The sequence below is a fragment of the Saccoglossus kowalevskii genome, chromosome 2 (genome assembly GCF_978046115.1).
Source record: "Saccoglossus kowalevskii chromosome 2, keSacKowa6.1, whole genome shotgun sequence".
In the NCBI taxonomy this organism is placed as follows: Eukaryota; Metazoa; Hemichordata; class Enteropneusta; family Harrimaniidae; genus Saccoglossus; species Saccoglossus kowalevskii.
The window spans coordinates 38,240,796-38,384,974 of record NC_140642.1 but is presented as its reverse complement, the minus strand read 5'-3'; the positions used below and the strand labels follow the sequence as shown (position 1 = coordinate 38,384,974).

At 34.1% G+C, this 144,179-nt stretch overlaps 4 protein-coding genes and 1 long non-coding RNA gene across 5 annotated transcripts; 4 read left to right on the top strand and 1 right to left on the bottom strand.

Moving 5' to 3' along the window:
- The first annotated feature begins 31,436 nt into the window (after window positions 1-31,436).
- LOC102808393 (uncharacterized) lies at window positions 31,437-34,246 on the top strand. Its single transcript, XR_438482.3, has 5 exons — window positions 31,437-31,485; window positions 31,855-31,916; window positions 33,257-33,296; window positions 33,463-33,543; window positions 33,644-34,246. It is a non-coding gene; the product is annotated as an uncharacterized LOC102808393 (long non-coding RNA).
- A 5,441-nt stretch (window positions 34,247-39,687) lies between these two features.
- Window positions 39,688-45,492, top strand: LOC144359246 (uncharacterized). The gene is made up of 4 exons (XM_078012500.2): window positions 39,688-39,939; window positions 41,666-42,069; window positions 42,270-42,445; window positions 42,572-45,492. Exons 1-4 carry the CDS (start codon window positions 39,688-39,690, stop codon window positions 45,361-45,363), a joined length of 3,624 nt encoding a protein of 1,207 aa, XP_077868626.2. The 3' UTR covers window positions 45,364-45,492.
- A 2,530-nt stretch (window positions 45,493-48,022) lies between these two features.
- LOC100329048 (papilin-like protein) lies at window positions 48,023-84,641 on the bottom strand. The gene is made up of 35 exons (XM_085495291.1): window positions 84,555-84,641; window positions 84,125-84,185; window positions 80,314-80,435; window positions 78,634-78,797; window positions 78,363-78,493; window positions 74,210-74,333; window positions 73,873-73,953; window positions 73,153-73,325; window positions 72,635-72,767; window positions 72,162-72,288; window positions 71,564-71,780; window positions 70,965-71,132; window positions 70,515-70,688; window positions 70,223-70,402; window positions 68,671-68,812; window positions 67,412-67,550; window positions 65,959-66,233; window positions 65,624-65,812; window positions 64,795-64,980; window positions 63,901-64,275; window positions 63,340-63,546; window positions 62,334-62,540; window positions 61,894-62,109; window positions 60,920-61,087; window positions 60,245-60,448; window positions 58,138-58,359; window positions 57,561-57,779; window positions 56,767-56,985; window positions 55,800-56,027; window positions 54,198-55,235; window positions 53,417-53,701; window positions 51,296-51,571; window positions 50,415-50,594; window positions 49,235-49,324; window positions 48,023-48,770 (listed from the first exon to the last, which is right to left on the bottom strand). Exons 1-35 carry the CDS (start codon window positions 84,572-84,574, stop codon window positions 48,634-48,636), a joined length of 7,077 nt encoding a protein of 2,358 aa, XP_085351417.1. The 5' UTR covers window positions 84,575-84,641; the 3' UTR covers window positions 48,023-48,633.
- An 8,233-nt stretch (window positions 84,642-92,874) lies between these two features.
- On the top strand, window positions 92,875-112,033 carry LOC144353320 (uncharacterized). Its single transcript, XM_085495274.1, has 5 exons — window positions 92,875-92,901; window positions 93,037-93,348; window positions 109,823-109,945; window positions 110,186-110,284; window positions 110,742-112,033. The coding sequence occupies exons 2-5, from the start codon at window positions 93,231-93,233 to the stop codon at window positions 111,029-111,031; spliced, it is 630 nt and encodes a 209-aa protein (XP_085351400.1). The 5' UTR covers window positions 92,875-92,901; window positions 93,037-93,230; the 3' UTR covers window positions 111,032-112,033.
- Window positions 112,034-112,091: 58 nt separating this feature from the next.
- Window positions 112,092-137,605, top strand: LOC146749006 (uncharacterized). Its single transcript, XM_085495283.1, has 4 exons — window positions 112,092-112,724; window positions 126,630-127,261; window positions 130,888-130,989; window positions 136,981-137,605. The coding sequence occupies exons 2-4, from the start codon at window positions 127,123-127,125 to the stop codon at window positions 137,280-137,282; spliced, it is 543 nt and encodes a 180-aa protein (XP_085351409.1). The 5' UTR covers window positions 112,092-112,724; window positions 126,630-127,122; the 3' UTR covers window positions 137,283-137,605.
- Window positions 137,606-144,179: the final 6,574 nt, after the last annotated feature.

The following is a 144,179-nucleotide window of genomic DNA, read 5'->3' as shown; positions in this document are numbered from 1 at the left end:
AATGCCATTTTATGTATGTTAATACCATTTCATGTACGTTAATACCATTTTATGTATGTTAATACCATTTCATGTATGCTAATACCATTTTATGTATGTTAAATCCATTTTAAGTATGTTAATACCAGTTTATGTATGCTAATACCATTTTATGTATGTTAATACTATTTTATGTATGGTAATACCATTTTAAATATGATAATACCATTCTATGTATGCTAATACCATTTTATGTATGTTAATACCATTCTATGTATGCTAATACCATTTTATGTATGGTAATACCATTTTATGTATGTTAATACCATTTCATTTATGGTAATACCATTTTATGTATGGCAATACAATTCCATGTATGTTTATACTATTTCATGTATGCTAATACCATTTTATGTATGTTAATACCAATAATGTATGTTAATACCATTTCATGTATGCTAATACCATTTTATGTATGTTAATAACATTTCATGTATGCTAATACCATTTTATGTATGTTAATACCATTTTGAGTATGTTAATACCAGTTTATGTATGCTAATACCATTTTATGTATGTTAATACCATTTCATGTATGTTAATACCATTTTATGTATGTTAATACCATTTTAAGTATGTTAATACCAGTTTATGTATGCTAATACCATTTTATGTATGTTAATACCATTTCATGTATGTTAATACCATTTCATGTATGATAATATAATTTCATGTATGCTAACACCATTCTATGTATGGTAATACCATTTTAAGTACGCTAATACCATTTCATGTATGTTAATACCATTTTATGTATGTTAATACCATTTCATGTATGCTAATACCATTTTATGTATGTTAATACCATTTTATGTATGCTAATACCATTTCATGTATGTTAATACCATTTTATGTATGTTAATACCATTTCATGTATGCTAATACCATTTTATGTATGTTAATACCATTTTAAGTATGTTAATACCATTTTATGTATGCTAATACCATTTCATGTATGTTAATACCATTTTATGTATGCTAATACCATTTCATGTATGTTAATACCATTTTATGTATGTTAATACCATTTCATGTATGCTAATACCATTTTATGTATGTTAATACCATTTTAAGTATGTTAATACCAGTTTATGTATGCTAATACCATTTTATGTATGTTAATACTATTTCATGAATGTTAATACCAGTTTATGTACGTTAATACCAGTTTATGTATGCTAATACCATTTCATGTATGGTAATACCATTTTATGTATGGTAATACCATTTTATGTATGGTAATACCATTTTAAATATGTTAATACCATTCGATGTATGCTAATACCATTTCATGTGTGTTAATACCATTTCCTGTATGTTAATACTATTTCATGTATGGCAATACCTTTTTATGTATGCTAATACCATTTTATGTATGGTAACACCATTTTATGTATTTTAATACCAGTTTATGTATGCTAATACCATTTCATGTATGTTAATACCATTTTATGTATGTTAATACCATTTTAAGTATGTTAATACCAGTTTATGTATGCTAACACCATTTTATGTATGGTAATACCATTTCATGTATGCTAACACCATGTTATGTATGGTAATACCATTTTATGTGTGTTAATACCATTTCATGTATGCTAATACCATTTTATGTATGCTAATACCATTTTATGTATGTTAATACCATTTCATGTATGCTAATACCATTTTATGTATGTTAATACCATTTCAAGTATGTTAATACCAGTTTATGTATGCTAATACCATTTTATGTATGTTAATACTATTTCATGTATGTTAATACCAGTTTATGTGCGTTAATACCAGTTTATGTATGCTAATACCATTTCATGTATGGTAATACCATTTTATGTATGGTAATACCATTTTATGTATGGTAATACCATTTTAAATATGTTAATACAATTCTATGTATGCTAATACCATTTTATGTATGGTAATAACATTTTATGTATGTTAATACTATTTCATGTATGGTAATACCATTTTATGTATGTTAATACCATTTTGAGTATGTTAATACCAGTTTATGTATGTTAATACCATTTTATGTATGTTAATATCATTTCATGTATGTTAATACAATTTTATGTATGTTAATACCATTTTAAGTATGTTAATACCAGTTTATGTATGCTAATACCATTTTATGTATGGTAATAACATTTTATGTATGTTAATACTATTTCATGTATGGTAATACCATTTAATGTATGTTAATACCATTTTGAGTATGTTAATACCAGTTTATGTATGTTAATACCATTTTATGTATGTTAATACCATTTCATGTATGTTAATACAATTTTATGTATGTTAATACCATTTTAAGTATGTTAATACCAGTTTATGTATGCTAATACCATTTTATGTATGTTAATACCATTTCATGTATGTTAATACCATTTCATGTATGTTAATATAATTTCATGTATGCTAACACCATTCCATGTATGGTAAAAGCATTTTAAGTATGCTAATACCATTTCATGTATGTTAATACCATTTTATGTATGCTAATACCATTTTATGTATGTTAATACCTTTTTGAGTATGCTAATGCCATTTCATGTATGGTATTACCATTTTAAATATGTTAATACCATTTCATGTGTGTTAATATAATTTCATGTATGCTAACACCATTCTATGTATGGTAATACCATTTTATGTATGCTAATACCATTTTATGTATGTTAATACCATTTCATGTATGGTAATGCCATTTTATGTATGTTAATACCATTTCATGTATGTTAATACCATTTTATGTATGTTAATACCATTTCATGTATGCTAATACCATTTTATGTATGTTAAATCCATTTTAAGTATGTTAATACCAGTTTATGAATGCTAATACCATTTTATGTATGTTAATACTATTTCATGTATGTTAATACCATTTCATGTATGCTAACACCATTTTATGTATGGTAATAGCACTTTAAGTATGTTAATACCAGTTTATGTATGCTAACACCATTTTATGTATGGTAATACCATTTCATGTATACTAACACCATGTTATGTATGGTAATACCATTTTATGTATGTTAATACCATTTCATGTATGCTAATACCATTTTATGTATCCTAATACCATTTTATGTATGGTAATAACATTTTATGTATGTTAATACTATTTCATGTATGGTAATACCATTTTATGTATTGCAATACCATTCCATGTATGTTAATACTATTTCATGTATGCTAATACCATTTTATGTATGTTAATACCATTTCATGTATGCTAATACCATTTTATGTATGTTAATACCATTTCATGTATGCTAATACCATTTTATGTATGTTAATACCATTTTGAGTATGTTAATACCAGTTTATGTATGCTAATACCATTTTATGTATGTTAATACCATTTCATGTATGTTAATACAATTTTATGTATGTTAATACCATTTTAAGTATGTTAATACCAGTTTATGTATGCTAATACCATTTTATGTATGTTAATACCATTTCATGTATGTTAATACCATTTCATGTATGTTAATATAATTTCATGTATGCTAACACCATTCCATGTATGGTAATACCATTTTAAGTATGCTAATACCATTTCATGTATGTTAATACCATTTTATGTATGCTAATACCATTTTATGTATGTTAATACCATTTTGAGTATGCTAATGCCATTTCATGTATGGTAATACCATTTTAAATATGTTAATACCATTTCATGTGTGTTAATATAATTTCATGTATGCTAACACCATTCTATGTATGGTAATACCATTTTATGTATGCTAATACCATTTTATGTATGTTAATACCATTTCATGTATGGTAATGCCATTTTATGTATGTTAATACCATTTCATGTATGTTAATACCATTTTATGTATGTTAATACCATTTCATGTATGCTAATACCATTTTATGTATGTTAAATCCATTTTAAGTATGTTAATACCAGTTTATGTATGCTAATACCATTTTATGTATGTTAATACTATTTCATGTATGTTAATACCAGTTTATGTACGTTAATACCAGTTTATGTATGCTAATACCATTTCATGTATGGTAATACCATTTTATGTATGGTAATACCATTTTATGTATGGTAATACCATTTTAAATATGTTAATACCATTCGATGTATGCTAATACCATTTCATGTGTGTTAATACCATTTCCTGTATGTTAATACTATTTCATGTATGCTAATACCATTTTATATATGCTAATACCATTTTATGTATGGTAATACCATTTCATGTATACTAACACCATGTTATGTATGGTAATACCATTTCATGTATACTAACACCATGTTATGTATGGTAATACCATTTTATGTATGTTAATACCATTTCATGTATGCTAATACCATTTTATGTATGCTAATACCATTTTATGTATGTTAATACCATTTCATGTATGCTAATACCATTTTATGTATGTTAATACCATTTCAAGTATGTTAATACCAGTTTATGTATGCTAATACCATTGTATGTATGTTAATACCATTTCATGTATGCTAATACCATTTTATGTATGGTAATACCATTTCATGTATACTAACACCATGTTATGTATGGTAATACCATTTTATGTATGTTAATACCATTTCATGTATGCTAATACCATTTTATGTATGCTAATACCATTTTATGTATGTTAATACCATTTCATGTATGCTAATACCATTTTATGTATGTTAATACCATTTCAAGTATGTTAATACCAGTTTATGTATGCTAATACCATTGTATGTATGTTAATACCATTTCATGTATGCTAATACCATTTTATGTATGCTAATACCATTCTATGTATGGTAACACCATTTTATGTATGTTAATGCCATTTCATGTATGCTAATACCATTTTATGTATGCTAATACCATTTTAAGTATGTTAATACTATTTCATGTATGTTAATACCATTTTATGTATGCTAATACCATTTTATGTATGTTAATACCATTTCATGTATGCTAATACCATTTTATGTATGTTAATACCATTTCATGTATACTAATACCATTTTATGTATGTTAATACCATTTTAAGTATGTTAATACCAGTTTATGTATGCTAATACCATTTTATGTATGTTAATACTATTTCATGTATGTTAATACCAGTTTATGTACGTTAATACCATTTTATGTATGCTAATACCATTTCATGTATGCTAATACCATTTCATGTATGCTAATACCATTTTAAGTATGTTAATACTATTTCATGTATGTTAATCCCATTTTATGTATGCTAATACCATTTTATGTATGTTAATACCATTTCATGTATGCTAATACCATTTTATGTATGTTAATACCATTTTATGTATGTTAATACCATTTTATGTATGCTAATACCATTTTATGTATGTTAACACAATTTTATGTATGTATGAGTACCAGCTCTTTTATACGCATGCGCATTGACCGATCCTGTCAAATCTCGTCATCTGTTTTGGGGCGTATCTGGTCGATGTGAAATTGCTTCAGCCATTGGGTAACGGAATTAACTGGTGTCTGTGTGAAAATCGCTGTAAAGTGGCGGTAAAATGAATTTGCGCGGTTTTACCAACATAGTAAACACTGAGTAAAACTTAGAACTCGCGATACTAATGCAGACGACTATGGTTGAACAGCCATGAGAAATAAATGTCGGGACTTTGGTGTTGCACATTTAGCACAGAAATAAAAGACACGCCCACAGTTGGACAACCAATCATTTTATTAATGGTCACGATGAACCACGGATCATCTGCACGTCCTTTCTAAACACCACATACACGATGTGCCGCCATCCAATGGCGGGATGAGCGACTTCCTTTGTGTACAATCAACGTCAACTTCATGAGAGAAACACGACGCACTTACCAAGCCAGACCGTCTGGTGGCGCCCTACTATTTCATCAATAACCAAATACTAGTATACTATTATCCTGTTCCCGAATTGGACATTTGTTTATTTGGAGTAATTTCCAATTCTACGTCAGGTCCTTAGTAACTAATGTTTCCACGTATTTATTTGGCCGGTATTTGACAGACGTAAAATGCCATATTGTTAATTCGCGGAAATTTAAACACACTGATACTGATAATGAATTAAAAATTTGCCAAAAAATACTAAATTTGCTATCTCATGAAAATAATTAAAATCAAAATATTTGGCAATATATTAAGTTTTGCGTCGCATGCACACGGTTGAAATATCATATAAATGGGCCTAATATACTAATGTTGTATTTATTTATTTGTAAGAACGAGTATACATCTTGGAATGGCCACGATGTACCACGGATCGTTAATACCATTTTATGTATGCTAATACCATTTTATGTATGTTAATACCATTTTAAGTATGTTAATACCATTTTATGCATGCTAATACCATTTCATGTATGTTAATACCAGTTCATGTATGCTAATACCATTTTATGTATGTTAATACCATTTTAAGTATGTTAATACCAGTTTATGTATGCTAATACCATTTCATGTATGTTAATACCATTTTAAGTATGTTAATACCAGTTTATGCATGCTAATACCATTTCATGTATGTTAATACCAGTTCATGTATGCTAATACCATTTTATGTATGCTAATACCATTTTATGTATGTTAATACCATTTCATGTATGCTAATACCATTTTATGTATGTTAATACCATTTCAAGTATGTTAATACCAGTTTATGTATGCTAATACCATTTTATGTATGTTAATACTATTTCATGTATGTTAATACCAGTTTATGTGCGTTAATACCAGTTTATGTATGCTAATACCATTTCATGTATGGTAATACCATTTTATGTATGGTAATACCATTTTATGTATGGTAATACCATTTTAAATATGTTAATACCATTCTATGTATGCTAATACCATTTTATGTATGGTAATAACATTTTATGTATGTTAATACCATTTCATGTATGGTAATACCATTTTATGTATGTTAATACCATTTTATGTATGCTAATACCATTTTATGTATGTTAATACAATTTTAAGTATGTTAATACCAGTTTATGTATGCTAATACAATTCCATGTATGTTAATACTATTTCATGTATGTTAATACTATTTTATGTATGCTAATACTATTCCATGTGTGTTAATACCATTTCATGTATGGTAATACTATTTCATGTATGTTAATACCATTTTATGTATGCTAATACCATTTTATGTATGTTAATACAATTTTAAGTATGTTAATACCAGTTTATGTATGCTAATACAATTCCATGTATGTTAATACTATTTCATGTATGTTAATACTATTTTATGTATGCTAATACCATTTTATGTATGTTAATACCAATAATGTATGTTAATACCATTTCATGTATTCTAATACCATTTTATGTATGTTAATAACATTTCATGTATGCTAATACCATTTTATGTATGTTAATACCATTTTGAGTATGTTAATACCAGTTTATGTATGCTAATACCATTTTATGTATGTTAATACCATTTCATGTATGTTAATACCATTTTATGTATGTTAATACCATTTTAAGTATGTTAATACCAGTTTATGTATGCTAATACCATTTTATGTATGTTAATACCATTTCATGTATGTTAATACCATTTCATGTATGTTAATATAATTTCATGTATGCTAACACCATTCTATGTATGGTAATACCATTTTAAGTATGCTAATACCATTTCATGTATGTTAATACCATTTTATGTATGTTAATACCATTTCATGTATGCTAATACCATTTTATGTATGTTAATACCATTTTATGTATGCTAATACCATTTCATGTATGTTAATACCATTTTATGTATGTTAATACCATTTCATATATGCTAATACCATTTTATGTATGTTAATACCATTTTAAGTATGTTAATACCATTTTATGTATGCTAATACCATTTCATGTATGTTAATACCATTTTATGTATGCTAATACCATTTCATGTATGTTAATACCATTTTATGTATGTTAATACCATTTCATGTATGCTAATACCATTTTATGTATGTTAATACCATTTTAAGTATGTTAATACCAGTTTATGTATGCTAATACCATTTAATGTATGTTAATACTATTTCATGTATGTTAATACCAGTTTATGTACGTTAATACCAGTTTATGTATGCTAATACCATTTCATGTATGGTAATACCATTTTATGTATGGTAATACCATTTTATGTATGGTAATACCATTTTAAATATGTTAATACCATTCGATGTATGCTAATACCATTTCATGTGTGTTAATACCATTTCCTGTATGTTAATACTATTTCATGTATGGCAATACCTTTTTATGTATGCTAATACCATTTTATGTATGGTAACACCATTTTATTTATTTTAATACCAGTTTATGTATGCTAATACCATTTCATGTATGTTAATACCATTTTATGTATGTTAATACCATTTTAAGTATGTTAATACCAGTTTATGTATGCTAACACCATTTTATGTATGGTAATACCATTTCATGTATGCTAACACCATGTTATGTATGGTAATATGTACCATTTTATGTATGTTAATACCATTTCATGTATGCTAATACCATTTTATGTATGCTAATACCATTTTATGTATGTTAATACCATTTCATGTATGCTAATACCATTTTATGTATGTTAATACCATTTCAAGTATGTTAATACCAGTTTATGTATGCTAATACCATGTTATGTATGTTAATACTATTTCATGTATGTTAATACCAGTTTATGTGCGTTAATACCAGTTTATGTATGCTAATACCATTTCATGTATGGTAATACCATTTTATGTATGGTAATACCATTTTATGTATGGTAATACCATTTTAAATATGTTAATACAATTCTATGTATGCTAATACCATTTTATGTATGGTAATAACATTTTATGTATGTTAATACTATTTCATGTATGGTAATACCATTTTATGTATTGCAATACCATTCCATGTATGTTAATACTATTTCATGTATGCTAATACCATTTTATGTATGTTAATACCATTTCATGTATGCTAATACCATTTTATGTATGTTAATACCATTTCATGTATGCTAATACCATTTTATGTATGTTAATACCATTTTGAGTATGTTAATACCAGTTTATGTATGTTAATACCATTTTATGTATGTTAATACCATTTCATGTATGTTAATACAATTTTATGTATGTTAATACCATTTTAAGTATGTTAATACCAGTTTATGTATGCTAATACCATTTTATGTATGTTAATACCATTTCATGTATGTTAATACCATTTCATGTATGTTAATATAATTTCATGTATGCTAACACCATTCCATGTATGGTAATACCATTTTAAGTATGCTAATACCATTTCATGTATGTTAATACCATTTTATGTATGCTAATACCATTTTATGTATGTTAATACCATTTTGAGTATGCTAATGCCATTTCATGTATGGTAATACCATTTTAAATATGTTAATACCATTTCATGTGTGTTAATATAATTTCATGTATGCTAACACAATTCTATGTATGGTAATACCATTTTATGTATGCTAATACCATTTTATGTATGTTAATACCATTTCATGTATGGTTATGCCATTTTATGTATGTTAATACCATTTCATGTATGTTAATACCATTTTATGTATGTTAATACCATTTCATGTATGCTAATACCATTTTATGTATGTTAAATCCATTTTAAGTATGTTAATACCAGTTTATGTATGCTAATACCATTTTATGTATGTTAATACTATTTCATGTATGTTAATACCAGTTTATGTACGTTAATACCAGTTTATGTATGCTAATACCATTTCATGTATGGTAATACCATTTTATGTATGGTAATACCATTTTATGTATGGTAATACCATTTTAAATATGTTAATACCATTCGATGTATGCTAATACCATTTCATGTGTGTTAATACCATTTCCTGTATGTTAATACTATTTCATGTATGGCAATACCATTTTATGTATGCTAATACCATTTTATGTATGGTAACACCATTTTATGTATTTTAATACCAGTTTATGTATGCTAATACCATTTCATGTATGTTAATACCATTTTATGTATGTTAATACCATTTCATGTATGCTAACACCATTTTATGTATGGTAATAGCACTTTAAGTATGTTAATACCAGTTTATGTATGCTAACACCATTTTATGTATGGTAATACCATTTCATGTATACTAACACCATGTTATGTATGGTAATACCATTTTATGTATGTTAATACCATTTCATGTATGCTAATACCATTTTATGTATGCTAATACCATTTTATGTATGGTAATAACATTTTATGTATGTTAATACTATTTCATGTATGGTAATACCATTTTATGTATTGCAATGCCATTCCATGTATGTTAATACTATTTCATGTATGCTAATACCATTTTATGTATGTTAATACAATTTCATGTATGCTAATACCATTTTATGTATGTTAATACCATTTCATGTATGCTAATACCATTTTATGTATGTTAATACCATTTTGAGTATGTTAATACCAGTTTATGTCTGCTAATACCATTTTATGTATGTTAATACCATTTCATGTATGTTAATACAATTTTATGTATGTTAATACCATTTCATGTATGTTAATGTAATTTCATGTATGCTAACACCATTCCATGTATGGTAATACCATTTTAAGTATGCTAATACCATTTCATGTATGTTAATACCATTTTATGTATGCTAATACCATTTTATGTATGTTAATACCATTTTGAGTATGCTAATGCCATTTCATGTATGGTAATACCATTTTAAATATGTTAATACCATTTCATGTGTGTTAATATAATTTCATGTATGCTAACACCATTCTATGTATGGTAATACCATTTTATGTATGCTAATACCATTTTATGTATGTTAATACCATTTCATGTATGGTAATGCCATTTTATGTATGTTAATACCATTTCATGTATGTTAATACCATTTTATGTATGTTAATACCATTTCATGTATGCTAATACCATTTCATGTATGTTAAATCTATTTTAAGTATGTTAATACCAGTTTATGTATGCTAATACCATTTTATGTATGTTAATACTATTTCATGTATGTTAATACCAGTTTATGTACGTTAATACCAGTTTATGTATGCTAATACCATTTCATGTATGGTAATACCATTTTATGTATGTTAATACCATTTCATGTATGTTAATACAATTTTATGTATGTTAATACCATTTCATGTATGTTAATGTAATTTCATGTATGCTAACACCATTCCATGTATGGTAATACCATTTTAAGTATGCTAATACCATTTCATGTATGTTAATACCATTTTATGTATGCTAATACCATTTTATGTATGTTAATACCATTTTGAGTATGCTAATGCCATTTCATGTATGGTAATACCATTTTAAATATGTTAATACCATTTCATGTGTGTTAATATAATTTCATGTATGCTAACACCATTCTATGTATGGTAATACCATTTTATGTATGCTAATACCATTTTATGTATGTTAATACCATTTCATGTATGGTAATGCCATTTTATGTATGTTAATACCATTTCATGTATGTTAATACCATTTTATGTATGTTAATACCATTTCATGTATGCTAATACCATTTCATGTATGTTAAATCTATTTTAAGTATGTTAATACCAGTTTATGTATGCTAATACCATTTTATGTATGTTAATACTATTTCATGTATGTTAATACCAGTTTATGTACGTTAATACCAGTTTATGTATGCTAATACCATTTCATGTATGGTAATACCATTTTATGTATGGTAATACCATTTTATGTATGGTAATACCATTTTAAATATGTTAATACCATTCGATGTATGCTAATACCATTTCATGTGTGTTAATACCATTTCCTGTATGTTAATACTATTTCATGTATGGCAATACCATTTTATGTATGCTAATACCATTTTATGTATGGTAACACCATTTTATGTATTTTAATACCAGTTTATGTATGCTAATACCATTTCATGTATGTTAATACCATTTTATGTATGTTAATACCATTTCATGTATGCTAACACCATTTTATGTATGGTAATAGCACTTTAAGTATGTTAATACCAGTTTATGTATGCTAACACCATTTTATGTATGGTAATACCATTTCATGTATACTAACACCATGTTATGTATGGTAATACCATTTTATGTATGTTAATACCATTTCATGTATGCTAATACCATTTTATGTATGCTAATACCATTTTATGTATGTTAATACCATTTCATGTATGCTAATACCATTTTATGTATGTTAATACCATTTCAAGTATGTTAATACCAGTTTATGTATGCTAATACCATTGTATGTATGTTAATACCATTTCTTGTATGCTAATACCATTTTATGTATGCTAATACCATTCTATGTATGGTAACACCATTTTATGTATGTTAATATCATTTTATGTATGCTAATACCATTTTGTGTATGTTAATACCATTTCATGTATGCTAATACCATTTTATGTATGTTAATACCATTTCATGTATACTAATACCATTTTATGTATGTTAATACCATTTTAAGTATGTTAATACCAGTTTATGTATGCTAATACCATTTTATGTATGTTAATACTATTTCATGTATGTTAATACCAGTTTATGTACGTTAATACCATTTTATGTATGCTAATACCATTTCATGTATGCTAATACCATTTCATGCATGCTAATACCATTTTAAGTATGTTAATACTATTTCATGTATGTTAATCCCATTTTATGTATGCTAATACCATTTTATGTATGGTAATACCATTTCATGTATGCTAATACCATTTTATGTATGTTAACACAATTTTATGTATGTATGAGTACCAGCTCTTTTATACGCATGCGCATTGACCGATCCTGTCAAATCTCGTCATCTGTTTTGGGGCGTATCTGGTCGATGTGAAATTGCTTCAGCCATTGGGTAACGGAATTAACTGGTGTCTGTGTGAAAATCGCTGTAAAGTGGCGGTAAAATGAATTTGCGCGGTTTTACCAACATAGTAAACACTGAGTAAACCAAACTTAGAACTCGCGATACTAGTGCAGACGACTATGGTTGAACAGCCATGAGAAATAAATGTCGGGACTTTGGTGTTGCACATTTAGCACAGAAATAAAAGACACGCCCACAGTTGGACAACCAATCATTTTATTAATGGTCACGATGAACCACGGATCATCTGCACGTCCTTTCTAAACACCACATACACGATGTGCCGCCATCCAATGGCGGGATGAGCGACTTCCTTTGTGTACAATCAACGTCAACTTCATGAGAGAAACACGACGCACTTACCAAGCCAGACCGTCTGGTGGCGCCCTACTATTTCATCAATAACAAATACTAGTATACTATTATCCTGTTCCCGAATTGGACATTTGTTTATTTGGAGTAATTTCCAATTCTACGTCAGGTCCTTAGTAACTAATGTTTCCACGTATTTATTTGGCCGGTATTTGACAGACGTAAAATGCCATATTGTTAATTCGCGGAAATTTAAACACACTGATACTGATAATGAATTAAAAATTTGCCAAAAAATACTAAATTTGCTATCTCATGAAAATAATTAAAATCAAAATATTTGGCAATATATTAAGTTTTGCGTCGCATGCACACGGTTGAAATATCATATAAATGGGCCTAATATACTAATGTTGTATTTATTTATTTGTAAGAACGAGTATACATCTTGGAATGGCCACGATGTACCACGGATCGTTAATACCATTTTATGTATGCTAATACCATTTTATGTATGTTAATACCATTTTAAGTATGTTAATACCATTTTATGCATGCTAATACCATTTCATGTATGTTAATACCAGTTCATGTATGCTAATACCATTTTATGTATGTTAATACCATTTTAAGTATGTTAATACCAGTTTATGTATGCTAATACCATTTCATGTATGTTAATACCATTTTAAGTATGTTAATACCAGTTTATGCATGCTAATACCATTTCATGTATGTTAATACCAGTTCATGTATGCTAATACCATTTTATGTATGCTAATACCATTTTATGTATGTTAATACCATTTCATGTATGTTAATACCATTTTATGTATGTTAATACCATTTCATGTATGCTAATACCATTTTATGTATGTTAAATCCATTTTAAGTATGTTAATACCAGTTTATGTATGCTAATACCATTTTATGTATGTTAATACTATTTCATGTATGTTAATACCAGTTTATGTACGTTAATACCAGTTTATGTATGCTAATACCATTTCATGTATGGTAATACCATTTTATGTATGGTAATACCATTTTATGTATGGTAATACCATTTTAAATATGTTAATACCATTCGATGTATGCTAATACCATTTCATGTGTGTTAATACCATTTCCTGTATGTTAATACTATTTCATGTATGGCAATACCATTTTATGTATGCTAATACCATTTTATGTATGGTAACACCATTTTATGTATTTTAATACCAGTTTATGTATGCTAATACCATTTCATGTATGTTAATACCATTTTATGTATGTTAATACCATTTCATGTATGCTAACACCATTTTATGTATGGTAATAGCACTTTAAGTATGTTAATACCAGTTTATGTATGCTAACACCATTTTATGTATGGTAATACCATTTCATGTATACTAACACCATGTTATGTATGGTAATACCATTTTATGTATGTTAATACCATTTCATGTATGCTAATACCATTTTATGTATGCTAATACCATTTTATGTATGGTAATAACATTTTATGTATGTTAATACTATTTCATGTATGGTAATACCATTTTATGTATTGCAATGCCATTCCATGTATGTTAATACTATTTCATGTATGCTAATACCATTTTATGTATGTTAATACAATTTCATGTATGCTAATACCATTTTATGTATGTTAATACCATTTCATGTATGCTAATACCATTTTATGTATGTTAATACCATTTTGAGTATGTTAATACCAGTTTATGTCTGCTAATACCATTTTATGTATGTTAATACCATTTCATGTATGTTAATACAATTTTATGTATGTTAATACCATTTCATGTATGTTAATGTAATTTCATGTATGCTAACACCATTCCATGTATGGTAATACCATTTTAAGTATGCTAATACCATTTCATGTATGTTAATACCATTTTATGTATGCTAATACCATTTTATGTATGTTAATACCATTTTGAGTATGCTAATGCCATTTCATGTATGGTAATACCATTTTAAATATGTTAATACCATTTCATGTGTGTTAATATAATTTCATGTATGCTAACACCATTCTATGTATGGTAATACCATTTTATGTATGCTAATACCATTTTATGTATGTTAATACCATTTCATGTATGGTAATGCCATTTTATGTATGTTAATACCATTTCATGTATGTTAATACCATTTTATGTATGTTAATACCATTTCATGTATGCTAATACCATTTCATGTATGTTAAATCTATTTTAAGTATGTTAATACCAGTTTATGTATGCTAATACCATTTTATGTATGTTAATACTATTTCATGTATGTTAATACCAGTTTATGTACGTTAATACCAGTTTATGTATGCTAATACCATTTCATGTATGGTAATACCATTTTATGTATGGTAATACCATTTTATGTATGGTAATACCATTTTAAATATGTTAATACCATTCGATGTATGCTAATACCATTTCATGTGTGTTAATACCATTTCCTGTATGTTAATACTATTTCATGTATGGCAATACCATTTTATGTATGCTAATACCATTTTATGTATGGTAACACCATTTTATGTATTTTAATACCAGTTTATGTATGCTAATACCATTTCATGTATGTTAATACCATTTTATGTATGTTAATACCATTTCATGTATGCTAACACCATTTTATGTATGGTAATAGCACTTTAAGTATGTTAATACCAGTTTATGTATGCTAACACCATTTTATGTATGGTAATACCATTTCATGTATACTAACACCATGTTATGTATGGTAATACCATTTTATGTATGTTAATACCATTTCATGTATGCTAATACCATTTTATGTATGCTAATACCATTTTATGTATGTTAATACCATTTCATGTATGCTAATACCATTTTATGTATGTTAATACCATTTCAAGTATGTTAATACCAGTTTATGTATGCTAATACCATTGTATGTATGTTAATACCATTTCTTGTATGCTAATACCATTTTATGTATGCTAATACCATTCTATGTATGGTAACACCATTTTATGTATGTTAATATCATTTTATGTATGCTAATACCATTTTGTGTATGTTAATACCATTTCATGTATGCTAATACCATTTTATGTATGTTAATACCATTTCATGTATACTAATACCATTTTATGTATGTTAATACCATTTTAAGTATGTTAATACCAGTTTATGTATGCTAATACCATTTTATGTATGTTAATACTATTTCATGTATGTTAATACCAGTTTATGTACGTTAATACCATTTTATGTATGCTAATACCATTTCATGTATGCTAATACCATTTCATGTATGCTAATACCATTTTAAGTATGTTAATACTATTTCATGTATGTTAATCCCATTTTATGTATGCTAATACCATTTTATGTATGGTAATACCATTTCATGTATGCTAATACCATTTTATGTATGTTAACACAATTTTATGTATGTATGAGTACCAGCTCTTTTATACGCATGCGCATTGACCGATCCTGTCAAATCTCGTCATCTGTTTTGGGGCGTATCTGGTCGATGTGAAATTGCTTCAGCCATTGGGTAACGGAATTAACTGGTGTCTGTGTGAAAATCGCTGTAAAGTGGCGGTAAAATGAATTTGCGCGGTTTTACCAACATAGTAAACACTGAGTAAACCAAACTTAGAACTCGCGATACTAGTGCAGACGACTATGGTTGAACAGCCATGAGAAATAAATGTCGGGACTTTGGTGTTGCACATTTAGCACAGAAATAAAAGACACGCCCACAGTTGGACAACCAATCATTTTATTAATGGTCACGATGAACCACGGATCATCTGCACGTCCTTTCTAAACACCACATACACGATGTGCCGCCATCCAATGGCGGGATGAGCGACTTCCTTTGTGTACAATCAACGTCAACTTCATGAGAGAAACACGACGCACTTACCAAGCCAGACCGTCTGGTGGCGCCCTACTATTTCATCAATAACCAAATACTAGTATACTATTATCCTGTTCCCGAATTGGACATTTGTTTATTTGGAGTAATTTCCAATTCTACGTCAGGTCCTTAGTAACTAATGTTTCCACGTATTTATTTGGCCGGTATTTGACAGACGTAAAATGCCATATTGTTAATTCGCGGAAATTTAAACACACTGATACTGATAATGAATTAAAAATTTGCCAAAAAATACTAAATTTGCTATCTCATGAAAATAATTAAAATCAAAATATTTGGCAATATATTAAGTTTTGCGTCGCATGCACACGGTTGAAATATCATATAAATGGGCCTAATATACTAATGTTGTATTTATTTATTTGTAAGAACGAGTATACATCTTGGAATGGCCACGATGTACCACGGATCGTTAATACCATTTTATGTATGCTAATACCATTTTATGTATGTTAATACCATTTTAAGTATGTTAATACCAGTTTATGTATGCTAATACCATTTCATGTATGTTAATACCATTTTAAGTATGTTAATACCAGTTTATGCATGCTAATACCATTTCATGTATGTTAATACCAGTTCATGTATGCTAATACCATTTTATGTATGCTAATACCATTTTATGTATGTTAATACCATTTCATGTATGCTAATACCATTTTATGTATGTTAATACCATTTCAAGTATGTTAATACCAGTTTATGTATGCTAATACCATTTTATGTATGTTAATACTATTTCATGTATGTTAATACCAGTTTATGTGCGTTAATACCAGTTTATGTATGCTAATACCATTTCATGTATGGTAATACCATTTTATGTACGGTAATACCATTTTATGTATGGTAATACCATTTTAAATATGTTAATACCATTCTATGTATGCTAATACCATTTTATGTATGGTAATAACATTTTATGTATGTTAATACCATTTCATGTATGGTAATACCATTTTATGTATGTTAATACCATTTTATGTATGCTAATACCATTTTATGTATGTTAATACAATTTTAAGTATGTTAATACCAGTTTATGTATGCTAATACAATTCCATGTATGTTAATACTATGTCATGTATGTTAATACTATTTTATGTATGCTAATACCATTTTATGTATGTTAATACAATTTTAAGTATGTTAATACCAGTTTATGTATGCTAATACCATTTCATGTATGTTAATACCATTTTATGTATGCTAATACCATTTTATGTATGTTAATACCATTTCATGTATGCTAATACTATTTTATGTATGCTAATACCATTTTATGTATGTTAATACTATTTTATGTATGCTAATACTATTTCATGTATGTTAATACTATTTTATGTATGTTAATACCATTTTATGTATGTTAATACTATTTTATGTATGCTAATACTATTTCATGTATGTTAATACTATTTCATGTATGCTAATACTACTAGTATTTTATGTATGCTAATGCCATTTTATGTATGTTAATACCATTTCATGTATGCTAATACTATTTTATGTATGTTAATATCATTTATGTATGCTAATACCATTTGAAGTATGCTAATACCATTTCATGTATGCTAATGCCATTTTATGTATTTTAAAACCATTCCGTCCGTGATGACGTACATTTACAGTTTATCAGTGTTCAAGGTTAACAAATATCCATGTTTTAATGCGTCAATAAATAAAACAAATTTAATTTATATCATTACATTGCATTTTTAACCTGCGCCACTTACGGCGCATTCAAGTATCGGGAAATGGGATATCTCCGATATGCCGGATCATGGACTGAGTGTGAGGGCGCTGTATTCAGCGGAACTTGATATATTATGTATAGGGTGGAATAGCACTGTCATTTTAACAAAATAAATTATAAATAAACCGATACATGAGTAAGTATCAAATTTAGGAGAAATATAATCCAATTTTACAATGAAATGTCAAGTGAACCAGAACTAGTGAATCACTGTTGAAAAACGCCCAAAAACTAAGCAAATTCGTCAAACAATCATGGTATACATAATCATCGTGGCGTCGATGTTGTATGTTAATCTCAATTAAAATGCTGGGTCTGCGGCAGTGAACGTCAGCCGCATAAATACGTGAGATAACACTCTTCACGCTGATGGAAGCGAGTGGTAATAAATATCTCTCAGAGGCGGCGGAACGAAATGGGGGGGGGGTCTGCTCACGCAACCTTACTAGGGGGTCTGGCCATGCTCTCCCTTAACAATTTTGAAATCTAGACTCCCTGAAACGACATTTCCTGCATTTTGAGGGTAACATTTTGCTGATACAAAGGGATTCAGCTTGATTTTGGAGGGGCGACGCTCCCAATATTTTTTTCGAGGGGCCGGGGTGATCGCCCACTGTGCCGCCGCAACTGTCTCTTCACACAAAGAGCGGATAGTGGTGAGATACATCTCTAGTTATTCAACGGTCATTAGTAACCTCTATGTCTCATATACTCTAAATGCTCTAATCCGGCTGAGATTCTCCAGAATTCATGAATCATTCAATGTTATTTCATAAAGCAGAGGGCAGTGTATAAAACTACGTCACCCGTCTACATATACAACGTCACTTACATTATACAATTAATATCATGTAATGTATTCATAATGAAAAACCTGCAGATAATAAGACGTAATTATAGTTATTGAATTTCACGGTGTGCGTGCATTAATGCTTTGCCACAGCGTGCATGCTCGTTAGTAAAAAATTAAATAGATTATGTTGCCATGGCAACCTTATAATTAATTTGTTGGGCAATTTTTGTCGTTTAATTATGGGTTAATACTTCTCTGTTGTCTCATATTGCGTAATTAAAACGTCTCATCTGACTCACAAACCACATCAAATTACGTGTCCGTACAGCCAAGTATCTCCATCGAATATTCAAATGAAAAGCATGACTTACGAACATTTGAAATTACAAACGTTACCCACAGGGCGACTGTGCAATATCCTATATTGTCATGTGATATTCTGCAAATTATTGTGTTCAGATATCCCCAGTAAATACACATATGAGAACGAAAATTAATTGTTCAATTTGAATAATCGAAATCTAGGAACAATGCTTCCATCCTAATTTATGCGTTATGTAATTGAGCATACATTATCTAATGCATAGAAGTATTACACATATCTGGTGTTTAAAGCAAAAATAATTATAATCAAATTGATATTGATTTGTGCTTTACTATAATATTCAAAATAATTCTAATTATGAATATAAATAAAGATCAAGAAATGATTATTAATTGTGCGACAGACACACAATTGTGACAACTGTCGTTTCTCGTGCATTATGCGTGTATGGATAGCATCAAAGATTCACCAATGTTGAATCGATGTGCTTTACTATAATCGTCACATAATGCTACATAATTGTCCGTGAATCCATACTTTTTGGTTAATGAGGCAGTATTGACTAGACATACGAGCAACAAAAGCCATTCCCAGCGGAAATGTGGAACAGCTGTGAGTAGGAGTGATAACAGTAACTTACACACACATGTGAGAATAACTCGGCTATAATCTGTTCAAATGTTCAGCAGTTTCATTACATGAAAATAAAATATCAATGTTCGCACTATTTATTTACATCCTACATCATGGAAATTTCTCTAGTTCAATTAGAAATAGTGAGTTTGTTATGTTCGATGTTTTTTTTATTAATATGTTGGTAGACGTTTAGGGTTGACAGCGACGAGAAAACACATTTATATATTCACATTCCACCTCTGTGTCTGTATGACTATTTGTTTATCTATTTCTGCTTGTTATGTACAATTATAACGACCAAATGCCTTGGTATTGCAGCACTTATTTCTCATATCGCTCTGGGGGAATATGTGTTTACAATATCCGCCAGCGGCAAGATATATTCCGGATATAGACTATACAGGTCATGGCATATAATATAAAGTCAATTATCTACGACGTAAGGCATAAATAAAAATACCCATACTTACAGAGAAAAATGATCATCGGATTTTTAAATTGCGAACCATTTGTATTATGCAGTAAAATCTTAAAAATGCAAAATTAAAATTGTGATACTATAAATTGAAATGTAAAATATTTACATTCTTCAGTGGAACAACGTGGACAATTTTATTGTGCCATGATTGATTTTTCGAAGGCGTTTGTCACCGTGGAATGACGATATATATATTCTTCATAGAGGCGGAGTAAAGGAAAAGATGTTTAGTATATTATTTAATATTTATGCTAATGTCAAATCATGTGCGTGAACTTATTACAGTAATGCAAATATTTCCTGTGTCCCGTTGGTGTCCACCACTACAAGGGTTTATGCTGAGGCCTTTCATATTCCCTTTTTTCATAATCGAGTTAATCCTTGAGCTAAATGATACTAACCATCATAATACCCAATTATCCCCGGACTTGATTGAATTATTTTGTCTTTTAGGGATTGGTCAGTTACTTCGGCCTGGGGGGGGGGGTCGGTGGATCAGTTGGGGGGGGGGGTCACCCTGTTTTTGATATCATGTTTTCCACAATTCACACACGCGCTCATGCATATATTTTTTAAAATGCTATTTCAGAACAAACGATAAAAAAGTTAATCGTACAAATGTATTCTTAATAATAACTATTACCTATATTGCCTATAAATTTATTGATGCAAAAAATGTTATAGGCTAAATATTTTGAGGTTAAAGTTGCCAAATAAATAACAGATTATGCAATGCGGCTAGAACCACCAATTATAAAGTTAAGTTTTAAACACATCAAAAGTCCATGTGCTGCTGATATCAGATTATTTTATTTAAAGTCTGAAGTCACTATTGTATAAGATATTTACTGGATTTATCCAATTATAACAGGAGACGGAAAGACAACACCGTGACAACAATTAGTACAAAGAGCAGTGACAGTATTTGTTAAGCAAATCAAAAAAGTTAAATTTGTGAAAATGCTGATATATAAATTAAAATAAATGATGAAAAAATAAATAAATAGATTTTTTTTTGTTTTTTTAACTTTTAAATATGCATATTTTGCTCTGTAAAATACCAAAATCCAACACAAATTTAAGCAAAAATCAAAGTTTCCTTTGTTTTCATAAGCACAAATTGTGCTTCGGGTGGAAAGCTTTCCTGGTCTATAAGATATGAAAGATATTTTAAATCCAGCTTAGTTTTCAAAGAGTTCAAACCGCCTAGATTCAAATCCTCTTTTCCTATCTTATAAGGGCGTTTATCGAGTAAGTACTCCACAGCTTTGCTTTTATTTACTATCTTTAGCAGAATAGATTTCCCTCCTTCCTGCAGCCTTTTCTGTAGTTATTTTTTGGCTTTATGCTTCCCCTCCCCTCCTAAGGTCTATTAAATGCAAACGCTAAAAATTATGTCAAAATTATGGCAAACCATGATATATTCAATGCACATATAATACATTTTGTAATCATATCAGAGTCAAAACTGTTAATGTTTCTTTGTTTTTTTAGGGGGGTCAGCATGTTTTAAGTTTTAAAATATAATGTAGTGGGGGGGGGGGGTCACCCACTTTTTTTTATTTGATAGGGGGCCCGGGTGGGTCAACTGAGATTTACAGTTGGCAAAATGGAATCTGCCGACCCCCCCTAGGCCGAAGTAACAAACCAACTGACCAATCCCTTAGTTGCTAACAATGTGACATTATTTTCAGATTCAATTATTGGTCTCCAAAAACAACTCAATAAGCTTGAGCTGTATTGTTATCGTTGGTAAAGATGTCGGTAAATTTGGACAAAACAAAAATATTGTATTTGAGGGAGGTGGCCGTTTATCTAAGAGAGAAAAGAGGTGTTGTCGTGGTGATGAGGATATTGAAACTGTAACATATTATAAATATCTTATGACTTCATAGTAGACACCAGTGGACAATGGCTAAAAAGCTATTTGCAAAGCAAGCCAAAACACGTTCATTAAACTACTACAGGTGTATAAAACTGTTAAGTCAATTGTCATTTAATAAATATTTAAAAATATTCGACACAGCAGTTCCAATATTGACGTATGAAGCGGGAATATTTGGAAAGAATTCAGTATCTTGCTTGCAGGTTGTTCCTTGTTGTATATGTAAAAGCGCCGAATAATAGCGTCATTGGTGAATGTGGGAGATTATCTGTATACAGAAAAGAAATGCAACAAATATTTCGTGAAACTAATACGCATTATGTCAAATTCAAGGTACTCTAGAAAATGCTATTATATGTTATTTGAAATCGAAGAGTCTGGAACCATAACAAAACAATATGCTCAGTGAAATTAAAAAAAAAAATCCCTATGTAACATAAACGAGATATGGTTTGCTCAAGATGTGGGACATATTCATAAATTTGTAAATACTGTAAAATGACTAATTTTCACTGGGTTTAAATTTCACTGATTTACCATTTCAGGCATATTCAGTGGGTTTTAAATTCACGGTTTCGTCATTTAGATAATGTGTTCTATGCAAAATTTTACATATTCACTGTGTTTTAATTTAGCGCATTTTTCCAGTCAGCGAAACAAGCTAAATTAAAACCCAGTGAATAATTACTCCCTTTACAGTAATGTTATTGTGAGATTTAAGTATTATTGAGCTACTGAATGGTCGGCTGATTCGCGTACACTGGATAAACTGGATACATATCGTAAGTTTAAAAAAATAGAACCCTTAGTGTTCATGTCCATATGCAGGCAGACAGAGGTAATCTTGAAATTTACGAGCGTACTTGTGAGCTCTGTGAGATGTATATACTTGAAAACGAGTATCATTTTATGTATAAAAAGCTATCTATATGCATACATCATTTTTCTTCACTTCTCCATTTGAAACCAAATTTCTCAATTTACTCACATCACAGAATGATGCGGTTTTGCAGTGTGGTGCTGCGTTTGTCTACCATGCCATGACATTTTGTACAATGCTTATTTTCTGTGTATTTACTTTTTGAGCTAACGGCGTTTTAATAGTAATAGAGATTATTATTTGAATTAAAAAAAAAATCGAAATGCAGTGCGAATATACTGTAGTGAAAATTCAAATGAAAAAAGTATGGCAACAATTTATACTTAATAAGTAGTCATGCAAAATTTGCATAATTAAGCATAACGCTACAGAAAGCAAATTCTGTGGAAAAAAACATGGTAAATGGGTTAATATTAATCTATTGACCGAAATAGTTATACAAAAATGTTAAGAGATTAATTTTGCGTAAAATAGCGAACTTTACGTCACTTTACCTTTTCACAATGACGTCGACATGATATCTGATCCCTGAACATACACGTATGTCTATATCAATTTATTTGCGATGTGTTGTTAATGTATAAGAAAACCCCTGGGTTACAAAAGCGTATTGCCTCAGCTGTCATAGGAACGTCCCGTGTTTGAGAATCGAAATCCCGTACCGCACGGTACTGTAATTTTCGGCTATTTAGAAAGGATTGCCTTTGCCTTCTCCGCTGTAATTTCTTTCATCGTATAAAAAACTGTGAATTTTCTGAGAATTAACCTGAAATAGATGAACTGAAGTAAACGCACCTTCTTAGTGTGATGTACTCCAGTAATTTGAAACCTTGGTGCAGTTTGAGTCATTTAGTAGAGATACGGATGCAATTTATTGATCATGGTTTAAAGGAAATATGATCTACAATATTGTGCGATCGTTTGCAATGTGAATTTTTACGACACTAATGCCATTGGGTTTCATCAAGTGTCGAAAATCATCATCATTAACTATGAGTTTTAAAATTGTCAGAATTGACAGTAATTTGAATTCGCCGTACGTAGACGGGGTGCTAGTATATTTATTTCATTCGTATCGCTGAAACATTTTTGACAAATTTGTCCAAAAAAAAAAATCAAGATTCATATTTCATGAATTGATGAGGTCAGCTGTATTCGAAATTCAGATAGTTGTAAGGTGATGAGGTCAACTGTATTTGAGACTCAAATTTCCATGAAGTTCGAGATTCAAAGTTCTATGAAGTGATGAGGTCAGCTATATTCGAGATTTAGAGTACTATGAAGTAATGAGGTTAGAGTGTATTATTTTTACTGCAAAATGTTCCCCTTATTTTTAGCTCCGCTATCAACTTTGTCGAGCGGGGCTTATCATATGAGTGATTGTCCGTCGTCGCCTTCTGTCAGCGTCCGCATATTTATATATTTTTTTTATATTTTTTTCAACTTTTTTTGAAAACTACAAGTCTGATTACTTTGATACCTTGGGCAGACCTCTATCAGATCTATTCATTTCGTGATGATATCTTGGTCATTTTTGGTAAAAAGTGATATTTTCGACTTCTTGTGAAAAACACAAGTCCGATTACTTTTATATTATTCATATAATTCATGGTGAATATTTTTGTCATTTTTAGTAAAAAGTGATATTTTCGACTTTCGACTTTTCGACTGTTTTTATTGTTTCCATGACATTGTTTTAACCATATTAAAAAAGGGCACAATTCCGTTTAAATTTAACTGATGATATAATAATATCGTTCATGAAATTGGAGGAGCACTCATCCCAATATATTCTGAATATACGTGAGAGTTTTCGGCGCTGTCAGCGAACTGTCCCATTCGTTTGGAAGGGTGTCAAGAGATACTTATCACTGTAATATGCAATAAATAGACACTGGATTGTTTGTGAAAATGGCGGTATCATACAGTGAAGTAAAGTATTCGTTTATGCTTGGAGGTTTTTTGGCAGTTGTGACAGTCAGAATTATTTACACAATAAAAATGTCTTATGTTCAGATGGATTAAAGTAGAAGCTGGTAGTAGAGAGACTATTCATCGACAAAATAGAAATTGTCTATGGGTCAGGCAAATTTGCTGGAGTGGTTCCTTTGATTTTATTTCTCCACTAGAGACAAATGATTCGGAGTTTGTCAAATAAAATAACACCCTTATTTCCAAAATAATATTGACTTTATTTCATATAAATGTATTTATAATTTTTATAGACTGGGTGGGGCGCTTGGAATGCATTTCCCACAGTCTTCTGCAAAGTATTCCCGGTGCCGGTGACAACAACGACGAAATCTCTCCCTCTAAATTTGGCTGAGTTTGAGTTTTTATTTTTTCTCGATTGTAGACGACTGTTTAGTTGTTTTCACCAGCTCTGTGATAGGCATTCCACACCAGGCATGATAAGGAGCAAATTTAAATACATCCAACATGTTTACGTGTTCCTAGGGAATGTCACCAATCATCGTATATACCGGTATATTTCCAATATAATACTAATAATATGCAGCGTTTGCTACAATCAACGCTTTTTAATATATAATTTCCGCTTACATGAGTCATTGTCATCAAAAATATAAGTCACAAAATAATTACAGTAAAACTAAACTATACACATAAATACAATGTGTTGCCATGACACGGAGACTAAATGCAATATAGTTTCACGTAATTATATACATATCAATACCACCTACATCCTTGCTATCGAGCTACAATGGACCTGTCACCATGGGTACCAACCTGTGAATTCATCTACGGACACAATTTTCCATTCTCGCAACTCTACGGGGGCCATTTTGAATACATTTCTGAAGTATTATTATTATTTATTTATTTATTAATAATCTAAGATTTACCACTGTCATGTAATGTTCCGAGTACACCAAATTATACTTACTTAGAGAGTCAATAATATCCTCAATATTGACCTGGTTAGCTTGATCTTGGTTATACAAAAGTAGATGCCAACTAGTTTAATGGGAGACATCGGCCAGAGAACACAGAAATATTTGCTTTTGAAAAAACAACCTCGCCAACGAACTATATGATCTCATATTAGTAACACGTAACCTGGTGAGAAACAGAAGAAGTTTGCACGGGATATTCTACCTAACAGGTCGGGCAATCGGCAAAGACTGAATGTTTGACTTAATTATCCCCAGTATCTTAATTCATGGTTAGACATTACGAAGCAGGGAGGTCACAAGTAATTCAAGTGAATAAAAATGAATTATTTATGATCGACTATTTAGATCAAAATAGCCAGGACTAAGTCTTCTGTGCATCAACGAGCAGAGGTAGTGTCACTATATTTTGCTATAGGGGGTTCGGGCATGCTCTCCTGAAAAACTGAAATCTAGACCCTCTGAAACGCTATTTCCTGCATTTTGAGGGGCAAATTTGGCTGAGACAAAGGGGTTCAGCTTGATGGGGGGGGGGGGCAAATCGACTAGTAATATATTTTGATCCACATTTGGGAGATGGATCAAAATAAAATCTTTAGGGCGTGGAACATAAAATTCCATTCTAAAATATCAAAAACTTTTAGAAAATCGGCAGCAAATAATATGCTAGTTAAACTGGTATATTTAGTATTATGCATAATCAAACGCAGTCCCCACTAGACAGTTATTTAATGAATTGAGTTACGCTAATAATTGTGGCAATACTATGTGAAATGTACGTGCCTTGCATGTTGATTTCATCTTGCATACTGTGTTGGGTAGAGTGATTGGTCTCCAATTGCGGAATAAACTCTTCTTGTTTCTAATTTCCCCGTTTCTTTAGTGTTTTGGTTTTACCGTTACTGTTCTTTCCTAAATGCAGCAAGTTTTGCTGTTTACTATTTATAATATTGAACTACGGAAGACTATCAACCTGACTGACAAGCTGAAAAAATATAACGAGCCAATTAACTCGTGGCGTACAAGTGATAATAAAATAAATGCGATTAATTTTCCAATATTGTCTATATGGGGGAAGCCATCTTGAATACGGCTTGAAACTATTTAAAATAAAGAGGTAAGAACCTAGAACACTTTCCCAACAGTTTTTGAAAACGAAATCAGCATTCAACTCAGAAGCCAATCAGCATTCAACTCAGAAGCCAATCAGCATTCAACTCAGAAGCCAATCAGCATTCAACTCAGAAGCCAATCAGCATTCAACTCAGAAGCCAATCAGCATTCAACTCAGAAGCCAATCAGCATTCAACTCAGAAGCCAATCAGCGACGGCATTACAGTTAAATGTCGTTTTCGGTTTCAAACACCAAACACAAGTTTTTATGTTTTTAGCGTAATGAGGTGTTCGTATGCCAGGGATTTTTCCATACAAAAACTATAAATTCGACCGAATGGAAAATGACTGACAAACAACCGACAGTAACACTACAATCCCACAAAGCAATCCATAGTAACAAAACAACATGACGAATACACCACACTACACAGTCAAATCTGGAGCAGACAGACATACAGACTGCATGGTGTGAAGTATTCAAGTATTTAGAATGATTACATCCTCCACAACCGTCATAAATTATCATTTTAAATCTACAACTAATATCAAAAATACATCACATTATACATACACAATTTAATGTACATTCATTTGAAATTAAATGACGCAAATGAGCATATTAATTCTAAATTAGCATGTTAATTATAATTATTATTATATGACATATTCTTAATTACATATGATATATATTTCAAACTCCAGTGTTCTGAATACTATTTCGACACAGTATTACAGATACAGTGGTGGTGTATTACCACTAAATAGTAACAACTATAGCATAAATAAAGTTTATTTATTTTATATTTATTTATACAACAACACTAATATGACGAGATGTAATAACAAATCCTGTGATATTTGTGCATATGAATACTACAGTGCTGTTAATTAAATTGAATATCAATGATTAGACATTTTGTATTGTTCAGTGTGACTCTACATTTGTAATTTTGCGTTTAAATTAATGAATTCTGACTGATTATTGTTGAAATGCGAAACTTTTTGTCATTTCCGACTGTACCTTGTGATTTGTGATGTGATGACCGAAGATCACCGACTCTTAAGAAATGGATTAATTCATGCAAGATGTCACATTACCCCATTTTTCTGACAGCGTAGTGAGTAGATCTCCCAGCAAAATACTTCTTGTGCAGAATACATACTGGGTGGTGAGTCACCGTATTGCCATAGCAACTGAATGGTGAAAGATCCAAGATTCTCGTTTCTCGCCAAAAATCAAACCTTGTCAACAAATCGAAATGCCCTTTGACCTGTAATACAATTTGACCTCTCTGCTGATTGTACGAGTAACAGACGTATCAAAGACCTGTAGAAATGATTTTGATTAAAATATATTTTTGGCATACCTTACTTTGCATTGTAGGATTTTTTTTCTTCTGCGCATGCTCGAACTTGATATTTATTTCTGTAATGCATGGCATGCATTTTCATTGCATTTTTTTCCTGCAGTATCTAAGTTGCACATTTTTCAACGAGATTTCCAGCCAGTGAATTCAAATAAGAAAACCATAGTCATCTTTCGGAGAATGTCAACATGGCTAACAGAGTACTAGAACACTTGATCACGATGTATCACGTGACCTGGTCGCTGCTTTTCCTTTTTGGCTGGTTCACATATTGCTTATAACTGGTTAGACTACTGATTAGTGTAGGCAGACAGTGACTCTATTGAAATGCATTATGGTTGATTAAATCGGCGACTGAAATTCTCATCACATGTTTCATGTATACCGTATCTAAAATTGACGTCCTTATTTCGCTTTCACGTAAGATAAAAGGGAATGATAGTTTCCTCGCTCCATCTTTAAAATCACGTGATACTATTAGTGTCTACAGATGACTACGTACACATGCTGCAAGATTTGACATTTACATATGTACATTTAGAACCCTTGACTGACTATTCATGGTCATAAATATATTAACTCAATGCTTGTTGAAAACCAGCCCGGATAGCTGAAATAAACGAGAAAAAAAACGGCGTCAGAAGGCGATGTATTAAACATCCATGTTTTAAAGTCTCGAAGGCAGGTAAGCTGAGTTACGTGTCTGACTTGAGATAGAGGCCTTGATGTAGGTGATCTATATACAGATATCGTGTGTACTTATGCTGGTGGTGAAGCAATGACACCCACAACGAATAGAGGACACAGTGTCCTGTACACTCACATATGTGTTTTAACAACACATATAATTATCTCATGCCATGGAATGGGACAGGTACATTATTTGTTGACATGAAGAAAGCCTTAAGGCATATATAAATACCAAATGTGCATGCAGACAATTCATGCAGTTTTTTGTTGCATTTGTATTTTGCTAAAAATGCGTTCTCGGCTGAAATACATAAGACCCACTACCCTCAAGGTATACATCTTATATATCAATCGCCATGGCAACGAAGCTTTCATCGTCACCGGCGAGATTAAATGCAGTCACAGGCTGCTGTTGAGAGACGAGCTCGATGCATAGTAAATGAAAGGTTAGGGATTATATCAGTTGAAGCAACGAGGATATGAAAGATACGCATATACTATCAGACCTTTTACAGGTGTACACATTAGCATGGACGTATAATATTAAGTACTTAATACGAAGCTTGTAAATAACAAAGAATTTCCGTCACATTTAACTCGCTGCATTATCGTATAGTGTGTACGTGACCGAAATGAGATTTAGAGATATTTTGGAAAAGGAAGATATTCGATAAACAGTAACAAAAATTCAAAATATTCATGTAAATTGTTGGAATTTTGCGTATTACGACAGTTAATTCTGTGCCGGAAGACTAGAAAGCGACATTATGTAATGATATACTTGAATAATGATGGAAGCATTTGAATGTTATACAGATGTAAAAATTCTACCGTCATACACCTGAGTCATCTAGAATGAATATATGCACTTTTACTGACATTCGCTCATGAATATGTACCAGGAAAACAATTAGAGAAAAAACACGTCAACAAGCTACAAATAACCTGCAACTTGGAATATAAATAAATTTGCATATTGTTGTTGTTGAGGTAGCCTGTGGGGGTGGTTTAATATTGGCTGAATATTCGTACAATGGGTGTGGCATTATTATTATCAGTATTTTATCAACCGATTATTATCAGTTTTATCTACGACTAAAATTATTGTAATAATTAGAATAATTAGAGAAACCAGTATTCTCCCAGGTTAACGGCACGGATTATACGCCGTGGTATATTTAGTGGCTGATTATGCAACAGAGATCGTTGTCTTATGATTGCGGTGTAATGTATTCATTTATCAGCGAATGATAACATTACATATGACTCATTCCTCCAATCACGTGTGTTCTTTGGCCACAACGTCACAAACATGGAGCATTATGCAAATTATATACCGATGTAATTTCGATGCAAACCGGCAGAGTACATTCACTTGCTGGCTGTAGTCACAGGTAAGTCGATCATTATGTTCTCTTCAGTTTGTTTTCTTGGAGGACGATACTGCCCCGATGCCGTGTTTCCGCACAGCGTAATCATTCCTAACCTTATGGGAGGCTATTACATAAATGGGCGTTATTGTAAAGAAATATCAAATTGCTCACTTCCTTTTTTGACCAAATACATAATTTTTCACAGCATATTTTAAATCCTACCCAGACATCATGCATTATCTTGTGCGTAGCTGTGCTGTCCTTACAGACTACATTGAAAATTCAGTCGTGCATCAGATACAATCAGTTGAGTGTTTTCGATAGGGTTTTACCGGTTCAGTGCTTGCAGCGATTCTCCAATAAATTATTATATGATTATTTGTATTGCAGATTGAAATCGTTGATTTAGTGCGAGAATTTTATACTGTTTTTATTACAAGATGTCTACCAAGGTAAAACGTCGATATATTTTTTTACCTATTATCATGTAATGTCATCCATTCCGCTGTCAAAAGATATTAATTACATGTTATTTTCGAGTCTCCTGTACGGTAAAATAGGCTTATTACTGTAACATATAAACTGAAAGCATCTCCAGCAAATACTTACGAGTCATTAATAACTATAAATAACCATGAACCAGAAATCGAATTTTAAACACGATTTTTTGAAAAATTAGCGTGCTCTATCCCATGTTGCGCTCATCAGTGTACTTAACACCGTTATTGTATGCAAGCAGTCACATGAGTACGAGAATCGACGAATGCTAGCAGATAAATTCTTCAGTACCAACATCGTTAATAAGAACAATGGCAATGCCTTGTCATTTTGGATATTATAAACTGGTAAAATTCTATTACGTCACAAGGACGGCTAACAGTGTACGACAATTCTATCGCTAAGAATTCTGTGTTTCACCTATGTAAAGTATCAAATTACAATGCTGTATATCAATCTATTTGGAGACTGTTCTAAAAAAATATGTCCTCAATATATCGTAAAAAAAGGCGGTATTTAAACTATGGCCGGTAGATAAACGCCACTGGCACGAAATAAGTTCACGGTCCGTGAACGTTCAAGCATTATTATGCCTGCTTCGTTCTACTCCTGTTTGTGTTGGAAAACCAATATGTTATTTTTTTCGCAACACTAGTTCGGGTACAAAAGCCACTCATAATAATTTGAGCAAGAGAAACACTATTTGGCCCCCAAGCGTGACGTGTTCACTGTACATGTCATGTCGAGCTATGTGGTGCAGGCTGGCAATATAATTAGCAGACTGAGGAAAGACTTCGCAGATAATGAGACGGCAATTTTTTTTGTTTTCATAAAAAAATGTTAATTACAGACTCGTAGTGTCTTCACCGTGCTATAAATATGCCTTCATTATGCAGTCATTATGTACTTTGTGCGTTACTTTATTTTATTTATTTATTTATTTATTTATTTATTTATTTAAATTTTATCTCCATATTTTCAAATTATTTATTTATTTGCAATACTGGATACGATTTGCTACCGAACTGTAAAATCCATTAGCACGTATCACTATGTATCAGCAAGACGTGTCTGCAATTCGTCAGTCATGTCGTGATGTAATATACGTATGTCATGAATAATAATTAGGTTCCTGAGTGGACCGAAACTCAGAATAAATATTTCAACTTAATGATAAAGAGCTATCTGTTTAATCTATAATCATGAGCCGTGTACGCTTGGATTGATGTTGTCTTGTAGACTTTTGTAATTTGTTCACCAACCGTGTTGATATATGTCGTTTTATTGCTTTTAGGTGTTCCTCGTACTGGCCATGGTTGCTTTGCTTGTCATAGGTGGGTCATCATACTCGCTATACATTGGCGCTTTTTTTTATTCAACACTGGTTCTCATTTTGTATAATATATAGAGGTCTCTCTTAGTAGGTCAAATCATTAAAATTAATTATCAGACTTATTTTGTATCAAGATTGATTTTGTTTTGTTTTCCTTGCATTTATAGGGTATACTGAAGCTCAGACGACAATGGCGCCGACAGCAGAGGATGACACGGCAACGATGGAAACGTCCACTTCTGGAACCGGTAAGTTGTCTCCCAGTCAAGCTCACTATACAATATAACAGCAAGTATGTGTTCGGTTATTGTCGACTCATTATAACAATGAGTATCTTTTTATTTTCAGTATCCTTGTCTGTATCCATAGTGATGTTGATTTCAGTTGGAGCTGTTTCTCTCATCAGATAATACCACATCTGACAATGTCTTCCATTAGGCAGATAAGAGCTCAGTCGTCCAATCTATCTCGCCGTTGCCATGGCAAGCAGTATTTCAATTGCCCGTCATTCATTGTTTTATTGTAGTCTGTTGATGGGCCAAAGATTTGATCTGGGACGTCGTGTGTCGCATGAATGGTTATTAGTGCACCAATCTTCATCATCTGTGATTATTTAGTAATTGTTATTAATTATAACTATCGGTAAGACGTGTGACGATGAACGCTGTTGGAATAAACTCCCTTGTGATTCTACTGTTTTTTCTGGTAGATGATTTTAACTCTTTTAGAAGTGAACCGTAAATACCGATGTTAACACTGAGGGCGCCATCTAAATTGAACAACGTATTAAATCTCGACTGGAGAAAAGATCCGCCCCTTGTCACGCGGTAATGTTGGTGTACTTTATATACCTTTGTTGGTATGAGAGCCAAATGTAGTTTGTTGTATGATAACAGCTATTAGTTTCACTTGTATTACTGAGTAAAAATAAATAATAAAAAAAAAACAGAAGCAGAGGCACTATCGTCTTTTTGTAACACCCCTCCCCATCCAACAAGAACCCACCTCGTCCATTCAAGTCACCAATGGTTTGCTATTCGTCGGAATTGTTACACGGAGGATCCAGCCGTAATCATTACGTACAGGAACATATATTTACATATTTCCATTTGCATATTATTCATGCACGGGACGGCATTAATTGAATATATGAATGAATGAATGAATGAATGAATGAATGAATGAATGAATGAATGAATGAATGAATGAATGAATGAATGAATGAATGAATGAATGAATGATATTGCTTTCCGTTCGAGTCGCGATATTCGGGCTGATGAAACAGACAGATTGACGTGAAATAGACATATTTACTGGGGCTCCATATATCAAAGGAAAGAGGACAATAAATTGATTCTTAGCTTTCAGCCCTAAACGCCGTAATCATGTAATGATTGTAACAGTTAAGGGAATCACCAGTTAATCTGGCCTGGGGGTGCCGGGCAATTCTAGGGGGGAGCTTTCAATTTCTGTATATGAAAAAGGGAGGGGCTAACAATTTTTCCAAGAGTGAAGGAGGGGGGGTTATAATTTTCTGGGTTTATTCACATATATTGTATAGACGACGGCTGCTGTGGTGAACATACTGTAATGAGAAAGAGTTATTGTTTGTTTGTTTTATTGCACAACAATAACTTAATCAAATTAGTATAAAACATTAAATATGAAACTACATTTGTAAACAACAGTATAAACCTCTGTGAATGACATAAAAAAACTTACTGCACTTTCCACTGTATGAAGAAAAACAAACCTTTTAAACAAGTTTCTGAAAAGCAAACACACTAATATAACACAAAATATAAAGATAAAATATATTTATATAGTGTAATATTTTGTATGTAAATAAATAATATATATATATATAAAAAAAGTTTTCATATTTTTTAATAAAACACAACTTTCTGAGGAACTGTAGATATTGAACCTAGGCATGTATTCTTGATCCTCTCCATTCCTATCAATATCTATCCTCATCGCAAAGAATGTCAGTATCGGCACTATCACCAGGATCATTAAAACCACTTTCACCATCCTCATAACTCTCTCCACTGGAACTATCAGGCAGGCACTCACATTTTAACTTCAGTTCTTCATACAGCTTCATCATCTGCTGCTTAGCTGCAGCACAGAAGACATTGCGATGAATGAGGTATTGCAAATATACTGCATCCATCTTTGACAACTTCAAATTGGCTTCAGTTTGATCTGAGATTTCAAAATCTACTGAACCATGTATACCATCAGGGAAACATCTTTGTACAACCTCAGTGGATGTTATCCTTTGTAACAAAGCTGTAACTCCTCTTGCAAAACGTTTTCGCTTCTTCACTTTTCTCCTGTTTTCTTTTCTCTACTTATTCTTCTTTTACTTACATCTGACAGTCCATGAAATACATTTCTTAACCAAGTTAGTGTTTTATCAAGATCTGCCATGAACTCAGTAGATTGACTGCAGTTCACTCACCATGCTGTCATTGTAAACCGTCTGTTCAGTAGCCCACTGTTTTAGGTGTCTTCCGTAACTGGTAAATAAGTCAGAGTAACTTTCCCCAACCAGTGACAAATAGTGAGAGGCCGTACCACTTCTTAAGCGTGCATGAGACCCCATGTGTGAATAGTAATAGTGAAAGAAGACAGCCAGATGATTGGCAGTCGCGTTTCAACATCACACAGAATTTCAAAAATGGGCTTTTGTCTTTGGAGAATACTGAGAGCATCAAAGAATTTTCCTCTAAGTATGCAGTGGAAGAGCAATATGTCATAGACTATTTACAACACCTTACCACACTAAAGCAAATGAAAACCATTAGGGGAAAAAAAGTAGAAAGAAACAAAAAAAAAAGAAGAAACAAGAAAAAAGTCATAGTGATTATGACTGGATTTCTTTGGTGTTGAATGGGACACTAAAAACATTGCATTTAGGTGGCAACGAGCTTTAAATGTCAATCGTGAAGTTACGCCGTCTCGGCTCAACAGCAGCCAACCAAAACAGGTTGTTATAAATAGACAGGCTTTTATTCGGTTTTTCCGCGATGGTGTAATGAAGATCGCGTTCAAGCACCTGATGTTAAATATTAAAACAACATTGAAACAATAATGTAATGGTAGTCACTCTCTGAATGATGCGGTGGTCCTGAATAGGCAGTTTGTCTTGTGCTAATTTTTGCTCAGTTAGTAAAATGTGGGGATCGAACGGGATTGACACGACAACACCACACTGTACTTTCCTAGTTTGGTTCATTAGTTTTGCATTCTTCAAGTTAATGATGGCATATATCACTGTTTTGTTCCAAGTGTATCAGCCAGATGTAGTTAACTTATTGTATTAGTACGTGTAGCCTCTGTTATTGAACAATAGTGTACAGCTACGGGTAGAACATATCATTACAAAAATGCCGAAGATTTATCATCACGAGTTGTATAGGTCGAAGAGCTTCTTGCAGCCAACAATTTACCCCACAGTGTTGCTTCAGCACTGAAACTATGCGATGAATCATAAATTGCAAACATATTTTTTTTACACGTTTTTTTTTTGTATGTCTCAGAAAATTTACTATATTTTTAGTGGGTTCATAAAAGGAGTTGTAGTCATTGAAGTCTAATGAGACCGCTGCTAAACTGCCACTGTATACATATTATTTTACCGCCCTCTAAGAACAGATTTACAGTGAACCAAATATATTTACATACTGTAAGAAACTTGGTAGTATGCCATTGGTTAGTGCATTTAATTTGTTTGATGCAATCATTGTGCCAACTATTTCTTATGGTAGCGATATAGGGGTACGTAAATTCGGAAATCGAGAGGGTACAGATAACATTTGGCAGATATCTACCCGGTACTTAGCATTAATAGTTGTACAAACAATGTAGCGATGTTAGACGAATGTGGAAGGCTGCTATTGTACTGTGCTGTGGTTATTTCAAGCGTTGTATCTCATATTGGTTAAAATTACTGAAACCCCAAAACATGTTATATCGTGCTTAAACGATTAGACAAAACCGGCAGACTTGCTTGGGAAACCCACATAAAAATCTCCTGTTCAAATATGGTTTCGGCATTGTCTGGTTTGAAAAACAAGTTGGAGAAATTCACAATCATCCAGCCTGTGTACTTTTGAAAAAATCAAAGTAGTATTATAGCCTGGGAGATTTATTGGCAAGCAATTATAGACTAAAATATATACTGACGAGTATTTGCTGTTTTTGGCCATAAAAATAATGTTGAGTTAGGCAGACACACAACAATACAGTTAGATCAATATTTTTTTTAGTTTTTGCAGTGATACGTTCGAATTTAGCTTGGTAGAAAATGAAATTCAATTTGTTTTTATATGTCCATTTTATAATGATCTAATAGCCCTATGCAATTATGCAAATACTGACAGTCTGGGCTTACTTCGTCGCTACACAAATTGACACACCATATATCAAATAGCTCTATATCTTTTAAAAGTTTTCAAGCGACGAGATGAATATTAATCCAGCTTAACTTAGTACCATATGTTTACATGGATGTTGTATTGTGTTTAAAGCGTGCTATGCACTTTTTTACCCATTACATTTTGTACGATAGGCTGAGGCCCTGTACAGAAATAAAATTACATAATACAAAATTGACTAATACTAAAATGAATAATTGTAGACAGATTTCGACATAAAATCGTGTCACTTTTATGTGCGCTAACATCTGCGAAGAGCGAAAAAAATCGTAAGTAGCCTTCTACCTTAAAATACTTAAACAATAATGCTAAGATAAGTACAGTCTTGTCTTTTTTGTGTACAACATTTTGCCGTAGTGGATCAATGGTGTGGATGTGTTTGCCTGTAGGTGGAGAATGGCTCAGGACCCCTTCTCTAAAATGGTAAAATAGTTCAAAGATGTTATGTGAAATATCTTACCAACGTATAGTAACACAAAGTAAATCAATTGAATTTAAAACCGATAATATGAAAATGTCTGTAAAAGAGCTCAAATACACTTTTTGAATATTATAAAATTCACAAATTTCACATCAAATATATAATTGTTGTTTTCGAACCCCCTATTCAAAAGTGCTGGCTACGGGCCTGAAACAAGACAAAATGAAAGCCAGTGATGTAATCAGAAAATCATATAAAGATCAAGCAAAAACACATAAAATCACTGAACATTTACAAACTGTAAACACCAGAATGTACAACACTGACGAAACTGACTCAGAGGACTCTGGTGGTGATGATCTCGTTGACAGTGAAGAGGAAATAGAGACTGATGACTTAATAGTTCCTTAAACTGTAGTGACGAGGTCAGGGAGAAGAGCTGGAACCTGGAAGCATGCAACGATTCATTAATGTAAATCTTTATTGTTTAAAAAAAAAATCATGGGGGGGGGGCTACCATATTTTGTCTTTTTCTAAGGGGGGACAGCCCAATTTTTAATATACACCTAGCGGGGGGGGGGGGCTTGTGATTATTTAACAATAACATGTGAAATTCACCGGCACCCCCTCGGCCAAATTAACTAGTGATTCCCTAAAGGCAGTGTGGTCATCGCCTTTTATATGGGTCCCATATTTTGTGTAAACATTTCGTGTACACCAACAACTTCTGTATTCAGCACGCACCGCGACAAGCTCTTTAACTATATCTGGCGTTTTTGCTTCCCTCGGCACTTGTTATTGATTGCAAATTAACACCCATCTTGACGTTAATATTTACATGCCTACAAGCTATATATATACAAAACTCCTGTTATAGCCCAACATTGATGAACTAATTCATTTGTATATACACATAAATCAAGTATGTAAAACACACACAAACAAAACATAATGAAATAAAAGAAAAATGTTTGAATAACCAGCCACGCACTAATATTGTATATATCTATATTCGTGTGGTATTAAATCATCCTCGCCATAATGCATCGCGGATGACGTTATATAACACCCTTATAGCGGCCCTTGCAGACGCCCTTGCATGTTTTGGTTATTTATAATCGAAATGGGGATATGTGATGATTTTGTTTTGAAACAAACGATATTTTCAATAATGTGTGTTTCATTTGCATACTATTTATAAGCAGTGATGTAATGTTTCTCTGCTGCATTTTCGAAATGATATGAAAATGTCGGTAATATGATGACAACTCATCCGAAACTAATTACACACTCAACTAAATATTTACCCAAGTTACTATGACGACAAGCGTAGTACACTTTAAATTATTAATATTAATTTTATCTGAATTGCTTTTTAATTGATTACAATTTATACAGTTACTAAACGAGTTAACTACGGATAGTGTTGAGTTGCGTTCGTTGCGACGCGTTCGTGAATGCCGTCGTCCTAAACTCACGCTGTTCAATGTACCGATTGGGTAACACTTATTTGTCATCCATCAGCAATGGGTACTACGTGCACAGTTGCAAAGGACACTTCCCGTGTTACTCCCATCGACGAACGCGCATCCGCGATTAAAGAAGACACGCGTCCTGTTAATAATGCCGGTATGAAAAGAGGAGGAAAGACCATGGTTACGGTGGCAGAGCCGTACATTGAGTATGTACCACTACCATCTCCGATACCAGATAAAAGCACTACTACGATACACAATATCCAACGTGAATTCCACGATATAGACCAACACGCACGTAATGTAAGTACACTCACTTAAAACTGACTTAAACGTGCGTCATATCATAGTTTTTTGGTCAAATACAAACTGTGAATTACAGTTAAACTTGGCGACTAATCCATCATCGCCATTAATGTTACTTCTTTTACTTTTATGTAGAAATTATACTTAATAACTGTGCATAATATTGTGGAGCGACGTGCTTCTACATATCAACAAAGTGATCATGGCCGATATATATTGAAGTTCACAATTGTAGCAAAAGACATTTTTTTCTAAAACGTCTTTACAGAAAAAATTACAATAACGGCACGGTTCAAAATGTTATATTTGGTAAGAAGACATAAATATAATAAGGACATAGTGTTGTTTTCCCATGGAAACAAGAATGTTGGCAAACGTTGAATGCGATGGACTGCCCATAAGTTGATAAGTGAATTAGAATTGTCTTTCAACTGTTACAACCTTACTCGCTACCTTGAAAAAAACTGTGAAAATATTTTCAGCATATACTAAACATATACACCGAAGAAGGGAATTACTCTTCACAGTAAAGCTGCCGTTTTTTTTCATGACAAATTCTTATTTAGAGATGACCACCTTATTTGACAATTAGGGTCTCATTTGCATATTTAGAATACCACTTGCAATGCATAATAAAACCTGTGAAGGCGTTTTGTAATCATCTATATTACATGTTATTATATACGTCGTTATTCCCTCGGCTCAGTAGAAAACGTTATTGTCGCGGCTCAGTAGAAAACGTTATTGTCTTGTCTCAGTAGAAAACGTTATTGTCTCGGCTCAGTAAACAACAAGGCAGTTAATCAAATATGAAAACAATGCAACAATGGCACTGCTGAAATTGCCGAGGGGTTCACGTAAGATGAAAGAATTCATCGTCATATTCCACACTAAATATTTTGGAAGTTGTCCCGTAGTATCGCATGCCACACATTGTTCGTTTTATTTGTTCACATGATTGCAGCATTTACTGTTATATTCCAATAGAAGCAATACATGCCTGGAGGCATATTAATTATACGGACTAATCTCATTTTATGCACGAGGTATACATGCTGATGAAGCATGATCCCCGCTCTACCATTCTCATTTTGTGGATGAGTACAAAGCGAATACTGAGTAATGGAATTGTTGGATATATATTTAAAATGTCCCATCAAATCGGCTCAGTCGGAAACACCAGGCCCCATTCCAAGATACCTTACAACACACTGACTAATTTTGCTGGTGTCTTACTGTAACTTATTTACTTGGAAGTAAATTAGTTACAGTAAGACACCAGTAAAATTTGTTGGTTTGCTAATGCATGATGTGACCAATTTAGAATAAAGTGTGTTCTTATAATATTCTTGCCATTTTACATAAATTAAGATTCATTTTAATTTATGCATTGGATCAAATTCGCTAAAAGTTCACATTATTCTCCACTCATTGCGTCATTATGTAAGAAGTGGAATGCCATGCACTATCCGTACTTCGAATACTAGTCATTGGGAAGAGAGAATGGTTATCAAAAAGAAACCTCAGAATTAGTGCATCTGAGGCGGGTATCATCACTAATTTTGGCAAGATGTACACTGAAAGGGTTCAAATTTTCTTGCGTTGTTTTGTCAAGTTTTGTACAAGATGGGAACCCGATGTTGACATCCTAACTTACACTGACTTATTTCCGAACCGAGCGAAAGTTCTTGGATTAAATACCCGCATTTTGTATTTTAATTAGGCACCGATGGAAGTCTCAAATTCAATCGCGGCGTTGGCATCGTACCTCACAGAAAAAGCACACACGGACGAGGAATGCGTAAGGGCATTTTTTGTCTGGATAGCCAATCAAGTGGACCAAGAGACGGATTTTTATGAGTCATTTCGACGACAGGAGTGGTTATTCCACCAGCTTCAACTTGACGATAACTTCTCTGTTCATGAATCGGAGAAAAAAGATGTTGTGGAATTTCTCCATTACCATGGACGCCTGAGACCTGGAAAACCCATACTCGAGGACGACGATGACAATGGACCGAAGAGATACCGACCCCCGAGTAGTGACGAAGTGCACCCTGAAGAATTGTTGCAGTACCGTCGAACGTACAGTTCCGGATATGCGGTACTCTTTAAAGCACTATGCAGGTACACACGATTACACTATCGTTTTGTTTTGATAGTTATTTGGACAGATAGTTTATACAAAGCAAAGTATGAACTTGGAGCCAATTAATAATAAAACATGTCGTATTTCTGTCTTCCAGCCACTAATTTTAAACTTCTTTGATGTAAAAAGATCACAAATATATAACAATAAATTAGAAATTCTTACACTTTATTTACAGCGTGTGTCATATAAATTGTATGGTAATCGAGGGATATTCAAAGGACGCCGACTATCGACCAGGCATGACCATTCCAATCAGTTGGATGGATGATCACTTTTGGAATGCAGTGTGTATAGATGGTGAATGGCGACTGATAGACTCTTACAAAGCAGCCGGGTTCGTCAATAACCAAGGTATAGTAAACACAACGCACAATCAACATTGAGTTGGTTATAACTTCGGTTTGTTAGCATGTTAAACCACGTTAGATTATTCATAAATAAGTTGCAAATGCATTTATGGTCACCTATTGTTTACAGGGGACTTTGAAAGGTATTTTGACGACTACTACTTTTTCACAGAGCCAGAAGATTTTATCCACGACCACCTGCCTATTCATGTTGAATGGCAGCTTGTTAAACCACCAATTACCAAGGAACAGTTTGAACAGAAACCACTAATCACACCACATATGCGGCAATTTGGACTGTCTCTGATAAGTCCACTGGAAGGAGAAATCGGTACTGATTTTTCCACGGGGAGTACGGAAATTGCCATAAAGCTGCCAGACATGGTATCACCTACACTTATAAATAATACAGTGATCAAGAAGGACGACCCTGTCCTTGTATCTGTCAAACGATACTGGGATAAAATCGATGAAGAGGAAGCAATGAAGATGGAAAATGAAAATGAAGGCCCACCCCCACCACCATGGTTATTCAAACACGAGGTAAAGACTGCAACATCACCTATAGAAAAACGCACATTCATGTCTTTAGCAAAAATGAATAAATTGAAGGATAATTTGAATGACAGTTTAGAATCCGAAAAACAAATAGCAGGTAAAGGTGCTTCAAAATGGGGAACTTTAGTATCTAGATCTAAGATGGAAGTTTTAAATAATGGATCTCAGAATCGGGTGAGCCCACTGCAAAAATCACAGACTTTGGTAAGCACAGCATCGGTGTCTGAAAAAGCAGCCAATGAGGACAGTAACATCAATGCACCAGCCAGAACTACGCCCAAAAAACATGTAGCAACACCAGGCCAGACATCCACCATAGTCAAGGAAGAAGACACTATTGATGAAATGCCAAATATTAAAATTCAAACTGGACTAGAATTTTCTTGCAAGCTTCGACGTGTTGATTGGTTAGATCCGAACCGAGAAGTTAAAAACCAGGTGTTGGTACAACATTGTAATGATGTTGTTACATTTCATATCATTCCACCAAAACAGGGTGCTTATTACTTTACAGCCCACGCCAGAATTCAAGTTTCACCAGATGAAGCCAAAGCCCTAACATTTGAACGAGAGGATGAAGACGAGGAAGAAGAAGATAGCTCTAAAGAAGACAGTGAAGATGATAATATTGAACATGGGGAAGAGATGGACGTCATGCAAGATATTGATGCACAAAACGACAACAAATCTCACGAAAATAAAGACTCCCAAGGAGAAAGTGACAGTAAATTGTCATGTCATGATGATGATAGTGATGATGATGACGAAGACAACGACGAAGACAATGAGGAGGGTGACAATGGACTGACAAAGATCAATATCAATCCCTTAAAACTACAGTTAAAACTAAGAAATAAAAATAAAAGTGAGGAGGAACAACTGGCTGCTATATTCGGAAACATTTCGAAATCAAATAAGAGATTGGGCCAAGAAAAAGCTAAAAAGCAATTGAAAGAAGAAATAAAAGTAACAGAACAGGCGCAGGAGGCGACAGAACCTGAAAACGTAGAGAAACACACTGATGATAATGATGATGAAGAGGAAAATGAGGAAGTCATTTACCAACAAGAAATTAAAAAAATGAAGAATCTGCCATCTTTAAAATCAGTGGACCAGATTGCAGATATACGCAAGGTTGTTCGGGATGAAGAAACAAAAAAAGATGAAGAAAAATTAGTCAGATCCACACTAGAACAACTGAAAAAGAAGCGAGAAGAGTTTTTTGATGTTGTGTCATATTTTGTAATATGTGATCGTTGTATAGTCACTTGTATGCCCTTACCAGATGTAGATATAAAGCATTGGGGACCAGGTAAACGGCTACAAGACACTGGCTTGATAGCATTGTCACATCAAGGTGTTTTAGTAAAACCATTGCAAGGAGAAGCTGAAATTACCTTTGGAGTTGACAGGCGTATTCAACTAGCGAGGAGTCTAGATTTCGTCTACAAGCTTTGTTATTTGCATGGTGGTGATGAGAACATCTCGAGTTTGCAGAAATATGTGCTGAAGGAACTGACAAGAGCTACACTCAAGTTTAAAATTAGGTTACCTAAATCTGGGCCGTATAGATTCACTATACTTGCATTTGAAAATCCTGCACCAAAGAACACGGACTCACAGCAAAATACCTATAAATTTTGGGGAGGAGGAAGTAAACCCCAAACTCCAGGATCAAGGAATTGCATTTTAACACCGACACTTGTTGAAATGACAGAAAAGCAACCAATGGAGAAGACACGTATATGCTCGTATCTGATTTTATGTGACGAACCATGTCTTAATGCAGCACCCTATGAACAAGCTGAAGATATTCCTGATCCAGAACCGGAAGAACCACCAAATGTGAAAAAAAAAATTGTCAAGAAAAAGAGGAAGAAAACAGAAAAGGAAACTAAAAAGAAGAAGAATGCAAAAGGAACAACACACGATGGAATGAAAAACAGTCGAGAAAAGGGGTCGAAAGACAAAGACAGAAAAGTAAAAAAGATAAAAGGAAAAATATCTGAGCAAAAGGAGGAAACAAGTAAGAAAGAACCAGCTATTGGAAAACTGACACCAAAACAGGAAAATGATGAACACGATGGAAAAGAAAAAGAAAATGTACAACGTAAAGCTGCATCTGGAAAAAAGAAAAAGAATACACCAAAACAAAATGATGATGAACAAACAGGAGACAGTGATGGCAATGACTATAAAAACAGTCAACAAGACAACCAGGATGACAAAAAAAGTGAATACAATAAAATGGACTTGGACAAGGGAAAAAATGAAATGGAGGAGCTGGCAACTGAAAGCAACTTAAGACTTGACAAAGATGATACAAAGGATCAAGAATGTGCAGAACTTGGAAACCAAACATAGAATTTCTAAATCATTAAGTAACAATAACTTTGATTAAAATCATTAACTAACTTCGCAAAGACACCATTTCATGAAAATCAACAACATTCAGAAAAAAATAAAATATTTATGTATTTATTTATTCATCAATTTGGCTACTGCGAACTTAGACATCAATCTGTGTTACAGTTAATTGAGAATGTATCATGTATCTAATATATATCCTGACCTATTTGCAAACATTATTGAATTAGAGAATATAAATGATATTGGTTAATTATTTACTGAATACATACATATATTTCCACATACCAGACTATGGCATTACATAGAACAATTGTACATACATATATTTCCACATACCAGACTATGGCATTGCAGAGAACAATTGTAAATACATATATTTCCACAAACTGGACTATGGCATTACAGAGAACAATTGTACATAAATCTCCACATACCAGGCTATGGCATTGCAGAGAACAATTGTACATACATATATTTCCACGTACTGGACTATGGCATTACATAGAACAATTGTACATACATATATTTCCACATACTGGACTATGGCAATACAGAGAACAATTGTAAATACATATATTTCCACATACTGGACTATGGCAATACAGAGAACAATTGTAAATACATATATTTCCACATACCAGACTATGGCATTACATAGAACAATTGTACATACATATATTTCCACATACTGGACTATGGCATTACAGAGAACAATTGCACATACATACATCTCCACATACCAGGCTATGGCATTGCAGAGAACAATTGTACATACATATATCTCCACATACCAGACTATGGCATTACAGGGAACAATTGTACATACATATATTTCCACATACTGGACTATGGCATTACAGAGAACAATTGCACATACATACATCTCCACATACCAGGCTATGGCATTGCAGAGAACAATTGTACATACATATATCTCCACATACCAGACTATGGCATTACAGGGAACAATTGTACATACATATATTTCCACATATCAGACTATGGCAATACGGAGAACAATTGTACATACATATATTTCCACATACCAGAATATGGTAATACAGAGAACAATTGTACATACATATATCTCCACATACCAGATTATGGCATTACATAGAACAATTGTACATACATACATCTCCACATACCAGACTATGGCATTACATAGAACAATTGTACATACATATATTTCCACATACTGGACTATGGCAATACAGAGAACAATTGTACATACATATATTTCCACATACCAGAATATGGTAATACAGAGAACAATTGTACATACATATATCTCCACATACCAGATTATGGCATTACATAGAACAATTGTACATACATACATCTCCACATACCAGACTATGGCATTACATAGAACAATTGTACATACATATATTTCCACATACTGGACTATGGCAATACAGAGAACAATTGTACATACATATATCTCCACATACCAGGCTATGGCATTGTAGAGAACAATTGTACATACATATATTTCCACATACTGGACTATGGCAATACAGAGAACAATTGTACATACATATATCTCCACATACCAGGCTATGGCATTGCAGAGAACAATTGTACAAACATATATTTCCACATACTGGACTATGGCATTACAGAGAACGATTGTACATACATATATCTCCACACACCAGGCTATGGCATTGCAGAGAACAATTGTACATACATATATCTCCACATACCAGACTATGGCAATACAGAGAACAATTGTACATACATATATCTCCACATACCAGGCTATGGCATTGCAGAGAACAATTGTACATACATATATCTCCACATACCGGACTATGGCATTACATAGAACAATTGTACATACATATATCTCCACATACCGGGCCTATGGCATTACATAGAACAATTGTACACACATATATTTCCACATACCAGACTATGGCAATACAGAGAACAATTGTACATACATATATCTCCACATACCAGGCTATGGCATTACAGAGAACAATTGTACATACATATATTTCCACATACTGGACTATGGTAATACAGAGAACAATTGTACATACATATATTTCCACATACCAGACTATGGCATTACATAGAACAATTGTACATACATATATTTCCACATGCCAGACTATGGCAATACGGAGAACAATTGTACATACATATATTTCCACATACCAGACTATGGTAATACAGAGAACAATTGTACATACATATATCTCCACATACCAGACTATGGCATTACATAGAACAATTGTACATACATATATTTCCACATACTGGACTATGGCATTACAGAGAACAATTGTACATACATATATCTCCACATACCAGACTATGGCATTACAGAGAACAATTGTACATAAATATATCTCCACATACCAGACTATGGCAATACAGAGAACAATTGTACATACATATATCTCCACATACCATACTATGGCATTACAAAGAACAATTGTACATACATATATCTCCACATACCAGACTATGGTATTACAAAGAACAATTGTACATGCATATATCTCCACATACCAGACTATGGTATTACAAAGAACAATTGTACATACATATATCTCCACATACCAGACTATGGCAATACAGAGAACAATTGTACATACATATATTTACACATACCAGACTGTGACAACATAAAGAGTAATTGTGATTATTTATTAATTATTTTTTGACAAATTCATGTTTTTAACAAGTTTAAACATAACATTTTAATAATTGTCTATAACATGGTGGTATGCTAGTTAAACTTGACATACTCAGTAAGTTGTTTTCAATGTTATTTCAGAATGCTTGCACTGCACTAATTAATCACCTTATACCTTATAATACATTGGTTGCAGTGAAAAACAGATACATTATAAAGAAATATAAAAAAATTGTCAGAAATGCACTACTTTTATTGTGGGAATGACATCTTATTAAAAATTTAATACATGATTTCACACACTTCAATTAATTTTATCCTTTGAAAATATTCTTAATCACTATATGTAAAAATGTATAGATATGTATATATTCAGGCAATCAAGTTAAAAAAAAAGTAGAGTAAATTGAAACAGCTGTAAAATTTTTAAAAATTGGAATGTATTATGTTACTTAAAATCATGTTAAAAATACATACTATAACTGATTTAAAAATTATTTAAAACTATGTTTCAGAGTGTTACAGATATTCAATAATAAATTTTACTGTTGGTTGATTATTAATAAAGATATCTTACTGTACACATCTATATTTTTTTGTTTTCAAGTGTTCTATACAAATCCATTATCAGAACATGTTTTACAGCAGAACCGTGCATAGTATTTATTAGAACAGAAGTTACCAGCTAAGATGAGTTTACAATTGGCAAATTCACTGTCATCCTTGCAATTCGGATCAACTGGAGCACCTGAAATTTAAAAGACATGATATAATGAAATTGAGAACGTTTCTTTTTTTTAAAACTTGTTTTTTTTAGTGAAATGCAATATTGGACAAATAGAAATACTTCATAAATACAGTAATGATAAGATGCGGTGTATGAATACCAGAATAAAACAGTTGTCAATATAGATGGAAAGCATTTGTCAAGGCCATACATCATGTAGTGTAGATCACTGCAAATTTTTGCTAAAGAACAGATTCAGTGAAAATAAAAACCCAGTGAATATATTTTACATTTAACTCCTCAAAAATCAGTGAAAATGTCCTTGCAACAAAAATTAAATTTTGCTGATATATTGTACAGTACATCACCATAAACTATGTAATGTACATCAAGACACATTAGTTTTATAGCCTATGTGTGGCTTCCTTATGACTCCACACTGGGCAGATACCAGAATATTTGACATTAATTGAATGTGGACTGACCTGTGACAGTGACTTCACTAGACGCACTGACAGTATTTCTACCATTTGCAGCAGTACATGTGTACACACCACTGTCACTTTTATGAACACCTGAAAACAATACATAATAAGGATGTTAATGAGAAATCCATGTCATGTGACGCTTTTAGTAATATTAAATTCATACTACATAAAATTTATTTATGGAACATGATCCAAGGACACCCTGTACATTATTTAAGAATGTTCAATTGCTCTATGTATTCATGCAAGAACTAGTGACCATGTGTTAACATAGAGAGAAATACTAAAATTGTTGATTCTATACAAAACAAAAGAGTCTGTATCCCCCAGTCTTGTTTATTTTCAGATAGCACTAACTATACAATATTATATTTGCATGCTTTCATATACATGTACTATGTCATCTTTGTTGGATTGCGTGTTGTACTGTCCATGTAAATTGACAAGTTACACCATTCTAGAATTTTGAATAGGGTATCTGCATAATACCTTATTAGGAAATGTAAATTCCAAATACGAGATATTTCTAAAATGGGGCACGTATTTCAAAATGAATTTTATAGCCAGTTTCCTTGGCTTCACACGCCAGCTGGTTGGATTGAGAATAAATTGTACTCTCAGCAAATATAAGAATATTGATTCAAAAAAATTTTGAAGACACCAGTCTGTTGAGAAATTCAAATTTACATCTTAAACTGGTGACATAACGGGAAATACTATGCTGTAAAATCATTTATTTTCACAGACATTTACTTTCACCATTTTGATGTTTTGAGCATATTCATTGTGTTTTAATTTTTAATTTCATGAGTTTTATTGTTATTTTACATGTTCATGTAGATTTAATTAAGAAGATTTTACTTATCAGCGAAAAAAATTGTGAAATTAAAATCCAGTTAATAATTAATGTATTTACACAGTATATTGTTACTAATTCGGTATTCATGTTTTTTTTGAATTATTTCAAAAGTTGGATTTGAAAAAGGGATATTCTATAACACTGGATATATTCTAATTATAGTATGTTAAATTTCTCAAAATGCAACGGATAAAAGAATATCCTACCAAGGTAGAACTATATATCTCCATGATTGTACTGTACATAACATAACAATTCAATTCATGACAAAACTTCCCAAAAATCAAGAGTAGATTTCTACATTAACCAATAACTCACTTGTAATGTAAAGATCTCCATTCCCTTGAACAATAAATCTACCAACTTTAGCGACAGGTACACCATTGACTGACCATTTGATTGATGGTGGAGGTGACCCAGTGGCTTGACAAGTTAATGTGATGATATCACCAACTGTTGCAGTTATATCTAGTGGTCCTGATATGATATCTACATCAGCTGAAAATCAATTACACAATATGTTGATGTATCATAGATATATATTATCCTTGGGTTCCTTGTGAAGATATAAAGTATGAAAATGATGATCACTATATTTTCATTGTGTCAAAACTATACTTTTGTTATAATGATGCAGAAAACTGAGGCACAGACACATACATGTATTACAGTGGAAACCAACAAAATTTTTTCATTGAGATTGCACTGGATGTTGTAAGATTAGAACATATTACATATAATTCAAAATATTTGTTTGTCTACAGTATTTACCTATTTACATCATTTTTATATGTGAATATGTCAGGACTGTAGACAAAGTCTGCCAGTACAAAGAAGGTAAACAGTTGTTCTTATCTTACTAGATTCAGAGCAATCTCAACGACAAAATGTTGGTGGTCTTCACTGTAACTCAAAATATATATAACATAATTTGTCAAAAGAAATAAGTTTCTGTAAAAAATAGTGTGGTGTTTCCTAATGTTTTTAAAATATTAAAGAACTTGGCCTCTTTCATTCAAATGCTGATGATGACAACTAAGACAATTCAAATTTTCATATTCAGAATACTGGAATAGACAACTTACTAAATAAAAAGACACCGTATTCCCACTCTCTTATTTTCATAAGATTGGTTATTTTGAACAAGACCTCTGATGATAGCTGAAGTGTGGTTTAAAAAAAGAGTAAATCAAACTTACCATGAACTACAAGTGTAATAGTTTTTTTCTGAATAGTTCCCACATTGTTAACTCCAGTGCATACATAATCACCAGCATCACTCAATGATACAGAACTTATCTCCAGAGAATCATCTTGTATCTGAGAAAAGCGTGGGATGCCCGCCGGTAAACGAACACTGCCTTTATGCCAATAGACATTGGGCTTAGGAACTCCTGTTGCATGACATTTCAGCTGTACTGTCTCACCACGTGATGCCGTCACTACTGACTGACCTTCTTGAATCTCAACGGGGACTACAATTTGAACAGAAATAAAAATTATGCAAATTAAGTTATGAATAAAAGCTCGCCCTTAACTATATCTACCCAATCACTTCCACTGACAGTTTTTGTCAACCTATTACATTTGATTTTAGTCTCTAGCAATATTAGACATTAGTAAGATTGTCCTGTAACCTGAATGAGAGTAAGCTACATCCACATGGACACTGATTGAGTTCATCATGAGTGGATACACTCATAGATTAATGCAGTACATGTTTTGACACTGAAAGTAAATTATCCACTGGGACACCAATCTTAAGGATGCAGTAGAGTTATTTTCGTGAATTTTGCTTTTTTTGTTAATGAAGAGTCTGGATGCAAACAATAACATTGACTTATTGCGTAATTTGCATAATCCCTTCACGACGGAAACAGTGCACACTGAAGATGACACGATCATATCAACTCCGGCTCTAGCCCTGAGTACAGTCCTGTAGTTTGGCCTTCTTCCACTGATCCTTCGGCCCCCACAGTCCTGAGAAGTTGCATAGACCGAGGGTTCAACACTCACCTACAAATTTATGGCGGAAAACCGTTCTGCAGTTTTCATAATTGTAACCAGCTAAAACATCTGTCGACCAATCTAGCGATCACAAATACTTTTTTTAGGCATGTCGACCTCTTTCTCCGGTTACTAGGCAAGCGTTTGTATAACAGACCACGCTTCGCATGTAAACATGATTTGAATATATGAGATGACGTCATTTATCTCTCTAACTGTTCAACGTTATGCCAGGCCACTGTGTACTGTAACAACTTCGCTTCTTTTTAGAGGAATACGGGCCCAACACTTTATAGTTTTAGATTTTAATACTGCAAGGCTATTAAGTGACTCCATGATATGTGTTTTGTTGTAAAAATCAGTCAATCTGATGCTTTAAATGTCCAAAATTAGCGCAACGTGACAAATGTTTTGTTTTTTGGCGTTTTCAGGCAGAAGATATCTGACGTCACAGAGGTCATTCAAGTGAGTTGTGAGTCATCAGAAATTGACCTACTTTCATGAAATTCACACACATTGATAACGTATTGACACAAAATAAAACCCTTGAAGCATTTTTTGATAACTCCTCGCAATGAAAAATAAAAGGCTTTTAAATTCCTTGTCTATGGGTGAAATAATAAAAAAATGTAAATTGATGTAATTGTAAACAAATATGCGATCCATGTTCTAACACTCTCGAGGCATTGACGGGGCTGATGCTGCCTTGATTTTTCAGCTTTCTTTTTTTACAAAACCCCTACGGTTTTTATACAAAACTCATTTTTATTCAAAATAACACCTCTATGTTTACTTAGTAATCACGTGACTAATTCGTGGTACATGTTGCAGATCATTTTTTTCAAAAAGCCAGGAACAAGAGCTTCAAGAAAATATATAATTTGCTATGCTTCAAAACATTTTTCCCCATGAAAACAGTTTGTACTTTTTAGAGCATGATAACATAATTACAATATGATATAGCGTTATTAAAGCAAGTTTGATCTGAATTCAAATTTTGTACTACTGAACATGTTACTACACATATGCTATGCATTGTGGGAGATAATAGTATTACATAACATATCAAGAGTTATGGTGAAATATGCATTTTTTTAATTCATGTTACCAAGCAAAATGTTGAGATATGAATAGATAATCTTGTGATAAAAATCACTTTGTAAAAATGCCAATTTCAACCATTTTCCATGACATTTACGTATCCTGATGGCATGAACCCATATTAATGAAAGAATGATAAAATTGACATATAATCTTCAATTTGACTGGAACCTCGTTAAATTTATTGATGTATCAAGAGATTGAGTACCTACCAAGAACTGTGACAAACACTCTGTAGATTGCCGGTTGTCCCAGTCCATTGTACGCACTACATGCATAGATACCAGCATCTTCTGCTGCAATGTCTCTTATGGTAAATGAACCATTTCCAATATCTATCAAGTTGTCGATGTTCAGGTCATTGATTTTGTAACTTCCTTTCATCCATTCTACCTGCGGTTCAGGTAAACCAGAGGCAGAGCACTGTAAAGTAATAGAATCGCCTTCATCCACTGTGATATCCGAAGGTCCTGGGATAACAGAAGCAGGACGAGCACCTGAAAAAAAAATCAAAGAAATTCAATAATGGCTTCACAAGCTATAAGTCAATGGTAATCAAAAACTGATGCTGGACAGTACATGTAGGGCTACTTAGAGTGTAAAAACTAATTTTTATTAATTTGTTTAATTCCTTATGGTTCAGGAATGTAAAAAAAGTTCTCAAAAGGCTTTGTAATTTTATTTATTTTTTTGACAAAAACTGGTGGTAAATGTGACATGCAACAGCAATTTGTAGAAATGTATGTGCTTCCAACATATCACCACTGCAAACTGCTTTGATTTCGCAAGAGATTGATTTCGCTATATTCAAGAGTCAAATTTTGTAGAAGTGAAAATTGTATGGGGCCGTGCTGAGACAAAATCAATGACTTTGTGTAATTTTGTCTTCACATTATGCAATGAAATGAGCAAAAAAATTCCAAGTGAACAAAAAATAAGTATTTTAAATATATCAACTGATTTTGTGCTATAATTTGAACAATAATCATTTACCTGGACATCCAAACAAATTAGCTCCCAGTGCAGCATTAATACCATCTAAACAACAGCCATATCTAGTTGTAACACATCCATAACCCTGTGAATCTTCTACATCTATTTCATCTTCTACACATCCATAGAAATCAAAACCAGATGCAGGTGTGATCCCATCGGAGCAACATCCATATGGTGTTGAGTTGCAGTTTTCTCCAACCACCGGTTCCTCTTCCCTGTCAATCTCCTCATTAATAACCGATGGACAGCCATCATTATTAAACCCAGCAACGGTGACTCCATCAGGACAGCATCCAAAGAATGTGGACCTACAGTCACTTCCAATATCTGGTATTACCTCACGGTCTATTTCGTCTTCTACTACTGGTGGGCATCCTATAAAACCAGGACCATTGGCAGGAGTTTTATCATCAGCGCAGCAACCATAAGGTGTTGTTCGACAGTCACCGCCAGTAACTGGCACCCCTTCCCGGTCAATCTCTTCCTCAACAATTTTTGGGCATCCAATTCCTCCCGGACCATTAGCGACAGTGATCCTATCAGGACAACAACCATATGGAGTACTGAGACAATCATCGCCAACGATGGGAATAACTTCTCTATCAACCTCCTCTGGAATCACACCAGGGCACCCCAAATAACCAGGTCCAAGGGCAGCCCTCACTCTATCTGGGCAACAACCATAGAAAGTAGTTCTGCAACTATCAGTATCTGGTTCTTTTTCAACAACAGGACATCCAATGCCACCAGGTCCAGATGCGGGAGTGCGTCCGTCTGAACAACAACCATATGGACTACTTCGGCAATCACCGACTACAGGAGCAATCTCAACTTCAATATCTTCAGCAATAATAGTCGGGCATCCAAAAAAGTTCGGTCCATTTGCTGGAGTAATGTGATCCGGACAACAACCATGTGGTGCATATCTACAATCATCTATTATTCCAGGAATGATAACACTAATGACATCATCCTCGTCACTCCCGCTACCTTCCACTTCACCACTATCAATAGTGTATTCAGGTTCAGTTGTACCTAAAGTTCAAGAGCATCATAAAATCTGTTATTAAAAGCTGCTGCATCATTTCAACTAAAAGTTGATAATTGTGTTGATGCTAAAACTACATCATGTTGCATTGTAATACTTTAGTAGAAGAGGCATCTTTTATTACAGATTTGACAGTAGGAATGCACTGGTTATTAAATCAAAAGGTTCAGATTCAGTGTTCTTTAAATGAATATAGCAAGTCTTCACCAACCAATTCATATATATGTGATAGATAGGAAACAAAGCTTGACACAATATGGCAAAATGTTTTAGAAATGAATTGATTTCATTGGTGTAATTCACTCAGTATTATATCTAGTCCTACAACAGAAATGATGCAGTGTAGACATTTCTATATATAGCCCCTCCCATGTGCAAATTCCAATTATTCATATCATTTTGGGTAATTAAATCAATCTTGATTTTCGTTTCAACTATCATAGAAACATAAACAATGTGGTAAACTTCTGACATTGCAAATGCTAATGAATGTCTCAAGAAATAATGATGCCAACAAATTCTAATTATCCTGCATAGACCACGTTACATACCTTTGCAATTAGGAGTTTTCCCTCTCTCTAAAGTTCTTGTACCAGAGATTTCCTGACCTTTGTAATCAACACACCAACAGTATCCAGCATCTTGACCACTGTAACATTGTATCTCTGAATAGAATCCATCATCTCTACACGCGGGTATATAGGCACGACCTCCAAGGTCTATGCTGTTTCGAGCTTCTTCTCTGTGGCGAAGGCATGGGGTACCCAGAGGTCTGTAAGCTGTAATATACAAACATGGTATGAATCAAGGGATATTTAAATGTCACTAACAAATTCTGTGTTTGGCGTAAATGAAATTCTGATTGCTTAAAAGACCAAGAGTGGTAGCACATGTAGGAGCTTCTACTGCAATACCATATACCGGTACTGTCAGGTAACAAAATAACAATATCCCTATCACGGCCAATGTACATACATAGTGTCCCCAATATAAAAAGCAGGTATTTTCCAGGGCTGCATTAATGATATATTGTACGGTGTATTTGTAAACAAAATTAGAATAAATAGGCATTAACCAACCGGCCTTATTCAGAGGTCAGATTTGCTCTCTACAAAAATTAATAAAATGTGTATTGCATGTTACATCCAGCTGCAACTTTTACTGCTCAATTATAGACAGAAGATTTTGTTTTTATATCGTAAATGTATTTGTGGTGATCTCAGAACCCAGGTATTCAGATAACTGTATTCAACATAAAGAAATAACATGATAATGACACTAACCAAGGAAACCTTTGGACAGTCATAGTTTTTATAAATTTCACTTGCATCCATGCCATTACAACAAACTAACCATTATAATAAATTAACCACAGGGACACTACAAATTCAATCTTACTTTCCATCTAGTATGGCACTGTGCACAATTCATTGTTTTACAAACATTTTAATACACATTACACTATAAGCCATTTCAGTCAATATGTCACTTGATAAATATTAAACATTTCAATCTAACCTTCACAATCGGGAGCTGGTTCATACCGCGTACTCCGTGTAGCTGTTACCTCCTCTCCTTTCTGATTAACACACCAGCATGAGCCGGTGAAACCATAGCACTGTAACGGTTCAAAGTCACCATCCTGTGTACATTCATAGATAAACTGGTCTGGATATAAACGAACCAAAGCATCTGCTCTCAAACTCCGACATAAAGTATCACGTTTGGGTTGATATTCTGTAAAGCAATGAGTGATCAGTTAAACTCACTATCACCAGAATTGCACATATTCCTATTTCTTCATAGTTCTGTTCTCTGGTTTGTTTTCACCTACATTGTACTCACTGATGCATGCACAGTCTATTCAATAGATCACCTTCTGAAAGCCACCATGGATATACCAAAATCAATAGAAAAATGGGTGTTGCCAGTAGATGTGGGTAAATGAAATATGGCTGCAAGTAATACTGTAGTTCATGTCTATCACTGATCTTTATATGATTCATCACTAGATGGATCTTACTGCACACACATGTACAGCACAATTACAACAGGGTAAGAATGATTTTAGATCATTTACATTTTTTCCAGAACATTATCTTTTGAATGTATTTATAGTTACTAAATCAAGGCTCATTGTAAGAAGACACAAATTTAGATAGGAAGTACAGAATTAGTTTTTATGCAAGGTTTCACACAATGTAGAGTGTTGGATAAAAAAGTTATAAGTTGTCAAGTATCACATGCAATAAGGTTGTGATGAGACTCCTTGAACTGTTGAGTAATTTTAAATTTCTATGAACACAACTCACTATCACATTCTGGTCTTGGATCATGTGGTCCTGTTCTAGTTCCTGGAACCTCCTTTCCTAATTCATTAACACACCAACAATATCCAGAATTGGCCCAACATTGTCTTGGTAAAAATCCTCCAGTTTCTTCTGCACACTGGGGTACAATCTGACCCGGTAGTAGATTGGATAAAGCATGTGAACGCTGTCTATGGCATTCTGTATCACCCCTTGGGACCTCTGTAATATAAAATGAATATAAACAAAATGTAAGCCTTGAATATTTGAGAACATGGAATTTTTTCCCCTCATTTTTTTGGTTAAAAACAACTTTCTCTTTCTTCTACAAAATTGTGGAGCAAGAATCGTAGAAAGGAATTTCAAAAAAACTAAACAGGACACATCTAAATGTCAAGTTGACTTACCCGGTAGGTTGTGCACAAGAGTAATAAAACTCTGTCAGGAGTGTGTGTTTCTGTAGCAGCATTTTACACTCAAAATAAAAGTTCTGGCACCATCTTACACATCACTATGAAATCAATAAGATTACTATTATCTAGCAAGAAAACCAATAATTACAAGCTTAACAAATACTTACCTTGACAAATGACTTGATCTTCATTTGGTGATCTTCTAGTATTTGGTATCTCCTCTCCATTGTCTGTGACACACCAACAGTAACCTGTACTGCCATGACATTGGGTTGATTCAAACTCACCAGATTGAGTGCATTGTGGTATAAAGAGTCCAACAATGAACTCTGAATCAGCAATGGCTTCTATGTATTGCCTTCTACATGGTGTATCATCTGGCTGCTCATCTAACAAAAGAGACAACAAGTTATTTTGTGTTCCTCAATAGGCAAGTCACTGTGACAGTCAGCCATGTCATGACTGAATCTTGTTTGAATATAATCAGCCCAGATATGCCTAAGAAATAATACATGACAACAATTTTAAACAAAAAAAACAGTCAGTCAAAAGACAAAACAAATTGACCTGACTACGTACTGTGAAATACTTTATTTTTGCTTGGACTTAAAAGAATAATTCATTGAAAATAAAATCCAGCGAATATACCTTTTTTCCTATATTTTACATTAAAGGGGAACTAAATAGAGCCTAATTTGGTGTTTGTATTTATCAAGTTATGTATATTGATTATAATAATAATATAATAAAAAAAATGATTATCTTCAGAGTTTTGATGATTTAATATGAGAAACCATAAACCCGCGAAGGACTTCCATTTGCGCCATCTTGGCATAAAAAAACGCCCTCATGAGGTATAAACAGGAAAGGTAACAACGCATGATGACGAAATAGTATCTGATTAATTATAAACAACTTAGGGAGCCATAGTTGGCTGGACAGGTGAATTGACTTTTAGTCTAGGTTGTTTCGACCTTTACGTTATGTTATTTACAAGCGTATCAACATACAAATATTATGGATGTGCGATTGATCGAGACAGGCATTTTGTTTTGGTTTTTGTCTGTCTAATAAATGCTGTTTCCAGTACTGCACTGTGCGGCGTGCAAATTATTCAAAGTATGGATGCTGGAGTATGCAATCTTGAGTTCGTAGGGTGGTGGTGGAAACATTTTCGTCCATGTATTCACAGGGCTGCACTGGCAAATCAAGGGACAAGTGTCACAGGAACACCAAGCAGATAGTTTCATTTCAAATTACATGGAAGTCTGAACTATCATTCGAACAAGGGGCATCGTCGATGATATACTCTCATCACTCACACTGGACTGATCTGAATTTTCACAGTATACCGTACTCCCCTGACCATAGGCAAGAACACGTAAGGGAAAAGTAAGGGATGAGCTTATACTCAAGGACCAACTCAGAAAAGATGATTTTGTTTTGGGATGAACAATGTAACCATCTTGCCAAAAACGAAAAATTATTCAAAAAAATGATTCGTTCATCACGCCGAGCTCAGGAAAATAACACTTATTTTTGAAAAAAAAATGAGTCAGTGACACTTACAATAAGAAACAAATATGTTCATAAAAAACACACACATTTGAATTTACGGCGAAAGAATGGGTAGGGTCTGTGGGGAAACAGCCGAAGGCATTTACCAGGGTATCATTATCTTCGTTTTAGTATGTTTTGGATCTTACGCAAACTCTCGTCGCAAAGCAATTTTCCACTATGAGGTTTTTCAGCACGATTTGACCTGAAACAACTTCCTTTGACCTAACAGATCATGTCTTTCATTAACCGATCAAAATGATGTGTCGTAATGATGAAATTTTCCGATTATTGACGATGATTTTTTAACGCAATGCGGAAGTGAATTACCGCAATGTTAAAATGCGATCTGTAGCGCTGATTGCAATGAAACAACGATGATTTTTCCCTAAAAACTCCAGCTAAAATAAAGTATTTTACAGCATATCATTATGTTTTGTCTTTGTAACTACTTTCAACAAAACTGGTATGCATAAAATTGTTGTATCAAGTGTGTATGAAATCAGCACAGGCGTGGCTAAAAAAAGTTGATCTTTGTTGACAAAAATTGCTGTCAATCAGTCAAGGTCAACAAAACAAATAGACTGACATGCATATCTACCCATCATGACCAAGTTGATCCAGGCATATGCAAGAAACATCATAAATAAAACCCAAAACATTTACTAGTAATTAACATTTGGGTACTGTTATAATGCATTCAGTACCCTGTATTACCTTGGCAGTCAGGTCTGGCATCCTCTGGTCCTCGTCGTGTTCCAATGATTTCATCACCATTTTCATTGACACACCAGCAATCTGCACCTTGACACTGAATCGGCGTAAACTTTCCGGAATCAGTACATTCTGGTACAAGGGCTCCTGGTATACCCAAAGCTTGTTGTCTTTGTCTTCGGCAGTTTGATTGACCAACATTTTCTTCTGAATGGTACAATGCAAAGTTTGAAATAATGTAAAAAATTAGTGAATTTTATTATGGTTACAACAAAATTATTTTTCTGTTTTTGTATCCATATTGTACATTTCAGTATGTGTCAAATTCTGATAATAACATATGGTCCAGCCATGGAAATTTTATAATTTGTTTTTCTTAAATCGTGGTCAGACGCAACATTACCACAACTGGTCGATTCTGCAGTATATTCATTGCTATTACATGTACTTATTCATATGCAGTGATGTTATGGAGCCCAGGAGTGGAACATTTCCAAAAAAGGAAAGTAGGTGTGCACTAGCGCAAAAGACTATGTGGCAGGCCACATGTGTGTTATAGTTGCATGGAACAGATCAGACAAAAAGCTGCCTTTCTTATTGTAATATAAGTAATATTCTGTAAATCTCAACTCAATGGACTCACCTGTTATTCTGCAAGTCTCAACACAATGAACTCACCTGTTATTCTGCAAGTCTCAACACAATTTTCAAAGGTATTAAATCTATTAGCATTTCCTTTACATCCTCCATATATAAACTCTTCACATTGTTGAGTTCCTGAGTTATAATGCCATTTACTGATTGCTGCATAGCACGGTCCTGGGTCTTTGGGCAATGTGCATAAATCTGACAATGAGAAAATGTTCAAAGTTAAACCCATGTGAATACAAAACATAAATATTCATTGGTATTTTATAATAGAATATGTGAAAAATCAAACTTGATAACAGTCAGAGAAGGTGACATAGTTTTGAGGTTAATCATGTCTGCACATTGTAACTAAATAAAAATATAATTTGAGAAACAGGTTTTTGAGTTTCCTACAAATTGAGGGAATTAAGTCAAATTTGATTACATACCCCTCAAAAGTTTTTGAGATTTTGTTTACATTGTTATTGTCATCTCTTATATTCACCAAGCTGATAGGAAGAAGGCAAGTCATCACATGGAATAAAATAAATCACAATGTACGCCACAGTTTCCACTTTAATGTGCTTACATGTAGTATGAACCATGCAAACACACTGGGCTGGCTGTTGAGTTCACAAAAGCAAATTTGGACATCGAAAAAACATTGTTCATGTAAATTTTGCAGAATTCTCAAAATTCTCATATATACTTCTGTAATTATATCGCCAAAAGTTTTGTGGTATTGCACGCTGCATCTGTATCCTATCATATGAGAAAATACACATTACACAATATTTCCAAGGTGATATTTTTGAAAATATTCAAATAATTTTCACCATTTTGCTCAATTTTGTACCAATACAGGAAGATAAATCATAAGGTTATTACAAGGACACCATAAAATATGCATTCTCAGACACAGTATATGATTGCACTGACCTTTATTATGTATTGGTCAATATTCTTGTAGTACATTTTTGTAATAACCTCATATTATACACACTAATTATACAGATACTCACTAGTACATGTTGGTCTATCTGGAGGAGCTAGCTTAGTGTCTGGAATATCATTGCCATCCCCATCCACACACCAACAGAAACCACTACTAGGATCACACTGCATGGGTTGAAACTCTCCTTCAGCAGTGCATTGTGGGATATATCTCCCAGCTAAAGCCTGGACATCTTCCAAGGCAGACTGGTATTTTCGGTTACAAAGAGTTTCTTCTTTATGGCCTACACATGATGTAAAAATGACATTTCTATTGTCTAATTATGAATGCAAAACTTGGAAATAAAAACGCATGCGAGAGCAATACTAAATAGGATACAGGTCAAGAGGAGTTCAATATACAATTTGGGTTAAAGGTCAAAAGGAAATCACAATAGAGTCACAGCACACTAATCTGTATTTTAAGCATACTTACTCAAAACGTAAACAAAGTGTCATGACTGATTACCTTCGCAATTTGGTTTCTGTGTTCCAGGTGGACTACGTGTTGCTTGGCGTTCTTCACCATTATCGTCAACACACCAACAAAATCCAGTACTTTGATGGCACTGTAGAGGTTCAAATCTGCCGTCTTGTTTACACTGTGCAACATAACGACCAAGTTGTCCTCTTGAGCCTTGTAATGACTGGGATCGTCTTTGTTCACAAAGAGTATCTGTGAATTACATGTAGATAACCATGGAAATATCAGACACCAAGCTGCTTTAATTGTAGGTAGCAGTAATGCACAGAAAGACTGTAGCAAACAATTTTCACCAATCAGAGAATGTTCATCCAATCAGTAGTCTTAGTACAAATAGAAAGTAATTTGTTTTAGTGAGGTGCTTTCTAATTGGTGGAAATTTAATCAGAATGTGATTGGATTATAATCACAAGAATTTAGATTAAAAAAGGGAATTTATTCCATTGATATGATTTCGATCTTATGTACCTGCTATTTAACATTACATTTTGAGGATTAGGAAGGTTTTCTGTGACTACTATCCTATCATATTTGCTCTATTAAAAACAGTCGCAAATAAAGACAGATGTCGACAAAAAAGTTTTAGCAAGATTTTAGTACTACAATGTATATTCATACTAATTATAACTTTTACTTGTGAAAGCATATTTGTGTTAAATGTAAATGGGAGGGGGGGTGGGGTATATGAATATCATAAGATAACATGAAACACCAAATGATGTATGTGATTCTGTGTATTGATAATCCAATATACTGTGGATAAATGTTTGGTATGTATTAGCTTTGCAAAGCTTCAAAGCAGCGTTCATAGTTATAATGCAATACTGTCATGTTTTCTGAGTGGGTATGTGTCAGCAAACCAATTACTATGATTTCAGAGTCTACTGCATACAGTGTCACAGGACTGAAATTACATGAGCAATTTAAGATAGTACAGAGTGTTTATATCTCAGGCCACATTGACATTATAAAGCTTGCTTTTCTTTCTAACCTTGACCACCAACACCATCTCCGCCAGCAAAGCCACTACATAAAGCTTGGCACTCTTCTTGTGAGTTAAACCTGTTAGCATTGCCATCACAACCACCATAATAAAATTCTGTACAGAAATTCAACTCTTCATCGTAATGCCACTGCAGAATGTAAGCACGACAGCGACCTTCCTTTTTAGGCAGACTGCACACAGCTTGGGGTGAGGCTTGGTGAATTAAAGGAATTACACGTATTAATACAGGAGCAGGAAAAAGTAATGACCGTTAATAAGCTTTTGTGGTGATGTAAATTGTTGATGTGGTTAAATACCGTACCACTCTCATCAGCTATCTGTAGAGTCTTTCAGCGGGCAATGTGTTACGTACTGCTAAAAACAACTTTCCATCAGCTGCCAGCATTGATAACTTATTTAGGTTTTCAACTATTAAATATACAGGGTGATTACTGGGGAGGTAAAATAGAATAATACTAATACACAAATCAGCAGTTAGGTATTAGTTATTACCCATCATGCACTTTACATAACCTATATGTTTATAAGCTTTGGACTTTGACCTACCTTTTTCTATAGACACACATGTCTCTTCGCATCTTTTTTCTGAATCAAACCTATTTTCATTTCCTCGACATCCTCCGTAAATGAAACTCTCACACTGACCAGAAGCCGAATTAAAGTAGTACTTTGGTAACTGAGCCCTGCATGGTCCACCGTCTTTCTCCAAGGTACAGCGAGGCGGTCGTCGTTCACGTAAAATATCTTGATCAGTTACAACATTGCATTTGCGTTCACATGTTGACTTATCAAGGAAGCGATTTGGATTGCCGAAACATCCAGTGTAAGTAAAATCCTCACAAATCTGTGTTTGTTGATTGTAATACCATCTAAGATGAGAGCCTTTGCAGGAACCAGGTTCCACAGGTAATGAACATGGATCTGAAAATAAAAATTGTACAATCTGCAATTTTTGCAACATCATACGATTACCCTCCCTTTTTAGGAAGAGTGTCCATAGTACTGTAAAACCATTAATTTTCACTATTTAGATGTTTTGAGCAATTCGACTGAGTTTCAAGTCTGGAACTTTGCAGGGAAACAATGCGATCTATTTTTATTCACCAATTTCATATGGATTTAATTTTAAAATTAGTGAATTTAATTTATCAGCAAAAATAGCGCAATTAAAAAAACAGAGAATAATTAATGCATGTACTGTATCATTTTGAACGCTTTGCTTCCATGTGTATATTCGTAAAGTACATAAATTTGTTCAACATTGCAGCAACTGACTATGAATGCAATGTCTGGGCTCAAGTTATTTGAGCCCAGACAATGAAAATAAAATGCCAACATTGCACAAACTTTAATTAATACAAAACAGAACCATTTTATTCAACAAAATTGTCTTCACTAACAAATGCCACTGAATTTCGAGACCCACATGATTGCGCTTACCTCTTGTAAGTGTGCCACATGCATGGTCACAGGTAGATTTGTCACGGAATCTATTCTTATTTCCCTTGCAGCCACCAAACATGAATTGTTTACATTCACCATGTCCATCATCAGCATCTGGATCAAAATACCAACTAGGGAATTGTCCTTTACATGGTCCTACTTCATATGGTAGAGTGCATAACACTAAAACAAATACAGTTACAATGGTTATAATTCCTGTTCACAGTGTTAACAAATGACATTTTACCAACCATTTTTGTGTAATGGGTTCTTTTGGCCCTTTTTCTGAAAAAAACATTGTAAATAGCTTCTTACACATAAATTAAAACATCACCATCTTAATTGGTATACTTTAATTGATTTTTTCATGCATTTAATGTTTTATGCATATTCATGATAATTGTTAATAGTCACTGTGACTTTATTTGTAAGTCTTACAATGAATACTTCATTGCTACAAAATTTCTCGTGAATTGTTAAAACATTCCCAAATAATAGGGCAATCTAGTTAAGCGCAGAAAATAATAGCCAGATTTGAAAAAAGCAGTAAACTCTGCACTTGTCACTTTTTTGATTCATACTGAAGTGGGTTGGCTACACTTATCTCACACATATACACAGAACATGTACCATAACCAAACTTGGCCGAGATTGCAAACTAGGTAATATAATATCCAAGTTTGAAAGAAATTGAAAAAAAATGTTTCAGTTATTGTAACCACAAAAAAACATTTTATGATAACAACGAGGAAGAAAGACATTTTCCTTTTGTTTGTATACCTTGCCTTTTATCTAATACAGAAAAGGTAATGAAACAGATGACTACCTTCCTGGGGTGGGTCAGCATCTGATTGGAGACATTCACTAATACATCCATCTTCAGTGTCAAATCTGTTAGCATTTCCATCACATCCACCATACCAGAATCTTGTACATCTACCGTAGGCTTCCTCAAAATACCACTTAGTGACAAATGCTCTACAGTCCCCTCGGTCCAATGGTGAGGAACACGCATCTGAACACAAAAATAGTGAAATTTGAACAGCCAACAACTAATTGTGAAAGTCATAACACTCTCTGTCATAGGAAAGGAAACCAGAGAAATTGTCACTACTACAATAAAACTCACGATATGTCTGAAATTGAAGCGATTCATAATACCTTCTTCATCGCATCCTTCATTATTCGGACCCTTAGCAGCCTGCAAACCATCGGGACAACAACCATAGAGAGCTGACACACAATTCACTATTACATTACTCTCAGGGCAACCAGCCTTATCTGCTGCAAGTGCAAAGCTCACTCCATCATCACAGCATCCATATTCTGTTGCCTGGCAACCAGTGAGTATTTCTTGTCCACATCCTTCAAAGTCGGGACCACTGGCAGGTGTTTCTCCGTCTTCACAACATCCATGTACTGTATCCACACAATCTCTGTAAATTGACCAGGGAGTCAGATTTGTTACCGAAGGTACTTAATGTGAAACTGGTGTTTAAAAATCAGAAAATGTTTCAATTGTTTCCAAAAGATGGTTAAACACTTCATCCATGGTATATGGCATATATTTGAGGCATCCCTGCAAATGTTTCAATGTGCGAGTGAATTAAAACATACCCAAAAACAGGTTTTCCAGTCAATTGCAAGCGGCTGAATGCAATTACTTCAAATAAAAATCTAAAATCACATATCATTGAAAATGGAAATTTTCTTTTTACAATCCCTGCGTACCCACACTTTTCTAATGATAATTTTACCCCTCCACGTCTATTTCAAAGTTATATCACATGATTTAGTCTAAACTTAAAATTTAAATTAAATCTTAAAAATTAACTGCCTATATAAACAACTATTTTGACAAATCTATTTTTTGACTATTTTTCAAATCAATGCATCACAAGTAGTTATAACAGTTTTTTACATTTGTGTTGTCGTAGTATTTGTCAGAAAAATTATTATTAGAAGTTGGGTGGAGTCTTATTCTGTTTTGTTTTTTTATTTTAATAAAATAAACATAGTGCAACTATTACAACCTTGTCCATTGAGAATCTGGATTAAATAACAAAAAGGTAGATGGCAAAAATGGGCATAAATGTTCTAAAACAATGCAATAATATATCTAAACACTGGCTAAAATTTAGGTTAGAACAATTGATGATTTTCAAGTTTAAAAATTAAGTTGAAGAAGAAAGTTTATTCCATTTTCACCATAAGCAATTGCACGCAATGGGATCAGTATACTGGGTACTTCATTTTGTAATTTATTTAGTTATTTTTGTGTTATATTTCACTGTCAAATCAGTTTGAGATGTTTCTCAAAGCTTATAAACTGGGAAAGTCGCCTCAACATATTGTGGCACCAGAGTGTTTGTAAAATCTTTTTATTTTTCTCATTAACAGACAAACAGCACCCATCAATTATCTAATTGACAGATATGGAACAGAGACAAACACCAACCAGATACCTGTTTAAACTAAACAGTGTTTAGAAATTGCCTCAATCATGTAGGCGATTGATTTAAACAGGTTTTCCAAAAATTTACATTTTATTATTTATATATGTAAAATCTTTTATCTCATAGATATAAACAAGCTGACAGGACATTGTAATTACCTATATGACACCGGTGGACATCCATACTGGAATGGACCATCAGCAGCTGTTATCCCATTCAAACAACAACCAAACTCACTGTCTTCACAATCCAATTCTAAAGCTTCAACAGGATTGCCAATAAACACTGGAGAATTATCTAGAATGAGAGAAAAATTACAATGAGATGATGACAAAGCATGTAATTAATACAATTCTATGTTTTAGTGAGGAGAACATCACATGCCTATGTTTAGTTGAAGTGAAAAACGTACATGACTTCACAACTAAACAGTGCATGCATGTATTATTGTGATATACTTTTATTTCCGCATAAATTTTAGTTTTAATATTTCTGTAGACGGTCATTTTGTGCGAATGACATGAACACAACAAAACACACAAATCACTGATAAACAATTCATACATAAAATCAGAAGACCCAGGTCTCTGAAGTATCACGGTCCTACAGTGGTTGCCCTTTTCCTGTTATGCTTAAAATTTAATCCATCTATGATTCCTAAAAGTGTCAGTGTCATCTGGCACAAACTAGCATTGATCCAATCGTAATCCACCTTTGTTAGCAATACAAAGACACCTGTAAATTGTAAGTCTGCAAGAAGTTACTTCCTTGCAAAGTTGCAGATCTCTAGATGGGAGAGTCATAATTGCCTATAAGTGGCAACAAAGCAACAAAGACAAGTGTGAACACACGCAACATACATTGTGAAGATTTATTCCGATTAGCTGCACAACATTTATTTGCAGTTTTTACTACTCAATCTACAGTGATATCAAAAAAAGAAAACAAATTAAAAATGAAGTCACATTGGAAGGAAAACAACTGTAAATTGAGACAGGCCATTGTGACATCACAACCAATGCATGCTGGGTGACAAGGAAGATTCTGAACAACGTAACCAAGATGGCGGGGCAGAGAGCATGAATTGCATATGAACTTATTTTATTTGCCACTGAAAAATCAGGTCCTGATGATAACAGCAGCAGACGTGAACGTCTATTGCATCATTATATTGTCAGAAGGTGATTGTAGTGTTATGAGATAGATCAATAAAAAAAAAGGCTGATATTAGATTTGAAATATCGTTGCACACAAAAGAAATTTGTTATCTTTACATCAAATGAACAAAGATATGCATGAAAATAAAATCCCACTAATTATTCCTAATTCATACGTGTAAAAGTATTTCACGGTTGTATGTTTTGTGTAATTCATCCCACAATGAATCAGTAATGAATTAGCTAGACACAATGTATACCTTCATCACAGGGTTGTTCATTACATCGTTCTCTATCATGCGGTCTAGATAGGAAGTCACACAATGCATCAACAACAATAGAGCCACTAGAGAAACACATTACTTGTCTACTCCTTCCACCAGTACCACATGGTTCAGTGCACTGAAAATATAACATATGACATAAGCAAAATTTCACCTATGGTATTCGCAAGATATCCACATAAGATTTTTCTTGCCTGAAAATTATCGAGCAGATCCGTTGATTATGTTGTGTTAGGAGTTTTCATTATCTTAGGGTACTGCTGTTCGAATACATTTTAAAATCAATATTTGATGTGAAGCATTTTCAATTATGATTAGTCTGAGATGCACATCTGGAGTTTTGAATATCCATTTTAAAAAATGATCATTTTTACTCATCTTACCTCTGTGTCCAAATGGACTTTGAACAGTTAAATATTTCCTAGGTTAGATGCATTTAACATGCTCACTGAGCAGAATTTAAACAACAAAGACTGATAGGATTTATTTTAGTAAAGACAAATAGTCGATAAACAGTACAATACATTCGCTTTCAGTATAACTTGCTAATGTCATTACTTTCAGATTTGAATATTGGTTGAGTTTTTCAAAACTGAATTGTTTTTTAACTAAGCTGTGCAAACAATGCAACTTAATAGCTATTCACATAATTGTGTTTATGTATTATTCTATTTCTCTAAAAATAATGTTTTTATAGATTATAATTTTTAACATTTTTGAATAGATTGTATGAAGCACCATCGATAACTTCAAAATGGAACCTTACATCCCTTGCAAAAAACACATTGCTTCACATGGCTCAGTCTGTCTGTGTGCTTGCTGGTTTAAATTCAAAATTACTCGTGTCCATGGTCCAGAGAACCACATTGCTTCAGATGGCTCACTGTCACATGTCTGTGTGCTTGCTGGTTTAGATTCAAACTTACCCGTGTCCATGGTCCAGAGAACCACATTGCTTCACATGGCTCACTGTCACATGTCTGTGTGCATGCTGGTTTAGATTCAAACTTACCGGTGTCCATGGTCCAGAGAACCACATTGCTTCAGATGGCTCACTGTCACATATCTGTGTGCTTGCTGGTTTAGATTCAAACTTACCCGTGTCCATGGTCCAGAGAACCACATTGCTTCACACGGCTCACTGTCACATGTCTGTGTGCTTGCTGGTTTAGATTCAAACTTACCCGTGTTCATGGTCCGGAGAACCACATTGCTTCACATGGCTCACTGTCACATGTCTGTGTGCTTGCTGGTTTAGATTCAAACTTACCCGTGTCCATGGTCCGGAGAACCACATTGCTTCACACGGCTCACTTTCACATGTCTGTGTGCTTGCTGGTTTAGATTCAAACTTACCCGTGTCCATGGTCCAGAGAACCACATTGCTTCACATGGCTCACTGTCACATGTCTGTGTGCTTGCTGGTTTAGATTCAAACTTACCTGTGTCCATGGTCCGGAGAACCACATTGCTTCACACGGCTCACTTTCACATGTCTGTGTGCTTGCTGGTTTAGATTCAAACTTACCCGTGTCCATGGTCCAGAGAACCACATTGCTTCACACGGCTCACTTTCACATGTCTGTGTGCTTGCTGGTTTTGTTGTAGCATCGCATTCATCAGCTGACTGTACCTCTAAATCAGAGTCCACCATTGAAGCACATACAACTGTTCGTGTTTGAATTCCCTCACCACATTCACTGGAACACTGATGAATAATAAGATGCTCAGTTCAGGCATTTCACAAATCATTATTATTCATTGAATGATGTCATATTCATTAAATTTGCTGCCAAGCAACATATATATGGTTAACTTACTTCACTCCAAGTTGAAGCATGCCAATCTGGTGGACAGGCACTTGTAGAAAAACATTCCTCTACTATTTTAGGCATTCTCTTCTCATTACAGAGTTCATCAGGAAAGATAATTCCAGTCTGACTAGCACAGTATACTTGTCGTGTTTTTAGACCACGACCACAGTCTTGAGAACACTATACAAAATTATAAAGAATATTTTATAATCAGTAAAACTCATGAAAATATAATTTGGGGTGCTAAAAGTGAATCATTATTATTTTTAATAATTCGTGAAAAGAGAAAAAATATATATCCGTTTTGCAACTGAAATAAAATAATGTCACTGAATACAAACAATGATGCTGGTCAACTATTTTTAATAATTTTCTGCTTTTTCTCATTTATCTCCATACATCATTGATTTGGGTTTCAAAAATTGAAACACAAAATGGTAAATAGTAATGACAGACCTCACTAAAATGTGAAACCATCCACTCCACTCCCTCACAAGGACCAAGATTACAATCTTTTTTGACGTCTGGTTTCTCAAGTTCATCACAATGGTCATCGGGAACAACGCTATTTGAAGTGCAAGTCACATCTCTCCTCTGAATACCATCACCACATTGTGCAGAACACTATAGAAAACACAAAGTAATACCTAAATTATATTTTAAACAATAAATCTTGAAAATCATATAAATCATATATAAATCATATATATAAAATCAAGATTACAACATTATACTCTACAGGTAGATGTCCACATGTAGACAACCTTCAACCTGATTAAAATACTACAGCCAGATTTGACTACATTACATCTACACTTCATGATTCACATTGGCTACATGAAATCATACATTTTAAAGTACTGTTGATTGATTGATTAATTTTAAGAATTCTGCTTATTTATAATAATACTTATTTCTATGACTTGTTGGTCGATGTGTACCAGGTCAAGGTGGCCATAGGTCAACACGAATTTTTCAATTGAAAATAGAAATACAAAATGTATTCTTAGATTCTTACCATTTATATAAACTCAACTGATGACACGATTACTTACCCTAGACCAGCGTCCCACTTGCCATTGTGGACATTCAATATCTTCATTACAGTGCCTAGCATAAACTGGTTTGGGGCCTTCTCTTGAACGACAGAATGCTTCATCAACCACAGCCGGTACCGTACCTTGCAATATCTGTTCACAGTAAACCAGTCGTACTTGTGTCCCATGGCGTCCGCAAGAATGTGAACAGGGACTCCATTCACCAACAAACCACCTAAAAACATCATAGAGATATTGTAATCATGTATTCTGCCCTGTCCTGTTGACGACATTTGGCAAACAGCACACACTCCTCAAATGAAACTACCAATAGTTACTGTTACATAGCAATGTCAGTTGCCCTGTTACAGATCTAGCAGCCTCCACCTATCTGTACTACAATGACATGGGGAAAAAAGGAATTCATCCAACATAAACCCAGATAACTGACTGGTCTCTTCAACATGCACTGCAGAAGGGACATCACACAGAACCAACTTAAAACTGCATGTAAGGTGGTGTAGGAAGTTTGGGAGTTCAAAAATACAATCTTCCTGATGCAAGGCAGAGCTAATATGTAGTGCACATAATATAGAAGAAAAATTTGAATACTTACATAGCAGGACATGGCTGTGTGTTACATGTTTTATTATGGGTAGGTTTCAACTCTGCATCACACAAATAATCAGCAACTGTTTTGTAATCATGATTTCTGGCACATGTCACACCTCTTAGTTGGTACCCTATAAATACATTCATATCAATTATAATTTCACTATATTAGATTGTGACAGCGTTTGTGGTAATATACAATAAAATATTTTATGAGATTTAAAATAAGATGTAGGCTTAGGTAATCCACACAAAACATTTATTTTCAAATTTTTTTTTACTAAAAATGCCCTAAAACGTCCCAGAAGGTCACCATCAATGGGTGTTTCCATTAACATAATAAAACACTGGACTACTATATACTCATAATAACAATGTTAAACAGTACAGTCCAGGTGTCACTTATCTTCTAAGCTGACAGTCAGTTAACTTTGCCTTTTTATAAAAAACTCGTGTAAAATTTAACATAACACTCACCAGCACCACACTTTTGGGAACATTCACCAAAATTATCGAACACCCAGGAATAAATGTCAGGATCTGGACTATTCACTCCATGAGGGATAGAATACTCATATTTCACACCGGAATTAATTCCTTGGGATAGAAGCTATACAAATTAAAATGGCATGAATCATAATGTAATAAACGAGTAAAGAAATACTATTCTTCTTATTGTTATTACTTATAACAAAAATACTGAGGAAATGTCATCATTATACATGTATATACATAACACATGTTTTGTGATTGTCAGATGAAGTGTTAATATATGTGTGCAGTCAAATGGGTTTTAATGAATTGCTGGACAGTGTTAACCACCTCGTTAATAGATGGTTGAATTGAGAGACTATGGTGGACGGCGTTAATGCATTAGAACAAAAATCATAATCTTTACCATATTTGCTAGTCAAAAATTGTGTACATGTGAAGGAATATGCTACAAAATATCCTGTATATCCAATACTTAAATATAATTCAAAGGTTTAACATACAACAATAAAGATTGGTTCAGTTGTAGGCCCTAGTGCACGGATCACTTCTGGGGCTGGGTATGCATTTGTTTTTCTCTCATAGTAAAGTAGCGTTCCTGCGGCATTGATTACGGTTGGTGGACTGATCCTCCAATCACCATTCAGATAGTAGTGTTCACTTCCATTTCTAATAGCTAAAAATAAAATAAAAGATAATTATTATCAATAGAGGACGCCATTTAAAGAGATGAACAAACTGTAAAACATGTTGGAAAAGCAACATACAATTTTAGCGAATTGTAGTAAAATGACGTAATAGCGAAATGTTGATTTAGCGAATCTCTCTTGTCATTGTTGATTTCTTTGTTTGGTAGCCATTTTGAATTTATAATAAAGTCATTAGCAACATCTTGCTAAATTCGTGAAAAAGACATGTTTTACAGTAGTTTGTTATGAGTCTATGCTAAGTTGTTATGAGACTCTAGAAGAACAGAGACTTTTTCAATGTCTCTCTTACAAATTGAATGTCAGCTAAGTCGTTATGAGACTCTAGAAGAACAGAGACTTTTTCAATGTCTCTCTTACAAATTGAATGTCAGATGTTGAATTGCATCATGTGAATTAACAACTTGAATAAACAACTGTGCATTCCAAAAAGATGGTGAGAAACATTGTGACAATTAATACATGATCTTTAGACCCTATGTCATGCAGGTAGACGCAGAATTGAAACATGCTTACCCAAAAAGTCATCTGATGCTGTCAGCTCCTCTATCAAAATGTTGGTTGCACCAGCTGGGATCAAGATCATATCATTATATCCTAAAATAGGCATAGATGTAACAATTTAAGTCGTAATTGTTATCAAAATTACATTTACACAAACCATCTGAGACTTTTTTCAGAATTCTATGAAGCCTAGGCAAATCTCGTATATATACGATGTCATTTAAAATTTTGAATAATGTAGCAAAAAATCGTGTTTAGAGAAAATAAAAATCTTGATTGCAATTGCGATGCTAATGAGATGAGATTATCCACTAATGATGATATGAATGATAACACTGACAGTTCTTACCGACAGGAATCCCTTGGAGATCAAAAACACCTTCCACTGTTTTACAACTACTACCATCTCCACCACATTCTCTGCATTTATCTTCCCGTGCATTGGAGCCCAACATAAAATCACATCCAACATTCTGTGCAAACAAAAAGTCACATTTAGGGTATATACAGCCAACTGTACAATATAATTCAGCCGAGCAAAAATTTTCCAAAAATTCACATCAGAGAATTACTAAATTTTGCAGACAATGATTTTCACAAAATCTCATCATTCTTGAATTCCCCAAAGAGACATGTATAATAACATGTAAAAAAAATATTCAATTAAATTTTAAATATATCTGATTAATTAATCAACACCATATAAGAATGTACAATCTAAGTTCAATATTCCACCACAATTAACCGAGATTTCTGATTTCATATCTATATACAAGATACCACAATGATCCATAATACTAATATGACCACTAAATCTATGATTATGATATGAAAAATTAAATGCTGGTAATTTAAATCTAGGGACAATAAATTGCATATAAGCATTACCATAGTTCATAGTAAAAACATTATTAGTAATATTTCAACAATATTTTACCATAAATTTTAACTAGAGAATTTCTTTATTTCGAGTCTAACATACTAGTACTATATAGTTTCTTCATTTTAGAGAATATTCTATAATGACTATAAAACGATTTTCTGGCCAAGACCACTTGCAAGCACTTTTTATAACAGAAATTCAACTCTAGAGAACCAATACTAATAGAGCTGACCATTCACCTCTATATAAACTATACTGTAAAAATACTATCCCCAGTATATTAAAGCTAGAATTAAATTTTGCTAAAATAACATTTTGTAAGAAGTTCATTTTCTCTGATTTGAATGAAAACAAGACATGACATGTCATGTCATAGCCCCCGCTCAGAAAAAAATTAAAAAAACTTATATTGAACTTAGTTTGTGTCAGAGTGAATTAATTCATTATGAGCTGTATTAAAATTCTGTTCAGAATTGATGTGTTACAATTTTAGGGGGTGGGGTAAAAATATGTTCATTTGGCTTTTCTGAGACAATTTATAACTTGTTAAACATATAATGCGATGTGCACTTGTAAACAATTATTACCTGTCCCTGTACCAACTTTGAACAAAACTGGATGACACGCATCTGAGAAAAAGCTGTTAACAGCTAGAAAAAGCTTGTTTTTTTTAGATTTTTGAGGGAAAAAATGGCCTCCAAGTCGTAAAACTTTATCCAATCAAACAGGTCATGAATGACAATCCTTGGTGTACATTACCTGTGTCAACAACTTTACTTCCCATGTACTTCATGTACAGATCTACATGTAGTTTGTGGCCCTGAATTAGTTTCAATATCTCTAAATAAGGACAAGAGTACTTCTCATATGACAATGATACAAATAAAGTGCAAGAATCCAGAAAAATATTATCAAGTTTTTATTATCATACATTAATATTAACAAATCGTGTGAAATTGAACTTTTATGTACAGAGAAACACATATTTATGCTTTGGTTGACAGCACTTCTCAAAAAAAAAAAAAGACGACCTGCAAAACTTTATACAATTGTCAGACATGCAGCGAATAGTATGCTTTTGTAATATATGCAGTTTCAGTGGCTTTGCTTCCCGAGAAATCCGAGAAAAAAATTCTGGCTCTGCACCTGAAAAAAACAAAAAAACATTTAGTCAAAAGTAAGCAGAGGTTGTAGTATATATGCTCCCATTAGCTGTTAAATTTAATTAAAAATGATATTTGTGTATTGTCTTTTCAGTACGAAAACATATTACTTAATATATTTATACCAGCCAGAAAGAAATTGCAAGTTTTCACTGAGCAATTAGGAATATACATGGACAACAATTGATGCATGTGTAGCAATATACTGTTTGAAAGGCTGCAAGATGTAATGAAGTAGCAAACCAATCACTACTCGAGTCTGACTGGCTGGGAAACTGCACAAAACATACAAAAATGTATGCAGATGATATATGAGCAGCTCCACCAAATATAAAAATATTCTTTCCATAGTTATGACTCTAATGTGATCGTACAAGTTTATTGTGATTCTATATGTGTTTGTAATATTATTTAGCTTTATTTAGCATTCTGTTTAGTTGGTTAACTTTACTGTATCTTAATGTAGTTTATTTTATTTTTATACGACCATAGAACAACTCACTGTAGTTTGTTTTAATGTTGAATAAAAATTAAATCAGTCACTGTATAGTGGTGACGTATTGCGCGAAATTGTTGCAAGGACAATACTTTTCTCGATTTGCGTGTCGTCGTGCGTCGATAAAAAATGCATAGAATGGTCGGCAGTATCGATCAAGTTCGTCTAGTTAGACATTCGTGGCTGGCGACAAGATGCCGTATAATCGTTTAAATAGACGTCAAGGAGGAGTGAAAGGCCATAATTTGGTGCTACAATAGACGTCATGAAATGTTGGAAAATCACAGTCAATCAAAAAAACTGTTCACATGTCAACAACAAATATTCACTATATTTATTATGCATTATTTTTTTGTTGGTAGCAAATGATCACGGTACGGTAGCTTACTTGTTTTCGAAGTGTTGTAATTGTTGATTAGTACTCAGTAGTGATTATATTAACGTACAAAAAATAAATTCGTTGAATTGTTATGAAATGCAAGTAAAATTCAACTTAGTTTTATCGTAAGCAAATGTTTTCGGTTACATGTTAACGCTCGATGAGACAATATCCGCCATGTTATCCATGCCCACGACGCGTGTTTATTGACCAGATAGGTCAAGTCGCTAATCAACCAATCAAAATGCTGGATGGTGCCCATGTGCTCAAATTACCATAAAGCATTTAAATATGACAGTTCAGCGACCTCATGGTGAAAGCAACACGAAAGACCAGATTTACCGATGTTTTAGTGCGATCTTTTGGCTTCGTTTCTCATGGGGAAAAAGGCATGATTTTTTTAATCGTATTTAGAAAAATAAATAAACGTACCGTCCCAAATAAAAATGTGCAGGGTGGAATTTTTCTGTGGAAAAAATAAACGTACTGGTACGTTTATATTGGGACATTTAGCGTTGTGGGCAAGCTCTCCTGAGTAGCGACATATTTTTAACTTCGCCTATTGCGTGATCAGTGGATTACGTAAATAAACCAACACTTTCAATAAGTACATGCCGACCCAACTAAACTTGTTTATGGCTGTTTATGAACAGCGAGGACGCATCTCATAGAACAATAGCTGTGGAAATCATAAACAAATGTAAATGTTGCGGAAATCAAGCATGGCGATAATGATTTTGAGCGAGGCAGAGTCTGGCAAGCATCTCAGAGCAGCATTGCGCCGACACCACCACGACGTTTGAATCCCGGTGAGAGCACTGCAAACCTCTTAAGTCACGAGGTAAACTTTCAATTTACACAATACATAATCAGTTCCTACAACCATAATAAAAAGGCAGTTTTTCTGGCGAAACTCTCAACAGGTTAGCAATAGTTTCTCACGATCACCAAACCCGAGACACAAACGATAATACAAAGTGTATAAATACCATAACAAGCACAGTTTCTTACCTTTGAAATTGACGAGACACAATTTTGTCCATAGAAGCGTTGCGCAAATAAAGATACAATTCCGGGATACAATATCCTCACAAAATTGACTGATTTCCACCGAGACGAGAACTGCGTAAGCGTCATCAAAACTCGGATTAAACTCGGGTAATTTCGGGAAAAGTCGGATTTTGAAGGAAAAATGTTAAAAATCAAGGAAAAACACAGTGAAACTTTGAAGAATCGAAAAAATAACTTGATGTGCACCATAGCACCATCAATATCTGTCTCTGTACCAACTCTGAACTGAATTGGATCACACATGTGTGAGAAAAAGCTGGTAACATGAAAATGTGCACACACATTGCACAGACACGACCCAAATTAATACCCCCCCGCCCGGATCACAGATCCGGCGGGGGCTAATTATAGGAACAAGTCAGAGTATTTTTTAGTAGGTTTTGTTTCATTGATTCATCTTTTCAGCAAAAATAGTAAAATAGATTCTAAGTGAAAAAAAAGTCATTTACAATATATAAACTAATTCCACAAACACTTCAGACAAATTCCATGTTTCCTCAATCTACTTACCTGACATGAACCATCGACACAGACATCAGGGGAATCTGCATTACATCGTGTTCCATCTACAACTTGCAATGAGTGACGATAATAAAAATGTTCTCCTTTTGGCATGCAGTTCAATTCACATTTATTTGGTGCTAAGAATGAAAGGAAGTTGAAACGTTACAATTGATCGCAAGATTTGAATCATTCATGATGAAATAATTAATTTTAACAATAGTGCCTTATTAAGATACTGCCACAAATGCTTAAGTTGTCATGGAAACAGTATTATTACCTCCTGTATATGGAACCCATTTATAGTATTTTCCTTCAAAGGGAACCTCATCATATTCTGAACACTGCTCGGCTCTGAAGTCTCTGGATCCCTCAGGACAGTCTTGGATATTACACGATCTGTAATTCCTAATTGCTCCAACACAACTATGTCCACCATCAGTTCTAAAATGAGATCAACACAAACAGTGGTTACAACTTACAACACACACATGGCTAATATATACACAAGTCCACTACTATTATTACGGTAAGTGCCAACATCACACATATGCAAGATATTAACATTAAATGACTACTGTACCTGGTAACCTAGACTGGCACAGTCTGTGCGATTTATTTCTTTTTAAATTTAAAATTAAATAAAAAAAATAAAAAATAGCGAAATGGAGGGGTTAACGAAAAATCCTCCCACCTTTCGCAAAACTATATTTTATTTTTTAAATCACCACAGCTGGGCCAGTCTACTGGTAACCCACTGTAAAAACATTTATTTTTACTGGTAATTAATTTTTTTTATGCTTTAAGCAATTTAACTTAGTTTTATGTTCATGAACTTAACTGGGAAACAAACTTTTCACATTGATTGATTTAATTACTTAAATAGCGAAATCAAAATTCAGTGAATAATCAATGCATTTACAGTATTATTTAGATACATTTGAGTTGCCATGTTATTTAATTTATTTTTAATTTATTTTATGTTATCTATGCAAGTCATATTGCAGTGAGCACAGGAAGTTAACTCTCACATTGGTTTTGTGATAGACCTGTAAAATAATCATTACATCAGACGTTTCGGTGAGTACTGAAATAACCAAACATAGTTAATCTATTGTAAGCAGTGAGTTAACAGTTATTTTTACACTGTGTATACGATTATTTTAATGAGAAATAGGACGATAGTTTAATCAACCATGTGTGGACAACAAATGCAGATATGTACAAGAATACTGAAAGCTGCTTAATTTTTACTACTAGGAACTTTACTGATTTCAGGATTTTATGACATTCATGAAGACAAACTTTTGCGATAGTCGCTGACAATTCATGTCACAGGACATCAGAGAAAAATTCAATGCTACAGAATTTCATGATTATCATTGAGTCACAAAAATCACAGAAATTTTCTTTTAGGAAATTAAAGCATTTTACAGCAGTGACTTGGAGCAAACCCTCCATAAATTGAACAAATTTCTCAGCAGGGATCTCACCAGCCCAATAGGAGTGTTGACCACTCATAAATATTAATGACTTAATGAATATTAATAAGCTTGGCCATAATGCAAGTCAAAATATTATTTGTTTATTTCTCAGGTATGAATATTATTAAAAAATTAAATAAAATAATCTGTCAATTATTTTTTATTTAATACATGTAGTACCCTCGAATTTCTCTGCACAATATGAGTAGGCCAAGATATCCATGTAGTACTTCCTACTTCTTAAAATAGATTTGAACAAACAAAAATTGGACATCAAATAAAACAAGAATTCTATAACAAATTTCAAATAGTTGGAAATGTTTTAAAAATGTAAATGCTGGAAACTAAATACTACTACAAGTTTATTATTGTTGCAATGTTAGGATGTATGATTTAGATTGGCTTCATTGTACAGGTTTTGATACAAAGTAAAGGGAACAGCCCCCTCTAGTGTTGAAATAAATAGATATTGGTACCTGATGGAATGACACTTTCTTTCTTGAAAGGACACACCCCCTCCACACGTCCTTGAGCACAGACCAAACTCTCCCCACTCGCCCCAGTAATCAGAACCTGCTTGCCTTGCTACTCTTTGAACCTGAGAAAAATAAAATTGAATGAAATAATAAATTACTCAAAGAATACCTGTTTGTCGCATACGACTTATTTACCACTTCCGTGTCACTGAGAATGTTCTAGAACCGTACTGTGTCTGGGTGGAATATTCTAGATTTTTTTTAGAAAATGGTTGAATAGGTAATAGAACACTGTAGGAGGCAATAGAATGTAATGGAACATTCTAGAAATTTGTAGTAAGTTCCAGACTCATTATGTATGCTGATGTAATGGTCTATTTATAGACTGGTAGTATATATAGGGGAGTTGTTCAGCACTGAGGTCAGATCGGAGATCTCGTTGAATTGTATTGGAGTTTAAGTATCTAGTCATTGGAGTAGTGGAGTTTTACCGAGTTATTGTACTTGATGTTTGCAGAGTATAATAATACCAGTACCAGTTGAAACTTCATCTGTTGGCTCCGTGTTCGTATGTTATCATCGCCGCCAGGGAAGTCTTTCTGTTACTGTTGCCATTTTGGTATTTGAACCATCACACCTGTACTATACCAATTACGGTAATATTACGTTGCGTGTGACACTGTTTATAGCAGAATACACATATATTGTACACGTGTGGAATTTTGAAAGTCGCTGGTGGATAGCCAGACATTTTCATAATAAAAAGTGTGTGTCATCTACATGTATATACATTATACAACAAGTAATTTTACAGTGAATTTCATGAAGGCACAATTTAGTTTTTTTTATGGAAATTTAAAAAAGTAGGTATAAAACAATTACCCTTGGTTTACACTTCATTTGAATCTAAAGAACAGGCTTTTATTTGCTATAGAATCCACTTGGTAATGCCCATTACCCACAAGTCAACAGTTTCCTTCAATGAATGGATGATTTACTGACATGTATGTGATAACACATCGTGATAGGTCAAGTTGTTTTCAACAATTATTTGAAATTATAAAACATTCATAAATATTTCATTTGAAAAACATACATGCCTTTATGAAATTCACTGTAACATAATAATCATAAAGAAAATGACTGCAAAGATTAAGGCATTGTCTGTAACCTTAAACTCACTAGAATATTCACAGACAACACAAAATATTTATTTATTAAATAAAGTAACAACTTTGACCTTAGTACTGACCTAGAAAGAACAAATACATCCAACATGTACAGGTATTCTGGCAGAAAACCAACACTGCAGACAACAGCAGACAAATAAATTACATAATGACTTGATAAAGCAGGCAAAGTACAGAGAAAAAGAATATACCAGTAGCCTGTTTCACATTCAGCTTGCCTAAAGCCGGCACAATTTTTTTGTTTGGAAATAAAGAAGATTAAAATTTGGTTCACTTTTACATACCGGTAGTCAAAACGTCATTTAGATCAGCCTAAAGAGTCTTTGTTTCGTGAGAAAGCAGATTTCTTAAGTCAGAACTTTAAAGTGTCAAGCATGGCAGATATCAAATTCTCTGCAGAGTTATTCTGCATTTACTTTGCAAATCTCAATGAAGACATAGTTTGCATTAATGGAATGGTGTCTTAAATCATCCTGGAGTTTTCTTAATTTATCATGGATGGCTGGGAGAGTGGGCAAAAATGAACTGTTCAATTTGATTTTGGATGGATATGGTTTGGTTTTAACTGTTGAACAAAAACTTGACGACAGTGGTGAGACTTGACACTAGAATAAGACAATTATTAGTAAATCCAAATATAGTTTTAAGGACAACAGAAAAAATTGCAAGACTGAGTCGTGGAATTTGTGAAAATGTTTCTATTGTAAAATAAAGACGATTAACTTTATTATAGTGGAAACAAGATCACATGGTTTTAGAAAGTTTTACCCCTTTGTTGATCCACACTCGGGGGGGGGGGGGGCAGAAGAATACACTGAATTTGCATCCAACAACTGACAGACAGTCTCTTATAACAACAGTCGTAACAATATAAATATATTAGCCTTCCAATTTAAATTTGCCATTGACTGATCTCAATCAGGTGGCCGGTATTTCAATAGAGACAATTACTAGGTTTACAGATTTACATTTTATCAGATCTAAACTGTTGCTCCTCCCACCAATTAACAGCAGATTAACTCTTGTGTGTTTATAACGGTTGAAGCGAACGTGGTCCGAAGTCAAAGTTCATTAAAAACAAGTTGTATCTGCACACTTGACTGAGGTGTTTTCGTTTCTAGATGGCCAGGCCATGTTGGGGTTCCCTTATTAAACACCGTAAGTTTTGTTGGCTCAAGCTGTTAGGCTTCAATAAAATGATGTCATATAAACGAGGTAAATGCCAGGGATAACTTTAGGACTGTGAACAGACTCTGCGAACAATGACAAAAGAATGTTTTACTTTGTTGTTTGAATGTCAGCAGAACTGCAATAGTTAATTTATATCCGGACATGTTTGACACTTCAGTGAATTGCATTGTACTTTACTACATCAGTATGCCTACTGTTTACTAGGTTAAAGATCGAAATGCAAATTGTTTACATAGGTACTTGGCCCACAGTAGCAGGAGCTTTTTATCTTATCAAGTATTTTTTACTACAGTCCATATCTGCCGCATATAACAAACGAAGCCATGAATTTAGTGACCATCAAACCCCTGTCAGGTCAAGGATTTTTCTTTTTTAAAAATGAAAGAATTGAACGAAAGAATTCGACATAATAAATATAAACTCTACAACAGTCGATATAACATGCATCGGTTAACCAGCTTTGATCTGGCATCGGAATGTGTTCTTCTTCAAAACCGAGGCAACAGGTGCGGCAATTGAGGTAAATCCCTCCGGTGAGCAGTAAATTGAGTGATGTACAATTACTCGATACAATGCAATGGTATAGAGGCATTTAAAGACTGACCGAGTATGTCACAGGTAATGGGGCATGAAAAAACAATCTATGTATTCACAGGGTTCCATTTTAAAAACACATTATCTATCAAGTATCACTTTTGCATAAGTAAATATTGTATTTAGAATGTAGTGTATAGACAGGCAAATTAAATATACTAGTACACCCATAGTTCCTGTTTTTGTGCGAGCTGGAAATGTGTCGCCACTGCCCGTCACACCCGACAAATTACAGACTAGTCAGTATAATTGAAGACAAATTAGGTGCGAGATCAAGACCACATAACAATGCACTGTTCTCTCAACCAAGGCCAAGACTGTTGACATCAAGTAATGTCACCGAAAACCATGAATGATTTCATTGATACCTTATAGTATTGTTTTCACAGTACTTGCCTTGTAAGCCATCTATTATGCACTGGGACAAAGAGTGTCCACAACACAGTCAGGATGTCAAACAGACAAGAGAAAAAGAAAACAGTCTTCTGTTAGGATTCTAACAAATGAGTACATTAACAATACTAGAACATATTTAATCCTAATAAAAGTACATAAATGTCTTGCCTCCACTTTACAATAACTTATAAATCATGTCAAATATTTAATCAGGGACTGTGACTGTGATCAAACAAAGTGAACCAAGCAACACATTCAAAGAATGAAAGATTCAAATGAACCTAAACTAATGTTTATAAAAACCTGACCCAAAAGTTGAATCTTTTTATAATCACCATCCTTCAACAGTGAGGGTCAGTGCTAATGTGTATCTCAGAGCCTTTGACTATGAACAGCCTTAAACTTATATTTAACTTTGAGGCTAAAATCACTATACTCACCTCTGTCTCTTCTGCGGTGGCAATATGAATTACACATACAACCAACAATAATTGCAAAGCCCTGCAAATCGCAAACATAAAATTGGATGAAGATATCAAAAACCAAACATACTTTTACATTTCGTGTTACTTTAAATCTAAATATCAGACACTGAACAAAATAGTGAAAAAATAAACAAAACTGGTACACGCCATGGTGGTAAAAAATACACCTCCGTGACGGCGCCTTCATGTACCCCACCCCAGCATGTATAAACCTGGACGATTACAATGCTGTCGATACGAGCCACTTTTCACTGGCGAAAGCTTTAAAAAAACACACCTGGCAATGAAACACGCCAAATATAATAATACCCCTTGTTTTGGGAAGAACAAGCACGTCCTGATTCATGTCCTCATACGTGTATGAAAGAAAACTTTCTAAACTTACCTACGATACCGCATCTCCATGTTCGGTCCAGTGGTCTGTCCAAATTTCTGGATGCAACAGTGGCACTGCGGCGCTAAGAGTGACCTTTGACCGAAATATTTGCATAAAGATAGGAAGATGATCCAAGGATGATTGATTTGTTAGTGACGTCGTCAGCGGTCATTCACCATTCGCATTGTTTACGATTTTCTGCTCGAAGAATCAAAACGGAAGCGAGCCTTTCTGTAACACAAGCCACAGTAATTGTACAGGAGGAGATGCAATTCCGTGTGCAATGAGGCATCGCTTATCAATTGACTTGCCCGTGAACAAACTGGTGAAGAATCATGTTTACTGCAAAAACGAATTTCGCGCTCATCGCACTTTGCTGTGTGAGGGCGGTAGAGAACCCAAAAGCATTTTATTTATGTCATAATTTTCTCTTCGGAGATTTTCTGATGATAAATGCCTAATACAGTATATTATAGACGAAAATTGCATGTATACGATTGTACATTCCCTTCTGTGTTAGTATTCTGCAATGATTTATGATATTACCGAAGTATTGCTTTCACCAGAAACCAAATAAACCGGTAAATACTTACGTTCAGTTTCTTGTGTCACTCAAATGCTGATAAAATGACAACGATAATCCAAGATTTAATTAGGTAATTTTCAGGTGAGTTGAAGATATCGAAATATTCACCGGCGGTAATCAATGCAGGTCAAACCTCAAACTTGTGAATTCTTTTTGAAGAGCGCATTGGATTGTGGGGAAATCAATGTTTATAAACACAAACGTCACACATGCGCAGCGCGACGTCCACCGCGCTTCAAACAGAGAATAAAATATAGACTAAATGGAGAACATCTATATTACAGTTTGATAAACAACATGGATGGTTTCAACAAGAAATGGTGCCTGAAAGAAGCATTAGCCCATGTGGAGAATGGTGAATTGATGTACTCCGAACTAACTTGCGAGTGATAATGTGATCTTTTTAAAATATATTTTTATGCTTTTAATATGTCACAAGTTATCGCTAATATCGTTATCGTTAATAAAAACTACTTAAACATGCTATTGTAATTTAGTTTTTTGAAGATATTAAATGGTATTTTGAAAAATCAAATCAAACTAGCAAAAAATAGTGATAATCGTTAATACTTCAAAGAAAGAAGACATTGTAAAATAGTTAGTTTACGCCAAACCATTCGCTGGTTCCCAGGTTGGTGTGCAATGACACTTGCGTCGGAAACCAGGCAAGCCGAACCAATGCAAAAACGACACTTCGGGAGTCAGTTAGATAGATGTGAAATTTAATTCCAACATTTTGAATGAGAAATATTTACACATGGATAATTTTTCACGAAACGAAGATCTCAGAATTTTTTGAATTGATGTTGATGAAAAATAGCTAGTTGACAATGTGGTTCGGAGCCTGACAAAGAACGCATACAAATAATGATAGTTAGTTTACTCAGATACTTACCGTATATACTTGTACGCAATATGTGTCACTACAGATGATTAAAACATGACATGAATTGCCCCGTATTGCAGTAACATTTAGAGATACAATAGGTAAATCGCCCATTATTACAAAGTAAATAATATTTAAATATCATATACTGCCACTCTACAATAACAATACTTGAATTGACAGTTTGTACAATTGTTAAATTAATATTTTTTTAAATCTTATATGTAAGACAGAAAATGTTGCTTACTGTTTCCGAAAACCACTTATTTAAACAGTAATGAATCCCGCACAGCGCCATTTTGGATGACGAAAAGGGTCTATGGCAAAATAATTATCACATCTATCCCTTCTCTGAATCCAACAAAATAGTTAAATTCGTTTTTTGTGTTGAAATGAATTTACTTGCGAATAGAGGTTTACGTCACGGTGTGATAATGTAAAGTTATGACGTCATATAAACCTTTATTTGTGATAGTGGTGATTTTTAATATATGATTTGGTGAAAGTCATTGCTTTAATGGCGTAATTTTGCTCTCCAGATATTCACTGCCCACTTTCTATCTGACGGTCACGAGGTGCATGCTGGTCTGCTTTGGGAATGGAGAGTATTTCCATACTGCGTCAAGCTGACGCTTGGCCGAGCATAGAATCATTATACAAAGTTCGCCCTCAATGGCGATGGAAACAAACAAATTGAAAACGGCTCGCAGAGCGAAAAACATAAAGTAGAGAACTTGAAGTGAAATGAATTATTTTAGTACATATAAATACTTTCTGGAGCGTGGTCGTGCACCGAACCCGGCACCGAACTAAGCTTTGAACAGACCCTGCATTTGTTTAAAAAAACAGTCTTTCTTTTAACCAGGACTTAATAATCCCTAGGGCTTTAACAACGAATTGGTGTAGTTTATTCTACAAGCCAACACAAATGTTCATTTTCTTTTATTTACCCTCGAATTAATAAAATGCTACTACTGGACTCAATAGATATTCTAAATGAAAACACATGCATTTTGGCAGATGTCTGCTTATTAATAATAAGAAGAAAAGTTCATGCCGCGCCGAGATCGGTGGAAACCCAGCGAATTCCAGAACAATAAACAACCTACTTAACGGAAGACAATTTCAAGAAGAGAACTCCATTTCACACTTTTATATTCTTCTGCAGGAGGCACCTTTCTGTCTGAAAGCTTGTTCCATTTGGGAATACAGTGACATTGGCAGACCATGCAGCAGTTGATATCTAGTTGACATCTAGCCCAGGCCGACCAACGGTTGGCTTTCAAATACGTCAGCCACTGCAGCGTGTACGGTGGGTGTTTTGGGTTTCATACGTACCACACGGGAGGCACTGTATGACTGGCTCAACCACGCATTTAGACACCTTGATTAATTAACTACATGTAATTAACAAAAGCAAATTGGTGTTTACCGATTGTCCAAAAACTGAGAACGAAGGTATAATGAAGGAGAAGAATTTTCTGACGTGAACATCGCACAACATCATACTAGTACTAGTATATTGATTAAATAAAAACTGTTCTCAACAACATTCTTTTCTTTATATACCCTAGTTCTACATTCACTAATGAGAAGTATTATATGTGAGCTGTTTCAAATAGGAACAGAAAGTTAACTTTGTCAGAGATCCGTTGCCCGGTTACAAAAAGCCGTGCCATTTCCATTCAAATATAGTTCAATAAAACCAATCAACACACTCGCATTGATCTGTTGGTTCCCACGACGTTTCGATGACTGTCGCATATACCAGCTTACAACAGATCTTAGTATACCTAATTCGTGGGTTCGACTGTAATAGAACCAACTACCTGTGAATTAATAGTTCACAGCACACAGTGAATTTTTGTATTTAATTGAAAATGAAAGGTCAACTGACATTTGTGACAAATAATACAGTTCTGTCGTTATTTAGTTCATCCTAAGGACATGATATCTATATTTAGAAATAGGTAAGATTGTTGATATTATGTGACCCCTGGCGACGATTTATTATTCTGAACCTACAAGGTACTGAATATATCCTTCGTTTAATCAGAGACTCGTGAATTCACTCAAGTGAATGGAAATACATATATCCACACTTGATTATCTATATATTATTCTTAATTCAATCCATGTATATTTATGGGGTAATCTGTCAGGCTCTGTGATTGAACCATGAAGTTCATACGATTTGATATCAAAACTTATTCATTCGTATTATATAATTACACTACTTATCCCACAGCGTAGAATTAACACATTGCTAGTCATGGCTCTTCGATTTCAAAATTCCACAAATTATCAACATATCAAAATGTCAATTAGATAAATGTCTTTATTCAATTGATCGTTTGGCAATTAAATTTAAGCTAGAAAAATAAACAAAATATATCGCAAATACGCAGCGTAGATATCTGACCCAAATATGAATTTTATTAATACATTGAAACTTATTTTAAATGACACGAATAAATAACACACATTGTAAACAGTCGATATACATCTAACTTGTGAATCACATACAATTGGGTAATAAGATGACATACACGTGATATATCACAAAGTCTAATAAATACTACCAGCAAAGCTAGTAATGAAATGTTGACAGAAGGCGTCATGGATGAAACAGAAGTATTGAATGTGTTCATCAGTTTCCATATGCTGTATATACTAGTATATACCAGCTCCCATACATTGTGTATATTGGGGTTGGGGTTTCTGCCGTGTTTTGGGAACTCAGCAATCGTAGATTAGCTTCATAAGTTGGTAGACTAGAGGTAAGTACGGTAATCGGTACCAGGCGATAAGGACGTTCACTGAGATGAGATACAGATAGTCCGCTTAATAGGTTTAACAGTAAATCCAATCCATGTCTGATCTAATATAATCACTAACCATAAACGAGTCCAGAATGATGATTAATCAGAGTAGTAAGATTGGGCGGTATGTTGACATCTCGGGGGGTCACTGGCCTTTCAGTTTGGTAGGGGTGTGCGGCAGGGAAATAAAACCCCAGACTCTAACATAGACCATTTTCACCTCAAAAACCGTACCCGATTATAGACCAAATAGTGATTTTGTATATCCCATCAGAGACCAAATTGTCACTAAATTTATTCAGTTATAGGTTGAATCCCATCGCCCGGATTCATTAATTAAAGTACTAAAGCGAAATACATGGAAATTAAAAAAACAACAACAGATAATCATTCCCCAGGCTCCATCCTAGGCAGGCAAACCTGATATTGGACCTAAATGCAAGCAAATCTATACCCCATTCTAGACCCAACAGCTAAAAACGTCCCCATACTGTGATTTGCATTAACTGACCCCGGGCCGATAGTCCATTTGACTGCAGCTCCCCTCGTCAATCTAGCTGATGTTAATGTCGACTCACTCGTTATTGCTTTAGTAATCCTCCATACTCGAATACAGTTCTTACCCTGAATAAACAAAAGCAAGCAAATTGCATAGTTTCTAATTTTAGACATATATAAACTTGGTCATGGATTGGTCATAGTTCAAACTCATTGTCAGTTTCGATTGAGCAGTAAATAACAATTGTCCCTATTTACAATGTAGCAAAGTACAAAGAACAATGGTGAAATACGACCACATTTTTATACATTGGAGAAAGTACTACATTGACGTCGAATTCTAAATTATTTTTCGGATTAACAATATGCCCGTTCCCATATGTTATATTAGAATGTAAATGAGCAGTCATGGTACTTTATTAGAACTGTATAAAACATTAAATATCAGAGGAAACGTGTGTAAAACGAGTTACACTCTGTATTTGGAGAGAATAATGCACGACTTATGATGGGTGTATTTTTTTGATGTAATTTGTGATAGATGTTTTCTTGCATGGCAAACTATACTTAAAGTCTTCATTAATACATTTATTGTTGAGTATAAATTACATCGAATATTGTGAAATATTAAACGTTACAAACACTATGAGAAGCTGGTAACGTGGCATATCGATCCATCTCATTGTAAAATAGTATGTTTGTGTTTGGAGATAGCAAAATAACAATATACAGAAATCAAAACTACTGAAAAAGTCACAACAAATTAATAAATTCACTTGACTTGATGTCATGTAGGATCAATTCTTGGCTACACGTAAAAGTTGGCAAAGTGATTGGGTGAAGATTTATTAAAGGATGGAAAACAAGAATGTCATGTAGGATCAATTCTTTTCTAACCAGGAAAGTTGGTACAGTGTTTGGGTGAAATGAAGAATAGAATGTCATGTAGGATAAATTCTTCGCAAACCGAAAGATTACTACTCTTGTACAACAAACCAATGGACCAGTATATGTATGTATTTTAAAATCACTTGCTTAGATCATTCCAAACAGACCATAATTTGATGAATTTATGTACTGGCTGACCGTGTGCACTCTGAGATCTAACAATCATTAAAGTTGGATGAGACATCGGTTGAGAAACCTCCATGAAATCCAGAATGAAATTCAAATAACGTCTGGCAGCTGCTTTAAAATTGAACTATGTGATTTCTTACCATCAGCAGAGCCGTAGAATGTATCATTATTTCGGAGTATGAACCACTACAGTTATTTGAAGACCGTTTAAATGGCATAGCATATCATATGTGAATTTTTGTTATGCAATAAAAAAAACTCGTATGAAATTTTAATTTTTTTGCTCGATAAAATACAAAAATAAATTGTATAGCTACAGTACAGTAATAAGATATATACCTTACACAATTCAATCTAGCTAATCTAACTGTATACAATAATCTATGATAGTTGTACGTGATATAGTTATGCAATATATGGCTTATATAATATTCTTACTTCACGATTTGTGCACGTGTCATTGACTCAAATACCATCTGCGTATTAAATGTATTAATATCTCAGAGAGTGACACTTCATTGATCATCGTCATGTCATACATTCTATTACTCGTATATCATTTGAATGAATACAAGAATTGCATCTCAATAGCATATTAATCGTCTTGGGGTTTGTTTTATTCATGCGGTGACTCAATATTGTCATACAATGGGATATCAAAAGGACTTTTGATCTTGCCATTATCAAGGTACACCACCTTTCTCCGTAGAGTACATCATATAATTACATCCGGGTTCCTCACATGTTCATATACTTTATTCACTTCATTATATCGAAACAAAATAAATAGGGATTAAAATATAATGGGATTGAATGGTCATCGACATTGATATATAGGTATATATCTCCCCTGCCAGCTAAAATCGTTCTGATTCCATCATACTGTAGTATGTGTGTCTTATCATGACGTCATTTCTTGACGATGGAGTGTTTCAATAAAACAAACGCATTGTCAGAATGACGTAATTCAAATCTCAAATAACACGGCAGTTACAACACAATGATTAAGATGTATAGATGATTTATAGAAATTTAAAATAGGTGCGATAACATGTTATACAAGAAGCAGTGTTGATACGAACACTTAATGCTTCGCGGAATATCACATCTTATTTCCGGTATTAGCGAACTACCTCATTAGCATATTGGAACGCCATTGGCAATAATAATGTTTACACTGATTTCGAACAAGTGATCGGGCGTAGAGGGCAGAGTTACTCGAATGTGGCAGAGCACTTAATTCGTCAAATTACTGTAACAGATGTAATACTAGCGAATGAATACGCAAGTTGAATTTGTAAACAATTTTAATGAGACTGTTGCCTTAGAATGAATGTGTAGATCGAACATTGCAGCGTAATACCACAGCTAAAATAAGTCATTGTCAATATCATATACATATCATTTGTGAAGTATTTGTGAAATTTAAACTCGATTAATACGGGCATTTTGGATTTAAGGTGACAAAATGCATGAGCATTTGTTCGACATAATTTCGGATGTTTCCGTGAATTTGATGGTTACAGGTATGTCGAATATACAGATCAGGCAGGTTTGCACTGTGTTCTTTGAAAAAAATGGCACCAAGTACTAGTGTATCAATGTCCCATTATGTTTAACGTATGCACCAAGTTTGAACAGCTTATGCCCATGTGCGACTGAGATCTGGTTCCAAAATTGTGAAAATGCGTGGTTTTAATGCTACTTTTGGCATTAAAATGGCTGCCATTCGGCCATTCGGAAACAATGAAACAATGAAACAAATGCATGTACATGCTTTGTATATGTTAACTTGATCGGCCTAAGCATGTGTGAGATATGGCTGGATACCAAACGGACGGACGCACACACGTGGTCATTCCCAACGTCTTCAGAACGAGGACTAACAGAAGGTGCACACAAATATCACAGTTATTCATATGATAATGCTTAATGTGAAATTTTGGATAATTTTACTACTACAAATATTTGTGTCTGATGTATAAATTAACTGGGAAATGGCTAACACTGTCGAGTTTGTGGAAAGCATTCCCAGTATAATAAAGTGCTGTTATACAATATAAATACAACTCGACCGTGTGATCGATCAACTAATTGATAGATTGTTTAATTGAACGAATGATTGATTGATTATTCGTAATAATATCAATTTGTGAATACTTAATTCCAGTTCAAGTACTGAGTCTGTCACATTCATACACGCTCTCAGAATTACGTGTTTATTAACAACTTATAATATAATATAATATAATTTTTGTTTGCACGAATCGTTGTTAAATTTCATTAGCACTGAGTTAGACAGGTATATGCATGGTCGCATTATCCTGGAGAGACAGCTTGTGGCAATTATTCGTCTCTCTGACGTATGTGTCCATTGATGCAGTATAGCCGCATTGGCGTGCCAATAAACACCAACTTAGGGGTTCTTGACGTTATTGCCGTATTTTAGCAGTAGGATATTATCACTTGGCAGTGGTACAAGTGAATGTAAGTATAATCGTGTCTCTGACATTAGGTTGCTGTTACACGAAGTCGGATATATGGACACTGTTCATTTGGATGTATCAGCCGTACAGTAGTAGTCTTAAGAAGCAATTTATTCTGTGATGATTTTTTTTATAGATGTGAAAGGACAACACTGATACGGAGGACTGCAGAAATATCGGCGATTACTGTATTTTAAATGAGTCTGAGTGAATCCTATCTTATGATGAACTTATCCGTCGTCGAGATTAATTAATGGTAGATGTCATTTTGGAATGCGTACCACAGTGATCGTACAGTTTTACCGATAGTGTTGGTATTTACCATAACACATGTGCCGCTTAACGGTGTACACGACTCATACTCTGGATTCGTTTCACGTTCTGTGCATGCTTCTGCTCTGTACAGCGGTAGTGGCCCAGCAAGTCACAGAGGCAGAATTGGAAGAGGGTAAGTTATCAAATCAGCGGTTTTTCCGAAATAGGACGTGAAAACATTGACATTTATAATTATTTACTAGTGATAATAAATGTGATTAGATTGGTCAATTCAACCTATAAGTTAAACTAAAAATTAAAACTCGTATTATATATGGTAATTGCAATTATGGTAATCACTATCATTAATAATACTACCCCAGAGAATCATTCTACATCTCGTAGCCAAATTGACTGTTATATTGTAATTGTAAATGATGGCTACAGGGACTTGAGTACATCAAGTGATGGATGGATAGTAATGATGCTTTTCCTACACATGGCGATAAATGCAGATTCATTTCATGTTGTCAGTAACAATAAGAAAATCAACTTAATTCGTGTTCTTTAAACCCACGTGTTTTTGATATAGCGTAATTGATTAGCATATTACATATTTGGTTGGTCAATAACCAATGCGATTTGAGTAATTTCCATCACAGAATCCAAGTTGCAAAAACACGAACGGGTGTGATATATCGACCCGTTGGTATCGTACTAGTAGCCCCGGGCCACGACCACAATTTGTATTTGGAGTGCAACTCGCGAACCCGATATCCCAACTCACATTCGTGCCATACCCGTTAAACGATACACGTTGCATGTTACCGCAATTACGCCAGAGGACAACATAACACCAGATCACATTTCAGAAATACGGTAACAGAGTTCACCGAGTTTATCTAAATAACCACCGTGGAGCAAGGTTTTCTCAATACACACTGTTTATAACAACACCAGCTGTCTAATAACCATTATTATATATATGTGTACACTAACGAAATATATTGTGTGTGTTTTTACTTATCGTGGAACTACCGAATTTTTGAATAAAATGCCCCTATTCATATTAGCCTGGTGTTATATGATCTTGTATTTGCTGTTAAAATAACAATTAGATTGGACAGGGTATCTGTGTATTATGACTGAATCTCATCAATGCTCAATATCCGTTTTTAATTTAAACTATTTACACAGGTCTGTCCTCTTATACATGCACAAATGGCATGAAGCGTAAACAACATATGTCAACAGAGATTTAAATGTAAATAATTATTATGGCTATTTTAACACACACACGTATATGTAAATATCAGTGGACGTAATGCGCAGTACTCCGGTGTTACACGGAGACACGTGCAAATACGCTACATTCATACTACGAAATGTATACCCATTTTTTAGCATTTTGATTTTAACTTTGTTATGAAAACGTAGCATCCAGCAACGTATATGAAACATACACCACTGTCACTTAAGCTAAACAAACGCTAGTTTGATGAATACATGGCTTGATTTGGGTAGGACATTTCTATGAAAACAAAGTATTAGAGCGATAATCGACGACTGTGTTGTTGAAGCCGTTTTAGCCTGCTTAATCCCAAAATGACAATCAGGGTTATAATGATAAACGTGTGTGAATATAACTGTACATGGTTGCATAATGTACAGTAATATGCAAAAGGCTATTGTTACATTCACCCTTGTATACTGACTACCAAAACCAACGCCACCGAGTCCATATAAAATCGATGCAAATATCGACTAACAATTCCAAATATTCACCGTTTTCTCAGTAGAACGTATCTGTAATTCTCCATATTTGTGATTGGACTCAGAATGGTATATTTGGAAACGCCAAGAGATAGAGGAGTGAGGGGGTAACCCAAAACAACTTCCGGATTTCATGTGATGTTATCTACTTATACACTGGCTTTAATTCTTTAATTAATTTGAAGAACTAGGTCAATATAATTTCTCCATCTACAAATCGTTCCTTAATTTCCAGCATCTGTTGACATTGACACTGACCACTAAGAAGCCATGCCTTATTTACGTCTTCGCTGCACAAAGTAACTCATCCCTTAAACAACGCACTCACACTTTTAGACCAGCTTCTATAAAGTGTGCATTGGGGAGGTTTATGTCCAATTGAGTTGTCTCTCATTAACGCAAACAATCAGCAGCGTCAACGGAGTCGCTAACTGACTACTCGCGCTGTCAATTACTTCGCCGGAGTATAACAATGGAAACCAAGTAAAACATGTAGTTGTTTGTTTAAAGGCTATATGGTATGAACTGAAAGATAATAATCACTGACAATATATGGAAAGTAATTAAAGTTATATGATAATGCACTAACTGAATACTAATAATTAAGATAAACCCTGAAGACGAAATAACGCAACGCTCAAAGTAATAAACAATTATTATTTCCAGAATAATAATGTGTTAAAATAAATTAACTAGAATGTAATTCCAATATTCTTGCGAGGATTAAATATGAATAAAACCCAATATGTTATATCCCGACTACACATCCAAGTAATTTCGTTTACAATGGCGTCTTTTATTGATGTACAATTGTTATTTAATTCGATATGTATCACGAAATTGGGAACGTGATTCGATTGAATACATTCGCGTCTGTGTCGGAAACTAGCAAAAATATTATCACTGTTCTTCGTGGAAATAATTACTGTTTTACAACGGAGATTTATTATTACAACCCAGCCGATGTATGTCTTATGAACTATGAATTAGTCACCATAGTGACCAGTGCGGTTTAAAATATCATGTGCGATTAGCATCAATACTAACTTCAATTTTTTATTTTCCTAGTATCGAAAAGAAAACATCTAAGATCATTAATAATTGATTGCAATCCTTGCAGCTTCAGGTTATTTCTCGATACGAAAATAACTACATACGCAAATTACAAATACGATTTTGTAGTATCCGTTTTTTATCTCGTTGTCTCATTGTATAATTACACCTTAAAATTAAAACTACGATCTTGAAAACAAACTTAAATCATCTATTTGAATAACTCCATCAATTCTGCGTTGAGTTATTCTAGTTAATTCAAATTTATATCTGCTCAAATACCACTTGTACTGCTGATCTCTGCGTATTTTAATGTACATCAATGGAATGGAAAACCCCTAAACACGAAAAGTAGAAAACCCGGGAAGTCTATGACTATTTATGAATTGAATAAATTCTATTTGAAATATAATATTATCATGTATCAAAGTCATATGCAGGAAGAATCAATTTCCAAAAGACGTATGAAAGAAAAATAATGTGCAAAAAAAGTCATTTTTAGAATAACAATGAACAAAAATTAATCACATTGGGCATCCGTTGATTGGAGATCCTCTGCAAATTGCACAATAGACGTACAATATGAATAAATACGAACAGTGTACTACGATACAACATTCACTGTAGTATTGTTGTATTGTTTTTTTCCGATGGGAGTGTGGAAATTTGGCACGAAAAATACAGAAACGCACAATGAAAAAACAAATTATGGGAATAACACATCTATGGCTCTCTGTGAAAACGTATTTTGCATATAAATAAAATCTTGTGGCTGCATAAACATAGTTGTTTTACCGTAAACTTAGTCAACGTACGTATAATGTAATTATTTGCTCACTGCAGTCAGCAAGGCGCAGCATTAAGTTATATTTCCTCGGGTCATTTTGTATTTCTTAAAATAGTCAGTATTTCTCCACTCACTTAATATGCCGAATGTTGTTTATATGTTGCATTCCAGTCTATTTAAAACAGCCTAGTGTCACTACGAACCCAGATTTCCTGTTTCGAGTGTGTCTAATCACATACCGGCTTACACAAAGAAAATACCATTGCTGTTTTCCCGGGTATAATATGAACGTTATGTATACAGCCCATAGTCCGATCGCTCAAATGCATATCAATTTTAATGTACCAGACAAATGAGAAACACGCACACACAATCAAAAAACATTCCAGTAAACGAGATATTTCCCAAGATTCATGTTTTTAAAATGTCATCAGACAAAAATGTATGTACAGTTTATGTCAACATACTTGAGGATGAAAGTCGAATTTAGGTCATTTATATGCAAACTATATTCCACAAAGACTTGACTATTCAAAGTTTATATGTGTTTTGTTAGCTCTGAAAGCGAATTTTGGGAAATTCTTGTATTGTTTTAAAATGTGCATTTTTCCAATCATACTCAAATAAAACAATCATATCTAGTATAAATAGTAACCCAGAATACTGCGACACCGGGCTTATAAACACATTACTACAATTGTGAATTCAAGTCAGAATTGATTCCGTTTTTGCAAATTGTCTTCCGAACCTGAAATGTTATTTTAATGGCAGGATATACGAAAACCATTTGTGAGCGAAATAAACTAATCGGTTGCCATGCCACCTGCAACACCTCTATTCTAATTTTACTAATTTCAAATGGGAAAGGTAAAAAATTGGGCAATTTGCATAAATAAACATTTAAATCAAGTGAAAATAAACCTAGCGCAATTGACATTTTTTTCATTTTGACAGATTTGGTACCATTGGTGAACAAATGTCATGAAGATGTAAAATCAAAATATGGGCAAAGATGGGATATTAGTAAGGTGTAATGTGTAAATCTTATATATTCTAATATATTATAAATTGATTGAATGAATTGTTGGGGAATTTGATAACTAACACGTATTTCGATTATCCAAAGCCAACTGTTTATATTCATGATGACAATCACTAGCACAATTGTATTCCAAGCTTAAAACATTGCTTGTGACGTCACTTTTACGTCATAAATCCACTGATTAGCTACTATGTATAGGGTCAATATTGCACACAAGTTGAATCTGAGAAGCAATTGTTAACCGAGAGGCCACTCCGACGAAGTTAGAGATGCACGTTAACGTTGTTTTACATGTAATATTAAATTTGACGATCTATTATATAGTAATTATATGTTATGATTGCTTCATAATATTATCTTCGTTTTCGTTGTTCACCGAGTAATTAAGACACTGTAGTGGGTGGCGATTATGATGCAGCATTACCAGTAGTACTGCGTTAAAACTTTATAGACACTAGCGCGAGTACTCTATTGGTTCACGCGCGTACTCTACGAGTGGTACATTGTCTGTTGAGTTTGTTTCACTCCTTGTACTGTAACTCGTATAGTATAACGCGCGTTAAAGTTAAAACGCATTGTTACCGAAATGAGACACGGCTACAAACAACAAAAACCAACCGCGGTTTTAATAAACTTGTATATTACACACGTTTCCAGACTCAAAGCGTACATGCAACGGACACACTATTATGTCCACTGCTGTATATATGGCTGTCATCAGCTACCCTAGCTGAAGTTACAAAAAGAGTCGCGTTATGTAAATATATATTGTCATTATGAGGGATTAGTACAATAAGATTTTAAAGATTACGCCAACTGCGGGAGGCAACCGATAAGTGGCTGATAAATGGCAATTCTAGGAAAACAGAAACACGATAAAAAACAAACAAACGGTAATTATGATTGTGACGATAACCAACCAGGGAAGTAGATTGCTGACAATGAAGACCGGAGTTAAAGTGAAACAGTCAATGTAATGTTATACAATGCGATAACACATTGCAGAGTTGGTACAATGACGTGATTTTTCAAAAATAGTTCACACAAAGTTCATGCATAAAGTATCTGCATAAAATAATCTACCCGAAATCCATAAATTTAATTTCAAACCAGATGCTAACTGACTATATCGAAAACCTCTGTGCTTATTAAAAAACATATTTTTTTTTCAAAAAAGTGTGAATAAAGAAGATCCAAGATATAACTCATCTATTTCAAACGACACTTATATGTTTTCTGAATTGACTACCTTATTTAGCCAACCAGATTGTTGTCACTTTGAATTCAAATACATATGAAAATATTTGAGATAAATATCCCCTGGGGGAATCAGATAAACGCATGTTTATAAATGTAATACAAATTGCTTGGAAATGTATCATATAGATTACAGTATAATAGCAAATCACAAATCTAGACGACAACGCAAGCAGAAAAAGGGCCATAATTAAATGTGTAAAACTTTACGTGCATGGTATTACGTAAATATGTATTATTTTATATGTAGATTACACAACCACACCGATGATTATCACATGTTTTAAGAGAACTGCCAATCTGTGCGTTCCAACAAAAACTTGGAAATGATATTAATTGGATAATTAAACATTGTGAGGAGATAACACTGTATTAACTAATTCAGATAACTCTTACTAATTGTTATTACTAAATGAATTTATATAATTATTACATTCAAAACACAATCTTAAGTAATAAATGTGAATTGAATAAATGTTTACAAATCTTATTAAAAACTGAAAAAACAACACTTCAGCTTGAATGTTTGCCGGGGGAAGATCAGTGAGTCGATTTGTTTCTTTACAATTCCCAGTAAATACATTTGATACGTTTTGTAGAAATTAGATGCTTTTGTGGTGCATACCTTAATAGCATTGGTCTGAGTAATTCGCTGTACGCATAACAGATTAAATACACATAGATTAATTGCATGTCAAATGGATAACACAACTTATAAATAATACTTAATAACTACACAGTATTATGCATTTGGTTATTTTAACTTGAATTACCTTGAATCCAATTTGTTTTTGCTCGCGCCAATTAAAATGAAACATATTCAGACTGGTTCCCATGTGCTAGTTGCGTATTTTTGGGATTGGAAATTCGAACTTTGCACGAGTAATAAGCCAGTAGTATCAACATGAACAAAAATAAATACACAACACAAAAGAACCTGTATACTAGTATGTCTTGTTACAGCGGGGACGAAACTAATACTGTGCAAGAATACCACTGCACCCGCGAAACAAGTATATCTAAATAGTGAATCAGCCGCAGCGATTGACGTGGAGTAAAATATTGATATCACTCATCAACATAACATGAACATATCAGTGTGTTTATTTTTACAACAAAGAGACTGCGTCATTCGTACGTGCTTCTTTGACAGAACTATATCGTTCATGACAGCTTGACAATCGAATGGCCTAGAGGGCCGACAGGTGGCTATTTATATTCTGTAAGTCAATTATTAATAATTGAAACACCACTCAATTTGAGCATTGGAAAATAAGGATGCAGTAATTTAGTATTTGTAATCCAAAGCTGTGGATACGCATATGCTTGACACGTCGTTTCAATGACCGTGTACCACATTGTACCAATCTGATTAAAATCTGATGTAGGTATGAGGCTCCAATTTTTTTATAACCCTTTATATTATATTTAGTTGTATTTTATTAGTTTGAATAAGTCGATTTTTTTTGTTTTTCTTGCCGTTAATCAGTTCTTAGAAAATTGTGGGACAGAAAAAAACCCCAAAATCGACATATTCAAACTAAAATACAAATAAATATAATATAAAGGGTTATATGTAAAAAAAAAAAAAAAAAAAAAAAAAAAAAATGAAGCCTCATACCTACATCGGATTTTAATCAGATTGCACATTGTACATAACCAATGCAACGAGTCTGTAGCACATTCTTGCAATCGTAATACTTCCTAAATTTAAAAAATATATTGTACAACAACTCATGATCATTCTTGTGTTATAATAACTAAATAGTTACAAACTAGTATACAATTTGTGACTATTCCAAATGGGCGCTGAACACTGTGATTATTTTCCGGCAGATAATTTAATTCGTTTCGAAGAAGCGTAATATCTACGACACAATAATCTCGCCTAGCGTCAATAACATAACAATTATTATTAGAAACTGCAGTATGTATCTTGTGACTAATAAATATAATATGTTTCTTTGATTCCATTGTTTTAGTGATAATTTGCTAGTAGAAATCATATATACCTTCTCATATAAGACACAGTTCGAAATTTGATTGTATCGCCTGACATTTTCTTCAAGAAATAAATTTGAAATTCTTACATCACGACACTCGAGTTGCGTAAATAAGACCTCTAACTACTAATTTGTTACTAATTAAGACAATATATTCTGTTTTATATTCTTTAATTCCAGATTATCAGCTGATTTTACTGAAATGGTACTCCAATCACAGGGTTTGTAATAATTTTGTGACAAATGACAGAAAATGACGCTCAGTTAAATCTAATAATCACTGAAACTGTTTAGGAAACATTTCGCTCGTATAGAGTCGTATGTATGAAATTACGCCCCCCCCCCCCATGGGAAACAATCGATAATTACCTGAAAACTGACATTCCTTCAAAACAGATAAACGATAACAAAAAAAGAAAACCGATTATTATGATTGTAATGATAACCAACTAGATTATTGACAATGAAGACCGGAGTGTTAAAGTAATAAAGGCAACGTAATGTTATAAAATTAAGTTGTGCATAGCAGTGTGTGCCAATATAATGTATATGTACGATAACCCAGTACAATAAACATTTATAGTTTTGAGAAGACGACATTTATATGTTTTCTGAAATATTTATCTCTTTGGGAATCAGATAATCATGCGCGTGGCCCAAAAAGGCACTATAATTTAATCTGTGAAAACTGTATGTGCAGAGTGATATGTAAGTATTTAACAGTTGATATGTAGATCATGCAACTATATTCTGATCAATCAATCAATCAATCAACAAATTACATCATGATATTAATTAGATAATTGAACATTGTGCATTAACTAATTCAGATAACTCTTACTAATTGTTATTACTAAACGAAATTACATGATTATTACATTCAAAATGTGAATTCGTGAATAATAATATACATGTCAGATCGTATGCAAAATATATTCAAAATTCGTCAGTGCGAATGTTTGCCAGAGATGATCAGTGAGTTTTTTTGTTTCTTTCAATTCCCAGTGAATACATTTGATACGTTTTGTAGAAATTAGATGCTTTTGTGGTGCATACCTTAATAGCATTGGTCCGAGTAATTCGCTGTACGCATAACAGATTAAATACACATAGATTAATTGCATGTCAAATGGATAACACATCTTATAAGAAATAACTACACAGTATTTGGTTATTTCAACTTGAATTACCTTGAATCCAATTTGTTTTGCTCTCGCCGAATATAACGTTATTCCTGACGAGATTTATGCGATTGCACGTAGTTTGATAAGTAAAAACGAGACTGCCTTGGATTCTGTCCGCCATGTTTTTCATTCATTCATGCTTTATTGATATAAATACCGTTCGTGACAATTTAAAAATCTAAATTTAAAAAAGAATTATTGAACAACAGCTCATAAGTATTCATGTGTTGTTATAACTAAATATTCATTAACTGGTACACAAGTCGTGACTAAAACAGAAATTATAATTTAATACAATATCCGCTCTACATTTAGTTGTGCCTCAATGTCCAGATCGTATCGACGGACATTTTCTTCAAGAAATGAAACACTTGTTCAATCACTCAGTAAATCTAAACGACTGTTGTAGCGATATATTACTAAACTGGAATCTGAGCCAAACGGTGATGGTTAGACGTTGTAAATATTAATAATGCAATTTTTATGCTAATTTAATGTATATTTCAGAAATGTGGCAGAAACGAACCGTTTAAAGTACAATATTTGACTATTTACAACTCAAAGACACATAATTGACACTTGAAATCATCGAAAAGTGCAAAACGCACTTGAAGAAATCACGGCACTCAAATAAGGCCACTAACTTACTAATGGTTTTCAAGACAGTGATGAATCTGTCTTATATTCTTTAATTCCAGAATATCAACTGGTTTTACTGAAACAGGGATTGTAATTATTTTGTGACAAATGACAGAAAATTAAGTTTAGTTAAACGCAGTAATCACGGACTGCAACTATTTATGGACACAATCTGGCAGTAATTATCTAAGGTAAGCCAAGCACTTAACTGAGTCAACAGCAGTATGCTCACACGTGACCCTCAATCATTAGCGCCATCATTGAGATCAGAATTGGGATTAGCTCGCATTTCATTAGTGACCTCAATTTGAGAAGAGATTATTTTGCTTTCCTCAGATGGTTAGCAAAAAAATATCATGGCTGACATATTGAATTGTCACGTCGCGCAATATAATTAAATTACAGGCAGCGTGTCCAACTGCTAATATCACCGAATTGCTCATGAAATTAACTACGAGAGACGTATTACTGTAGTCAACGCGAACGTTAAATGAATCTGTGTGTTGAGAGTAGTCAGTGCACAGTATTCATATTTGTCGGATATTACTTTATTACCCAATTGTAATGTGTGAATATGTTCGATTTTTTGTGCAGAGATAAAGTAGCCAAATCACGTCGGTGATAATACAATTGGCAATCGGATTACACGTTGCGCTTACACCGACTGCTCATGAATATGATTAATGATGTTTTTGATTAAAAACTTCTCGTCGACTGGGTTGACCCCGGACAAGCCATTTTTCAATTGATGTGCATGCCTAGATAGCAATGCACCGTTAGAAGATAAATAGTCGACCAATTTTATTTCTTCCATGGAATTGACACGTGCTCTTTGATTTGTGTAAAAGCAATAATTATTCACTGGATTTTCATTTTGCTATTTTCGTCAATCCGCTGAATTAAATCCATCCATTGAATTAAAACTCATTGTTTTCCTTTCAAGCTCGTAAAGGTAAAACCCAGTGCATTTCCCTAAAATAGTGAGTGATGGTTTTATAGTATTTCCATACCATAGATACTATCACGATTTCGTGTATACGAATCAGGAATAATGTTCTTAATGTGTTAGATGCAATCATCTACTACTCCGCTGAAACATTTTAATATTACAAAACGTGTCACTATTTAATTTATTTCAGCAATATCGACATATATGTATTATTAATTGTAACTGGTTCCATTTGATTAGAGATTTGAGATTTGTTGTCCCGTAAAAAGTATTTGATATTAAAAAAAATGCTCAATTATAAACGAACCAGGTCGTGTATCAAGAGAATAACCATGACCTAAATATACCGAAATTTAACGCGGTTATTAGATTACATTAAATAGTACGCTGTCGCAATGATTTGTCAGTTTATTCAGACTTAAACAAACAATCGGTTGTCGTTCACGGGAAATGTATCCCTTAACGGTGTTTTGTACCACGATCGTAATATTGTTCTGTGTGTGTTCAAGTGGATTGAAATCAAAAACGTAAATGTCAATTTCCTCTATATTTGAAACATGGGAAATACGGCCTTTTAACCTAATCATGGCTGGACGTATCAGCGCATATTACTGTGGCATCGTAGACACGCACTGCTTGCCCGTTAATACGGGCAGAATCCACCATAAATGAAAATGCAAAAAACGACACATTGTAAAAAAAATATTACTGTTTCATTCATTCTGAGGCTGTCATTCTGAGGCGAGTCAGAATAATAATATTTTTTTTTATAACAGATGATGAATAATCCGATATTTATAGATAATTTGTGTTAAAATCACTTTTAATCAATCAAACGTCCAACTCGTTTAGAATCACCAAACCATGTAGTGATGATCGATTACCTGTGATACATACTGGATATATTACATGTTGGCCGTGCACTCAATCGTTTGCAAGGCGCCATTTTTTAATCCGTAACACGTGAAGATAAACGGCGAGCCGCAATAAAATAAAAATCAATAATTTTAGATATCTCCGTACTAAATGGTATAAATCTGATTCGTCAATGCTACCAGATTGAACTTTTGACATTATAGCAGACAATCTCAAAATACATCAGCGTCTTAATATGTTCGCATATACAATTAAAATTAAGGGGGCACTGAAGGAAATAACATGGTTATAATTAGTGTTACGGATCCTAAGTAGGATTAAATGAAATAACCCAAATACTAATACAGTTTGCATGTTAACACTACGTCCAAAAACTCTAATATAATGATTACTCCAAAAATAAATATATTCCGGAACGAGGGTAAGCTATCAATAAACAGTATTCAAGAACAGTCATCCGGTATGCAAATGAGATTGCACGCTCTTGAATACGCGATCGTAAATTACTATTACAGCGGATACATGTGATAAGCAGGATATATCTCGAAGGACCCCGCATTTATCGGAAATTCAAATAATTAAAAATTAACAATTTTCCACTGCACACAGTTTTTCACGATACTTCGAAAGCGCGTGATTAAAACGTAGTCGTAAAGCGTCAAGCCCTTTTCTCAAAGCAATTAAAACCGTCATTAGTTTTGGTTTGTGTACGTTAATATATTTGATGTCGCAATGTATAATGCTATATTGGTCAATGGGTGTTTTTTATGGAATTATAAAGTGTTGATACATTTATCAAGTGTTATTTCGTTTCAGTTGAGCGAAAATGCAGCGCCATCCTTACGGCAATAACAACACAAATCACAGTGATGATAGATAGACATTTATACCAGACGTGATGAGTTGGACAATGATCAAATTTAACAGGACACGTGGGGATACTGAGTAATGGGCATGATACAGTTTTATTAGCTAGTTATACATGTAAATATCAAGATATATTCATAATCAAGCGATATACTTGACTAAACCGAGTGTAATATATCGCCAATTGACAACCCAATCAAAGGGTTGGTAGGAGATCTGGTTGGATTTACGTGACCTACGGATGCGGAAAAGGTATTCTCAATCTCATCGACCATGGAATGCCACCCCAGGCTGCATTTCCTGAATGCATCACTTCAGTGCCCGATACAATTACATTTAGAAAAATACGACGTTCTAGTTTGAGTGGGTATTGTGTGTGTGAAGTAAAATGAATATGCAAATAGCTTCATTGGCCGGGATCGTTGTCGGTAATATGTTGAATAAGGTATTAATGACGTAGCACTTGAACGACTTTTCCTTCCGGAAGTATTAAACATGATTTATATTAATCTGTTGACTTTCAAAAGAAAATTTAACTGCCGACTCTTAAAGCGGGAGGGTCGTCACCTGCGCACGCGCGAAAATTGAGTTCAAAGCGATGATAACAACACACGTTAAGAATGCAAAGGCTCATGGGTAGACGCTTGTTTGGAAACAATGACACGCTATGGCCACCTGATGCATGCGTAGGTGACGACTCCCACGCTTTAAAAACTTAATGTAATTCGACATAATGACGCACTTAACCCGTTCTATAAGAGTGGATGTAAACATTGCAAACCAAGGAAAGTATATCTTAAATACATCAGAAGCAACTGTGATGTAGTTTGTATTATTATACTGAGTAAGTCTAACATTTCGTAAATGGCTTCATTGCAAGATCTCTCCTGCCCATGTTTCCAATGACAACCTCCAGAATGTTCTTCATTTCTGTCACATTTTTGTAGGTAACAGCTTGCTACGGGTGAGTGTTCATACATGAGGCGCGCGCACACAGACAGAAACAGTACACTGCAATGGGGCCACTCGGGCCTAAATAAAATGCAATATGACAACACAATTCCGGTTAAATTAACAATTTAATGAAACTCATATGTATGTACGATATAAAACGTATATATATATATACCTTGAAATAAATAGAAGCACTAAACGTCAACAAATCTTGCAATGCCATGTGATGTGAAATTCAAGTAATCAGCGATAGTTATGTACACGGTGCCGCGAATACGGTCGACCGAGCGATATACTAGTAGTCGTGCTGTTCAATAATTATTTCCCAGTTAACTCGTTCCAAGTAATGCAAGATCCCATATTGAGCAGATTATGTTACAATTGCTCGACCTATTCACAAATTAAAGGTGATTCTCTGAGAAAACGCCGACAAACCTCAACGGTGAATCAACAATTTCGATCGATCGTAACGTCTGCCCAAGCGCAGAAGCCTCTTTGACCGTGGAGTCTCAATATGCAAATATATTGCGTCATTGTGATTGAATGCTAGGGCTATGTGATATAATAATATATTATACTAATACCAATTAATTTTCCATAGTGCCATCATTTCAAATTATTCGCCATAATGCAATTGCATTAAAGGGACACACAACCAAATTGCAAGTAGTACATAAAGTATACGCTTACCCATTGTAGGTTCAAGTTGACGAGTCGTCCATTATTGTCCAAATATATAACATTCCCTTTTCATTGACTGGAGTGTGCATCATTATATGTATAACGGTTCAATTTTCTAAATTACCAAAATTGAATGCCTGGTTGCGTACCTGATATCTCATTTATCACAGTAATGGCGCCGTTAGTCAAACTCTGAAAGTAATTCATTGTTCATTAAAGAGCTCGTGGTTAAATATTACCTTAGCATGATCGAATGGTAAGTGTGTTCGCCTATCACTGCGGGGGTGGTAGATCCTCTCAGCCGGTTATTGATACATCTGTCCAAAGCTTTGTACATTTTGATAGCATCATATCGGATTAGGATTATGAAATGGAGATGGCATGTTCTGTGTCTGTTGTCATAGTTTTTGAAAGAGAGGTTATTCGATGTTAATATCAATGTTGCCATGAGAAATACCACACATTATTTTCGGTATTAGTCACTTACGACTTCATTATAACAGTGCAAATGCATCAGCTAGAAATCACGAAACTGACCACGAAAAAGTGGACGAGCGAAAAAATGGACACAGGCATCATATGACTGCGACCCGGGTACTGATAAGGAGAAATATGGGAAATATACCGCCATCATCTACAGACGACCACCCCTTCAAATACAACCATAATCGGAAAATAGGTACAACTATGCTATGACCATGACTTTCACTACAATATCCGTTTCCTACCTAAATTAACAGTGACGATTTTTTTGGCTTGGCTTGCTCAAAAAGAACCCAATTCCAAAAACGTTGTTTCAAGAAAGTGACACCATTTGGCGGTATGTATACAGCCTTCCACAGCGATGTGGTACACAGACCGCGTACTTCGTGGCGCGCACTCTTTATTTTTGTCGATTTGATGTAGGCATTACTGTAAAACATCTTACGATTTGATTTGTCGAATTATTAACTCAAAATAGATAAACTGGCAAATTTTAAAGCGGCAATAGTTGTAATTATCGGTCTTTTCTTTCAGATTTTTATTTTTAATGACAAAAATCCTGTGTGATTAGTTTCAAAATGTAACGGCCATGATCGCCGAAATGTGAACACTGATAGCATAGCATATGTGCTATATACCGATGTTATACATTAAATCACTCGGTGAAAGATGGTCGTGAGGTTGCGCCCGGCTCTTCAGGTGCGCCATGTTTTGAAATCCAGTTTTTCAGACTTACCAGGGGCCCTGGACGAAATGTCAAATATGTCGCCATCTTGGGAGGATTTTTATGTGCCATTTCCCATAATAGTTAGCGTCGCAAAACACAACGTTCTACGGTTCGCGTGACCGATTTTACATCTTTTCATGTGGAATTAGTCTTGTTCCCAGGCAACTGTGCGTTAAAACAATATTTCAGAAAAATTTAAATTTGAACAAAAAATTTTCAAAAATCAGAGCTATTATTACTTTAAATGTTTTTTATTGATTTGTGACAAAACACTAAGTAAACAGGAATATGTAAAATTTACGATCAATTTTGAATGAGCACATAACTAGAAGATCTACATTGAGACTATTGTCGTTCTAAAGTAAACAAGACGTCATCTCAATCTCACTGACATTTAGCGTTGGCTTTTAGTAAATATCGTAGTCCAAGGTCGGAACATTAGTCTCATTGTAAATATAATTAATCGTTATTACAAAGTAACAACACTGATAAATTGGTAAATATAACACGAGGGCCAAAAGTAACGCAGCTAATGTAAGAAACCGCGAATTTCACACTTGTTCATATGATAATATCAGATGTCCGTTGGACGCATGACTTCTTTCTTCGAGATGGGGCCTTGCCATAAAGACGACGATGTTGATGATGATGATGATGATGATGATGATGATGATGATATCTCTGCATACGATCGTCACACTGATTACAATAGTCTTTCGTTTTAAATTCACAAATTTCGCACACACATACAAACACACAATTCATGCAAATATTGCATTACCCGAAAGTAAATAATGATTTAGCATTTAAGATCGTAACGTAATACAAAAATGGCCATATGCTTGCGTGAATACACACTGACTCAATACAATTATATAATAATATACGGTAAATATGGTTATTCCACTATTTGTTCACTGTGTTGATTTTATGTTTACAGTTAGATTACATTATGTAACTCGTTTGATTCTAACAACATGTTCTCTGGTGATTGCGTTCTATCAAACTGGCACTATAGTGACACAGTAAATGCTAAAAATGAAAGTACTCATCGTTGATGGCGTTGTTTGGCGAAACCGCGTAATGCAGTACGCTAAGATAACCCTATGTGTTTAAAGTTGTTTATGAACGCTAGATGGCGTATTAACGTTATCGTGCAAGAGCAGCTAGGTATGTTGCAGGTAACAGGAAATGGAAAAGACAGAATATGATTTGATCAAAATGGGTTTTACCCCGGTCTTTTTGTTATATAGTAGACATACTCGGCATACATTACTGTGATTGGTAGGATCACACATCATCGCGATTTTCAAGGTATGTCATTGAGGCTGTACACAAGCTGCATTCACTCAACTCAAACGAACATGATAATATATGCTTATATGTTTTCAGATCAACTATGTTTTCCATGTACTGTGTATGGTGAAGATATCTGCCTTATTTGGACGTTGCGATGTGATGGACAATCTCATTGCGATGAAGGAATTGATGAAGTATTTGAAACGTGTTACGGAGGTAGATTTACCCACTTACTAATACTATACTGCCTAATGAATACTTCCGTTGAAAGAGGAGATTTTTCAGCTGAATTCTCTGACTTAGTCAGATTAACTCGTGTATAAATGTGTTCTCCATGTGTTGTCATGGTATCGTATTTTTGGTTTTTCAAAATTTTATTAGAATGTAGATATCACTCATTTTATCATGACACGTGACTACTGGTTACTAGCAGTTTGGTTGGATATTTTTTTTCAGACAGTTGTGTACGCGAATTGCCAGCTTTCCGTCGATGTGATGGCGAGAAGGATTGCATGGATGGTAGAGATGAGTATTACGACGGTTGTCATGACGACGGCAAGTATATGGTGTTTTATTCTAATGTGTTCATATTCCCACTACAAGGTTTGGAGCAGATATTCTATCTGAAATTTAAATTCAGCGTTGTTAGACAAATAAAAATGCCATGATTTGAGACGGAAAATATTCGAGATCGAGCTCGAAAGGAAATTATCGGATTAAGAAGATATTTTTAGCGTTCACGTACAGCTCCTTAGCACGGACTAGAGAATACCTTAACCCGTGCTAAGAAAAGGTGTGTGAACGCTTAGCACGGGCTAAGAAATGCTAAGAGTGGATTAAATTTAGCCAGTTTTTAAGACCTGGCTCAGACTACTATTTAGTAAAGTCCATGATTTAACCATCTGTTAGTACCTAAAAAAAAACAAAAAACAAAAAAATCATGATAACAGCTTTGACAATCAATGGTGTTGGTGTTTTGAAATATCTAATGTACGTGCATATTAAATTACAGAGCCAGAAAGGTCGGTGTCGGCATTTGGAAATACAAGCGTTGCTGTCGCCGTAATGTTTCTCATCAGCGTGGTTGTTGTCCTAATAGGACTTGTGTTTTGTATATGTTGCTGTTGCCGGGGCAACCGTGGAAGCAGACCGCGTAGCTCGAACACGCCCGCTATGAAAAACGGCACAGTGAATGGATATCGTTTTGTATCGCACTCATGTCCAATGCCGTCACATGATTCATTTGATGGCAGTGTTACATATGACGTCAGTGACGATTCCGTACAGATTAGCACCGCGTAGCTCGCCGCTAACGGCACAACGGGGAAATAGTATAAACTCATGGGAAAACGTACTTGCTTCAACAAAGGTTGCAGCGCCCGCACCCAGCAACGATGCAATACTTGTTCGTTCTCGGAAGTTCCATGACGTTGATGGCGCTGTGATTTGTATAATTGTATTCCCGATTCACAAGGACAATTTTGACCGAGGAGCATTTTACGTTTTAGGATTCAAGCTACAAAATGCAAATATTGTGTGTCATGAAAAGAACGGAAATTTTATGTAAATATTATATTTATTTAATTTTCTTTATTGGAATAATATTGTAAAATATATCGAATACTATGGAATGTAAGACTCCTATACCTTATGTTAAAGTCGTTTTTTATGAAAAGAACATGATTTTCGTGTAAATATTTGACTTATTGAATATGTGTTGATCACTTTATACAATTTTAAGAAAATTTTACAATATTTAAACAATGTTTCACTAAGGCATTTTCTGTCATTTATCAGTGTCGTTATCCAAGATATACGAATTTAAATACTTTAATTTTGTGATGACGTCATATGTATGAGTAACGATATGTGCCCACAAACAATATCAACGATAAACTTGTATTTTTTTTACGCATGCTAATATTTAGGCACATTATAGATCAATTACAATTTTTTTCTTAAAGATTTTAATCTTCAGAATCTAATTTTCATTGATGCTGACATTTATGGCCACCTGTCGGCCGTCCGTGATTTATACGCATGCTCACAAAGCGGGACGATTATCCGGGCAGGGCCAACGAACAGTATTATATATGTTTTTCACATTTAGAGACGCATTTGTTTCTCGATTACATACAAACTATCCCATCCTGTTTTCAGACCACAAAACTTCAGTTGAAATAAACAATTCGTGAATATAAAGCCCATATAAAGTGTGCGTGGTTGCTGTTGTGCTATATTTAGATTGTTGCGCGGAATGGAATGGTAATCCTAATACAATTTATTCATGCGTTAATATGTCAATAGCATATCTGTGATTTATCTTAATTTATGTCAACTTCTAAAGTGATTATAATGTGTCCATCTGTTTACCATGTAGTACGTTTAAATATACAATGACCTGCGGTGGTTTGTTTTGTCGTTGTTGAAAATTTGACACTTGGTTATAATCGAAGAATGTGTTTTGTAACACCAACTATGTTTTGTTATATGGAAACATAAAATATACATGCAAAACGACGAAACAAATAAAGCGGCTTAATTCTTAATATGCTGAGTGTGAAGCGGCACCTTTACATAGCGCACATGTTGGATTAAAAAAACACACGTCCCAAACGCCTTTGTGATACCGAGGAGGGTGGAACATCTAGTAAGACGTAATACGAAACAAAACAGTTCCACCCGAAGTATTAAAGGGTGGCAGTCGTCACGCCGCGTCCTGTTCGATATGGGACTCATAGCGACGTACACAACGCGTGTAAAATACTTTCGTTTACATGGAATCCAAACACGCGCTGCACGACGACAAGCTTTAAATAATAAAACAACTGTTGTCAATCAAGCGCCCTCAGTCATCAACTGGAAGATTGCGTTTCATCAGCTGCTACTGAACGACAACCAATGTTAAAAGGATACGGGCACGTCTGAGATGCCTAGCACCATCTAGCCTTCAGGAGAAAGGACGTCTTATACGCGCTCGTATTGGGAACAAATCGTAAGTGTCATAACGTTATTCACAGCAGTCGTTCACACTAGCATACGAGTATTCTGGTCTATTTACACACGGGTAAATCCCAATGTGACTCTATTTGTACAGTGTTTACTCAACTGTATTTATTATATTGCAATGTAGATATATCAAACTGTATTTGTCAGTAATCAGAGTAAGGGATGATTTATAAGCCACTTGATAGAAATGTCAGCGACTGTGGTGTAGTGATTTTATGTGAGCAATTATACTGCACAATCTGCTATGATGTGCTACACGTATACTGATGTCAAATAGTTGATTTGTATATTTCTAACCATAGCTATATATTAGTACCGTGTGCCTACGTGTGGAATGCCGTGCTTATAACATCCATTCGTATTTAATTGAATGGACGTAGTTTTAAAATTAAAGATGTGTGAGGTTAAATTGAACTGACCTTGGTTCTCTAGATCTCACTAGATCGTTAAATGTTTTAACTATGCCTGGGGCACGATTGTTTCGTGTAGGCAGTTGTTCATTGTTATTGAAGTGTTGCTAAGTGGTTAGAACCTATAATTAATTATACATAAGCTGAGGGGTCCACTGTAATTAATTATATATACCCTAATGGTTCACTGTTATTTCGTTTATAGTTCCGGGTTAGTTTTGTTGATTACTCTGGTTCTAGTGACGCACAACACGTATGGCCAGGATTTTTTGTAAAGTATAAATTATATCGTTACAGATACGGATAGATAAATTACAAATTATATCGCTACGAATATGTAAACTACTAATTATATCGCTACAGATATGGATAGGTAAAGTACAAATTATATCGCTACAGATACGGATAGATAAAGTACAAATCATATCGCTACAGATACGGATAGGTGAAGTACAAATTATATCGCTACAGATACGGATAGATAAAGTACAAATTATATCGCTAGAGATACAGATAGATAAAGTACAAATTATATCGCTACAGATACGGATAGATAAAGTACAATTTATATCGCTACAGATACTAATAGGTAAAGTACAAATTATATCGCTACAGATACGGATAGATAAAGTACAAATTATATCGCTAGAGATACAGATAGATAAAGTACAAATTATATCGCTTCAGATACAGATAGATAAAGTACAAATTATATCGCTACAAATACGGATAGATAAAGTACAAATCATATCGCTACAGATACGGATAGATAAAGTACAAATTATATCGCTACAGATACGGATAGATAAAGTACAAATCATATCGCTACAGATACGAATAGATAAAGTACAAATTATATCGCTACAGATACGGATAGATAAAGTACAAATTATATCGCTACAGATACGGATAGATAAAGTACAAATTATATCGCTACAGATACGGATAGATAAAGTACAAATCATATCGCTACAGATACGAATAGATAAAGTACAAATTATATCGCTACAGATACGGATAGATAAAGTACAAATTATATCGCTACAGATACGGATAGATAAAGTACAAATTATATCGCTACAGATACGGATAGATAAAGTACAAATTATATCGCTACAGATACGGATAGATAAAGTACAAATCATATCGCTACATATACGGATAGATAAAGTACAAATTATATCGCTACAGATACGGATAGATAAAGTACAAATTATATCGCTACAGATACGGATAGATAAAGTACAAATTATATCGCTACAGATACGGATAGATAAAGTGCAAATTATATCGCTACAGATACGGATAGGTAAAGTACGCATTACATTGCTCAAGCAACCGCGACGGAAGCCGATAATACTATATAATTGCTAGTAGTGGTGATTTAGATATTGCCTGTTTATATGGGAATTTATAATTAGGTTCAGCATATTAAAAGCATACGTCAATCATAATTGGTTCAGTGATCAACAGAAGTGAACTTGTATTTGTTTAGTACAAGGCGCGTTAATCATGTTACGCTAAACAATACAACATAAACTTGCTTGTACTATGATTGCATTGATGACTGATTTCACAGTCTTGACGTGGCGGGTGACCTGACTTGAACGGCAGTGCAATGGTAAGCCACATGCTACTTGACTTCTCGGAGCAGCTGTCTCTCAGTAACGACATTTTATTCTGATTAGCAATTACAACTTATTCTTGACAATCCCTAGATTCACTCTACTTCACACCGTGATGCGTCGACAATGTTCTTTTCACACGCCATCGAAACAACTGCTGTGCACAAGTTACATTGGTTTGGTATTTTTGAAATGCGATCGTATATGTAACTGTTGAATGTAGAACATGTCTCCAGGGACTGAAGCTGACCCATATACAACATACAATTAGATCCGTTTATAATTGTTTGTTGTATTTCTTGACGTAACCCTCTGAAGTGTGAGGGTACATTACATACTGTCAGTATGTCTGTGTAAATATAACTAAGTAGACCAATACGAAGGTTATTCGTTGATATATATAGTCTAGCAACGCATCAGTTTTACATATATAATCATGCTAAGTAAGTAGTTGGTAGTAAATTGAAATAGTATAAAATTAGTTTAGGAAGTTTGATTTTAGACGTATGAGAAAATCAAAATCATCTTTATACTAACCATGGCAATTCCAGATAGGCGGAGTTACGATTTGTGGATGATAAACAAAAATGAAAACAGTGAGCTGTTTTGAATCGTTCTTATATCAAAAATGTACGCGAATCTGTAGCAAAGTACTGAACAAACGAAGCGTTTGTGATTCATTGATTCATTCTAGCAGATTTCACATACTTTCAATCGTAATAATATTACTGACTCGGATTACAGAGAGATTATCTGCGAAACACTAGCGACTTCCAAATTATTCGACATTTTATTGTTCTAAAAGAACGTTTTTTAAAGGGCAATGGGAGCCCGAAGTGAACCAGCCTCATTCCAATATTAGCAGTGCAGGCCGCACACAACAATTTAACTCGATATAGACGACAATGAGCCAAGTATTTACATTAAAAAATGTATATTTTTTAAAATAATATAGTATACGGCATCATCACAGATGTTGAAAGTCCTAAAAAAAAACGAATTCAACTGTTATTGATAATACTGGGAATGTTAACCCAACTGACTTTTCATTCTTAATATATCAATCCGCCATAATAAAAAAACAACAACAGCTTGTCTCGGCTAAAATTCTAACCACACTCTATGGCTTTATGATTTTGGTATCATATTGGGTAAAATAAAACAATGTCAAACCTTGCAAATAGTACCCACGCATCATCTGCTCACACGGTTTCGTGTCCTCTCACCTCTTTCTCATAACGGACATTACCCCTTGACGTACCTAAGCGACCCGCGCCTTGATACCAATTGTAATTGTGGTGTGAAACCAATATTGACTGATGTGTATTTATAAACTACCCGAGAGCTGGCGAGTAATATATGTTTTCTTTTGAATGTTTTGACTGCGGATTGTCACGCACTATACACAGCTCAGAAAACATTATGTGTAAATATTTAAAAGGTAATATTATAAAAAATGTAAAACACATAAATAAATAAACCACTACACGCGGCAGACTAAGTACTATGTTTATTGTAGTAAACACGTACTCGATGCGTGTGTGATACAAACTGGCTTACATGGAATCAAATCACACATAGTCGATAGACACGACTCGACCCGTTATTGATTTGGTTTCGAGTAGTCAGCTGAATAAAGACGTACAGACAGCTGTCTATATGTAACATAAATAAGTATACACTTCTTGTAATCGTGGTATACGTTCCAACATACGAGGAAAACTAAGACGTAATTACTGTAGACTGACTGGGACGATTCGACAAGTTCTCGGACTGAGTGTTATCGATATTTCGTGTATGAATTGCAAAGATCCAAAGAAGTGCACACCGGCACACTTAAACTATACGAGGGGCGTTCACTATTTAATGCGCCTGACCCATTTCTCATAGCAGCAGATTAATGAAACGTGGAACAGTTATTAGTCTCTACATAAAAAACACCCAGAGTTACATGTATGCGTTTCTCCCATCGTTTGATGCAGCTCTGGACACTGCAACGTTTTTGTACAGTAGTATCAGGGGTAAATTCTCTTACTCTGGGGTTCTCCACACTTGCCAGGGGGGAATCTCGTCTCGTCTCTATATCTCGTCCCCTTGAGGTACGGGATCGGGAAAGTCACTTGTACTTTACAGTCAAATAAGACGCACACAACGAAATACGTTTCAGCTCTCGTCTTAGTCGGTCAATCGAGCACTCTATAAGACATAGCGCCCTGGGGAAAAATCCCCAAGACTATCACAAGGCTGACCCAAGACTCTCTTAGACTGCGTCAACACTCGCCCCAAGGCTCTCCAGGACTGCTCTCGACTCTCGACTGCCCAGGACTGCACTCTCTCTACTGCGTCTATCGTGCTGTGCTCCCCAAGACCAACTCAAACTCTCTTTATTCATTTTCAAAACTCTAACCAATTACAAAACAGTAAAAAGACTCTAAGGCGTAACATTCAATCATAAAGCCAATCACACTAAGTACTGAATACGTCATATCTTTTGATTAATCGTTCACTACATTAATAACTATGGATACCAACTGTCAGAATCGCGACGGTTATCTGGTAATTAGTTCCAAATCACTGAGCCAAGTTCCGTCTAAAACTCCAAATAGGCCTAAACGATGACAGACATAACACAGCAATTCGCTAATAATCAACTAATTAAGTCGGTCAACAGATACGCGAAAAATAATTCATGACACATCCCTTCACCCAAACTGAGATTGTGCCTCCTGGCACTGCACGTTCACAAATCAAAGATACCGTCAGCCACTCATCGTCATAGGGGTTAAATACAATACTAAGAAAAGGTATAAATCAAAAAGAGTAAAACACACTAATTAAGTACAATGATTATAAAGTCTAAATACAATGGTTATAAAGTCTCAAATATCAATGGTTATAAATAAAAAACAAGGGAAAGGCTACCAATCGACTCACTTTTCTCAAACAGTTCGCTGAGGGTAACCCTTCGCTGCACTGTCTCCATTACTAAGGTTACAAACTCTATATGAAAAGGTCAAAAAACTAAGGCGTGGCGGTGTAACCAAGCGATCAGCCAATCGCTGCAGTCGACAGCATGATCACGTGATTACCAGGGATGCGTCTCTCGGTTAAAGCATTGCAAAGCGGTAACTAATAAACAATGAATAGAAAAAGCTATTAATCAAAGTCCTGTCATATACGCTTATAAACTTCAACTGAACTCACAATTCATTAATCTAAACAAAAGTCATACGGCGTGGAAACAGAATGCAAAGACAAATGTCGCTTTCATAACACATTACTCCCCTGGCAATAAAAAACGGGGAAAAGCAAAACAATAGAAACTACTGAGTTACATATAATCCTGTCAATCATGAACAAAAGCTTGCATTATCAAACAATACGTATATAAGCGCACCAAACTCTCATCCCAAAAAGACATTAAAAAACGTTACAAAGGTGCTATCAACTCAAAAAGCGTCAGAAGTATTCCGGAAAACAACACATAAACAAAAACAACTCTTAAAACGTCGATATCTCTGTACATCGACAAATCCCAAAACTCTTAAAAAAACTCATTGGGGCATTACTTTCCCCATCATAATCCGTACTCATAAACTCATTAAAACTCCATAAAACTTCACAAAACTCAAAACACTGTGTTGCAAATACTTGTCCACTGAAGCGCGCTTAAATCATTATAAAGGACCTCGCACGTCACTAAATATCAGTTCAAAACACAAATCTGGGCGCTTACATACATACAATTCGACATCACTAAAAGAAACGGTAAAAACAATAGGAAAAACCAGCAATACATTACATTACTGAGCAATAGGGTTAGGGTTGTGGAAAAGAGTTCAACGTCCTTGAGTTACACAGTGTTAGTTACAGTGTCCAACGAGCGGTTCTCTAAGCAATACACAGATAGCTAAAGTCAAAGTCTATAAGCGTCTCTTCTCTTGTCGCGTTATTCCGGGTCGTTCTTTTTCATCTTCTTCTTGTCTTTAATGTCGCTCAATTCTTAATTATTCAGTCCTATACGATACTGGTCCTTCCGAAGGGGCTTCTGAAATCTTCATCTCTTCAGCGTTGTACAGCGGTGCCATACTGTTAACGGTGTTAGTCGTCAAGCGCGGTTTCTGAGTCGTCTCTGCCATCGAGCTGTTAGTTCGGTTCACAAGAAAGACACTCCTTCGCCATTTCACTTTCCTTCACAGGATGTCAATGTGTGTTAAACACCTGCCCGGGTTCATCCAAAACGTATCACGGGGGAAATTCTTCTCTATGGGGGTTCTCCACACTTGTCAGGTGGAAATCTCGTCTCGTCTCTCTATCTCGTCCCCTTGAGGTACGGGATCGGGAAAGTCACTTATGCTTTACAGTCAAATAATGCACACACAATGAAATACGTTTCAGCTCTCGTCTTAGTCAGTCAATCGAGCACTCTATAAGACACAGCGCCCTGGGGAAAAGTCCCCAAGACTATTGCAAGGCTGGCCCAAGACTCTTTTAGACTGCGTCAACACTCGCCCCAAGGCTCTCCAGGACTGCCCTCGACTCTCCAGGACTGCGTCTATCGTGGAGTACTTGCCAAGACCAACTCAAACTCTCTTTTTTCATTTTCAAAACTCTAACCAATTACAAAACAGTAAAAAGACTCTAGGGCGTAACCTTCAATCATAAAGCCAATCACACTAAGTACTGAATACGTCATATCTTTTGATTAATTGTTCACTACATTAATAACTATGGATACCAACTGTCAGAATCGCGACGGTTATCTGGTAATTAGTTCCAAATCACTGAGCCAAGTTCCGTCTAAAACTTCAAATAGGCCTAAACGATGACAGACATAACACAGCAATTCGCTAATAATCAACTAATTAAGTCGGTCCACAGATACGCGAAAACTAATTCATGACAGTAGAACACCCCACGTTGGTCTTCCAACCACGTCGTAACTTCAGAAATCAAGGCTGCATCATCTGGGAAACGCTTTTCTTTCAAAAACAACTTCATGGCTGGGAAGAGATGAAAGTCAGAGGGTGCAAGGTCAGGAGAGTAAGGAGGAGGATTTCATAGCCACACGCTCGGGCTTCTGATCTGGCAACATGCGAGTTGTGGACCGGAGCGTTGTCCTACAGGAAGAGGATACCTTTGCTGATCTTGCCTCGCCTCTTGATTTTGATAGCTTCTCTTAATTTCATAAAAAGTGAAGCGTGACAGACTCCTGTAATTGTGGTACCCTTTGCCAGGAAATCTGTCATCACCACTCCGTCCTGGTCCCAGAAGACTGTGAGCACGACCTTGCCAGCGGAGGTGGTGAGTCAAAGTGCTTTCACTGTATTGACTGGACTTTGGTCTCTGGATCATAGTGATGGGTCCAAGTTTCATCCTGTGTAATCAGTCTTTTGAAAAACTTTGACTCATCTTCTTGGCACATCTCCAAATTCATCCTCGAGCACTCGATGCGTTCTTGCCTTTAGAAAGGTGTGAGCAACCTGGGAATCCATCTGGCAGACACCTTATGCATATGCAAGTGGTCATGAATGATATTTTCCACAGACAGATGCCTCATCAATGGCAGAAGAGGGACGATCAGGTCTGGGAGCTGTTTTTACAGACTTCCGGCCATGTTTGAATCCACGATGCCAGAGTTTCACAAGGTCATATGATGGGGCATCATCACCATAAGCTTCTTTCATTTCATCAAAAGTCTTCTTTGATGTGTGTCTTTTCAAATACAAAAAAAAAAAACGGATCACTGCGCGACACTCTGCTGGCTCCATTTCACACCTGACTCAGTTCAAACACCTGTAAATCAGAAACCACAATTAGTTCAGAGCTGTTTTTTGCAACATGACCCACAGATATGTAAATCATTACACATGTAAAATTTCATCTAGATCAGACAAATGGAAGTGTATCAGGGGCATTACTTATTGAACTCCCCTCATAACAAGTATATACTATAGTATATTTATTATTGAAATTGAACAAACTAAACTAGTCACTTGATACAACGACTCGTGATCCAGTGACTATACCAATATAAAAAATTAAAAGACGTTATGTAGACTTGACGAACAAAATGCAGGCACGCAACGATTTTCACGCAATCTTACAACTCACATCCACAAGTAGATAGCACTCACAACTCAGAAGGAATGCCGACCTGCGCTAATGTCTTCAATATATATATATCAATACTCATAGCGATACATATACAGCCTGATACAGACATATAATTACTTTGACCCTAAAATATAATGGGTTCACAAGAGTGTCAAATTTTAAAGACAATGCCGTGAACAAACATATACCTATATAATGTAACCTTTGACCTTTTGTTTCTAGAAAATGCCACGTCATTGGGTAACATAGGAAATCTATGTGCCCAGTTTGAAGTTCCTAGCTATTACCCTTTTTACTGAACATATCTTGAAGTACTAAACTCAGTAGTACAAGTGCCACCTGTTCCGTATATGAAATGCCGACCACACGTCTTGCGCCTGGATCGTACAGTTGTATCGTAGGGTGTGTGTTTTTTATGAGAATTTCTAGTCGCTGCAAACCTAGCCACCGACTGAGTTGTGAAAAATCAACATGCCGAAACTGTGCAGCTAGTCGCCGATCAGTCGCCGACTTGAATCGACAATATACCCCTCACCCAAATAACCTCATTTTACATTTTCATTTTTTGCATTTTAGCTGCGATTGTTGACGTGAGTTATAGCCAGTATTTGTTGCATCATTCTTCAACGTTGACGTTCTTGACTGTTTCTGAATTTGAAAATGTTCTTATATCTGCATGGGTAATTATTACAATTTTCCTTATTTGGATGTTCAGAAATGTATGATATAAGAATTGACGCCCTCTCCCGCTGGTATATATATACATTACTACCATGCGCACGCCTGTCTAACAGTAACAATTCGTATCGGCATCAGGTGTGTTGAGTGTGTTTACAATATGAAGTCAATAACCTACCCAAACCGACCTTGTATAAGTGTCTCACGCATCAACAATCGCTCGTTTTATGCACACACGTGTATGAATGCTGGAATCATACTATATACGTATGTGTCCGGTAACAGGTGCAATTCTTTTACAGACTTATCGACAGTGATGATAATTATACCTGAACCATGTATTATGTGTCATTATTTTCTTGTTTATATCCATTAAGAATAATACAGATAATGATTTTCAGCGTAGTTCGGGAAAACCTCCATGCACTAAAACGACCTTGTGCACGGTGACTTGTTAATGACGTGTTATGACTTTACTTTAGGTAGCTTGAGTATGTTATTATACATATAAGCAATGCATTATGGGAGATAAATGTAATATAGCTAAATTATACGCCATTTTTTGCGTTTCTTCACAATATTAGGATTCATATATTTGATTTTTTTTATCTCACCGAGCACAATTTTGAGATATGAAAAAATAATCGCACCATAGAAACCAATCCAAAAAATGCTAGTTTTGAATTTCTTAATGACATGTTGGACCCTTGTATCTGATAAATTGTCCGGTGACACCATTTTGTTTGGGTATTCTGGTGACATGAATCAAAACAGTTATGATAAAAATGACATAGAATCTTCAATTCGGCTCGAACATACCTAATACATGTCTGTTTTAATTGTGGATAAAATATAAATGTAGCCCACACTGTGAACGTGACCACCTATCTTCTAACGCACGGGGTATATATCAGTAGGAGTTGTCATATCAAATTGGACTGAAGATAAACATCATTTACAGTCCGAAGGCATTGTTGGAATTCCCAGTAGAATAGTTAATTGCGCGTATCAGCACGTACGTAGATGTAGAAGACGCAGTTGCTATTTCCCCCTGGCACTTACTGTCAAATTTGTGAATACCACGTCATCAGAAACTGCAATCATAGATGTGTTTTAAAAGTGTACATAATAATGGCTCATGAGAACTACTCCAACGACACTCATTGCTACGTGTAGTCTTGGCTTGGCTGATATTTCTCTCGTTGGCGTGGAAATTAATGGTAAACCAATGATAATTATATTACGGCTTGTTTCAACAAAATAAATCTTTCCCACTGCTTTAATATTTCTCTCCCTGTGTTGTATAAATTGTAATAGTATCTTTAACTAGACAATGCAAATATTAATAAATATATTTTACAAAGCATCACATATCTACAATCTGCCATACAATAACGGGAAAAGTTAGATTTGTTGGTTTATTGGTTTGAACTCAGTTCAATGATTCTGTTCATTCAACGTGATACACTCAATTTATATGTTATATAGTTATGATTTATCTATATTTATTTTACATGGAAAATATCTCTTTCGAATACGTTCATTTTTTGCATTGGACATAAAATCGGACATTTTATCGAAAATAGAATCCCGTCATATGACGCAATCGTTTGCACAACGCAAAAAATGTTTTTTTTTTTTTTTTTAGAATGTTATCTCTCATTAAATTACTTCTACAAGCAGGAAAACGATGTTTATTAATCAATTTATCCCGGGATTACGGCAAAGTATGCACTCAGGTAGTACGGGGAACCATCGGTCCCTCTAGGCGCCTTCGGCCGTACGACCAAAATCCAAGTCTAGAGTACATGGACATTTCAGAAAGCCATCAATATGGCATGGCAATAATTCCGTCACGACCGATAATCTTACCCCACGGAGAGTATGCATCTCACGAATCAGTACGTGCCGAATCGTATTATACGGTTGTTTGGAGCCTCCTAAAAGTCACAACAGAGTTCATTGTTGGTAATAAACAACGTAATGCAAGGTTGAGTCATTCCACTGGACAGTGCACACATGACGCTCGTTATTTATATCAATATATGGCACTGACTAGAGGAGATTAGTTTAGCTCTTAAAACGATTCAGTACATTCGTCGTAGTTACTTAAGACGATAAATATCTCCGTTTGATTTGCTAGACATATGTCGGGGTAGATGAACTGTACAAGCAAGACGTGTAAAATCAGAAAAATGGGTAAATCTAAATAAAAACAAATGGAGCTAAATACGTAATTTACCCATCAACGATCAATACAATTATTTCTGCTCACCTCAATCAAAAACACATTTTTTATTGATAAAGGAAATGTGACATATGCATACCAAATTTCGCGTGCGTGGGACATGACGTGACATGAATTAAAGATGACATTAAAGAACACGTGTTGTGTATATTTCTATATAATATTATATAGTAGTTTTAGTACGCGCGATACAATGATCTGTTTTGCAACTGAATCCTGATTAGACACGTAGATTCACAATACTTGTTCCTTATAATTATATTCTCTAAATCGACTTGTTCAAATTGGAATGAATGGGGACTTCTTTGAAGTAGGAATGTATTGAATCAGAAATACATAAGTGCTCAGTTTGACACGAAATGCTGTTCTAATTCATAGGTCATTCATTTTAAAATAGTGGGAATTTGCGTTGAGTACAGTATAGTTGGTTCAAGCAATCCCTTGATTTTTAAGAACCATGCTCTCTTATAAAGCAAGCGAGATCTGACGTGATTTCATGACTAGTTGTAATTATCAGGTTGACTGCTGTACATGACTATGACAACATGACTATAACAACATAAAGCAGCTGTTGATCTACGTTGCACAAAAAGAAAAATCGTTATTAAAATAAAATTTTCACAATTATTCCTATTCCAACAACATTTGAAATTATATTGAATTCGTTTAGACAGTGCAACTAGTGTTATATGTATAATATTCATATCGACTCCTGAAGTAATACAAAATTATGGTATGTTCAATTCAGCCATGATGAAAATATGCTCATTTCACAGATTAACATATGCCCACAAGAGTAGAATTGAAAAATCCGTCAGATACACTGATGTACCTATATACATTACCGTGTGGTACACAAAGAAAAAAATATAACTTTTCAACACGCTGGTAAAAAAATAACTTATATATATTCTATTATAATAGGTACACGCATAGAATGTACCCGCCTGTATTGTCTCTTAGAGAAACAAGTCGAGTTTCAGTCAATATGTTTATTATTGGAAATAACAGAATATGGATGTACACTGACTTTTTAAATGCATATAATGTAACACAAAATATGATAATTATTCCACACTGAGTCAGGCTTGTTGATTGTAGACAATGTATAATTTTAGGGAAATATCAAACTCTTATCACTTGTTCATTTACACTATCACTTAAAAAATGAATTTTGCATACTGTATATTGTCGTAAAACCATGTCTGATTTGATACAGTAGTCAGCTTTGTAAAGTTACAAAAAATAACGCGCATGAATTCGCACATTGTAATCATTTAATCCGAATTTCAAAGACTGTATACATGTGATCCGTAGACATTCAAAAGTGCATACGTATTTCATTGCGTTTCACAATCTCGTTGGTTTTCAACGCCGACCGTAAAATAATATATAGGCGGGAAAGAAGAGAAATTAAGGTTAATATATATATATAAATTCATAGATACTTATTTCGTGTGGTTCTTTTGTTTTTTACAAGTATTACTAAATACAATCCCACTTTAATGTTAGCTACACTACTGCCATTAGTGATCAAACAGAACACGTCTCTGTATTTCGAGATAGAGAATGGAATAAGACGACCCATCGTATCACATTTGAAACTTTTGTATATAATTGTACGTGAGGAGAACATTATTTGGGCATAATTAACACTTGTACAAGGAATTGGACGTATCTTGGAGGCTTACTGTCAATATATTGCAGCGAATTAAATTAATGCATGAATAATTAAACACCTTTGTTTTTACATTCAAATAAATAGTATCACGTGTTTCATCTTCCATTATGAATCATTCAACGACACGTGACCATGTATTTGTGTGTCATATACAGTACGCACCCAGTGTATCATGAAGTACAGACACAATTTTTTAGAAAAATAAATACGAAATCGTCGTGATTATGATTAAAAGGTTACTGGACGAACAATTAAGACTCGACATCTAGCAGATTTACCGAGAATTTTAGTATTTCAAAATACTCCTGTATTTTGTATATTTGAAATCTTACACAAAAAGGGCATGTACATAATTATATCGACATTCGTTAATTTCTGTTTTAGGGTTATTTATTGGTGTTAGTCTACAAACTATGGTTTGTAGTATGCTACCCTCCTCCGCCTCCATTTTAGATTTTGGCCTACGAGAGCGCCCTCTAACTTTACCTCATATGGGGTATTCAAATGACTGAGATCGTGCGGTTGATGAGCTATGCGAAAATCAGTTCATATTTTGTCGTTAAATTGCATGTTTCAGCTCAGCATCAAACTATTAACGGCGCCATTACTCAGTCATTTAAAGACCAATTACACGCGAATGTTTCTGTATGTATCTAGTACCAGCTATTTGAAATCCCCCCTAGCCTGCGACATTTTTTTTAATCATTCTGGTCTGAGGATATATTGGGGATTATTGCGCGCCTTTACAGGGATACAATGGCGTTGTACATTCTTACATATGATATAGAAGAAAACTAGGACAGGGATTTTATTTTGTCAGATCCCCGCAAAACTCTGGTCCCTTTAACGTATATATACATTTGTCTCAGTACCCGGTCATCAGAGATTACGTGACAGTTTTGTGCACCATCCCCAGTTCAGGGCTTGGAATAGATGGAGTGGTGTTCAGATGAATGGTGTCTTACCCTGACTTATTTTAAGTTAATCACTCTTTTAATCAGTAATAATGTTTTTAAATTTGATAACGAGAAAGACAACAGTGTCATTAAGAGAAGATTACAGAAAAAGGATTTTTTAACGGAAATCAAATTCTTCATCCTAAAATATAACATCCTATTTTGTATTCTTTTAGAGTGCCGGGAACAAGATACGAGTATTCAACGAAATCGCGTAACATACTTTTTTCAGAAAAAACTGAACTCACATGCACTGAAGGTCAGTCATGCGGAGGAAGGCGACAATTAACCATGATATGAATAATTCATGAACAGAAGATTACAGAATGAAACACGATCGCATCACTGGCGGTGACAATACCTGTCAAACAAAGATATCATAACCACCAGAACACATTGTAGGTAAACTGCCGTGAATACGCCATGCATTGAAACTACTTATTAACAGGTATGATCAGACACGTCACAAAGATAGTCGACGTAAGGATGTACCAACCTGACATGTGACGGCTTTGGTATTATTGCCACGACGATCATCAGAGTACATATATGTGTCTACGCATCGTGGATGGCATTATATCTTGTCACGTACGTTAGCTCCATTATACCGGATAACGCAGCACACGGCTAAGGATTATTCGACTATTCCACGGGGCACCTTGATTTGCCATGTCATGTCGTATCGCATATTTCTTCATACTGACGTTTGTACTCAGCTCATTGCTTGGACCGAACACTAGGCATAACACTGTGGTAATGAAATCGGTTTTGTTTTCATTGATCGTCATAGCTGCAGCGGCGCATTATGGTAAGGATAATTTCTTTACTCTTAAGACAACGAACATTTCATGCAGTGCCTCGGTGACAGTAAGTGCTTCATAGTGCTATAAAATAGTATATATCGTCCCATTCCTAACTAATAAGTACTAATGTAGAAACACAGTGATAGCCGTAGTTCACGATGTAAAATCACATGACTGTGTCGTACCCTAATACAATTCGTGAAATGCCTGGTTTTTATTAGATTTGCTCTGCGCATAGTGTTCGATATAATGGCACTTCAATATTTAAAACACTCGTGTGAATTCAGTATACATGAACGACTCGCCATGTCGTTGTTATCTCCCAAATGTAATGACTGTTACATGCAGCGTAATAAAGATGATAATCGATTGGTCGGATTATTCGATAAAATTATTTATCGAACATATTTTCTTGTTGCTATAACATTATTATTACGATGTATTCTTTTGAATCACTTGTTATGTTTACCGTATACTGGTTTCAATATATAAACTGTTCACATTGAATAATGGGAATTCAAAATACAGATCACAGTCTGTTGACGTATAACCTGCAATAACATCGACTCGCCATGTGTGTGTGTGTTCAGCGAGCATGAAATTCTATGTACAAGGAGTTGTATCAAAGTTAGATAACACAACACATCTACACATCACGCATAATAAACAGAATGACATCTTTGCGTCTGTTAAAATATATCAATAATTGAAGTTATTGTTTGTATTTCCTTTCATATCTGTCATATTACTATTGTGACAGCTTCGTGATCGACTGGTGAGATTATCATATTATGTCCCCATACACAGTGTAAAGTATGGCGGTCTATAACAAGTAATGCTGTACATTGTGTCAATGGCATATAAATTGAATATATAAATTATTATGTATATGTATTTTATTTTGTCACTGTATCAGTGCTATGAATACATTATTGTGACTGAGTGATGCCCCCTTTTAATCCATGAAAACCATAGTTAAATGAGAGCATAGTGCATTGTGTTGCTATGAATTGGACCAGAGAATACGAATATTAAATATTGATAATAAATCATTAAATTTTGATGATAATCTTAATTTTGGTTAGTAGCAAGTAATTATAGCTTCATATCTTTCAATGGCTTCGTAAAGAAAGAATATTTAAAAGCAAACATGACTGTGACAACGACATTAGCTCGGCATATCTCAATTGATTCTCCGGCCATTTCGGGGCTAATGTGTCTTTAAGTTTCGTATCTCTCTTGTGTTTTTATTAATATATTGTTATGACATGTTTACATTATGTCTACCATTTCACAATCAATATCCTATCGAAAAGAAATGCATGTAATTATAATTAATCACGTCTCAGTATCATCCCCCCGAACTCATTCGAGTATATTTCCAGAGAGATGGTACAATCTGAATTAATGTCTCAGGAGAGCTAGTTTCTAAGACAAGTGTGATTCAGTTTCCCTGTATCGAATCATTCACTCGACAGAGAGTATTCTCGTTACATTACTATTATGCATTTGCGTGGGGGTTATCTATAAAATCGTTCCACACTATGAATGACATTTAAAACTATTGTCAGGATATTATCAGCTAGCTGTAAAGCATGCTTTAAAACAGAAGATTTTAGAATCGCAACCATTGTTAGCAACTTTATTACTAATACAGAATCTTTATTTAGTTACAAATCACTTTATCTTCATTCTACTCACTTTTAAATGCAAGAATATTGTCGAATGTGAGAATAAATTTTGTTCACAACCGACATTCTGATTAAGGTATGTCATCGTTTGCAGTAGATTGGCATATACCTTGCAATCGAGACAATTGGCGTTTGAAGACAAAATTAAAGTCGGCATAGAAACACTATCTGTTTGTAAAATAATAAAATAACATATTTAAAATAACATACATGATTAATGTTGAGTATTATTACATAGCCAAGTAACTAGGAATAATGGTAATAAATGAAGTCAGTTTCACTACTATGAAAGATGTCTGTGGGAGATTATACCAGCAACGCGCACTCGAAGCTCTTATTGCGTCATGGTGTTGGCGCCATTTCAATGTAATACTTTGTGGCGTATTGCTGACATGACTGACATGGCAGCAATATCAACGAATGCATAACCACCTGTTAGTATCTATCACTTCCTGAAATAGGGTGTTTATAGCCGTTTGTATCGCGCTGTAATATTGTTAGTACATGCCTTCTAGTCGAAATACGCTCAGTTCACTCTTCAAGAATAGTGGCCATCTTCTCTACGTAGCTACCGTCGGTACATATCTATTGCTCATAAAATAAATACACCGGCGGCAGTTTACCATGCAGTCTGAGGGTATATATCAAGCTGGTAATTCCCATCACATTTGGGTTTATGACAATCATTTGAAGGTTGTGTTATTTTGTTTTCAACAACTTAAGTGGGATTCAGCAACCATTATTTAGTTAATACGTGAATACGAACTGTTTTTTTTATTTGTTAATAGAACGTGGCTGTAATCTCTGCCGTTGTATTCTACATGCGTGTTTTAATTTTAAGCAATGATTCACAATTCCCTATGTGTGGAAACATGGTTAGCTTGTCCGCCCATCATCAGGGAGATTGTGGATTCGACTCCCATGCCCGACTGCACACTCGGTAGTGCAAAAGACGAATGCACTCTGCCCACTTGCTCGGCTCGCGGCATTTGTATTTGGGAGAAGGACGTCTTTAACGGAAGGGAAGTAAAATGTCCCATGTACTGTTCCTATCCTCAGTGCACGTAAATATTCCAGTTGTTGTTTCTGTCGCAAAGAGTAGCGGTTTCCGCGGTACAACGGACGCATTAAAAGCCGTACTTGCTGGAGCCTTCTTACACGTGGCAGTTTCTTCACCTGCGTTACTACGAGTCAGGCGAGAGGACGGTGAACGAAATGCACACCCCTTGTTCAACTTAAAAAGTCACCTGCCGGTCAGACAAGCAGATCGAAATGACTTGTCTGCCTACTAATCTGTCGAATCGACAGGAGAATCCATCCATAACTCCAGACAAGTACGGTTTGAATACCCACTTGAAGTCTTGTAAAAAAAAAAAAGAATCGGCGAAGCCTGCATAAGTACATGCTTCTGCACAGTTACTAGTATATATGTAATTTGTCTTACACATAACACTTTATATAATGTCCCAATTTTGAACTCTCTGTTAATTGTATTTTCATACCTACATCAGTGCTAAGGCCAATCTAATACAATTCCGTTGATTAAAATATTGTTGACCACATTGTTTCCAGTACAATAAAAACAAAGTGGAATCCGTGTATGTTATGCATAAAAACAACATTAGGTATTCAGCACAAAATAGAGATTAGTAACAGTTTGCTCAGTAATCAATGAATCTATGCAATTTATTGTCCCAAACCCAATAATATAATCAGGAAACTCTTTATGAATATTGCACAGTCTGTCGGAATACATGCTGTTGTGTTGTATTTGTTTTAAGGTCAAATATCTAAATCTAATGGTTTATTACTTTGGGGGGTGGAAACTATTCCTATGATAGGTGCATAGGTTCGCAATAGTAAACCCGACCACCCCTCTACATACACGCGCGCATGCATCTTGTGTTATCATTAATATATCATAAATATATTTCATCCAGATCCCTGTGGCGAAGGCGGTCTCCCAGAAGAAAAGAAATGTGATGGTATTCGTGACTGTGCAGATGGCAGAGATGAAGACTACAATGTCTGTCAGGACAGGAGTGAGTACAGTAATTATTTGATATGAATTAAGATGTAATATATTTAATGAGTTTACTATGACCTTTTCATTCATCGTGTATATGCATATATATGCCTAGAAATTATTACATCTGAGTATAAGTAAATACATTCCTAAACAAATAAACAAACAAACAAACAAACAAATAAATAAATAAATAAATAAATAAATAAATAAATAAATAAATAAATAAATAAATAAATAAATAAATAAATAAATAAATAAATAAATAAATAAATAAATAAATAAATAAATAAATAAATAAATACACTTGTACTATGTTAATATGGTCCTCTCGTTGAATTCAATGGAATATTGCAACTCTAATCAACGTATTATTAATGTCGTGTCACATGATACAATATATCCGGTAAAATCGCGTAGTATTTGAGTACATATGTAGCAAGGAAACGTGATATCGATCATAGTTGTGATATTGATATTGATAAGAATGCTAAAATGCGTCTGCCTGTGTTATCATACATCTTATACGTGACTTTAAATAAGTGCATCTAAATGTATTACGTGTACTGTTTGATTGATGATGTTTTAACACCTGTACATTCAACGTTCATGAACTTCAAACAATTCATGTTGTCAGTGTAGTTGACCCAATGTAACCTCTCCATATCGTGCATATCAATCTTGTTCAGTGTAAATTTAATCTTTTCAATCAACATCCTGACCAAACTTTAGCTTGTGGCTATTACCATGGCAGTAGTTATTTGTTAGTTTTTCTGTCGTATCCACATAAGTATATACAGAGTCGGGGCCCCAGGGACAATAAGGAGTTAGTATTTCTATACGTGTTTGTTTTAAAACTGAATTTCACAAATTACTTGCCCTACAGGTGCTTCCTGGTGTTACTACCAATTTATCAAGAGAAATGAACATTTATGAAATAAAATGAAATGATTTAATGTCCAATAACTGACTTGGTGACTGGCTGACGATGACCTGTCTCGCAGATGCATGCGCAGAATGCAAATACAAATCATTCAACATTAAGTTCTTTCCATAAGGGAAATGTACAATGAACTTAAGTAGTTTATATGCATAATACCCCACAGGTATCCAGATATGCTCCACAGTATCCAATTCAACAAAATAGATTAGTAGAGTCCCAGAGGATTCCTAGGGATACTTTACGTTAGACTTGTGAGTAGTCTAGTTGTCGCTAATTATTATTTTGGAAATGCACATGTTGGGTGATGAATAAGTGATAATTTTCGATTTATGTAATCAACACATAGATGATTGTTTTATTGAAACGAACAAATATCGTGTTTTACCTAGTTTAGCGTTACAGTTGTTTGGACACTGACTTATGCGTTATACTTAATACACGCATTAACATCGTATGATATCTTGTTGAATATATTTGAGCAACAATATGGACGTTTAATATTATAGATTGAACAAGTCAAGCCATTCCCAAAACAACAACACGGGAATACTGTGAGTTCCATGCTCAGAACACCAAGAGCACACAAAACAAGGAATAATATATTTCAATAGTACACTAAATATAATAAATATGAGTTTTCCTATAGGCTGTGTTCGAAAACCAACTTCTATCGTTTTCGTGTAATTTTGGAAATCTTGGTAAGCTGATGTAAGCATGATATAATTAAACGCGATATTTTTTGTTAATAAAAATATTGTATCTTCATGTTGATCGATGTGTATGCGAGCATTCATTGATTTTGTCGACTTATCGATTGTTTCTAATGCAGCTGGTGATGAAAAACTAATCTTGATGGTTTTAGATACGGGTTACATTGTTGGGAATCGATTATGTCAGTGTGTGTGTGTGTCCACCTGTACAACATAAATATCATGAGATATTTGCAACATTGACAGTAAAACAGGGACGTGATAATACTTTCATCAATCACATCAATACGCCATATGGTCAATCCAGGTGTTTGCGAATTTACTTGCACCGACATACCGGTATGTTCACAGACAGGTATATCCTGTTCCACATTGATGTCAGCAGCGTGTTGCCAAACACTGATGAACACATTTTGTTTTCATATTATAAAAACACCTTCGCAATGTACGAAAAAGTAGAAATATAGAATTATTTTCAAAATCATAATTCCGAACAAAAAAAAATGTTTGTTCATGAATTCGCCGAAACATCTCATATGTGTGAATATCAAGTCAATATCCACTTGTTTTACTAAGATATGCTATCCGGAATTCCAAGAAGAGTATTCAGTACCAAGTGGCAGGGTAACTAACTTGGAGTTAGTTGAATAAATATATCAAAATACACTAAACTTGACATTCACTTTTACATCTAAACAAATTAAACGGAAAACACAGAATAAATAATTGTGAGAAAGGAATGACAAAGAGGACAAGAAAAACAACAAGTCGGCTATGCTTGTTAGCATTTTGTTAAATATGCAACACCAGCGACACAAAACTGATACGTTTGAAACGATGACGAGATTCATTCCGAAGTTCTTTTTCGAGTTAAAGAGAGGAAGGACTGATAAGCAATGTATAAGAAGATTAGATTAAATTTTAGTTTTGCCACTAAAATACATTTTTCACTCATTTCGCTCTTGAAAATCCACGGAATCACGCTATAGAATGGCGTTATTGCGTGCGAGGTGTATTGCTTTGTCGGTTGATATATATTGTACATGTGAGACTGTTAGTATAGGCAATTACGCTGTCTAGTATATAATGGAAGCCTACAATGCGAGCTGAATGATTGGCATGAAGATATATGTATGTGTATGTAGTTAGATAGTTGTGACGTCAGGCGATTATTGCTCCCGGATCTATGAGTGAGAATTACTGGTAGATGATAATGTTCTCGAGTGCTATACACATTATGAGTACCAACTTCACCTCACCAGGTCTGTTACTCAGTGAATGTGAATGCCAACAATGTGCGTACAGACCAACACCCTGTGTGTGTGTGTGTGTGTGTGTGTGTAGTGTAATTAAAAAAATCAACACACTTTAGCTAATATATGTAATGAAGAAGTAAATAACAAAATATTCGAAACCGTAGTATTCTGTTCTTTACAGTAGAATATATGAACATTTTCATAGACCACTGAATCCCCAAATAACTCCGACTGGGCATTCACCTTCGGATATCGATAATTTAAAGACAAATAACTTCATTTATTAACACATTCAGGATGTGAACCGAGTATAACAAAACATACGAAGTGATAACACACTATGCGTGGTTGTTTTGCAAAGCACTTAGCTGCACAAATCTCTCGAGACACTACGCTTTACTGAAATCGCCATTAACTATATATTGCATGTATCTTGGTAAATTCAACTGGGATTCAGGTGTGAAATCTCTCTAGGAATTTGCATATGAAATATATGATTATATAACAACGTGACAGACAAACAATAAAATAAGGGAAATACAACCAACATCGAGTAATTCGAACTGAGGTAGACTGTAACACATTGCCTGGATACGTTTACTAGATTCAACGTTACCTTTGTCGTGATTCATAAAAGGACAAATCGTGTTATAATAGCGTGACATGGCAGTGACTTTAAACCTTGTTATACGTCCCTTAGTGGCCTGCTGCTGTCAAAATAATGGAATATAATTCCATTTGATGACGTCACGTAATTACATCGGATTACTATTCATCACGTTTTCATTTAGATAATTATAAAGTAGAAAAATGTTGTTTGTTCGTCGCTCAACATGACAGCCATCAATGTAATAGAACCAAGTATATCGTAAATGCACACGTCCTTGAATTGGCATTAGCACATTTTATACGCAAATCTCCAATAAACAATATCGCCACACATTTTGTATGCTATTGGACGCATAATATGAGGATAAAAAATGTACGTCACTAAAATATCGTGATAGCGAAATGCAGACAAATTAGAAATTTTTTTTTATAAAATGTTACACCCATGGCACCGCATCGTGTTGGATATGAGACTCATAGCGACGTACACAACGTGCGTAAAAAGACGTTGTTAGTTTACATGAAATTCGAACACGCGCGTGACGACTATAAGGCTTTAAGCTTATTAAAGTCTCCTGCCATCTGTTATTTAACGAAGGAAACCGAATGAAGCCATTTTTTTATTTTCAAAACCGTCCTTAACGACATATGAGTTGTAAAACAGTCTTGTGTGCGATATGTTGCAAGTTTCGTATTATAAACTGTTTTTCTAGTACTCACCCACAATTTTAAAATGTAGCTTGCATATTTGTTGTAATTTACATTACACAATCAGTAGATAAACATATTAATTAAGTATTTAATTCCTGAATGAGCATGGTCATTATTTTTATGTCAAGAGTGTGCAGTAAAGATGTAGTATTACATTATATAATATAGCACAGCGTGAAATTACTTTCTACTCATCCACACTTAATAGTAACATTCTTATGAAATATGAAATGCAAAAAAGAACGAGCTAACGGACACAATATTTCACTGTGATTAAATCGTTATTACACGTAGCATCTGTGTTGTTTTACATATTAACGTGGGTGCGGTGTACTATTAGTTTACAGGTAGTCAAAGGCATTACTATTCAATGGAATGAAATGAAATACCCTTTTACCCAATTTCCTGAGAACAGAACACTACACGGTATAATGGTTTAGAATCAAACGATGCGTACGTGTTTGCGTAATATGTTTCAATAATATTAATTGTTTACACTTCAAAAATGTTATCGAGTTCGTCATTAATATTAATAATTATGGGTGAATTACATTGGTTTTACAGTACAGTTTGTCCTCATAGATTTTTTATATGTTTTGTGAAAATTTGTTTTTATTTACAAGAACACATTTTAGCCATTTTAAATTTAATTTGTACTTCAGTGTCATCTAAGGCATCATGTAATATCTTTACTAATGTAATGCACCAAAATTACTACGTCTGAAACAGAACACTAATTAAGAATCTACATGAACATATACATGAACATATACATATACATATATATATATATATATTACTACGATGCCTATTAACGAACGTCACACCTGTCAAACTAGTTGGAAGTGGAGAGACTGCTCTTCTATCTGTTTGTAAATACGGTATTATCTCCATCCGCCACAAAACCTCATGGCGATGCAAATATGTCTTTAGGATAAACTCGCATATCTGTATACGCTGTCAGCTTTGCCAATAACACACAATCACATTAAATAAATGGCTCCAAGAAACGACCGACGATGAATTGATGCTCTATTCACAAGATAGGCGATATTTCCTATATATTACTGTTGTGTGCCAATCATGTAACGAGCATGGCATAACATTTTCTGATCGTTACATTAAACGTACAAAGTAAAAATAAATTTATATTCGATGAGAAACTCAAACAACAACAATTGGCGGCGAGAAAGTGTTAAAAAATATAAATTGCATGACATGATTGCTTCATTGTTTCTGAGTGTGAATGTGAAACTGAGTTTGGGTTTCTGATTCAAATATATAATCTTTCTCTTCAAAATATATAAGCATCTTGGTGAAACTTTAAATGACTCCAACCGTATAAACCCCCATCTAAAACGCAGTTATTATTTGAGTGTACGCCAATATTGGTTTCAAGAAGATGAATGTTCAACTGGCATTTGATTACTCAAGAATTATTCAAATAAAAAACATGTACTTCCAGTTTTCAATGCACTCTACTAGGAATAAACCACAAAAAGAATGATAAATACAATACCCAAAATTACTTCAAAACTACTTCCTCGTTTCCTTTATACAACTATCGTATCTCAGCTACATTAATTCTAAAAACTTCTGTTGTCAAGTAAAATGCTACAGCGTATCTAAAAACATGCACATTGTAATTGTAAATTGAGTACTGATGTAGCAGTTAGGGTGTCTTTACTTGTATTGTTTTATTCAAGTATAATGATACCAAACATTTTTCCATAATTTTCAAAACATTTTGATACAATGTGTTTTTATTTGTCTTTCAGGCCTGGAAAGTATTAAAGAATTATTCGGAAGTCTCGGAATGGCTGTTACTATATGCCTTCTTATACCATTCTTCGTACTTTTCTTCAGTGTTCTTATGTGGTTGTTTTGTTGTCGGACTGACTGTATTTGTTGTACAAGGGGCAAACCAGCCATATCGGGGACAACGTCGGCGTACCGACTTGAAGTCCTCGCCGGACAATACATGAATAACAATGAATTATCGGTGGTTATTGACCAAGAAGTACGAGAATCACTGGCAAGAGAGAACGGCTATTGTAGGAACTGTGAGGTGCATTTATGACAGACAATACTGACACTGCTTGTTGGCATGCAGTTGAGAAATTTAGGACAGGTGCGATGTGCTCACATAGTCTGTTGTACTTGGAGAAAGGACACACTGCGTGATTCTATTCGAACACGTATTTATATGGAATCGAAGAACATTTTGAAAAGATATTCATTTTTGTCAATCTTGATATATTTTTTTGCTTTTCGTGAATTTATTATTTACCTTTTCAGAAAACCATATCTATAACATAACACCTTGTTCGTCATTTGTAATATATATTATGTCCTTTTGTTTGTTGTTTACTTATCTGGGATTAAACCATGATCGTGACGTCACATCATTGTATTGTGCGGTATTTTTCTGGAAGAACTACTGCCAACTAAGGCCGGATTCACCCGGAGAGATGTTTAGAAACATTCAGAGCTATTTCTAGAAATCCCTGAGAGAATAGGTCATTTTCATGACCTCTACAGGTTACACAACCTGGTTCTTGTTGTTATTTTCAGCCCAATTTTCCAGACTTGACTATGTTTTTAGCTACATTTTGTTACATTCAAATGCCCAAATTGTATATGTCTGCTGACTAAGCTAAGTATGCGAATCATTATGAGAGGAACAATTGAACCGTGATTACAGGAGTTTTTCCGCTCGTTACTTCATTGTTCGTTCTCACATACAAGTTACATAACACATTTATGCAGCACAGTTAAACCAAACAATATGTAAATATCAACAGTAGCCAATACTGAAATTAACCAGAGATTTCTAGAAATTCATCTATCGGTGCATCGTCTATTTCGGTAAAAGGGATACGAGTTTACAAATAAATACCAATAAGAAAGATTTTAAATAATAATAAAACCCGTGGCTTAAAATGTATTACAACATTCTCTGTTGTATCACATTAGCTCAGTTATTGAAAATTGTGAGAATATTTCAAGTAATATCAGAGAACCAAATTCCTTTCGAAGTTTCTGGTTTTAGAATCGCCTCGGGTCGGCGGGCCTAGGAAATTCTAAGCCAGAAACAAATCAGTGTTGAGGCTCTCCATTAAATACCATGACCGCATTGTCATGTACTTTTAATGTACGTGGTTGAAGGAAAAACAGTACATAATTATGTTTGTGTCCAACAACAGACTGAATAGTAAAATGTACTATTCATTCACTGTATACCCGAAATGCATTTTTTTAAACCGTTCCCAAATGATGTATATATGTAAATGAGTGTATAACAGACTGTTTCTTATCCTCTGAAATGGTGTAATATACAAATGAGTGTATAACAGATTGTTTCTTATTATCCCAAAATATGCAAATGAGTGTATAACAAATCTGCAACATCTGCAGCAACAGCAGCATAGTATTTGTTAGACAAGTTTATCGATTGCATATTGTCATAATAAGGGCTTCAAATAATAGCCGTTATTATTGTGGTCACGACGGTGATGATTGATAAACTAATGGTCAGGTCGCTTACACACATGCTATATGCGCTACATTTTTTCTAGACTTCGAAACGCAGGTTTTAACGAGCAATTTGTATTGTATGTATGACCAATTATCGCCCTGCTATTAGATGCATGTTTGCAAAAGCAATCAAAACTACGTGATTGTATTGCTCAGTAGGTACCTGTGCGTTTTGAACAATCTATTCAAATATAATTTATTGAACGCAACTTGAGCATTAATATTCAAATAGTGGAAATTAATATTGGATCTAGCAATGTTATACTGAGTTTTACATTTTGCTTGTTAATGTTCTTAATATACATTGTCAGAATTAGGATACGGTTAATACTTGGCTGACGCGTAATGAAATGTATTTATTTACTAGCAAGAGATTTAATTTTGATTTCATGTACAAATATTAGGCGGGGATTCATTGTATTGGTAGCGAGTGGAAACCATTGTTGTGTTCGGACTGCAAATCAGAAAGGAATTCAAATATTCATGCAAAGTCAGCAAATCTACCTCAATCCATAATTCAAAAATAAAATATAAAAAGCCTCGTACTGTCGTCTGGAATGGACATGTTGAAATTGTTGTGCGTGTAACCCTTAGGCGGTTTCGATATTTTCCTCCTCCAATATTAATACCTACACTACATGAACATTTAGACGTCATTGCATTTGAAAAAAATAAAACGTTTTATTATTGGCAACTGATGGCAACATTGTGAACCTATCTTGATGTTTGGTAGAGCATGTGATATTGATATTATGGTTAATAGAATGGCACGTGCTGGGACACAGACGCCAACAAATACTGTGTTAAAGGTCCTATTTCTCGTTGATCATCGTATACACATATGTCGCCAGCAGGGCATAGTTCTTGTCATCACTCATGCAAACATAAGGCAGAACATTTGAAAGCTTCGTATAAAATGACGTACATAGCGTATTGTTTACTGTGTAATATATATATTTTTCTGTAACATCATCACCTATGCACATATGGTTTTTATGATTTTCAGGAAATGTAAATTAATGAAAATAATGAATTGTTTGCAATGACACGATGTCGAATAGTGTATCAAGTAAACAATGTTATGAAATACAGTCATATATTTTTTCCCCTCAGAAAAACATGTATTGTAAGATATATATGGTAATAACCGACACATGCATTTTAAATTAATCATATTTTAGTTATTTTCCCGATAGCTAACTTGTCCATGGTTAGTTTTGGTTCTGCGCTGATTTTTAAACTGATATACTGTGCCTGAACAGCACAGTGATTCGTGTCTACATATCTAATGAATCATCACGTATTTCGATTTAGATGACATCAACACTCATAAAGCAACACTCACGATTACGTCGACCGTTCTGTTCTGTTCTGTCCATCGTGATTACTGTGCATACTTTCCGATTGGCCTCCCGGATCATAACCATATATCACCAATTATAATACTGTGCATTTTTTTTTATTTACCGTAAATTCAAATTGATAGCGCAATCTCATTGGTCAAACGACGTATAGAGGCCAATAAACGCGATCAGCTACTCCAAGAAAAACAAACAGGAGACGATTATATACATGTGCGACTTACAGTTTATGAACCATTATATTGAGGGGAAAAATATGCTGAAGACAATTTTAATACTGACAACTTGCCGTGTGAGCCGAGGGAGTGGCAATTGTGGCAAAGGATGAACTCGTCGGCAACGGCGAAGCAGACAAGAATAATTTGCAATATGTAAATCTTCATGCCGCACCTTTAAACTAACAAAGTTCGTTAAGTGTTATTTTACCACGGAATTTCACTCAACGCTGAAACTGACCATCCATGAACCCGTGTGTGATCGTAACGTGTGACTGTATTTGACCTCGGTTAAATTGAATTATGGAATCAATTGCATAATAATTGTTTTTATTAATAGAAATGTAGCTGTCCTAAGTTTAAGTATGAAATATGTTATGCTCTAAAAATAAAACCTAATTTCCCCGAGTCATAATTTGGTTATCTAACATTGTATCCCGTATGATAAATGCGTTTTAGAAAAAATGCTCCAAGGACTAACGTTATTATGACATCATAATGTCTACAAATAGTAAATGCGTAACGACAAAAAACTAAAAAAATAAATAAAAGGAAAAGAAAACAATATCGCCAAACATTGTGTTGACTATTAGGCGCGTAGTATATGGATGAAAAAAATGGTTGTCACTAAAATGTACGTTATTGTTATAGCAAACTAAACTAGAGTCAAAATAGAAAAAGTAACTTGAATGTTTTAAAAAGCAACAGTAGCCGCAGCGCATGGTTTTCGATATGATAATGACATATACAACGCGTGTAAAATACATTGTTTGTTTACATGAAAGTCGAACACGCTCTACTGATGCACTGTACGCTTTATAGCGCGGTTGTCGTCACGCAGCGCGTCTTCGAATTTCATGTAAACAATGTATTTTACACGCGTTGTATACGTCGCTATAAGTTCCATATCGAACAGGACGCGGCGCGACGACCATGTGTGTGATATGTTGCAAGTTGAAAAAATGAGCATGGTCATTACTTTCATATCACACGTGTTCAGTAAAATGAGCATAATGTCATATTATATAAAATAACACAGCGTGACACGACTTGACACGATTCATCCCACACTTATAGTAACATTCTTATTATGGAATACAAAAATAAACATACATAAATAAGTTTGTAGCAGTCTTCCACAAAACGGTTCAGTTATAATTTATCTGCACTGTTGTTATTTTATATCATAAAATCACTAATTACAGACCAACAGTCATGAGTAACATAGTTATTTAAATGATATTTTAATCAATTTACATATGTGTATTTTCATATAACAAGTTCTAGAACAATTAACTTGGAACGGCTTTGGATTTTTTTTTCAAAAATAAGGTTTAAAATGCTGGTAAAATTTCGTTAATATACCATACTTTTATTTTTGACCAATTTCATCTCCTTACTGTGTTCGGATGTCTACAGATATCAACGCTGAAAAAAACATTGTGTTAAAATTTACTTTCACAGTTGTTTTCTTATTAGTTTATGTTCGTTCCAAGATTTACTCCATCGCAGTATTAATGCACCAGTCGCCACCTGCGTTGTGTTCAATATGCAACGCGTGTATTACAAAGCAAAGGAACAATACATTTCTAAATTTCTGAGTTGCTGATGATGCTTACTAAAATAAAAAAAATTGTTATAATATAACAAGTTGCTATCGTTACTACATAAATTACCATACTGTATCCTCTTATGTTAGTTATAGTAGTGTAATTAAGATTATTACATAACCTGTTTTCGATCTTCTTAAATGAAATTCGTAACCTAACTGGCAATTTTCAGAGGTGCATGGGTTCATGTAATAGGGTATCTATATCTCTGACGTCATTGAAAAATACACTGATATGTTACAATCAATTTTGTGACGCTCGCGAATTATATGTATGTCGCGAACCAATCAGCAACAAACATGTATCACAACACTTACTAGCATCGGGCTATTATGACAGCAAATTCGAACTTGAGAGATGCTCATATATTTTATCTGCACACAATACTTGCACATGTGTTCTGATCTCTTAATACTTGAAGTTGTATTTTATTGTATTCATTTTGCTATTATCGGCCTCAAAAAACATTTGATGCAGCTTTTAATTCCATCCGTTACGCATACTCATGACAAAATTACACACAGAGGCGTTAAATGTAACATGTTTTCATTCATTCACATGGAACTTAAGTTTAACATCTGTCTGGAAATACGGACACTGATTATATTCAGAAATGTCAATACTTCTATTCCAGTAAAAGATAACGATTCAGCCATCTGCATGTCACGACACTATTTATATATATCATTGGACTGTTGTAATAATGCGTTTATTGTTATATAATGATCAAACAGTTTAAACTATATATGATGTGATAGCCAATACATCACGTTGATTTATACATACTTCCTTAACGCTGTGATTCTGTGATGTTATTTCATTGAATCAAAGTGGTGGAAGTTGTGTTCTTTCTTATGAAATTACAGTTGTACCAGTATTTAGAAGCACAATGCACAATCTGATTGTCTAGTTTGATAGGCGTACACAATTCAAAATTTACTGCGCATGATCGAGCAAATATTACTAATTCCGGTCTTAAACTGATAGTTATAATTTTTATTATTTTTTATAGATATTGATAACAAATCATTTGGTAAATACTGGTCGACAGATTTCTTACAGACGACAAGTTAGGCTTGTATAACGAATGAATACTGTGTGCATACATGTATTCCATTACATGGATAACACAGTATGAATTTGATTTCGTTAATCTTGTCATCTTCAAATACGGGAAAATAGTACTATAAGGATGAAATGAATGAATTATTACAATATTTTAGCAATCTGTAACTGAGGTGAAATCGCCCAAACAGTAAACACAAAAATCAACTGTGTTATCGATTTTTCAAAGGGATGAGTTCTGATCACAGATCAGGCACATACAGATTTTGTTTTAACCAACAGGTCTACATTCATTTTTGTTATTAGAAACAAAATTATAATATTTATATATATATATATAGATCACTGCACGAAATTGATATTACATCGTGAAATGTTATAGTTCAACATCTGGTGTGTAGGTAATCATAGTGTTGTTATGTTATTGGGAATATGTTAACATAGGGATGATGGACAAACTAACATCTAATTCATAAAGCGTTGTCTTTCAAATCAAACAAATTCGTAAATAACCACTGACCTCCGACAACTCTGTATGTTGTCTTAAATTTGCACAAAACAATAATATTAATAATACATATTCGTTATCTGTAACCTGATCACCACTTAGTAGTTACATCATGCATGAAATATATTTAATAATTATTCAATAATATCAATATCACATTCTCCACATTTTCAATTTAATTTTCTAGGTGAGAAATTCCAATAAATAAAATGATTCTCTGTAACAGTTTGTGAGAATCGGATTCCAACTGATAATCGTATAAGGCAATTATATCACGCAGAGTGAACTATCTAACAACAATCGCAATAATAACTAAATCTGGTTGTATAGAACTGTGCACACAATATCGCTATCAAAAAATATACTATCAATTTTATTAATATTGGGACACGCCACGAATGTGCTATAATGTCCATACAATCTCAGGCAATCAAAAATCAAGCTACACGTTCGAAGATATTTTATAATGAGAATGGCATTATCAGTAATTGGTACAGCAGGATGTTTCAATACACCAAAGCCATCCCTGCACGTTCATCAAATATTTGCAGAGCATAGTATGAACGATGTTATTTACATTTGTATCATGGTGGTGTCATGTGTGAATCGTATGTGCCAACCAATCAGAATCGTCAATCAAAGACAGCGACACGCCGGTTAAATACGCGTCGCTGTTAAGTA

Coding starts and splice junctions, on each gene's coding strand:
- LOC144359246 (XM_078012500.2), top strand. CDS start 39,688: ATGGGTACTACGTGCACAGTTGCAAAGGACACTTCCCGTGTTACTCCC. Junction 42,070..42,269: donor CTCTTTAAAGCACTATGCAG/GTACACACGATT, acceptor CTTTATTTACAG/CGTGTGTCATATAAATTGTA. Junction 42,446..42,571: donor CGGGTTCGTCAATAACCAAG/GTATAGTAAACA, acceptor TATTGTTTACAG/GGGACTTTGAAAGGTATTTT.
- LOC100329048 (XM_085495291.1), bottom strand. CDS start 84,574: ATGGAGATGCGGTATCGTAG. Junction 73,954..74,209: donor TCTCCAAGGGATTCCTGTCG/GTAAGAACTGTC, acceptor TGCCTATTTTAG/GATATAATGATATGATCTTG. Junction 58,360..60,244: donor TGCCAGACCTGACTGCCAAG/GTAATACAGGGT, acceptor CTCTTTTGTTAG/ATGAGCAGCCAGATGATACA.
- LOC144353320 (XM_085495274.1), top strand. CDS start 93,231: ATGTGCCGCTTAACGGTGTACACGACTCATACTCTGGATTCGTTTCAC. Junction 93,349..109,822: donor AGAGGCAGAATTGGAAGAGG/GTAAGTTATCAA, acceptor ATATGTTTTCAG/ATCAACTATGTTTTCCATGT. Junction 109,946..110,185: donor ATTTGAAACGTGTTACGGAG/GTAGATTTACCC, acceptor ATTTTTTTTCAG/ACAGTTGTGTACGCGAATTG.
- LOC146749006 (XM_085495283.1), top strand. CDS start 127,123: ATGTCATGTCGTATCGCATATTTCTTCATACTGACGTTTGTACTCAGC. Junction 127,262..130,887: donor AGCTGCAGCGGCGCATTATG/GTAAGGATAATT, acceptor TATTTCATCCAG/ATCCCTGTGGCGAAGGCGGT. Junction 130,990..136,980: donor CAATGTCTGTCAGGACAGGA/GTGAGTACAGTA, acceptor TTTGTCTTTCAG/GCCTGGAAAGTATTAAAGAA.